Below are 107,000 nucleotides of genomic sequence, written 5' to 3' on the forward strand. Positions count from 1 at the left end.
CAGGGTTTGAACAACTTTTTGCAATATTATAGAGGCGAAATGAGTTCCTTGGTCTGAATCAATCCTGTTCACCATCCCATATCAGGGAATGATTGATTCTAGAAATGTTTTACTCACAACATTGGCATTGGCTTTAACCGTGGGTACCGCCTCTACCCAATGAGTCAGGTCACCTACTATCACTAGTAAAAACTTCCACCGTTGTACCTGGGGAAGCTCGGTAAAGTCTACTTGGATGTTTTGAAAGGGCTGTAAGGCTAGTTCTCGCCCTACCCTGGTGTTTTCCTCATGACTTTATCATTTACTTGTTGGCAAATCTCATACCTTTCAGATACCTGCGTAGCTATCCCAAAAATTCCTATGCAGGCCCAGTCCCTTAGAAATTGATCACTTAGCGCTTGTGTACCCCAGTGTGTTGTTCCATGTATGCCTTCTAGCATTTTCCTGGCAAGGGGTTTATTCAACATTTGCCTCCCATCTGCTAATCTCCACTTCCCTTTGTTATCTTTCTTGGCTCCTGTTTTGAGGAATTCTTTCTCTTCTCTCTCACTGAATACGGGGACTTCTTCCATTTCTATCATGGGGGTTAATGCTATCGTTAGTTTTTCTGTCCCTGATTCAACTGCATTCTTAGCATCTAAATCTGCTAAATAGTTCCCCTGTGCTTCTTGAGTCACCCCTTTTTTATGTCTTTTAACATATACTGCTGCCACTTCTTCTGGTATTTGTAAGGTTTCTAACACTTCTAAAATAAGTTTTTAGTTCCTTTCCTCTTGAATTTCATAGCCCACTCTCTTCCCAAAGTTTTCCAAAGGTATGCACTACTCCAAAAGCATATTTTGAGTCGGTATATATTGTTTCTCTTTTCTGTGTGAATATTTCCAGAGCTGTGTTCCGACATTTTCCTTTTTCTAGGGCCACTAACTCTTCATCTGCTATAGCCTACCCCAATACCGTGTGCCCTGGATTACCCGTGAAAATCCATCAATGTACAACCATTTTCCACCTTTGAGTGGTTGATCTGTTAGGTCCTCTCTTACTTTAGTTTGATAGTTTATAACTTCTAGGCAACTGTATATTAATTCCTCATCAGGTTTTCCATCTGAAAACTGGGCAGGGCTGAGTTGGTTACTCATGACTAGCTCTAAACCATTATCTATTAAGATGGCTTCATACTTTAGCACTCGGGAATCTGTGAACCATTTCTCAGCCTTTTAGCTGAGGATACTCCTTACTGAGTGAGTGGTATATATTTTCAATTTACCCGCAGAGGTTAATTTTTTGCTTTCTTCTACGAGTGGGGCGCTTGTTGCCACTGCCTGAATGCAGGTTGGTCACCCCAGCTGACAGGGTCTTGCAGTTTTGATAAACAGGCCACTGGTTTCCTGGATCCTCCCCGGTCCTGGGCTAACACTCCATGTGCTGCCCCTTTTTCTATATCCACAAACAGATAGAAGGGTTTGTCTAAGGCAGGAAGACTCAGTGCTGCTGCACTGACTAATTTTTGCTTTAAAGCTTCAAAATTTGCTTGTCGTCTTCTTCCCACCTAATCTCTTCTTCTACTAACTTTTCAAACAAGAACCTGATGGCCTGCATGTATCCTTCAATCCATAGCCTAATGTGGATATTCTCATTTCAGTCAGAGAGAAAATAGAATATTTTCTAACCAGGTGAGAGCCTGGGAGACACTTTGGAAAAAATGTAAATAATTCTCTAATCTATCTTGTTGTTCACATTGTTGATAGATAGGTTATGCCACCGTGCGTCATTCACTGCACACCAATGGTGTGAGATGTTTTTACTCTAAGACCAATGAAATCAGTCCGCACTATGTGCTCTATAAATAGAGGGGTGCATTTGAAATAAATCAGAGTTCATTCTCTTTGCCTTTGATTTGGAGTCATTCTCGTTAACGTCCTGCTCTACAGCAACAGCCCGCAATATCCCAACAGGCCTAAAAACCTTCTGACTTCTCTCTTAGTTTTTGCCCGTGGGAGTGAGGCTATCCTTGCAATTCTCTCAGGGTTCAGCTGCCAGCTCCCTTGACGAATCACATGTCCTAGGCATTTTACTTCCCTCCCTACAAATTGGAGTTTCCCTTATGATACTCAAAGTCTTTGGTCCCCCCACAAATTTAACAGTGCTGTGGTGGATTGTCGAACTTTGAGATACCCTGAGAGGAGCCCAGTGCTCCTTGCTCCCCTGTGCTGACACGTGAGTGTTTGTCTGGTTTTGGGGGATGGCCCTGGCTGTGTGAGGGGTGCTACGTGGACACGAGACAGCTGGTCCTGTCCCGCTGGGTCCCAGCAGTGCCTCACAGCAGTCCTCCATCCACGTCAGGATGCTGGCCAAGAGAGGTCCTGGAAGCTGAGGCAGCTGATTTTAAGCTTGTGCAGGTGCCTACAGGCCAAGGCCAACGCTGTTCCCTCAGGATACAGCAGTCCTGAGGGGTCTCCCTCATTCAAAGAAATCAGCAGACAAATGCATTGTCAGCCAAAAGCCCTTTTATTGACCTGGCAGGAGGGCAGGGGTCTGCACCCCACTAAAGTGTTTCTCTTGTTTCTCTGACACATATAAATTTCAGTGGGTTGATGTAGGATTTGTATCAAAATCACCATCCATCTTTACACTGCTGAGGTGATTCCATAGGCAGGCGGTTGGAAATACATTGTGTCAGATTCCCATACTTGAAGCTGATGTCCAGGCCCTGGCCAGGAGCGGTCTCCATGCCCCAAAGCAGCACAAAGTCTTCCTCAGGGCTTCCCTGCACAGGGCTGATTCCACACTTGCCCTTAGTTCTTCTGGTAGACTGTGTCTAAAGCTTTTTGTCAGGTCACTCTCATGTCAAGTTAGGCCATCAGGTTTTTCTTATGCTAACTGGTGCTAAGTACTTAGGCATGTCTGTGCTAATTACTTGTTTACTCATGTGAATTGCTTGTGCTTACCTATGTCAAACCAAGGCCTTGTTCCATCCCCAAAGGTGCCTGAGGACACCCGCTCCTTGTGGCAGCAGTTGCTTTCCTGTGGAATGTTCTCCCTCCCCAAGGGTAAAGAGGGAGCTGCAGAAAGAGCTTGCCAGGCTGCTCTCCATCCTTTCCCAGCACTCCTGGTGAAGTGGAGAAGTCCGAGCTGAGCGCAAAGGTGCAAATGGAACAGCCGTGCACAGGAAGGCTCGGTGGGAAGGATGATCCAGGATCCATAGGCCTGGCAGCCTGAGCGTGCTCCAGGGGAAGGCCTTGGAGCAGATCCTCCTGAGTGCCATCCCACGGCACCTGCAGGGAACCAGGGCGTCTGCTGGAGGGTGGGAAAGCTCTGCGGAGGGACGGGGACAGCTGGGGCTCCTGGCGGGGTGTTGAGGGCTTCTGTGTGGGAGTTTGGGGGGCTTGGTGCTGGTGGGGTGTTGGAGAAGGAGTTGTCTGGAAGGTGAGAGGTCTAGGCTGGAATTTGAGTCAGTTTGAAGGCAGCATCTGTGCTTTGGCACAGCTTTGGTTATGGAGGGCAGAAGGAATATCTGTGACTTTTCCTCTTCATGGTCCTGATTGTCCTGCAGGGAACAAGAGGGGAGAGCTGTACTTTACTGGCCACTCAGATATCTGTACCAGGGGGAGGATTAGCCCTTTTGCCATCTACTCATTTGTTTGGGATACTTTTGTAACACCGAGTGGACTTTCATTTCTTGAGAGCGTTTATTCCTTATGAGAATTAGGATATTATCATCCCTACCTAGAAAACCAAAGAATGGCCCTTTTTTTTGCCCTTTTTTTGTGTAGTGCTCTGTTCTGTAAAGTGACTCTCAGTGGATGAGGGTAAGGCAAATGAGTTGCTGCTTTGAGATTGGAAGCAAAATTCCAAATCTTCACCTCCTCAGGCCATCCCAATTCATTTGGGAAGTTTGCAACTTTTTGGAACTGCTTGAGTCGAGCAATGGGAAGTAAAGCTTTCCTGAATTGAGGATTCTTACTTGCAAGACTCTTCTGTGCCTTCACCGCTAAGGTATTTTTCTGCTGAAGGCAGTAACTGCAATGAGAAAATAATTTCAGCATGGAGTAAGAGCTTCTGACAGAGACCAAGTGTTGCCAGCAGTTGCTCCAGGTGCTCCTGCCAACAGCCCCTGCAGGCAGGAGCACAGCCCCCAATGCACGTGGGCTTTGGCTGCCCTCTGGCACAGGAGCCCCCCATGGGCACAGGTCTCTGGGGCAGGAGACGGGCACCGGTGCTGCCAGAGCTCGGGGGGTGGCAGGTCTGCTTGGGCAGGGACTCTGCCACACCTGCTGATGTCAGCGCTCCCCGGGCCCCAGGGGTCAGAGCAGCATTCGTGCCCTGGCCCACACGTTCCTTGTCTGTGTCACACGCAGGTTTAGGATGGCCACCAGCCGGGACGTGTCCCAAGGAGGCCGTGCCAGCTTCTGTGGAAGGCCCCGTGCCCTTCCCAGCGCGGCTGCGTCGGCAGCCCTGGGGGCTCCTTCTGCTGCCCTGAGCCCGCAGAGCAGGGCAGCGTTTGCTGATGGTTTCAGCCGTTCCTAAAGATCCTGTCGGGCTGTCTTAGACACTTGGGGTGAGGGATTCCTTCCAACCTGAGCCACTTTGGGTGGGCTGGGGGCGGCCCCAGGGCAGGGGGCAGTGTGTGCAGGGGTCCTTTGTGACACGGTGCAGCACGGTCACCATGGCATGGAACGGGACAGCGTGTCCAAGGACCCTTTGTGACACGGGGTGACATAGGAGCTGGCGGTGACAAGACCACGCCACAGTGCTCGGAGCACGCGACAGGACAGGACGGGACAGAGCAGTACCGTGAGGAGCCCCCACACAGCGCACTCGTTCGTGTCTGACCCGGAGCTTTTCTGAGGCATTATTCCTGCAGCTGACTTCGAGGCCTGACCACAGGACTTGGTGACCCGTGGCCTTCCCGAGGCTTCTCTCCTGCAGGTGACCTCGAGGGCAGACCTTGGGACTTGGTGCCCTGGAGGCATCTCCCATCCCTTCCACCAGTGCCCTCGAGGCCAGACCACAATCCTTGACAGGAGTCTCCTGTCCTTGTGGCAGGAGCCCTCGAGACCAGAGTGCAGGACTTGCTGTCCTGTAGCCTTCCTGAGGCTTCTCTCTTGAAGGTGCCTTCCAGGCACGACTGCAGGCCTTGCTGACTCGGAGCTTTTCCGAGGCATCTCTCCTGCAAGTAGCCACAAATCCGATCACTGACATGGAGCAGAGACCGCCGAGAGTGCCCCAGCTGGCCTGGGTGGAGGAAGAGGAAGAAGGCCCTGGAGCTAGCCCTGCACAGGAGACCTGTGCTGCCCTGCTGGATATGCTCATAGAGGAGGGGTTTTGCAATCCAAAGCAAGTAAGCAGCCTGTGGCCAGGGTTTGATCCTCCCAGGAATTGCTTGGCCTCCCAAGCCATGCCTACTGGTCACTGGAAGCCTTTGAGGCCATGGCAGTGTGGTGGCAAGGGAAGCACTTCTCTGGGGAAGCTGGGGACATTCCTCCCTCTGGAAGCTTTCCAAGTCTCCCTGTGCCTTCTCCAGGTGCCTGCCATGGTGAGGTACATCCACCAGTGGCTCATGGCCAGTCAGTTTGCTGAGCACAGGCTGAACAGGGCCCTGCTGGATCTCACCAACGAACAGCCCGCTGATGAAGTAATGTGTCCTGGTTTTGGGCAAATTTGGGAGAAAACCTCCAGAAGGAGCCCCGAGGAAAGCAAACCCCCCACAGCCCCTCCCCCACCTGGTTTGGGAAGAATTTCCTCAGAGAATAGGGGAAACAACCTTTTTATTGGGCAGGCAAAGCACTCCCCAGGACAAAAAATGAACAACACCAGATGACAAAAAGTCTTTCTACGCTCTGAAGAGGTGACAAATTCAGAAAGTCTCTCCTGGGAGTGGTTGCCCAGTTATCGGTCTCCGGCACTGGGGATGGCTGCTGCAGGTCACAAAATGCAGGCTCTCGGTGTTTTTTGGTGTTTCCCAGGTCCCAATCATGAGCAGGTTCAAATGGTATTCAGGAAAGGGAAAGAAAAAAAACAGTCCAGGGAAAAAATTGGATTGCCTAGCTAAACTAACTAATAAGCAAAAGCAAGGGCAAAAGCAAAAAGCAGGAGCAAGAGCAAAGTGAAAGCAAGCAAACCAGCAAGCAAGCAAGAAAGCGAGCAAGCCCTAGCCTCTCCTAGACACAGACCATGGGGGGAGGTGAGCTGGCTGATAACAAGACAAAACAAACCTTCACTTTTCGGAGCCAGTCCTGAAGGCACAGAACATAACATCAAGCATAAACAGAACACACAATTGGGGATGCAAGCACCATAATGTCACCCTAGGACATTCCACTCCTTATCTCCATATCGGCAACATATTACCAAACGTCATGTAAAAACTTCATCAAGTAAAAACTCCCATCTTTTACTTACTCAGACACATTTCCTTCCATCTCACTTGCTGAAACCTTTGACGCACATTTCCTTCTATCTCACTTGCTCAAACCTTCGACATTTCCTTCTGTCTCATGTCTGTGTGGTTTAATGCAAAGCCAGTGGCAGTAACATCCAACAAACAGTGATATTTGCATATGAGATCTCCCTGAGGTACACATCGAGTTCTTCCATATTTCTGCATTATTCACCATGTACAACCTGGTCCCTGAGCAAAGACAATCCCACAAATGGGTTTGTCTGTACTCGAGGCAGAGTTGATCCACACTGTCTTCCCTAACAAACCTCTGATATGTGCCACTGGGATTTTATCTACCTGGATCAGAGCAGCATATAAAAAGGAGCAGTTCCAAACATATGGCACATTATGCCAATCAGCTTTCTGATGAGCCTGTGACATTTCTTACTCAACAGTGACACTGCAGTGCTGGCCACCAGGCCGGCTTGCCAAGGGAGGCTTCTGGCCATGCCCTGCAAGCAGCTGCTGCTGCCAAGGTGCCTTTGGTGCCTCAGGCTCTCCCTGGCACAGCTCCCAGCACGGCACTCTGCCCTTGTGCCCGAGGCCTTCCCTGTGCTGGGACTGGCCTGGGGCTTTTCCTGCAGTGGGACCTGCCCTGCTCCTGGCACAGGAAAGGCAGTTCCTGCTGGAGCAGCAGGCTCTGCCTGCGGTGGGCTCAAACCACTCTAGCAAGGCCCTGGTGACGTCAAAATTGCTTCCCAGAGCAGAATAGTCTATAATTGGTATAGCTCCTATATTGAGGAGTAAATAACTATTTTTAAAATTTTATTCTGTGTTGTAAATAGACCGTTTTATCTAATAATGATCAGAATCAATCATAGGTGTATTTATACAGATTTATCTGGTATTCCATTGTTAATCGTTTGGGACAAATTGCATTAAGGTTCAATTCCACCTGTCCAATCTGCAGGGACGCGATGGGATCCAGCCACTGCCAGTCTCTTCTATTAGAAGGAATTCTAGAAGTCTAGGGGTCCTGCAGGGGTTTGAGGATCTGTGTTGGCTGTTGGGGGACATTTCTCCACCTCATGACTCAGCAGGAGTTTCTCCAGTAAGGAAATAAAGCTTTTGCCTGAAGCTCCCACTCTGCCCATGACAGGAACCCCTGTGAGTGCCCGTGAAATCCCGGCTCTTTGGCAGCCTGGGGACTCCTGGGATGTCACCGTGGAGCCCCCATGAGTGCCTGTGACAGATCGGTGCCTTTGCAACCCAATATCCCCTGGGATGTCACCATGGGATGGCTGTGACTGCCTCTGACCACACAGCTCTTTACCATTCCCAGAAACCCCTGGGAGGTCTCCATGGAGCCCCTGTCTCTGCCTGTGACATTCCAGCTCTTGAGGATCCTGGAGACTCTTGGAAAGTCCCCATGGAACCCCTCTGAGTGCCTGTGACAAATCTGATCCTTAGCAGGCAATCATCACCAGGAACCCGTGTTGCTGTGGTCAGTTTCCATGGCAACCATCACAGCCCCTGTTGCTATGGTCAGTTTCCATGGCAACCATCACCAGCCCCTGTTGCTATGGTCAGTCCCTGGGCAGCTCCATGGAGACCCCATGCCAGGGGTGGTTGCCATGGACACCAGCTCAGGCCTGCAGCCAGAGCCCGTTGCCATGGCAACCATTGGCAGTCCCATCCCCAGGGCCATGGGATCCCAGAACCACAGAACTGGCTGAATTGGGAGGGGCCGATCAGGATCCTCGAGTCCAACTGCTGGCCCTGCACAGGACACCCCAACAATGCCAGCCTGGGCCTGGCAGCGGTGTCCAAATGCTGCTGGAGCTCAGAGAGCCCTGGAGCTGTGACCCTTCCCTGGGGAGCCTGGGCAGTGCCCCAGCAGCCTCTGGGCAAAAACCTTTTCCTGAGATCCAACCTCAGCCTGCCCCCACTCAGCTGCAGCTGCTCCCTCCAGTCCTGTCCCTGGGCACCAGAGTGAAGAGTTTCCCACAGCCCCAGCCAGGGACCCGCTCCCAAGGCTGTTGCCATGGTCACCAGGGCTGGGACCAGCTGGAATGCTCGGTTTCCAAGGGCCGGGGTTCAGGAATGGGATTCCCCAGTTTCCTGCTCCTGCTAAAACCGCACTGCCCCTTGCTGCCGTCCTGCCTCCCATGGAAAGCACAATAGGCACAGATCCCGGGCTGGGAGGAGAACAATTTACTGGGAACAGCAACGAGACAAGGAACAAACAGGACCAGAAATAATACTGATAACAGAAGGGATAAGAAGAACTATTTACAGGGAAAACTCCAACACCGCTGACTGGCTCTTCCTGGCCATGTATTTCCGCCTTCCTGGAAAGGACACCCTTCTCCTCAGGGACAGAGAGAGAGAGAGAGAGTCCCTTTCGCCCCTGGCAATGACCTGAGGTGGGAGTGAATGTAATGACAGGGCCATGGCCAGACCCTCATGTTCTTCAATCCCACACCATGTCATTGGCAGGGGCAGGAAAAGGGAAAGATCTCTTCCCAGCATGGATCACAGTGAATGTGGATCACCAGGGCTCTTCCCAACATGGGTTCTCCCATGGGAGATGAAGCTGGAGCAGTGCACAAAGCTCCTCCTGCAGTTGGGGCCCTCGCAGGGCTTTCCTTACTGGTGCCTCCGTTGGTGTCTGGTCAAGTGAGAGCTCTGAGTGAAGCTCTTCCCACACTGGGGACACTTGTAGGGCCTCTCCCTGGTGTGGATGCGCCGGTGGGTGACGAGGTGGGAGTTGTGCTTGAAGCCCTTCCTGCAGTCAGGGCAGCGGAAGGGCCTCTCCTCTGTGTGAATCCGCTGGTGCAGGAGGAGATGTGAGCTGGTTGGAAACCTCTTCTTACACTCGGGACACTCATATGGCTTCTCCCCAGTGTGGATCATTTGGTGGACGATCAGATGGGGCTTCTGGCTGAACCCCTTCCCACATTCCCCACACTTGTATGGCCTTTCTCCAGTGTGGATCCTCTGGTGGCAGATCAAGTGGGACTTCTGGCTGAAGCTCTTTCCACATTCCCCACACTCATAGGGCCGTTCCCTGGTGTGGATCCTCTGGTGCTGTATCAGGCTGAAGCTCTGGCTGAAGCTCATCTCACATTCCCCACATTCGTAGGGCCTCTCTCTGGTGTGGATGCGACGGTGTCTGACAAGTGTGGAGTTGTGCTTGAAGCCCTTCCCGCAGTCGGGGCAGCGGAAGGGCCTCTCCTCAGTGTGAATCCGCTGATGTACAAGGAGACTGGAGCTGGTTGGAAACCTTTTCTGACACTTGGGACACTCGTAGGGTCTCTCCCCAGTGTGGATGCGTTGATGGATGATGAGGTTGGATCTGTAGCTGAAGCCCTTTCCACACTCCCCACACTCATAGGGCCATTCCCCGGTGTGGATCATCTGGTGGCAGATCAGGTGGCAGCTCTGTCTGAAGTTCTTCCCACACTGCAAGCACTTGTAGGGCTTCTCCCCATGGTGAAGCTGCTCATGCACCACCAGCTCCGAGCTCTGGCTAAAGCTCTGTCCACCTTCCTGGCACAGGTTGGGTATTTCCTCCTCAGAGCACCCTGGGCTGGGTTTGCAGCCCCTCCTCCTGTGGGATCTCCTGGGCTTTTCCTCCCCGTTGGATTCCTGCGCCATGGAGCCGGTCAAAACGGCCTCTGCCACGAGGTTCTGCTGTGGGGATTTGTCCTTCCTGGTCTCCATCCTCAGCTCCTTGTCTGGGGGAGGAAGGACAAGGAGAGGATGGGATTTGCCTCCGTGCCATAGGGAAGGGGAAGGAGATCCCCCCAGTGCGTCCCCGGCAGGACGGCATTGACAGAGAGGTTGTCCTGCAACCAGGGGCTGTGCTGGGCTGGGAGATGGAGCAGGAGAGAAAGGGAAAGGGGCAGTGACTTCCTCCTCACCTGCCTGGGTTTCCAGGGGCTCCTTCCCCTTCCTCGTAGCCTTCTCCTCCATCTGGCAAAGGTCTGGGAATGGGAAATTCTGTTTTGGGAGGAAAACAAGGGATGAGCACATTGAGTTTTGTACTGGTTTGAAGGCAAACCAGTGGAGACTCTTAGCCAGAATGACAATTGAATAAAAAAAAAATCAATATCAAGGCAATGAACAGAAACACTGGCTTAATCTGACAGAGTCAGGATATAAGCTGACACCCCGTTGGTCAGGGTGGTGGTAGCCGTCTGATGAAATGGAGGCTCCAGCCCTGTTGGAGTGATGAACGTGATTCTGTCAAAGCAGTGATCCTGCAGAAGGGATCACCTGATGGGTCTTGCTCTAAGGTCCAGTGGTGGTTACGGAGCTCTTGTCCCCTGGGAATCCAGTAGGCAAGGTGGTCCTGGTGTTGCAAGGGTGAGATTATATCCAGGTAGGAATGCTTGGTTCCTCCCCCTGGGCGGAGCATCCCACAATGGGATGATGTAATTTTATCAGTCCTGCAGTGGCACTCAATGGCCCATTAACAGAAGATAGCCCCTGGAGGGCGTTATCAGGGCTGAGTCATGGAAGAGATAAAGAACACTGCCCCACCTGTTTATCACAGTTCATGAAGATGGTGACTGAAAACATACTTTGGGTTACATCTTACATTGCACCCTGAAACAGTGAGGCAATCCCTGCTCGGGGTGGGGGGTGAACACCACCCCCCTTTCCCAAACTGGCTTAGGTGTAAAACCCCCACCCTGGGAAGGCCCCACACACAGGGGACAATGTCACACTTGCCCCACCTCAGGGGAGGTCTCTGTCCCTGTCACTCCCTTGCTCTCCCCCCTCTTCTCTTTCTTTCCATCTCTCTCTCTACCTCACATTTACTGTTCAATAAAATCCACTTGGGATTTGGTCTCGTTAGCACCTTAATTGGGGCAGAGGCACCTCTCTAACAATTTTATTAACCAGATTGAGACATTATTTTGGCGCAGTGAGTTCAGGGCATTGATTTCTGACCCCAAGTGCCTTTGACAACAGCATGGTTCCCTCCTCTCAGGCGGTTCTGGCTCTTTCTGGAGGAACTCTTGGACACCTGGAGGCAGCTTCTTCTGTGTGACTTTTGGGAGAACATATAAGGAAAATGGCTGTTGTGGGTGGCCAGTGTAAAGAAAATATTTTGTTGTCCTTCCTAGAAATGTTTGTTAAAATCACTGGAGGAAAGGGAGCAAATGATACCAGCAAGACTGACAAGGGTCATTCACCCCAAGGTGAGGAACACAAGGCTGCCAAAAGTCCTAGTGATTTACTAAAGAAATATGGATATTGATCTAGTACCTATATCCAACTGTGACGGGCAAAAACTATCTAACCGTTTAAAGTTAGAAAGTGTATGTTTATTACAATGCCAGGCAGCGTGCAGAATAGCTCTCAAATACACACTGCACCTTTCAAATAATTACAGAGTCCTTTTATCCATACAAGTATTGAATACCCAAAATGCAAATACATATTCATAATTTTGGTACATCCCATTCCTTACTTCATATGCTAATCATTTCAAAAGCTATTAAACATGTGTAGTTTGTTCCTTGAAATGGGTCAGTGGTCCCTTTCATGGGGAGGGGTCCCAAAATGAGGACGTAAATGAAGTCTTCCTCATTCTGACCTTTCTACCTTTTCAATGCAAATATGACAAATGAACCTTGGTAGAGCTCCCATTCCCTGTCTTCAATTGGTTTCACAACAGAGGAGGCCCACAACTGTCTTATGTTCCTAAAAGCTATTTGTCAGTTTCTATATTCTTCATTATAAACCCAGCTAACTAAACATCGTGTTGACAAGCAATCAATTATTAGTTAACTACTAACTGTTAACTTTATCAAGGCCTACTCATTTGTTTTAATTAACTCTAGTAAGGCTTATCTCTAACTAAAATCTTAGCTCCTCTAAAATCTCTAAATCCCTTAAAGTTTATGTTTCACTAGAAGAAGCCCAGCTCAAGTAGTTAAATTCCCAAATAACTCCCAAATTCACAGGCTTGTGAGCTTTGCCAAATGTGAGAATCATTTTTTCTTCATCCCTGTCACCTTTGTGACAGCTACACAGAGCTTTCCCTTCCTTTTAATAATCTGTATTGGGCCAAATTTTCACTTTTATCAAAACCTGCCAGCAGCAGAGCTGAGGCTGTGCAGGAAACCATGAAATTTGGAATTGCCACATTATTGCTACTATTGTCAGTTTATTCATGTTTGGGATTTGTTTGCCTTTCCATCACAAGTGACATGTGGGAAGAGCAAATATTCCTCAAGGCATTTTATGCAGGGTGAAGTTTGATTTCTGCCGAGTTTGTTTTGTCCAGTGCCCAGGGGATGCTCGAGGGCAGTCTCTGTGCCTCTTGTCCTGGCAGATGCTTGGGAGGAGCTTGGGGGGTTGTCCCTGTCCCTGTCACCCCAGGCCATTCCCCAAGGGGTGTCCCTGTCCCTCTCACCCCAGGCCATTCCCCAGGGGGTCTCCATCTCTCCATCGTTCTCACCCCAGGGAATGCCTGGGAGGGTCTCCCTACCTCTCACCCCTGTGCCAGGGGAGTGCTCAAGGGAGTCTCTGTCCCTCTCAGCCCAGGGGGTGCTCGGGAGTTGAAACAGGGTATTTTACAGGGTAAATTTAACAGGGTAGAAATCCATGTGTATTTAGGTGAAATGTGCTGCCAGCCTAGGTAAAATACGCTGTTTAGTCTGCTAGCTCTGCTGCTGAAACGTGGATGAAAAATCGATCCCCACAAATCCCGTACGGAGCTGTAGAGACTGTGTGTTTATTGCAGCGCTGGACGCATGTGGGGATCCTTCCCCTTCAAAGGACATGCACTCCCCTGTGTAAGAGACGGTCCCAAGTTCCCCTCATTTTTGCCTCACGTTTGCCACAATGGCAGAGACTGAGATCCTGGAGACCCCGATCGGAGTTCTGGCTTGGAGAGATGGATAATTATTTTTGCAGGTGTATTTGCTGTATCACCATGGACCACCGCTTTGAGCAGTGCCTGGCAAGGAGCGGCTTGTTCTACCTGCTTACACCTGCTTCACAATACCTGCTCAACCCACGAATTTTCCCACCTCTTGGCCAAATGAACTTTCTGGGGTAACTCTGGTGATCTCCCACGGAAGACCCCTCATCTGCCTCATGACCACTGTGACGGACGGAGATTGAAGCCCCTCCCAAAGACTGAGACTCAGACCCCTACCACAGGGAGGAGGGCTGGCCTGATCAATGTGAGATGTTTGCCCAGGTGTGGTCGATGGACCAAGAAGACAATGGCTCTCGCTCACTGCTGATAACATGACCTGTTCCTCTTTGGTGGCTTCAATGGGCATTCATTGTCTTCTCCCCATCCCCCCCTTCCACAGAGGACTATAGAAGATCCCTGAGATAACCAAGATTTTGAGATTCTCCCTGATGTGACATGGCTCCTTGGGAGCCGCTGCAGGAGCAGCACCCTGGGAGCCTCGGGAATGCCCCTCTGGGATCCACAGCACACACTCCCTGGGGCTGGAATTCCAGTTCCCAGCCAGGAAAAGATGTTCCTGCCCTTGAAGGCAAAGCTCTTACCAAGGAGCCAGAAGCCAAGTGGAGCAAGATCCTACAGTGACATTTAACTGCCAGCTTTCATTACTTCACCCATAGTTCTTGTAGCTCATGGATTAGGAATGAAATCAGGGCAGGGCCTTTGGTGGCAGCTGCCCTGGATCAAGGGAGACACTGAGAGAGAAACAGAGCAGGCAAAGAGAGGCAGGAGAGAAAAGAGGACACAAACACTGAGAAGGTGGCACTCTGAAAACAGAACTGCAACTGACTGAAAAGGAATGGGATGGAAAGAAATAAGTTTGTAACTTGTATTTCCAATCAAAATACAATTTCCCCCCTTTCTCACAAACCTCCTCCTGGTGTCATTCAGCAGGGCTGTCAGAACGTTCTTCATTCTGAATGGATGTTCCACGCAGCAGTCACAAAGAAACAGGGAATAGGGACCTTCCTGCTCGTGGGGAGTTTGGCATCCTCAGCTGAGGAGAGTAGAAGGCACCAGAAGGAAAGGACAGCTGGGCTTCACCCTTCCTCAGGAAAGAGGTGGGGAAAAAATCTCTCGTCATGTCTGCAGCTGCTCCCTCAGGGATGTGAAGGCTGATCCCAGAGCCCGAAGGGTCACATTCAGGGCTGCCCTCAGGGAATGCTCGCCTGGTATTGAGGGGCAGCATGGGAGCACCTGGATCTTGGAGAACCCAGCTGTCCCCCCATGTTTGGAGGTGCCTGAGAAGGGCTGGGATGATTCCAGGGACATCCTACAGTGACATCCCCCCTGTCCCGCTCTGCGTGTGGTCAGTCCCAAACCTGACCCTGATCCTGCCCTCAATCTCACTCCACGTTTAGTCACCCTCACAGTTCTGTATTTAATCTCATCCCAGTGCCAGACTCATCTAGCCTCAGACCCAATCCCAACCCCAGCCCTAAAGCCAATCCCATGTCTAGCCTTAGCCCCAATCCCAGCTCTAATCCAAATCTCAGTCCCAACTCCAACCCCAGCCCCAATTCCACCCTCGTCCTAAATACTCATCCCAAATCAAATCCCAGGTTCAGCCTTTCTGGGCGTTTGGGGGTGTCTCTGTCTCTCTGACCCCGATGACATTTGGGCAGGGTCACACCAGGGCTGAGATGGGCAGAGATCCCCCCGCCACCCCAGGGATGAGAAGGTCGGAGAGCCCTTCCCACCCCGAGCACCCTCAGCGGTGAGAGGGACACAGAGCCCCTGGTCCCCAGCCCTGCACAAGCATTTCCTGAGGCCAGTGGGATGGAGACCCCCGAGCATCCCCCAGGGCAAGGGGACAAAGCCCCCTGACAATTCCCTGGACTGAGAGGGACAGAGACTGCCCCGAGCAACTCCTGGCACAGGGTGAGAGGGAGGGAGACCCCCCAGGCATTCCCAGGGGTGAGAGTGATGGAGACCCCTAGGGAATGGCCTGGGGTGACAGGGACAGGGACACCCCATGGGGAATGGCCTGAGGTGAGAGAGGGACACCCCCTGGGGAATGGCTTTGGGTGACAGGGACAGACCCTGTGGAATGGCCTGGGGTAAAAGGGACAGGGACAACTCCCCCAAGCCCCTCCCAAGCATCCCCCAGGGCGAGAGGCACAGACTGCCCTCGAGCTTCCCCTGGGCACCGGACAAAATAATCTCAGCAGAAATCAAACTTTGCATAAAATACTTTGATGAATATTTGGTATTTCCACAAGTCACTTGTGATGGAAATGCAAACAAATCCCAAACATGAACAAACCGACAATAGAAGCAATTCTGTGGCAATTCCAAATTTCATCGTTTCCTGCACAGCTCCAGCTCAGCTACTGGCAGGTTCAGATAAAAGAAAAGTGGAAATTTGCCCCAATACAGATTATTAAAAGGAAGGGAAAGCTCAGTCTACCTGTCACAAAGGTGACAGGGACAAAAAGAAAAATGATTCTCACATTTGGCTGTTGTAGATGCAGGTGAACCCAATAGGATGAATGAAGATGTCTAACTCCAGTTCACAAGGCTGAATGATTTCTTTATTATAATTATGCTATAATACATTAATATACTATATAAAAGAGGATACTATACGTACATGCGACTTTCTCTAACTATGATATCTAACTAACTCACAACTCGTGACCCTCTCTGGAGAGTCCAGACACAGGTGGATCTGATTATCCATTGGCCCAAACAATCCACTGTGATCCAACAAAGCATTCACTCCAGATAAACAATTCTCCAAACACATTCCACAAGAGAAAAACAAGGAGCAGAAACAGAAATTATTTTCTCTTTCATTTCTCTCTGTGCACCTTTATAAAAATCCTGAGAGAGAGAAAAATGTGCTTGCCACATTTGGCAAAGCCCCCAGGCCTGTGAATTTGGGACTTATTAGGGAATTTAGATACTTGAGCTGGGCTTCTTGTACGACTTCGTGCAGCCTTGTGTTCCTCACCTTGTGGTGAATGACCCTTGTCAGTCTTGCTGGTATCATTTGGTCCCTTTCCTCCAGTGATTTTAACAAACTTTTCAAGGAAGGACAACAAAATATTTTCTTTACACTGGCCACCCACAACAGCCATTTTCCTCATATGTTCTCCCAAAAGTCACACTGAAGAAGCTGCATTGAAGTTTCCAAGAGTTCCTCCAGAAAGAGCCAGAACCTCCTGAGAGGAGGGAACCATGCTGTTGTCAAAGGCACTTGGGGTCAGACAACAGTGCCCTGAACTCACTGCACCAAAATAATGTCTCAATCTGGTTAATAAAATTGTTAGAGAGATGCCTCTGCCCCAATTAAGGTGCTAACGAGACCAAATCCCAAGTGGATTTTATTGAACAGTAAATGTGAGGTAGAGGGAGAGATGGAAGAAAGAGAAAAGGGGGGAGAGCAAGGGAGTGACCGGGACAGAGACCTCTCCTGGGGCAGGGCAAGTGTGACATTGTCCCCTGTGTGCAGGGCCTTCCCAGGGTGGGGGTTTTACACCTGAGCCAGTTTGGGAAAGGGGGGTGGTGTTCACCCCCCATCCCGAGCAGGGATTGCCTCACTGTTTCAGGGTGCAATGTAAGATGTAACCCAAAGTATGTTTTCAGTCACCATCTTCATAAACTGTGATAAACAGGTGGGGCAGTGTTCTTTATCTCTTCCATGGCTCAACCCTGATAACGCCCTCCAGGGGCTATCTTCTGTTAATGGGCCATTGAGTGCCACTGCAGGACTGATAAAATTACATCATCCCATTGTGGGATGCTCCGCCCAGGGGGAGGAACCAAGCATTCCTACCTGGATATAATCTCACCCTTGCAACACCAGGACCACCTTGCCTACTGGATTCCCAGAGGACAAGAGCTCCGTAACCACCACTGGACCTTCAGAGAAAGACCAGACCCTTCTACAGGATCACCGCTTTGACAGAATCACGTTCATCACTCCAACAGGGCTGCAGACACCATTTCATCAGACTGCTACCACCACCCTGACCAACGGGGTGTCAGGTTATATCCTGACTCTGTCAGATTAAGCCAGTGTTTCTGTATCATTGCCTTGATATTGATTTTTTTTTATTAAATTTTAATTCTGGTTTAGACTCTCCTCCTGGTTTGCCTTCAAACCAGTACAAAACTCATTGTGCTCATCCCTTGTTTTCCTCCCAAAACAGAATTTTCCTTCTCCAAACCATTGCGAAATGGAGGAGAAGGCTGCAAGGAAGGGGAAGGAGCCCCTGGAAACCCAGGCAGGTGAGGAGGAAGTCACTGCCCCTTTCCCCCTCTCTCCTGCTCCATCTCCCAGCACAGCACAGCCCCCGACTACAGGACAACCTCTCTGCCAACGCCATCCTGCCGGGGACGCACTGTGGGGATCTCCTTCCCCTTCCCTATGGCACGGAGGCAAATCCCATCCTCTCCTTGTCCTTCCTTTTCCAGACAAGGAGCTGAGGATGGAGACCAGGAAGGACAAATCCCCACGGCAGAACCTCCTGGCAGAGGCCGTTTTGAGCAGCTCCATGACGCAGGAATCCAACGGGGAGGAAAAGCCCAGGAGATCCCACAAGAGGAGGGGCTGCAAACCCAGTCCAGGGTGCTCTGAGGAGGAAAGACCCACCCTGTGCCAGGAAGGTGGACAGAGCTTCAGCCAGATCTTGGAGCTGGTGGTCCATGATAAGCTTCAGGATGGGGAGAAGCCCTACAAGTGCTTGCAGTGTGGGAAGAGCTTCAGGCAGAGCAACAGCCTGATCTGCCACCAGATGATCCACACTGGGGAATGGCCCTATGAGTGTGGGGAGTGTGGGAAGGGCTTCAGCTACAGATCCAATCTCATCATCCATCAACGCATCCACACCGGGGAAAGGCCATACAAATGTGGGGAATGTCGGAAGGGCTTCAGCTGCAGCTCTGCCCTCGTCATCCACCAACACATCCACACTGGGGAGAGGCCCTACGAGTGTGGGGAATGTGGGAAGAGCTTTAGCCGAAGGTCCCACTTGATCAGCCACCAGAGGATCTACACTGGGGAAAGGCCCTACGAGTGTGGGGAATGTGGGAAGAGCTTTAGCCGAAGGTCCCACTTGATCAGCCACCAGAGGATCCACACTGGGGAAAGGCCCTACGACTGTGGGGAATGTGGGAAGAGCTTCAGCCAAAGGTCCCACTTGATCAGCCACCAGAGGATCCACACTGGAGAAAGGCCATACAAATGTGGGGAATGTGGGAAGGGCTTCAGCCAGAAGTCCCAACTGATCATCCACCAAATGATCCACACTGGGGAGAGGCCCTACGAATGTCCCAACTGTCAGAAGAGCTTTCAGACCAGATCCATTCTTCTCAAGCACCAGCGGATTCACACCGGGGAGAAGCCCTTCTGCTGCCCCCACTGCAGGAAGGGCTTCAAGCAAATCTCCCATCTCATCAGGCACCAGCACATCCACACCAGGGAGAGGCCCTACAAGTGTCCACAGTGTGGGAAGAACTTCTCCAGGAGCTCTCACTTGACCAGACACCAACGGAGGCACCAGTAAGGGAAGCCCTGCAAATGCCATAGCTGGAGGAAGAGCTTTGTGCACTGCTCCAGCTTCATCCCCCATGGGAGAACCCATGTTGGGAAGAGCTCTGGTGATCCATGTTTCCTGTGATCCATGCTGGGAAGAGATCTTTCCCTTTTCCTGCTCCTGCCAATGACAGGGTGTGGGATCAAAGAACATGAGGGTCTGGCCATGGCCCTGTCATTATATTCACTCCTACCTCAGGTCATTGCCAGGGGCAGGAAAGGGACTCTTTCTCTCTCTCTCTCTCTCTCTCTGTCCCTGAGGAGAAGGGTGTCCTTTCCAGGGAGAAGGAAATACATGGCCAGGAAGAGCCAGTCAGTTGTGATGTAGTTTTCCCTGTAAATAATTTTTCTTATCCCTTCTGTTATCAGTATTATTTCTGGTCCTGTTTGTTCCTTGTCTCGTTGCTGTTCCCAGTAAATTGTTCTCCTCCCAGCCCGGGATCTGTGCCTATTGTGCTTTCCATGGGAGGCAGGACGGCAGCAAGGGGCAGTGCGGTTTTAGCAGGAGCAGGAAACTGGGGAATCCCATTCCTGAACCCCGGCCCTTGGAAACCGAGCATTCCAGCTGGTCCCAGCCCTGGTGACCATGGCAACAGCCTTGGGAGCGGGTCCCTGGCTGGGGCTGTGGGAAACTCTTCACTCTGGTGCCCAGGGACAGGACTGGAGGGAGCAGCTGCAGCTGAGTGGGGGCAGGCTGAGGTTGGATCTCAGGAAAAGGTTTTTGCCCAGAGGCTGCTGGGGCACTGCCCAGGCTCCCCAGGGAAGGGTCACAGCTCCAGGGCTCTCTGAGCTCCAGCAGCATTTGGACACCGCTGCCAGGCCCAGGCTGGCATTGTTGGGGTGTCCTGTGCAGGGCCAGCAGTTGGACTCGAGGATCCTGATCGGCCCCTCCCAATTCAGCCAGTTCTGTGGTTCTGGGATCCCATGGCCCTGGGGATGGGACTGCCAATGGTTGCCATGGCAACGGGCTCTGGCTGCAGGCCTGAGCTGGTGTCCATGGCAACCACCCCTGGCATGGGGTCTCCATGGAGCTGCCCAGGGACTGACCATAGCAACAGGGGCTGGTGATGGTTGCCATGGAAACTGACCATAGCAACAGGGGCTGTGATGGTTGCCATGGAAACTGACCACAGCAACACGGGTTCCTGGTGATGATTGCCTGCTAAGGATCAGATTTGTCACAGGCACTCAGAGGGGTTCCATGGGGACTTTCCAAGAGTCTCCAGGATCCTCAAGAGCTGGAATGTCACAGGCAGAGACAGGGGCTCCATGGAGACCTCCCAGGGGTTTCTGGGAATGGTAAAGAGCTGTGTGGTCAGAGGCAGTCACAGCCATCCCATGGTGACATCCCAGGGGATATTGGGTTGCAAAGGCACCGATCTGTCACAGGCACTCATGGGGGCTCCACGGTGACATCCCAGGAGTCCCCAGGCTGCCAAAGAGCCGGGATTTCACGGGCACTCACAGGGGTTCCTGTCATGGGCAGAGTGGGAGCTTCAGGCAAAAGCTTTATTTCCTTACTGGAGAAACTCCTGCTGAGTCATGAGGTGGAGAAATGTCCCCCAACAGCCAACACAGATCCTCAAACCCCTGCAGGACCCCTAGACTTCTAGAATTCCTTCTAATAGAAGAGACTGGCAGTGGCTGGATCCCATCGCGTCCCTGCAGATTGGACAGGTGGAATTGAACCTTAATGCAATTTGTCCCAAACGATTAACAATGGAATACCAGATAAATCTGTATAAATACACCTATGATTGATTCTGATCATTATTAGATAAAACGGTCTATTTACAACACAGAATAAAATTTTAAAAATAGTTATTTACTCCTCAATATAGGAGCTATACCAATTATAGACTATTCTGCTCTGGGAAGCAATTTTGACGTCACCAGGGCCTTGCTAGAGTGGTTTGAGCCCACCGCAGGCAGAGCCTGCTGCTCCAGCAGGAACTGCCTTTCCTGTGCCAGGAGCAGGGCAGGTCCCACTGCAGGAAAAGCCCCAGGCCAGTCCCAGCACAGGGAAGGCCTCGGGCACAAGGGCAGAGTGCCGTGCTGGGAGCTGTGCCAGGGAGAGCCTGAGGCACCAAAGGCACCTTGGCAGCAGCAGCTGCTTGCAGGGCATGGCCAGAAGCCTCCCTTGGCAAGCCGGCCTGGTGGCCAGCACTGCAGTGTCACTGTTGAGTAAGAAATGTCACAGGCTCATCAGAAAGCTGATTGGCATAATGTGCCATATGTTTGGAACTGCTCCTTTTTATATGCTGCTCTGATCCAGGTAGATAAAATCCCAGTGGCACATATCAGAGGTTTGTTAGGGAAGACAGTGTGGATCAACTCTGCCTCGAGTACAGACAAACCCATTTGTGGGATTGTCTTTGCTCAGGGACCAGGTTGTACATGGTGAATAATGCAGAAATATGGAAGAACTCGATGTGTACCTCAGGGAGATCTCATATGCAAATATCACTGTTTGTTGGATGTTACTGCCACTGGCTTTGCATTAAACCACACAGACATGAGACAGAAGGAAATGTCGAAGGTTTGAGCAAGTGAGATAGAAGGAAATGTGCGTCAAAGGTTTCAGCAAGTGAGATGGAAGGAAATGTGTCTGAGTAAGTAAAAGATGGGAGTTTTTACTTGATGAAGTTTTTACATGACGTTTGGTAGTATGTTGATGATATGGAGATAAGGGTTGGAATGTCCTAGGGTGACGTTATGGTGCTTGTATCCCCAATCGTGTGTTCTGTTTATGCTTGATGTTATGTTCTGTGCCTTCAGGACTGGCTCCAAAAAGTGAAGGTTTGTTTTGTCTTGTTATCAGCCGGCTCACCTCTCCCCAGAGTCTGTGTCTAGGAGAGGTTAGGGCTTGCTTGCTTTCTTGCTTGCTTGCTGGCTTGCTTGCTTTCACTTTGCTCTTGCTCCTGCTTTTTGCTTTTGCCCTTGCTTTTGCTTATTAGTTAGTTTAGCTAGGCAATCCAGTTTTTTCCCTGGACTGTTTTTTTTCTTTCCCTTTCCTGAATACCATTTGAACCTGCTCAGGATTGGGACCTGGGAAACACCAAGAAACACCGAGAGCCAGCATTTTGTGACCTGCAGCAGCCATCCCCAGCACCGGAGACTGATAACTGGGCAACTCCTCCCAGGAGAGACTTTCTGAATTTGTCACCTCTTTAGAGCGTAGAAAGACTATTTGTCATCTGGTGTTGTTCATTTTTTGTGCTTGGGAATGCTTTGCCTGCTCAATAAACAGGTTGTTTCCACTACTCTCTGAGGAAATTCTTCCCGAGCCAGGTGAGCAAGGGGCTGTGGGGGTTTGCTTTCTGGGGGCTCCTTCTGGAGGTTTTCTCCCAAATTTGCCCAAAACCAGGACACATTACTTCATCAGCGGGCTGTTCTTCAGTGAGATCCAGCAGGGCCCTGTTCAGCCTGTGCTCAGCAAACTGACTGGCCATGAGCCACGGGTGGATGTACCTCACCATGGCAGGAACCTGGCGAAGGCACGGGGAGACTTGGAAAGCTGCCAGAGGGAGGAATGTCCCCAGCTTCCCCAGAGAAGTGCTTCCCTTGCCACCACACTGCCATGGCCTCAAAGGCTTCCAGTGACCAGCAGGCATGGCTTGGGAGGCCAAGCAATTCCTGGGAGGATGAAATCCTGGCCACAGGCTGCTTACTTCCTTTGGATTGGAAAACCCCTCCCCTACGCGCATATCCAGCAGGGCAGCACAGGTCTTGGTTTTGAAGATGTGTCAATATGCTCTGAGCCCTGTGCCCATGGTGCTGGTCTCTTCCTCCCGAATCCTCTTGATGAATTTGCAAACCAGTTGTAGGAGAAGGGCAGGAAGCCAGGGATGTTCCACGGAATGCTCCAAGCGTGGTGCTCGGCTGAGCGGTGACAGCAGGCCCAGCCCAGCTGGGGATGGCTGCAGGTACCTGCGCTGTTCTGCGGAAGAGGCCACGGGTGCGTTCCTGCTCTTGTGTGCGCTGCACGGCTGCACCTGGCAAAGAGCGAGCGCAGCCTGAGCTGAGGGGCTGCGGGAGAGGCCAGAGAACACAGCCCAGCCCTGCGCTCCCCAGGCAGGGACAGCCCTGGAATGCCCCAGGGGATGGAGCACGGCTGTGGGGTGTCTGCCCTGGCCCCTATTCCGTCCTGTCCATGGGCAAGTGCCCAGGGGATGGGATGGGATGGGATGGGATGGGATGGGATGGGATGGGCTGCCATGGGATGCCATGGGATGCCATGGGATGGGATGTGGCCAAGCAGCCCAGCAGCCCAGCTCTGCCACTCACCCTCCTGCTGAGGCTTGAACTGCACCACCTCTTCAGTCTCCTGTGCTGGGGCAGCTCCAGGGCCTTCTTCCTCTCCTCCACCCAGGCCAGCTTGGGCACTCTCGTGGGTCTCTGCTCCATTTCAGTGATCGGATTTGTGGCTACTTGCAGGAGAGATGCCTCGGAAAAGCTCTGAGTCAGCAAGGCCTTCAGTCATGCCTGGAAGGCACCTTCAAGAGAGAAGCCTCAGGAAGGCTACAGGACAGCAAGTCCTGCACTCTGGTCTTGAGGGCTCCTGCCACAAGGACAGGAGACTCCTGTCGAGGATTGTGGTCTGGCCTCGAGGGCACCGGTGGCAGGGATGGGAGATGCCTCTGGGGCACCAAGTCCCACAGTCTGCCCTCGAGGACACCTGCAGAAGAGAAGCCTCGGGAAGGCCACAGGTCACCAAGTCCTGTGGTCAGGCCTCGAGGTCAGCTGCAGGAATAACGCCTCGGAAAAGCTCCGGGTCAGACACGAACGAGTGCGCTGTGCGGGGGCTCCTCACGGCACCGCTCTGTCCCGTCCTGTCCCGTCGCATGCTGCGAGCACTGTGGCGTGGTCTTGTCACCGCCAGCTCCTATGTCACCCCGTGTCACAAAGGGCCCTTGGACACGCTGTCCCGTTCCATGCCACGGTGACCGTGCTGCACCGTGTCACAAAGGGCCCCTGCACACACTGCCCCGTGCCCTGGGGCCGCCCCCAGCCCACCCAAAGTGGATCAGGTTGGAAGGAATCCCTCACCCCATGTGTCTAAGACAGCCCGACAGGATCTTTGGGAATGGCTGAAACTATCAGCAAACGCTGCCCTGCTCTGCGGGCTCAGGGCAGCAGAAGGAGCCCCCAGGGCTGCCGACGCAGCCGCGCTGGGAAGGGCACGGGGTCTTCACAGAAACTGGCACGGCCTCCCTGGGACACGTCCCGGCTTGTGGCCATCCTAAACCTGCGGCTGTGGCACAGACAAGGAACGTGTGGGCCATGGCAGGAATGCTGCTCTGACCCCTGGGGCCCAGGGAGCGCTGACATCAGCAGGTGTGGCAGGGTCCCTGCCCAAGCAGACCTGCCACCCCCCGAGCCCTGACAGCACCAGTGCCCGTCTCCTGCCCCAGAGACCTGTGCCCGTGGGGGGCTTCTGTGCCAGAGGGAGCCAAAGCCCACGTGCATTGGGGGCTGCGCTCCTGCCTGCAGGGGCTGTTGGCAGGAGCACCTGGAGCAACGCTGGCAACACTTGTTCTCTGTCAGAAGCTCTTACTCCATGCTGAAATTATTTTCTTATTGAAATTATTGCCTTCAGCACAAAAACACCTTATCGGCCAAGGCACAGAAGAATCTGGCATGTAAGAATCCTCAATTCAGGAAAGCTTTACTTCCCATTGCTCAACTCAAGTAGTTCCAAAAAGTTGCAAACTTCCCAAATGAATTGGGATGGCCTGAGGAGGTGAAGAGTTGGAATTTTGCTTCCCATCTCAAAGCAGCAACTCATTTGCCTTAACCTCATCCACTGAGGGTCACTTTACAGAATATAACACTACACAAAAAAAGGAAAAAAACAAGGGCCATTCTTTGGTTTTCTATGAACGGATGATAATATCCTCATTCTCTTAAGAAATAAAAGCTCTCAAGAAATCAAAGTCCACTCAGTGTTAGAAAAGTAGCTCAAAGAATTGAGTAGATGGCAAAAGGGCTAATCCTCCCCCTGGTACAGATATCTGAGTGGCCAGTAAAGTACAGCTCTCCCCTCTTGTTCCCTGCAGGACAATCAGGACCATGAAGAGGAAAAGTCACAGATATTCTTTCTGCCCTCCCTAACCAAAGCTGTGCCAAAGTACAGATGCTGCCTTCCAACTGACTCAAATTCCAGCCTAGACCTCTCACCTTCCAGACAACTCCTTCTCCAACACCCCCCCAACACCAAGCCCCCCAAACTCCCGCACAGAAACCCTCAACACCCCGCCAGGAGCCCCAGCTGTCCCCGTCCCTCCGCAGAGCTTTCCCACCCTCCAGCAGACAGCCTGGTTCCCTGCAGGTGCCGTGGGATGGCACTCAGGAGGATCTGCTCCAAGGCCTTCCCCTGGAGCACGCTCAGGCTGCCAGGCCTATGGATCCTGGATCATCCTTCCCACCGAGCCTTCCTGTGCACGGCTGCTCCATTTGCACCTTTGCGCTCAGCTCGGACTTCTCCACTTCACCAGGAGTGCTGGGAAAGGATGGAGAGCAGCCTGGCAAGCTCTTTCTGCAGCTCCCTCTTTACCCTGGGGAGGTAGAACATTCCACAGGAAAGCAACTGGTGCCACAAGGAGCGGGTGGCCTCAGGCACCTTTGGGGATGAAACAAGGCCTTGGTTTGACATGAGTAAGCACAAGCAATTCACATGAGTAAACAAGTAATTAGCACAGACATGCCTAAGTACTTAGCACCAGTTAGCATAACAAAAACCTGTCTGGCCTAACTTGACATGAGAGTGACCTGACAAAAAGCTTTAGACACAGTCTACCAGAAGAACTAAGGGCAAGTGTGGAATCAGCCCTGTGCAGGGAAGCCCTGAGGAAGACTTTGTGCTGCTTTGGGGCATGGAGACCGCTCCTGGCCAGGGCCTGGACATCAGCTTCAAGTATGGGAATCTGACAGAATGTATTTCCAACCGCCTGCCTATGGAATCACCTCAGCAGTGTAAAGATGGATGGTGATTTTGATACAACTCCGACATCAACCCACTGAAATTTATATGTGGCAGAGAAACATTTCAGTGGCTGCAGACCCCTGCCCTCCTGCCAGGTCAATAAAAGAGCTTTTGGCTGACAATGCATTTGTCTGCTGATTTGTTTGAATGAAGGAGACCCCTCAGGACTGCTGTATCCTGAGGGAACACCGTTGGCCTTGGCCTGCAAGCACCTGCACAAGCTTAAAATCAGCTGCCTCAGCTTCCAGGACCTCTCTTTGCCCAGCATCCTGACGTGGATGCAGGACTGCTGTGAGGCACTGCTGGGACCCAGCGGGACAGGACCGGCTGTCTCGTGTCCACGTAGCACCCCTCACACAGCCAGGGCCATCCCGAAACCAGACAAACGCTCACGTGTCAGCACAGGGGAGCAAGGAGCACTGGGCTCCTCTCAGGGTATCTCAGCTGGGCTCGCTCCACAACACACCCCCACTTTCAGGCCTGCTGATGCCCAGCTGCCAGAAATGCCTACCTTGTCCTCTCCAGGGTGCACAGGGAGAGCCAATGAGCAGGATGCCTTGGGAGGCAAACCTTCCCAGCCTTTTCGGAGGCCAGGGACACACCAAGATCAGCCAAGACTCTCCACGCTGCCTGGCCCACCCAGCCCAGCTCTGTGCTGGCCCTGGGCCACAGCAGCTTCCACCAAGCAAGAGCCACATGCACATTGCCAAGAGGTGAAACACAGCAGACAGGGAAGATGTGAAAAGTGTGTGTGTAAAGGCCTTTTAATTCACAGCTCTCAGAGAGAGCTCTGGGGCTCACGGCTGGACAGAGATGCTCCTGCTCACGCCTCTGTCCAAAGGGGGGAACACACCCTGCTGCAGGTGCTTGGGTTGGTCTCCACAGGTCCAGGCGGATGCCAAACCTGCTCTTCACAGCCTTCTCCCTTGCCCTGCCCCTCTGCCAAGTGCAACGGGCCTCAGGCAGTGAAAGGACCACAGAGAGCCAAAGGGGGACACTTGCACCTGCCTCGCTGGGCGCTCCCTGGGAAGCACTTTCCTTGAGAAGCAAGCCCCTTTCCTCCAAAGGCATTTCCCCAAATGTGTAGCTGTCCTGGGGAACACCAACACACTCTTAAGAAAAGCTGGCAAGGCTGAATGACTTCAGGTCCTTTCAGGACAGGCACTCCAGCTGTAGCTCATATTCCCCCAAGTGTGTTTCCAGTTGGAGGTTCAGAGGGGCAGTCCCAGGCCCTCTACAAACACAAGCTGCCTGCTGCCTCTTCACCTGCCTCAACTCCTGCCTGTGGTCACTGCAGCAAAACCAGGCTGTTCCAGCCAGAGCCCAGAGCCCAGAGCCCTGTTCCCGCAGGACACTCTTGCCAGCACCTTCCAGGACTCTCCGCTGTGCATGCAGCACTTTTCATGCCAGCTCTCAACAGGCTTTGGAACGCAGAGCACAACCTGGCTGGCTCTGCCACCAGCACAGCCCAAACACAGGGGGAGGAAGAAGCAGCAGGGGTTGTTTTGCGGCCATGCCCAAGAGAAACTGGAAGGGTGCCCTCCCTCTGGTCTCCCTTGGTTGGCTTTCTGACTGGGTCTGAGGCTGGGGCTGCCATTCCTCGGTTGTGGGGACCAGAACCACACCCAGGATCCCAGCACTGTCTGACAGCGCTCCGGGCACTCGCACAGTCACATGTCTGAGTCTCGGGCACCGTGCTGCTGCTTCAGCTGCTCTTAGGCACAACAAAGCTCTCTGTTAAGCCCAGATGGTCTCTGGTTCTGCCCTCTTCCTGATCCTGTGCAGGGATGGAGCACTGCTGTGCTTTCAGGGAGCTATTCTTGAAAACTTGCAGCATTCCAAGCTCCTTTGCCCTCCGTGGATGCTTGCCATGGAATCCCTCACAGCTGGGTTCAGAGCATCCTCAGCTTGGCTCTTCCAAAATCCAGGGGCTCCAGGGTGCTCAGCAGGATCTGTAACTCCACAGTGTTGTGGAACTGGACCTTCAGCACAGGGTCCTTCCCAGCCTGATCTGCCCTCGTTCCTCTGAGTGTGTGCACAAAACACGGCGTGGAAGAGAACGGCAGCAGGGGCCTGTGTGTCCCAGGGCCCCGGATTTGCATCACTTCAGCTCCACAGAGATGCAGGTAAAGCGAAGAAGCCAAAGTGTTCATTAATGGAAGGCGAAGCAAAGGGATGAGCTGGGAGGGAAGAAAGGGGATGGGCAGGGTCTGAGGGCTGCAGGGAGGGAGCTGTCAACAGGGAGGGAGAAGGCAGGAGCTATGGGAGCTTCCCACAGGCTCAGCTGTGCCAGTCATCAGCTGTGCCTGGAGCTCCAGCTGGTCTCCTCTGGTCTCCAGGTGGTCTCACCTTCCAAGGGATCTGCAGGTCTTAAAGAGACACTGGTTCTTCTGAGCCAGCAGATGAAAGTAGTTCTGCAGCTCTTCCCTCCAACATCACCTGAACAAATATGCTTCTGCAGGAGGGGCTGTTGTTTTCACTCAGGGCTTGAAGGGCTGGAAGAGAGAGGAACAGAGCCACGGTCAGAGCCTGGATCTGCTGGAATCCAAGGAGACCTTTCTGCCAGGGCCATCCCACCTAGACTGGACACAAGAGGAGAGGAATTTCTCTCCCAGGTCAGGGCTGTGGTGCAACACGTCCCCAGAAGGAGCCTGGAGCAGCCCAAGGCTTTGTGTGGCCAGGCAGGGGCAGGCAGGAGGCAGAGCTGTCAGCAAAGGAAGGGGCCAGCGAGGTGGGGCAGCCGGGGGATGACGACAGCCTGCAGGGACAGAGGCCAGGGCAGGGACACCGCAGGACAGCCTGGGCTGCAGAGGGCACAGGGAGGTGCAGCAGCTGCAAGGCCCTGACAGAGCCAACCTGTGCAGCCCTTTGGCCATGGCTGCTGGCCCTGGGCCTGAGGCCACGAGGGGACAAGTGACCCTTGCAGCCCTGGGGCCTCATTGCCTCCTTGTCCCTGCTCAGCAGCCTGGCAGGGGCCGCCCCATGGTCCTGCCCTTGGCATGGCACATCCCCACATGGCAGTGCCCATCCCGGGAAGAGCCCTGAGCAAGGAGGGAGGGACAGGATCTGCCTTGCCAGGGGCTGGGGCTCAGCCTTGGCCCTTTGCATTCCTGAGACACATCCAGGTTTGCTCAGCGCCAGAGACACCTTTGCCTTGTTTGTCCCCACCTGTCATCAGTGCCTCCAGTTCTCTGCTCTGCCTGGGGCCTGGGGACACTTTGATATGAATTGTGTCCTTGAGTGGAACCCATTAACAGTTAAAGAAAGTTTGGACTTTGAATCTGACTTTTTGAGTTCTTGAGAAGCTCTTTGAGCGCACTCTGAGGGACTGGGTCTGATGCAAACAGCACCAAAGCCCCAGAGGGTCATAAAATTCCTGGTGCTGTGTCTGTGCTGCTGAGCTGGGCTGGGCTCCTGGCCCCGAGGCAGCTCCTGGCAAGGGCAGCGCTGCAGAGAGACAGCTCTGGCCAGGAGCAGCTCCTGTGCACAGCCCAGCAGGGCTGGGGCACTGCCAGAGCATCCCAGGGACACGAGCAGGGCACAGACAGAGCTCACAGGGGCTCAGCACTGGCAGGGGCTGTGGGGTGTCCCAGAGGGGGCTGTGTCACAGCAGCACCTCTGTGGCTGTGTCACGGAGGCACAGAGCAGCTGTGATGTCAGAGAGGGGCTGTGTGACAGCACAGAGTGGGTTGTGAGAGGTCACAGATTGGGCTATGACATCACAGAGCGTGTTGTGTGAGGTCATCAAGCAGCTATGGCATGACAGAGGGGACAGTGTGACATCACAGAGCCGGCTGTGACATCATGGCATGGCTGTATGACATAACAGAGCAGGCAGTGAGGTCAAAGTGTGTGCTGTGACATTACAGAGTGGCAGCATGACATCACAGGGAGGGTTTTGTGGCATCACTGAGGGGGTTGTGACATCACAGGGCAGGCTGTGACATCATAGAGAAGGGTCTAAGGCAATAGAGCAGATCCTGCCATCATAGAGGGTGGCTCTGTGACAACAGAGAGAGGGTTGTGACATCACCGGGTGGCTGTGTAATGTCATAGACCAGGCTGTGACACCAAAGAACAAATAGTGACATTGCAGGGTGACATTGTGACATCTCACAGTCTTCTGTGACATCACAGAGCAGCTGTATGACATCACAGGGTGACATCTCAGAGTTGGTTCTGTGACATCACAAGGAGCTGTGTGACCTCACAGAGGTGTGTGATGTCACAGGGGCTGTGTGAGGTCACAGGGGCTGTGTGAGGTCACTGGGGAGGTCACTCCACCCCAGCCCCCCCCCCCAGTTCCCCCAGAGAAGTCCAATGCTGGTCGTGCACAGCGGGGTCCCCTGTCCCCCCGGGTCCCCCCGCCCCCGGCACCGCAGCCTCCCCCAGAGGATGTTCCACGAGATCGACCCCAGAGCCTGACACGGGGACGGGGGCTGGGGCTGTGGGGGGTGGGACAGGGGGACAGGGATCCCCCAGCAGCGTCCCCGTGTCCCCCAGGGCCAGAGACTGGGCCAGGGCTCCTTCACCCTGTTACCAACGAGGGCTTGAGAGTGCTGAAAAAATCCCCAGCAAGGGATCAGTAAAAACCAGATTTAATATTAAGCGACAGCACCACAAAGTTCCTTGGCAAGAGTCACTCTGCTCCTGACTGGACACTGCAGGCACACCAAGGAAACAAAGCGACAACAAAACCAAACAGAATCCCGGCAATCAAATCAGAAATGAGGCAAGACCTGGGGCTTTCATTCCTATGGAAAAGAACTGTCCTTCTCGTCCAGCTGCCCATGGCCAGAATTGGGATTTCACCTCCTACACTGCCTGTTGTGACAGACTGGAGGAGATTGTTGGCTGGAAACATTTCATGTGTGGGGAGGAAGGGGCAGGTCCAGCCTTGCCCTGCCCTGGAACCCCAGCCCTGCCCTGCCCTGGAACCCCAATCCCCCCAGAGCCTCTATCCCAGCCCAGCAGTGTCTGCCAGTCCCTGGCACAGCACAGGCAATGCTCCACAGCCACCTCTGGAGCCCCCAGCCCAGCTCCTGAGTGACCAAATGACCCCAAGTCCCACCTGGGGAAGGGCCCAGGAACACCAAGGGAAAATTAAGGCTGACCATGAGGCAAGCACATGTCTTGACCCTACCTCCTCTTGGAATTTCCATCAGAACACTGCTGGAATCCAGGAGTTGGTAGCTCTGTGGGTGCTTCTCTGTATATTTTTTGTCTTTCTCTCTTTCTGTGTCTCTTTCTTCTATTTCGGTCCTCGTGCAAATGTGGATTAACTTAAAATTGAATGAACTAATAGTCTGTGAAGTTGAATGGGCTAAGGTAATGCTTTGGGAAGTGTTTTTGTTGATTGAATGTCATGCTAAACCTTTTACCAAAGTTTCTCTGGTTTTCTAAAGTTCCCAATAGAGGCTGTTTTGTTGTTTGGAGCTCCTGAGAATCTCTTGTTGGTATTTCTCCTGTGCATCCAACTCAGAGGACACAAACAATTGCAATTCCTCTTAAATGTCTCCTTGAGAGAGTTGTTTGGGGGATGGGAGTCAGGGCTTGTGTGTCCTGCTTGGCACAGCCCAGGCAGGGCTTTCACAGCCACATTCCACGCTCCATTTCCCAGCTGGAGCCGCTGGTGCCTCTGAGTTCTGCTGCCCCAGCCCCAGGGACGCTCTCCTTGTCTGCCCATTCCCCCACGGTCTCTGGGCAGGGATGGCCTCAAGTGGGGGCTGCTGACATCCTCAGCAACTTGGAGGCTGCTGCTGAATTTTACTGCTCCAGAGGCTTCTTCAGCCTTCAGCTTTTCAGTTCAGCATTTCAGTGTCCCAGAGCTCATTAACATTCAGAACACATTAACAAGCCAAACCTCTGGGAATAATGTAAGTGTTCAAATAATTTGTGGTTAATTAGCCCAATTACAGATGCCTCTTCAAAGTGAATACACTACATTTTAAAATACAGTGAGAAAATATTTTTTTGGTCCTGTTTAGGTTTTTTTTCCCTGTTAATACATTGATATGTGCACTCTCCAATTGACACTGAATCCAAGTTCCTCCTCATGCCCTTGGAACAGATATGAAAATCAAGACCCTTCATGGCTGACAATCAGTCAGACTCTGTCCCTACCCCCACCCCAGCATTTCCCCCATCCAAGCCCTGGCACTCAGAGCAGCCTTGTGCAAATCTGAGCTCCCTCCAGCCCAGGCTGCACCTGCAGGTTTCAGCTGCTTGGCTCCCACTCCCACCTGCTTTCCTTGGAGAAGGAGCTGCCTGAGACACAGAGGGATGTTCATTTCTTGTCAGCCAGCAAACCCAAGGGAAGGCACAGCTCCATCAAATGCAAAAGTCATTCCTCTGCTGGATATTAAATCCACTTTGCACAGCAGACAGTCTCAGAGCAATGGAAAACACCTTCTGTGCCCAGCACAGATCCCAAGGTCCCCCCAATCCCTCCCTGCCCTGATTCTGCCCAGATTTGCTCTTTGTACACACGAGTCACGGGCTGAAGTCAGGAGCTCCCTCCATGCCCAGAGGGAGGAAAAGAGGGAAAGTGGATGAAGAGCTCTCCTGTGCAGAGCCAAGGTCCAAGTGCCCCTGCAGTGGGAACCACAACTCATCAGGTTTGTGTCCTTTGGGCTCAGGGGTGGTGACACTCAGAGGCACAGAAAGATTTCTTGACAACAAATACAAGTTGAACATTTGAACAGTTTAATAACCATCACAGCTCTTCCCTCAGCTCTCTGTGATGTCCCAGCCATCCCCAAGGAACTTCTGTACAGGAACAGTTTTAGACAAAGACACAAGAAAACGTAATTCCATGATAGATTAAAAAATAGTAAGATGTAATTAATATTTATTTGAACTTCAGAAAGATTGGGCCACTCCCTGATGTGCAAAGAATGAAACCAGTCCATTCAGAGACATTTGAATGACCAGAAAGCATCTGGAGGGGGAAATCTGGGTGCAACGGGAAGTACATAGATCCACCTGGTCTAGTGCAGAGATGTCCTTAGACATGGCCATTTCAACAGAAGAACTGGAAACACCTGAAGGAAGAGGGAGAGGAAAGAATAAACAGAATATTGGTGACTCGAGGAGATGGGAAGATCAGTATTTCTTGTCATTCTGCCATCAGTACTTCAGAAAATTGCTGTTTCTTAAAAGTACTGAAGTGATGCAGATAATAAAAAATGTCCTTGTATAATATGAAATGTACAAATATTAACACCTGTGCCCCTTTCCAGGCAGACATCAGCTGTGTGCCCATGGACAGGCAGTGCCACTTGTGCCCTGAGGTGCCGAGCTGGGATTGGATCTCTCAGAGAGGAGCTGAGGGAGAGCAGAGCACCTTGCAAGCTGCAGGTCCCTGCCAGCCCCGCAGGGCTCCTGTGCCATCAACATCTGCTCTGCTCCAGCCTGAAACAGGGCCCAGCATGGTGCCGGGACCATCAGAGAGCTGAGGTGTGTGCTGGAATTCAATGCCCTCCCCATGGCGCAGCAGCCCTGCATTTCCCTGCTCCAGCCTTGGTCTCCAGCACAGCCATGGAGGCTCTTTGGGCTCCTGAGTGTTCCTGCTGTGTCCATGCCCCCAAGGGCACAGAGCAGCCTCCTCTCTCGGGCACTTGCCTGTTTTCCATGCCTTGCACAGGCGCTGGCCCTGCCCCACAAGGCCTGGGCTGAGTCCTGCCCTGCACGCTCAGCCAGGCTGGGATGGACACTGATGGTTTCTGTGCCAGGCTCTCTGAGCCCAGCCCAGCTCCCTGCAAGCTCTGCCAGCTGCCCTGAGCTCTGTGCAGCACCAAGGGCCTCTCCCCAGCACAGCCCAGCCGGCTCTGGCCCCACAGCTCTGCTCAGCCCAGGCTGCTCTGGCCACTGGCCCCACGGCCTCAGCCCCTGGCCAGGGCACAGCAGCAGCTGCAGCTCAGCCAGGACTCAGCCCCAGCCATGGGGGAAGGGGCTTGGCCAAGGCCAAAGGAGGCTCCCTGGGTGCCTTGCTCCCCTCGGGCTGAGGTGCTGAGAGCTCTGCAGCCCCTGCTGCCATCCCATCTGCCCAGGCCAGCACAAGAGCCCGGCCTTGGGGCCCTCCAGAGCTGCTCCTGCTCCAGGCCCAGGGCCCATCCCAGAGCTGGGGCAGCCACAAAGCTGTGCCCATTGCTGGTCATTGCTGCTCTGATGGGGATGGATCCTCAGCCACTTGGAGGTTTCTGATGAATTTCACTACTCCAGAGGCCTCTTCTTTCTTGAGCTCTTCAGTTCAGGAATCCAATGATTTGTTTAAAACTCCCAAACAAAAAATGTTGCTGGGAATTATGGTAGCTTTCAATTCTTCTGTGGTTAATTAGACAGATTTCAGAAGTGTATTCAAAGTCAATAGACTTTATTGAAATAGTTTGTCCATTTTCCTTTTCCTGTTAATGGATTTATATCAGCAATGTCCAATTGATATTGACCCCCAGCACCTCCTAATGCAGTCTGAAAAGATGTGAAAATCACGACTCTTCACGGCTGACAATCAATAACACTTTGTCCCCAACCCCTCCCCACCATTTCCCTCATCCACCCCCTGGCACTCAGAGCAGCTGAGGAATGGAGTCACACCCAGGGGTGTCCCCTGGGCTCAGGACTGGGGCCAGGTCAGTGAAATCTCTTGATTGCTGATCTGGACGAGGCCATCGAGGGCACCCTCAGTCAGTTCCCAGGTGAGCCCAAGCTGGGTGGGAGTGTGGCTGTGCTGGAGGGCAGGAAGCTCTGCAGAGGGATCTGGACAGGCTGGAGCCATGGGCCCAGGACAATTGGATGAGGTTCACCAAGGCCAAGGGCCGGGTCCTGCCCTGGGCTCACAACCACCCCAAATCCCTGGCCGTGCCCTGCCCCTGATCCCCACAGCCCGTCCTGTTTCCTTCATCGCTGCATTGCCAGGGACTTTCTGGGACAAGGGAGCTCTGCTCTGGGGATGGAGGAAGGTCCAAGCGCCACCACTGGAGTGGGAACCACAACTCATCAGGTTTGTGTCCTTTGGGGGTCAGGAACTGGTGAGACTCAGAGGCACAGAAAGTTTCTCTTCATGGCCAACAGACCATGGTTGAACAGGACACAATTTAATAACAATCACACTCTTCCCTGAGCTTTGTGCAACGTCCCAGCAGTGTCTGATGAGTCCACCATCCACAAGTGATTTCCATACTAGAACTGATTTTAGACGACCGTGGTTCTGTGATAGAAATAAACACAATTAAGTTCTTGTATCAGGATGCTCGTCCTGGAGTGGAGGCAAAACAGCTCAAACAATTCCTGATTTGCAAAGCTGTCAGTGGTGGATGGCGAAGAGATGTCACAGAGCCCTTTTCTATGATGGCAGAGTCTTCTCTGTTGCCTCACAGCCTGTTCTGTGATGTCACACAGCCAGCCTGTAATGTCACAGCTGACTTTGTGACATCACAACCTCCTCTGTGATGTCACAGCCTGCTCTGTGATGTCACAGCCTGCTCTGTGATGGCAGAACTCACTTAGCATGTCACACAGCACCTCTGTGGGCTCACAGACCCACCCTGCGGTGTCACAACACCTTCAGTGATGGAACACAGCCACCCTATAATGTCACAGCACACTCTTTGACCTCACAGCTTGCTCTGCTCTGTGATGTCATACAGGCATGCTGTGATGTCACAGCCTGCTCAGTGAGGTCACATAATAAACCAGGGATGTCACAGCCAACTGTATGATGTCACAACCTGGTCTGTGATGTCACACAATCACAGAATTACTGGGTTGGAAGAGACCTTCAAGATCATCAAGTCCAACCCATGCCCTAACACCACCTCAGCTAAACCATGGCACTGAGTGCCACATCCAGTCTTTTTTTAAACACATCCCAGGATGGTGACTCCACCACCTCCCTGGACAGACAATTCCAGGAATTTATCACCCTTTCCATAAAAAACTTTTTTCCTAATATTCAACCTAAATTTCCCTTGGTGCAGCTTAAGACACTGTCCTCTGGTCCTGTCAGTTGCTGTGAGGAGAAAAGAGACCGACCCCCACCTGACTGCAACCACCTTTCAGGGAGTGTAGAGAGTGATAAGGTCACCTCTGAGTCTTCTCCAGGATAAACAACTCCAGCTCCCTCAGTCATTCCTCACAGGACTTGTGTTCCAGGCCCCTCACCAGCCTTGTCCTTCTCTGGACACGCTCCAGCCCGTTCATGTCCCTCTTAAACTGGGGAGCCCAGAACTGGACACAGCACTCGAGGTACGGTGCCAGTACAGGAGAAGAATGCCAAGCACACCAGTGCCGAGCACAGGGGAAGAATGACCTCCCTGCTCCTGCTGGCCACACCATTCCTGATCCAGGCCAGCAGCCATTGGCCTTCTTGGCCACCTGGGCACACTGCTGGCTCATGTCCAGCCTGCTGTCGACCAGTGCCCCCAGGTCCCTTTCTGCCTGGGCACTGTCCAGCCACACCGTCCCCAGCCTAGAGCTGTGCAGGGGGTTATTGTGGACAAAATGCAGGACTGGGCACTTGGACTTGGTAAACTTCATCTTACTGGAAACCATTCCAGGTGTTCCTGCAGAGCCCTCCTACCTTCCAACAGATGGACACACGCTCCCAGCTTAGTGTCATCTGCAGATTTACTAATGAAAGCCTCAATGCCCTCATCCATGTGGTCAATAAAAATATTGAACAGAGCTGGCCCAGCACAGAGCCCTGAGGGACAGCACTGGTGACTGTCCCCAGCTGGAAGCAGCACCGCTCACCACCACTCTCTGGGCTGGCCATCCAGCCAGTTCTGAACCCAGCACAGAGTGCTCCTGACCCAGCCGTGGGCTGCAGCTTTTCCAGGAGTGTGCTGTGGGCAACAGTGTCAAAGGCCTTGCTGGAGTCCAAACAGACACATCCAAAGCCACATCCACCAGGAGGGTCACCTGGTCATAGAAGGAGACCAGGTTGGTTAAACACGACCTAGCCCTCCTAAACCCCTGCTGGCTGGGTCTGACACCCTGGCCATCCTGGAAGTGCTGTGTGATGACACTCAGTATAAACTGTTCCATGACCTTACCACGTACTGAGGTCAGGCTGACTGGGCTGGAATTACCAGGATCCTCCTTCCCACCCTTGCTGTGAATGGGTGTCACATTGGGCAGCTTCCAGTCATCTGGAACCTCACCAGTGAGCCAGGGCTGCTGGTAAATGGTGGAGAGCAGCTTGGCAAGCTCATCTGCCAGCTCCCTCATGACCCTGGGGTGGATCCTATCAGGTCCCATGGATTTATGAACATCCAAGCAGCTCAGCAGTTCTCTGACTGCCTCCTCTTGGATAACAGTGGCCCACTCTGCTCCCTGACACCATCTACCAGCCCAGAAGGACAGTTGTCCTGATGGCAAATTTTCTTCTTACCAAAAACTGAGGCAAAAAATGGCATTAAGCACCTCTGCCTTCTCATCTGCAGTTATTAAATTCCCTTCCACATCTAATCAAGAACAAAGATTGGTCTTACCCTTCCTTTTACTGCTAATATATTTGTAAAAACATTTTTTATTATCCTTTACAAAAGCTGCCATTTTAAGTTCAAACTGAGCTTTAGCCTCCCTAATTTCTTTCCTTCATGCCTTAGCAAGTCCTTTAAATACTACCTGAGAGACCTGACCCACCTTCCAAAGATGATACATCCTCTTTTTATTCCTAAGTTCCTTCAAAACCTCCTTGCCCATCCAGACTGGACGTTCGTCTCGTCGACTCATCTTTCGGCACACAGGGACGGTCTGTTCCTTTGCCCTCGAGATCTCCGTTTTGAAGCATGCCCACCTTTCCTGAACTCCCTTGTTTTTAAGGGCTGCTTTCCAAGGAAACCTCTGAATAAGTCTCCTAAGTAGGCCAAAGTCTGCCCTCCAAAGTCCAGTGTAAAAGTCTTATTAGTGTTCCTCGTGACTTCACCAAATATTGAGAACTCTATAATTTCATGATCACTGTGCCCCAAGTGACCTCCACCCACCACATCTCCCACCAGCCCATCTCTATTTACAAACAACAGATCCAATATAGTCCCTCCCCTGGTGGGCTCACCCATCAGCTTCAACAAAAAATTGTCCTCCACAAACTCTAAAAATTTCCTGGACTGCCTTTTTTCAGCCCACCTCAGCTGGGCTGCTGATTTCACCCCTAACTCAGGCTTACCACCCATGAGCCTGCTTCCAGACAAACCAGCTACATCTCCCTCCCCCTTCAGACCTAGTTTAAAGCCTTCTCAACAAGTTCTGACAGTTCATGAGCTAAAATTCTTCTGCCCTTCACGGAAAGATGGAGCCCGTCTGGTCCAAGGAGGCCAGGTGCTGTAAAAGTTGCCCCATGATTACAGAATCTGAAATTTTGATGATGACACCTACCCTTGAGCCATTCATTGATAATGTGAGCTCTCCTATTGCTTTCAGCGTTTTTCTCAGACTCCAAAGGGACTGAGGAAAAGACTGTCTGTGCCCCTGTCCTATTAACCACCTGACCCAATGCCCTAAAGTCCCTTTTAATTGCCCTGACACTCCTCTTTTCAATCTCATCACTGCCAGCCTGGGGTATCAGCAGTGGGCAATAATCAGAGGGCTGAATCAGCCCAGGCAGTGTGTCAGTGATATCCCGTACCCGGGCCCCAGGGAGGCAGCAGACCTCTCTGTGGGGTGGGTCTGGTCGACATATGGGGCCCTCAGTTCCCCTCAGAAGGGAGTCACCCACTATGACTACTCTTCTTCTCTTTTTGGTGTTACAAGTAGTGATCTGTCTTACAGATGAGTCATAACTGGGAGGCAGATAACTTTCTTCTAAGTCTTCCTGACTCTCCTGATCCAGGAGCTCACGCTTGTTTTGAAGTGGCACCTGACTAAGGGATGGGGTTGGGAGGAGTTTTTATTAATACTTCCCCAAGCAGGGACCCATTTCCAGTCCCCTTTATCCACCAAGCGTTCTTCTATTGCCTGACAGTGGGAGGCATGGGAGTCCTCTGACCCTTGGTGGGCTTCCCGTAAAGATGGAAGGGCTGAACTCCACCAGTCTTTTTCCCTTTCACTTTCCCTGATGCTCCTTAGTCCTTCAACTTCCTCTCTAAGCTCGGCCACCAGTGTGAGGAGATCATTGACCTGTTCACACCGCAGACAGATTTCATCTGCAATGCCCCTGAAACCACTGCTAAGCTCAAACAGTCCACACAAGAATGAGTCTGTACAGACACATCCTGCCTGGCGGGTTCCATTTGGTTACACAGATTTGCACTAACTAGCGTTTTTGGTTGTGTGAAGCCCATTACTAACAGAAACCCTGAAACCAAACAACAAAAGCACCGAAAGCAACACACAGCAAACCTTTCCAACGGGGGCCACCTGGAAACCTGCAACCCTGCCTGCACAAACTGCGTGCAAACTGCTACACAAACTGCCATGACACACCCTCAGAGCCATGCCATGCCCCTGCTTTCCTGCTCCGGGTCACCGCACTCCCCAGAGGCCTCTTTTAAAGCCCCTGCTTCACACCGCAGTCGAGAAAAACCCCACCGTGCGCCTGCACAGACGAACGAGCACAACACAGCCCACCTGCTAAGCGGCATTATGGGGGTGCATCCCCATCCTGCCCCAGGGAGGGCGGTTTAGGAGCTTAGAAATGCTCCTTGGGCCTCAGCATTGCAGGTGAATGAAGGCAAACCCATTCTCTCTTCACATGGCAAAGAGGAAAACGGTTCCCTGGATACCTGCAACATGGACCGGAGAAAGATAACCCCAGATGAATGACCTTGTTTCCCCACCTCCACAAGAACCGCCGGGACTCAAGCGCAGAGAAGCGCAGGGTGACCAAGGACGGATGGGACACTGCTGGAGCCAAGAGTCATGTGCTGTCCTCTGTTTGATCTCTTTCCCACCCCACTCCTGATCTTCCCCACACCCATGCACCCCCACTCTTTCCTTCCCCACCCCATCCTCCATCTTTCCCCTCTTTCCTTCTCACTCTCCTGTCTCCTATCCCTTTCTATCTGTCTACGGCACATTTATTGTTAAATAAATTCCCTGTTGTTGACTTTTGTAGACTATCTTCTGGACTGCTGATCGTTCTCAAAGGAGAACCCAAAATACACATACACACAGCTTGACCCGCACGCTGAAGACCCTCACTTCTGTATTTATGCCAATTGATTAGCATAAATCATAATAAATGTAACTTTAGTTCAGTTCTACACCATGCACCACATGTCTTCCACAGATGCGGTTGCAATCTGCTGTAATAGCAATTAAAAGGGAAGGCGATAACGGCACCTTGACCACTGATAAACTAAAGGTAATTTGGAATTATGACAGTCTCTTTCAAAGGGTTTCCAATCTTGGTGACATCTTGTTAGTGACACTTATTATCCCATTGAGGGTAAAGCCACAGCTTTTCTTTTAACAATACTCTATGCCTTATACCCAGTTATAGTGCTGATTAAATCCCAGTGGAACTGTCCTCTGCCTGTTAGAACATACAAGTGTGAGCCCCAAATGGGAGCACATGGCCAGCTGTGGATGTTGATGCCTGACTGGACAAGAACAGCAAGGATTTATTTGTGAAAATAATACTATTGACAACTCAGACATTTGCCTTGACCTTTAAGAAAATGTCAATATTGTGCTGAAACCCCAGCAACTGTACTTGCATATGTTGGAAATGGATGTATCTGTATGAGAACTCTGTGTGATTCTATGTTTACAGAAAACACCACCTGAGAGACATCTGATCGCTCTAATAGCGGTATCTGTAGTTTTCTAAAGGGCCTTTGAAAAACCCAGTCTGGATAATTTCACTGATCTCTGTGCCTATTCAGATTCTGGCCTGTGAAATGCCTGCAGCCTTGGGAGACATGTGATGGGCGCGGCCCCTGTCAGTCAAACCAGGGGCAGGTACATTCACCCAGTACAAGCCAGCCTGCACTGTGACACACGGCAACAGAGTGCAAGGCACAGCTGTGGCTGCTCCCCATGAACCTCAGCTCTGGGACCACTGTCTGCCCCAAGCTTCAGGGGCTGGGCTCTGCCTGGGGCCATCCTGCAGGGACACCTGCAAACAGGGAGCATTCCCTTGGCACAAACAGCCAAGCCAGGGCTGCAGGGCAGCTGCTCCAGCCCAGACTGCACTGCTGAGTGCTGTGCTCTGGGGCTGGGGCTCCCCGCACAGGGGACTGGACTGGTGTGCCAGAGGAGACAGAGAAGCTGCAGCTTCAGCCTAACTGAGGTGGGTGCGTGCGCTGGGAAGAGTGGGGAGGCTCAAGGGGATTCACAGAGCTCATCCTGCTACAAGGACAAGGAAAAAGGGAGTGGGAACTCAGCAGTGAGGAGAGCTAAGGGCTGGAGAGCAGCTCTGAATGACACTAAAATCCCACTGGACCTCTGAGACATTGCTGCTCCTCAGCCAGTGACAGGATGAGTCCCTAAGCCTGGGGCTCAGCCTTCCTCGTGGTGAGGGGCACCAAGGAAGGCAACAGTGTGGTGGAGACTGCCATGGGCTGGGAACTCACTGGGGGACAAGAGAGAGCAGTTGGGAAGTACAAGGCAGGTGGAGGAGAAAACTGTTCAGAGAAAGACTGAGCTACAGCTTGAGCAAGCTGCAAAATGTCATTTGGGGTCATCCCAGATTGATTTCATTTCAGAAGCTATTGAACAAGTTTATTTTTGGGTGGTGTCATGTTTTCCCTGAGAGGTGTACACTCTGCACACTTGAGCTGTGTTGCTGAAATGCTCCAGCAGGTCTGTGCTGCAGGTTACCCCATTTCTTCTTTGGCTGATTGCGGCCCGCTGCTGAGCTCCAGCAGAGCCCTGGCAGAGCCCAGAGCAGCCTCAGCACCCACAGAGCCGGGCTGCAAGGAGAGAAACCAGAAAGCGCCCGTCAGCTGAAGGCTCCTGTCCCCTTGTCCCAGCCGCCCGCGGTGCCCAGGCCATGCTGGCCGTGCCCAGAGCTGTGCCCAGAGCTGCCCATCCCTGCTGCCTTTGGGAGCAGAGCAGGAGGGCAGGACATGTGCCCAGCCTGCAGCCAGCCACGGCACATCCAGCCCTCAGCAGCTGCCCAGAGCAGGATGCTCCTGTGCTCGCTGCCATCTCCCCAAAGCTCTGATCCCACCATGCCAAGCAGACGGGACCCACCTGACGCCATCCCCCGCTGGAAGAAAAGCTGGTCCCAAATGATGTCCTCAGCCTTCTCCAAGGGCACGGCCCATCCATGCCACAGCTGCTCCCAAGCACTTCCCCATCCAGACTGGACCCCAGCTAGAACACTTCCTCTAGAAAAACACACAACAAATTATTGAAAATAGATTACAGACAAAAAGGGGAACAAGAAAAAAGGTCAAAAATCATATTACTGTCAGGGACTTGAGGAAGGTCCAACCCCTGCATGCCAGGGAAAAACCCACCAACAGGTGAGGGAAGCCCAGGCTTTCTCCCTTCCCCCCTGCACTGCCCCCCAAAGTAACGGTGATCCCAAAGCAAACAGGGGCAGTGGAGCAGCCCAAGCCCTTCCTTGTCTGCAGAGCAAAGCAGCCCCTGCACAGGTTCTGGAGTCCCACCTCTGCTCCCACCATGGGGGTTTGTTTGTGTCGGGCTGGCTGCCCCAGCCCCAGCCTGGGGCACGGTGGGTGCTGGGGCTGTTGGCAGGGCCAGGAGCCCACTCCCATTTCATCACCACCCCAGCCCATCCCCCAGCCCTGCCAAAAGCAGCCTGGCAGCCGACTGAAGGATCAGCTGCATCCACCCCAGCAAAGGGGGAACCTTTGGTTCCTGGCCAGGCTGTGCAATGCCCAAATCTGGGAGCATCCCCCTGCGTGTGGACTCACCTGCAAATTTCCTGTGGAGCCTGGCTTTGGAGAAGGTGCCAGAATCGAAGTCCATCATCCTCAGCTGCCGGTGGCCAGGTGGAGGAAGAGGTTGTCATCCTTGATGTCGTCCTCACTGTCCCCAGCAGCAGCAGCCCCACCTGGTACAGCTCCTCCAGGGGCTCCTTCTCCTTCCCTGGGGGTGAGCCCAGGCTGTCTGGGTTCTGCCCAGGGCCCCAGCTGTCAGGGAACCAGGACAAGCAAAACCAGCTCAGATGGCAGCCACCAGTGCTGGGCAGAGCAGCTCAGCTCCAGCACAAAGGCTGCGTGTCCCCATCTGATGACCCCTGGGCAGTGACACAGGCAGGACAAAATGTCTGGGTTCCTTTGCTTCTGATTGCCAAGGCATGTGCGGAGCTGCAACTTACCAGGGCCTTGCATCAAAGTGTGCCTGTGGCTCTCTCCCTTCTTCTAGGGCAGATCAATATCCTGCAGCCAGGGATCACATAACAGCTCTTCTAACGAGGGCCTGTCCGAGTGCAGCATGGATAAACACCGCCTGATCACATCTTGGCACTCTGGGCAGAGAAACCAGAACCCGCCGGTCAGCTGGAGAAGGCTCCTGTTGGCTTTGCCCCACTATTCCCGTGCCCAGGCCATGCTGGATGTGCTCAGAGCTGGGCCTAAACTTCCCCATCAATTCCCTGTTTTGGAGGAGAGCAGGAGAGCAGGACATGTGCCACCTCCTCAGCAGCTGCCAGGGCGGGATGCTCACGAGCTGCTGCTGTCTCCCAGCACTGGCATTGCCCCCGAGCCCAGAGATGAGGATCCACCTTGAGAGAGCCGTCGTGGCAGTGAGAGCTGATGGTCCCAGCTGATGTTCTGGCTCCTCCTGAAAGGGTGCTCCCCGCAGACCATCTGGTGCAGCAGGATGCCCAGGGACCAGATGGTAGCTGGCTTGCCGTAGTAAAATCAAAAGTGGATCCATTCCGGGGGGCTGTATGACCGTGTTCCTGTGGAATACAGATGGGGTTCATCAGGGGGATGCTGCTGCTCCCAGAGCCTGGCCCCAGCATCCCTGGGCGTGTGGGGGCTGCCCCAGTGGCACACAGGGTGACCGCTGCCCTCTCGCCAGCACCTGGGACTTGTGTACAGACTCGGGGTTGGAAAAGAAGCCACTGGGGTTGGAAGAGGGCAGCAGAAGTCCTGGCAAGGCCCGACCATGAGGAGGAAAAACCCACCCAGTGCTTGGGAAAACCATGCCTTCATCCTCCCTGCCTGCACTGCCCAAAACCATCATGAATCCAAAACAAACCAGGTGAGTGGAGCAGTCCAAGCCCTTTGTCACCTGCACACCAAACCGGCTGGGACACAGGTTCCGGCCCCCCTCTCTGCTACCCCCACCCACGGGTGTTTTTGTTGGGCTGGCTGCCCCAGCCCCAGCCTCAGTCCTGCCCAGAGTGGTGGGCAAAGGCTGCCAGCAGGGCTGGAAGCTGGCTCCCCACCCAGCCCTGCTCAAATGCAACTCAGCTGAAATCTCAGTGCCATGAAGGGCAGCAAAAGGGAGAATCCCCGCTGCCACACCCAGCTTGGGCTGTGAGATGTTGGGCCATGAGATGCCAGGACCGAGAGCACACCCCTGCGTGGGCTCACCTGCAAAGCGAGTGTAGGCTGTGTCTTGCAGGTAGGTGCCACAGCCAAAGTCAATCAATTTGGCCTGCCCGGTGCCCAGGTCAACCAGGATGTTCCCTGGTTTGATGTCCCTGTGCAGGACCCCACAGCTGGTGCAGTGCTGCACGGCCACCAGCACCTGGCGGAACAGATCCCGCGCCAACTCCTCGGACAGGAATCCCCGTGCCCGAATGAAATGATGCAGGTCCTGAGACCGCTTCGGGCGTTCCAGCACGATCAAGATGTATTTGGGGAGCACAAGCCACTCCAGCAGCTGGATGACACCGGGGAAGCCAGTGGACACCTTGTGCAGCAGCACGATCTCCAGGGGTGCGCTGGTGCCGTTGGGCTGCAGGAGGAACGCAATTCCGTCAGTGGGGCTGATGCCGTGCCAGGGGTCAGGAACCCCTCACCCAGCACGGGGTGCTCTGTGCCCTGCGCTGACCCCACGCCCGCTCTCCCTCGAGGCGTCCTGGTGGCTCCCACCCTGCCGGGCCTCGGCTCATCCCCGCCCGGCACGGCCCGGCTTCTGCCGCTGGCCCCGCTCACTCACCAGCTCACCCCAGTGCCGGACGCGGTTCCTTGGCACCCTTTTGATGGCCACCTGCAAGCCAAGAGCAGCAGCGGGCTGAGCTCACCACCCACCCTGCGCAGCCCCAGCTCCATCGCCATCCTCCTCACCCTTCTCCTCCTCCCCCTCCTCCCCCTCCCTCTACTCCTCCCCCTTCTCCTCCTCCCCCTCCCTCTACTCCTCCTCCTCCTCCGCCCGCCGCCGGCCCCGCCGCTCACCGGGGCGCCGTCCGAGAGCCGCGTGGCCGCGAAGACGCTGCCGAAGCCGCCGCTGCCCAGCAGCGATCCCAGCCGGTACCGCTCCTTCAGGCCCTGCTGCGCCTTCCCTGCGGGCGGGACGCGGCTGTCAGCGCTCGGCCCGGGGCCAGGAGCGGCCCCCGAGCGCCCCCCAACCGCCCCGGGCCGGCCCTCCCCAGGCGTTCGCTCCCGGCAACGGGACAGCGGCGGCTCGGGGGCGGCGGCCGCGCTGCCGAGCGGCGGAGCTCGGGCCGGGGAAGCCGCAGCGGAGGCGGCGGCAGCGGCCGCGCCGCGTGTGTCCTCCGCGGGGCCCGGGAGGAGCCGGGGCCGGGGCCAGGCTCGGGCCAGGCGGAGCCAGAGGGAGGCGATGCCGCCCCAGCCCCAGGCACCGATGCCCGCCCAGAAGCGCCACCGCCAGCACGGCCAGAGCCGGGCGGAGGCGAGACCCCGGCGGGACGGCCGGGGGCGGGGATGGGGCAGCCCCGCCCGGAGCCGGGGGCGGGCCGGGGGCATGGCCCGGCCGGGAATGGGGAGAGAGAGACTGGGAGAGGAGGGGACAGCGGGAAAGGGAGAGCGGGAGACGGTACGGGACAGCGAGGGAAGGAGAGGAGAATCAAGAGGGAGTCTCTGCTTTGGCTGCTGCTGCTGCTGCTGCTGCTGCCGCCGCTGCTGCTGCTGCTGCAACTGAAGCTCTGGGGCCGTTTGTCCCCGTGTCCGTTTTTCCGTTGCCCGCTCACCCCCGCGCCCAGCCCCCCGCTCCCCGGGGGCAGCCCCTGAGCCTGTCCAAACACGGGAACTTTGCCGTGTTCTGCCCAGACCCAGAGTCTGGACTCCTGCACGGGGGCAGAGGTATCTCCTCGGTCGCTGCCGTGCATTGTCCCCGTTGAGGATCAAACCCTGTCGGGGCACATTTCCTGGCTGAAGGATTCCCTGGTCCTGGCCCTGCACTTATGGCTCCAGTGTTGCTTTCCAGTGAATACTGGAAGGCAAACTGTTTAGGTCATGGTACTTTAGTGTCTAGAACTCGCTAAGTCACTGATCTTAGAGGTGAGATGCATTTGGAATTAATGGGATGGAGAAGTAGTGCAAGATGGAAAAAGGGAGCAGAGAAATAAATAGAGGAAAACATCTTGGACTGTTTCTTTCAATTTTCATTTCACTTCTGGAAAGCTGTTTCAGTTTTCCAGGAATCTTCTCCACAGTCCTGTTTGCTCTTCTCAAGAACCTTTCCTGGAGAACCAGGTTGAGCTCCTGTCACAAGATGTGCCACCACCTGCAGCTTCTCTTGGCTTTCCACACCATGTGTGCAGCAGGAGTCTTGCAGCCAAGCAGGACCAAGGTTTGGAGAACTTGACAGCTTGTCCTTTCTTTTCCTGGTGAGCTGGGGAGTTGTGCCATTGGTGAGGTTTTCATTGTGACTGTTCCAGCCTTGGGAAACAGGAGGTGGAACCAGGACTTGTTAGGGAATACAAGCCTGACTGAATGCAGAGAAGGAATCTCCAGAGCCCGCAGCCAGAAATGGAGAGTTGTGTGATAATCATTCCCACATCTCCATGGACACCTGGAAAGTGATCTAGAACATGAAAATGGGACAGAGGGAGTTTGTTTCTGTGTTCAGTTTGGGTGATTCTACATCTCCAGTGCTGGTATAAATCAAGAGCAGTCAGTTCATGATAAGCACCAGAACAGGCTGGACCTCTGAGAGTAGGTGATGGAAAGAATTTGAAAAGGAGAAATGCAGGGAATGACTTGGTGGACTTTGTCTGGAAGAAGGGTATTTTTTTTAAATTATTTCTAGTCCATTGCTTCTGCTTTTGTCCTTCTTACAAGGCCATTTGCATCCCAGATTCCTCATGAAATGAGATCCCTGAGCTTCTGGAAGTGCCTGAAAGATGCCCAGTTCTTGCAGGGACACTCAGGCTGAAACAGGAAGCAATTTTGAAGCAATTGCATTAAACAAAAACCAGTTCTTAAGCAGAGATTGATGTCACTGCCCCCGACCAACCACCATGGGCAAATCTCTGGCTCAGCCTGGAGCACTGACCTTGAGGGGGTGTCCCCACTGCAGGGAGGAATCTCCACAGCCTCCAAGGATGGAAATGTCAGAAGTCACTGCCATTAAAATTTGGATGGGGCTTTTCTAGTCTGAAGCGCTGCCCTGTCAGTCAGATGTGCCCAGGCTGGGCCAGCTCAGCAGCTCTGCAGGAGCTCTCAGTGGTGTCACTTGGTTGTTCCTTTCTCTGGGGATTTTTCCAGCCCTGCCACAGCTTCAGCTCCCTCTGAGGATGTGGAACTTTGGGATGGAGGAGTCAGGCTGGTTTCAGCATTATTCACCCCAACAGCAGCGTGACGCCCCTCCTTCATTTCCCACTGGGGCTTTGCAAACAAGGCCTTGCAGGAGTGGTTTGAGCCCATTGCAGGCAGAGCCTCCTGCTCCAGCAGGAACTGCCTTTCCTGTGCCAGGAGCAGGGCAGGTCCCGCTGCAGGAAAAGCCCCAGGCCAGCCCCAGCACAGGGAAGGCCTCGGGCACAAGGGCAGAGTGCCGTGCTGGGAGCTGTGCCAGGGAGAGCCTGAGGCACCAAAGGCGCCTTGGCAGCAGCAGCTGCTTGCAGGGCATGGCCAGAAGCCTCCCTTGGCAAGCCGGCCTGGTGGCCAGCACTGCAGAGCTGCTGCCTCAGGGCTCATTTCTGGCTGGGCTTGGCCCCAGCCCACAGAGTGTGACCTCAGCCCTGACTCTGCCACGGCCCTTGTGCCTGAGCCCTGCAAAGCCCAAAGGTCACCTGTGCCCCCCTGGCTGTGCCAGCCCCTGGGGCAGGGGGAGGAAAGGCAGAGAAGGGGCTGGGTTTGGCTGTGGGATGTGGGGTCCAGCAGAGACCATGAGGAGTCGAGGCAGTGGATGGAGTGCACTGAGCAGCCCCTTCTGCCCATGCAGTCCTGGAATGGTTTGGATGGGAAGAGCTCTGCAGTGCTCATCTCATCCAAACCCCGCCATGAGCAGGGACATCTTTCACCAGATCAGGTTGTTCAGAGCCCTGTCCCAGCTGGACTTGAATGTTTCCAGGGACGGGGCACTGACCACCTCCCTGGGAACCTGTCCTGGTGTATCACCACCCTCATCATCAAACATTTCCTCCTTATCTGTTCTTATCTGAACCTCCCTTCCTTTACTTTAAAACCACACCCCCTTTGTCCCGTTGTGACAGGCCCTACTAAAACCTTTGTCCACCCTTGTATTCCCAATGAGCCGGGTTTCCATGGCAACTGCCAGGACAGGTGACCCAGGTGTCACCCCCAGTGAGGGCTGCCATGGAAGCAGTGCCCAGCACTGCCCCTTTCTGTTGGGCTGACCTGGCCTTTGGCCCTGGCCCTGGCGTTTGCTGCTGGTTCCGCGGCGCCTGACCGGCCAGCGCGGCACAGGACAGGTGGCCGTGGCACAAGCCCCCAGCAAGGGATCCCCTCTGGCTCTGGGCAGTGACACCAGCCCTGAGCAAGGGGCCAGGGCAGGTTTCCATCGCGACCAACCATCACAACGGTTCCAGGAGCAGAGTGACTCTTGCCAAGGAACTTTGCCTTGCTGTCACTTAATATTAAATCTGGTTTTTGCTGATCCCTTGCTGGGGATTTTTTCAGCGCTCTTAAGCCCTCATTGGTAACAGGGTGAAGGAGCCCTGGCCCAGGCTCTGGCCCTGGGGGACACGGGGATGCTGCCGGAGGGTTCCTGTCCCCCTGTCCCACCCCCAACAGCCCCGGCCCCCGTCCCCGTGTCAGGCTCTGGGGTCGATCTCGTGGAACATCCTCTGGGGGAGGCTGCGGCGCGGGGGGCGGGAGGACCTGGGGGGACAGGGGACCCCGCTGTGCACGAGCAGCGTTGGACTTCTCTGGGGGAACTGGGAGGGGGGGCTGGGGTGGAGTGACCTCCCCAGTGACCTCACACAGCCCCTGTGACGTCACACAGCCCCTGTGATGTCACACAGCCCCTGTGATGTCACACAGCCCAATCTGAGATGTAACAGGCCACCTGTGATTTCATACAGCTGCTCTGTGATGTCACAGCCCGCTCTTTGAGGTCTCAGTCTGCTCTGTGATATCAGAAAATCTGCCCTGTGAGGTCACAGCCCAGCCTGTGATGTCACAGACACCCTGTGATGTCACAGCCAGCTCTATGATGGCACAGCCACCTTTGTGATGTTATGCAGTCTCGTTGTCATGTCACAGCCTGCTCTGTGATTTCACAGTCAGCTCTGTGATGTCACAACCCACTCTCTATTGTCTCACCTTCTCTGTGACATCACACAGCTGCTCTGTGATGTCACAGAGCCCTTTTCTATGATGGCAGAGTCTTCTCTGTGGCTTCACAGCCTGTTCTGTGATGTCACACTGCCAGCCTGTAATGTCACAGCCGACTTTGTGACATCACAACCTCCTCTGTGACGTCACATCCTGCTATGTGATGTCACATAATAAACCAGTGATGTCACAGCCAACTGTATGATGTCACAACCTGGTCTGTGATGTCACACAATCACAGAATCGCAGAATTGCTGGGTTGGAAGAGACCTTTAAGGTCATCAAGTCCAACCCATGCCCTAACACCACCTCAGCTAAACCATGGCACTGAGTGCCACATCCAGTCTTTTTTTAAACACATCCCACGATGGTAACTCCGCCACCTCCCTGGACAGACAATTCCAGTACTCTATCACCCTTTCCATAAATAACTTTTTTCCTAATATCCAACCTAAATTTCCCTTAGTGCAGCTTAAGACCCTGTCCTCTGGTCCTGTCAGTTGCTGTGAGGAGAGAGACCGACCCCACCTGACTGCAACCACCTTTCAGGGAGTGTGGAGAGTGATAAGGTCACCTCTGAGTCTTCTCCAGGATAAACAACTCCAGCTCCCTCAGTCATTCCTCACAGGACTTGTGTTCCAGACCCCTTGTAACAGATAAGAGAAGTCTCTTTGTTCATCATTAAACAGGAACTCAGGCAAAGGAAGAGGTTTTTTGTGAATAACAGGAAACCCGAGGATATGCTGACTCCTTAGTTTGATGGTACAACTAGGGTCGGGAGGTGTGTAACCATCTATGGAAAGATTGTTACAGGGTCATAAACCCCCAGCGAGGAAGAGGAGGAGAGCCTTCAACCAGACGACCACCAGAGAGCAGGCGGTGACCCCCTAGCAACTGGAGGCGCACGCGCAGAGTACTCCCGGAAAAGCCACAAACGCGGAAGAAGGGGGAGAATAAAGGACCGTGGGAAAAGGGAAGCGGTGTGAGCCTTGGCGGAGCACTGACTCCCCGGCTGCACCCAGTGCTGTTTGCTTGTCATTGCTTGCTGTAATCAATAAAATTCTTTTTATCAATCCCTAAAGGATCAGACAAATTATTTACTTTAACTTATAACACGCGTTCCCTGCTCTTGCTGCTGGCCCATCTTCAAAGCCTCTCCCTCGGGCTCTTCCTCCCGTGCAGAGCAGCTCTCCTGGACAGGGACGGCAGATGGCACAGCTGGGAAGCAAAGGGAGCACTGAGTCAGTATGGGGACGTTTTCCTTGGCAGCAGCTGCACTTCCATCAGGGAAGGGAAGATCTCAGAGCCTCCCCAGGAGGGTTAGAAAGAAAAAGCAGCCGAGCGGGCCAGGCTGTGGTGAGCGCAGCCGCGGTGGGACTGTCCCGCAGCCCCGGCAGCCCGGCACAGCCGGCACAGCTCCCGGGCCCTGCCGGCACAGCTGCCTTGCCCAAGGACAGCCCCTGTGCCGGCTGGGGCAGCTGCGCTGAGCAGCCCCAGCACAGGCAGGGCCGGCTGCTGCCCCGCCGGGCAGTGCCCACGGCCACAGCCCACGCCACCCTCAGCCCCACCCTGCCTCCCCGGCCCTGTGGCCTCACCCGGGCTCTCTCCAGCGTGGCAGCAGCAGGTCCCCGTTCCCTGCTCTTGCTGCTGGCCTTCTGCTTCTCCCTGCTGGCTCCCGTCAGTCTCCGGCTGTCCTCGAGGTCTCCACTGCAGCTGTGGCAAAAGCGGAGGCTCTGCAACTGGTTCCAAGGCCTGGCAGAGCTGCAGTCCCGGAGCCCTCTGTGCTCCCTGCCGGCCCCCTCCATCCCCTCAGCCCCGCCATGCTCTCGGCAAACCCCCAGCCCCCTTCAGTTTCTTCAGCCCCTCACAGTCCTCTCAGCCCCTCAGTCCCTTCTGACCCATCCCGTCCCCCTAGACCCGCCACCCCTCGGCCTGTGCCACTTCCCTGTCACCTCAGTGCCACCATCGCCCTCGGCTGCCCCACAGCCCTCAGCCCCAGCAGCACCTCAGGGTCACCATCCCTTCAGCGTCACCGCCCCCTCAGCCCCCTCAGTCTCACCGTCCTTCAGCAGCTCCTCAGGGGACAGTGCCTGGGGCCACCGGCAGCTCCCACCGCTCCAGGGACACCCGGGGCTGGAACTGCTGCTCCGCCCGGCCCGGCCGCCAGCTCGGACCCAGCACAGGGAGAGGGGACACAGGGGGCACGGGGGAAAAGCAAGAGGTGAGGGAGGAAGCAGAGCAGGGGAAGAGGTTAAAAAGAGGCCTACACCTATACAGATATCAATCTATGTAACTAAACCCCCATATATCAATATAAATATGCCTATCTACAAATATAACTATATATATGTAAATTTAACTATACACATGTATAAATGCAACTATGGACATCTACAACTATAACTGCACATCTAAAAATATAAATATATACACCTAAAACTAAAAATAAATTAACTAGACAAATCTCTGTCTATGTAGATAGATAAATATAAGTACATAAATCTATAAATAAAATACATATATCAATAAATATAGCTATACACATCTATAAATATAACTAGAGACAGAGGAATTCTACCTGCCCAATGGTCACAGGCTCTCCCTCTGTCTCTTCCTGGCACACAGGGCAGCCCTCCTGGACAAGTTGATCACATGGGATCTGGGAAGCAAAGGGAACACTGAGACAATACTGGCCCTTGTGCAAGTGTCCCTTGAGCACCAATTGTCCTTCTATCAGGGACATTAAAAGACGGCCTGAAAGGCAGACTCTCACTTGGCAATTTGAAGCCTGCTCTATAAAGAACAGGGATCCTTCCAAGTTTTCCAAACGTAACTGTGTAAAGTATTTAAGTATTCTAATAAAGTCTCAGCACCCACAGTGCAAATGGCACCCACGAGAGCTGGAAACACAGACAGTCCCAGTGACAGAGAGACCACAGTCCTCACTGAAATGGCTGAAGGCTGCTGGGGGCTGAGGTATGAACCAGACTGGGACACCCAGCTTGGTGGCACAACTCCCACAAGGTCAGGTTTATTCCCTGCTCTCTTGCCACAGCAGAGGACTCAGTGCCCAAGCCTCTGGCGAAGCGTGGAGGGCAGGGCTCGGGCAGGTTGTGCATGTGCCTTTGAACTAAAGGCACCAGGAAGCACCAACCCTGCAGACAAGAACTCAACTCTTCTCGTCTCCCTTCCTGCCAGAGACAGGCTCAGAGCAGCCGTCTCACACCTCTCTAAACCAATGGGGGCTCTGTCCTTACCAGGCTCCTCGGGCTCTGGGGAACTGTTCTCGCAGCTCTCGGTGCCAGATGAAGTTTCCTCTGCTGCAGCCCGGTTCACAGGCTCCCCTCCTGAAGACTCAGGGGCAACATTCATATTGCCCTTGAAAGAACAATAGAAAAAAAAGAAAACTAACGATCATTCAGTATTTTGCTGGAATCACATCAAGGATACAGTTACTCTCCTTCTCCATGTAACAGCGTTCCAAAGCTTTCAGCCCAGCCTCTTCCATTCCCCTCCAATGGGTTACCTGAGCAGAGGGAGACCTTTCAGGCAGGGATCTCCTGATCTCCCGGATCATTTGCTCCACGGCAAAGCCAAGATCCACTGGTGGCAACTGCTCTTCACCAGGTGCATTCCAGGCTGAGCCGGAGGCCGTCGATGCTGCACAACCTGCACTGCCAGGTGGAGCGCTGGGGGCTGAAGTGCCCGAGGTGGCTGCAAGAATCCAAAGACATTGGTCACACTCCACAATGTGGCTCTGGGACACAGATCTCTGTTGCTGCCTTGGATCAACCATCACAGGAAGCAGGCAGGAAAACCAGGCAGAGAATCTTTTGCCTGTCTAGGTGCCCCTTCTAAATAAGCTTGAGAATTTTGGGCCGAGAATGACAAAGCCTTGTGGAAAAATACTTCAAACAGTCACTTTTCAGGACCTTTTGGGGAAAAGCAAGGCTACAACTCTTTTCCTACCTCGCGGGTCGTGGGCTGGGGGCTGCTGCTCCCTGTGGAGCTGCTGGAAGCCGCAGGGCTGGATCCTGAGCACCTCCCGGTCGATCGGAGGCAGCTGCCCCCCGTAGAGCTGCTGGAAGCGGCTGCGAGGCCCCTCCCGCCCGAGCGGTAGCAGCGGCTCCCCGTAGAACCCGAAGAAGCCGCAGGGCGGGATGCGCAGCAGCTCCCGCTCGGCGGGCGGCGGCCGCTCCCCATAGAGCTCCTGGAAGCGGCTCGGCCCCTCCCGCCGGGCCGGCACCGGCCGGTCCCTGTGCAGCAGGTGGAAGCCGCAGGGCGGGCGCCGGGCGAGCAGCGGCCGCTGCCCGGGGGGCGGCTGGAAGCGGCCAGGCCGGGGGCTGCGCAGCTCCCGCCCGTCCGGCAGCGTCCGCTCCCTGTGCAGCAGCAGGAAGCCGCTGGGCGGGCGCCCGGGCGGCAGCGGCGGCCGCTCCCTGGAGAGCGGCTGGAAGCGACTGCGCCCGTCCCGCCCGTGCGGCAGCGGCCGCGCCCCGGGGAGCTGCTGGGAGCCGCGGGGCGGGCGCCTGCGGCCCTCCCGCCCCGCCGCCGGCCGCTGCCTGTTGGCCGCGCTCCGGCGCCTGATGCGGAGCAGGAGGTCGGGGCGGTCGCGGCCAAAGCAGGGGTTGCTGTAGTGGAGCCAAGCCCCGGCATCGCCCGGCGCAGCTGAGCCAACCCGGCCCGGCACCCTGCGGAAGCCGTAGCGGTAGAGCTGGCGCACGAAGCTGCGGAACTGCGTGGCCCTGAAGGTGTGCGGGGCCGGGCCCCAGGCGTCGCCCGGGCTGAGCAGCTCCCGCTCGAAGAGGGAGCGGTGGATGAGCAGCCCCCGGGCCCGGCTGTCCCAGCGCACGGAGCGGACGCGGGGGCTGTTCGCCAGGCGCCACAGCTTGGCGGGGAAGGCGCTGGCTCTGAGCCCGGCGGGCAGCGGCAGCTCCGCCATGGCGCCGCTCGCCGGCTGTCGCCACAACGGCCCCGGCGCAACGGCCGCGGCTGCGCCGGCGGCGCGCGGCCTGAGGGGGGCGCTGCGCTCGGGCCCGCGCGCGCCCAGCCGCACTGGGCGGGGCCGTTCCTGGGCTGTTCTTGTCAGGGGCAGTTCAAAGGCTGCAGGCGCATTGAGGAAGACATTCTACCTATTTGCATCTCCAACCTTTGAAAAGCCCTTGTGTATGAAAAGCTCTGCATCAGCACCAAAAGCTGGTCGCAGTGAGACCCAGACGAATTAGCCTCAAGAGTTGCTCTTTGTTCCCTGCTCAGGGCTTGTTCTCTGATTTTGTGTGTCTGCTCCTTCCAGTGCAGGAACACGGGGAAGAGAAATTAGGATGTAAAACAAAGAAGTGGGATCCACAGGCCTGCACCTCGGTAGGTATAATAGGTCTGGGATGTCCCCACATTCCTGACAAACTTGATGGGCAAGGCACTGAGGTCACTTTGGTTGCCTTCCCTTCCCCTGCCTCCCCCCTTCAGATAATCAGTATTCTAGAAAGAGCTTTTTCTTTGTGTAGCATCTGGTGCCTCACAACCTCCAACATGACTTGTTTAGAACACGTGAATATTGCTCCTATCATCAAAACACTAGGAAAGAAGTATTTCAGGCCAATTTTGTAAGTATTTTTGTCAAGGCTTTTATGTTCTTATCTCTACACACGAGCCCAGAAACATAATATAAAAAGAAAAATTTAAATGTTAATCATATCTTAAACAAAAATGTTTTGCTTCAAAGCTCCAAACACCAAATCCTTCAACAAATCAGACCTCATCTAAAAGCAAAAATATAAATGGAAAACTGTCAACCACCTAATAACTACTATTAAGCAAGTATTATTTCTGGTGGCTGGCTGAGGAGTTTCTCCCATGTCAAATGCAAAATACAGATTGCTCTGAATTAGTGCATCACCAACTGTGCCTTTTCCCAAAAGACTCAACTTACTGCTGCCCAACAAAGACATACTATTTTCTCCTTCAGCCACTGCTCCAGCCTGATCCCCTGGGGACAAGAGATTGCTGTGGGTTTCTGTGGGAAGGGGAGTGGCACAGGCACATCAGTGCCTGCAGACTGTGGCAGAGGGGAGGATCTGCTGTGACAGCAGGTGCACGGGAGACTGGAGAAGAGGTTTTTTCTTTCTTGTCTAAGACACTGAATTTAGAGAATGTTTTCATAAAGAATACTGTCACCGCTTTACTTTTTTTACCCCAATACTTACTAGTCCTGATAAATTTTAATTATTTCCATACATTCTGTTTCTCAGTGGTTTAATTAAAAGCACAGAGACACTCAGTTATTTCAGAAATGAGCTTGAAATAAGCTGTTACTTTAGAACAAACCCAAAATGTTCATTGTTTCTAAGTGTTAAAATTATGTCCACCGAGAGAAACTCAGTCACTTCCAAAATGAGCTTGAAATAAGCTTTTGTTTTAAAACAAAACCAAGACTTTTTTCTTGCTAAGGGAGAACAGGAGTTTCCCAAAGTCCTCCGTGGAACTAATACAACTTGTTTGAAGTATCCATTTCCTGCCAGGAGCAGAGGGATGCCAACCTGGGCAGAGTTCACACAAAGCTCATTTCAGTAGAAAGGTGATACAAGAGTGACTGGGGACGGACAGAGGGGCTTTGCAGCTCTGCTGGGGCTGCAAAGTTCAGGCTGCTGTTCACAGCTGTAAGAGGAACTCCTGCTGCTGTAGCCAAGGTGTTTGAAGATGCAGACAGTTTATTCATGAGCCAGGTCTTGGTGCCATGAAGAAGCATCTGTACCCCAAAATCTACCAGCAGCATTACCACATCATTCCTTAGCCAACTTGCTGCCAGAACCTGTAACCCCGGGAGCAATTTCCAGGGAAAGGGGAGCGGGTTCTACTCTCATTCCTTCTAACAGCTCTTACACCATGGCAGGAGCTCTCAGCAGCCCAGGTTCCCCTTGGAAAGGCAGGATGCAGTGCTCCTTCTCACTTCTCAGGATTCCTCATCATTTACAAGGCTTTACTCATATATTCTGAATGTTTTCCCCAAGATAATGAATAGTGTAAGAGCCTGTGATGAACTCCTTTTACTTTGTATCTGGTATTTCCTGCAGGGAGGGGATGGAGGAAGGCAGGAGATTCCATGCTTCAGGGAAGGGACACCCATGAGACAAACCTCTGAGAGGTGCACCTTCCAGGCAAATTTTACTTAAATACTACTGTTTACTTAAACACTACATCCCAGGAAGAAATGTCACAAATCAACAAGTTCCCATTTTGATTTTAGGAACAGGCTTCAAATGCTCCAAGCACAGGGAGCACCGAGACTCTAAGCCACACCACATCCCTGCCAAAATTCCCAGCAGCCATGACAAAATGGCTGCAGAAATAATGCAGCGTCCTGGCCCTCCTGTTGTGTCAGGAATAAGCTACTGGGGATAGAGTCAAAGGGACAAAAGTTGTTCTAGCTGAGCATATCTTGAAAGGAGAGGAAGGAAGAGATCAAGTGTCTCTACTGTAGAAGTTTAAAGCTTGTGAGAAATGTTTCCAAGAAGTGGACAAAGGATGGGAGAGAAGACAGTACCAGAGGCAGGAGAACCAGAAAAATAAACCAAAGAACAGCTTTAAGAAGAATTTGTACATAACAAGGTCAATCTTTGTGGTAAAGCTGCAGCAAAGGAACCACTAAAAGCCCTTTTCTGAGAAGGACAATGGCAGCAATGCTTCAGCCTAGGGGAAGGTGAGCACATCAACCAGGGCTTGTCAGTGGAATGCTGTTTTCTAAGGGTCTCCAAGATCTCTCCTTTCTCCTCTGGTGGATATTCAGACCTGTTTGTTTGGGGTAGGGTTTCCTAGTGCACCAGCCCTCGAGGGTTCTTGCCCTGACTCAGGAAGGTGCACAGGTACCTAAGGAATTGCTCCACTGAGTCTACAGATTAATTTCCTTGGTCTCTATTGGGCCTGTTAATTGGGAAACACTTCCCTCCCAGGAGCAGTGCCATTCCTTGATGGGACTCAATTAGCATCCAAAGCAGAGCCCTCAAATAAAGCTCTCACTAATCTCTGCGGCAGCTCAGCTTCCATCCCACCAAGGCAGCACTTCAGCTGCACGTTCCCGCCTTGGCAGTGTGAAAGCAAGGGATGGGAAACTTCCTCTCAGGCACAAAGAGCACACAAAAACTGAGGGCATGACCAAAGGGACAGGGCCAAGAAAGGAAGCAAGATCCAGAGTGTATTTCTTTGGAGACCCTGAAGGCTCCTCCCAGAAGACACTGCAGCTCAGGCAGCAGAAGCTGAGAGGGAGGGAAGGAGGCTGGCTCAGCACCAGCAGGGGCTCTGAGAGGGCCTCAGCCGATGTAGATCCTGTGGGAGTCGTTGGCCCCGAAGGCCGCGTTGCACTTGGGGCACTTGCGCTGCCGCGTGTCGTAGCACGTCTTCACACACTCGAAGCAAAAGACGTGGAAGCACCTGGTGAGCACCGCGTCTTTCTTGAGCATGTTGCAGCACAGGCACGTCAGGCAGGCCTGCATCACAGACACAGACACACAGACACAGACACACAGACACACAGACACACACAGACACAGACACACACAGACACACAGACACACACAGACACAGATACAGACACAGACACACACACACACAGACACACAGACACAGATACAGACACACACACAGACACACACACACACACACACACACAGACACACACACACACACACACACACACTCACAGACACACACACAGACACACACACAGACGCACAGACACACACACAGAGCTGTGAGGGGCCCTGCAGCCCAGCTGCAGTGCTCAGAGATGTCTCAACATGTAGGTGCTTCCATCCCTCAGAAGGACAAGGTGGTTTCTCCAGTGCCAGAGTACAGACGAGAGATGTCAGACACTGAAAGTGTGCCTACACACCTTCTGACTAAAGTAAAAAGGGAAGCTGACGGACACAGACACTCACCTTGTAATCCTTGATTTCCTCCATCAGGATCTCATCACAGCTGGGAACCATGTCAGGCTTCTTTGTGGTCTCCAGCTTCCTGCGCAACCTAGAAATATCTTCCTGCAGAAAAACAGGAGACCAAGCGAAGGAGCAGTACATTCTCTGTCAGCTTCTTCAGGGACCAAAGAGAACGTGCACCTGGCTAAGTCATGCCAGCCATAATTTCATCCCCTATAATCCAAGAGACAACATGATCATCTTATGCCACAAGTATTGTCAGTTATCAGAGGACAAAATCTGAAAGAGCCAAGACCCAATGAAGCCAAAGTCAAAGTGAAACTGGATACCAAGAGCAGTTCAGCTGAAACCCTCTGCAAGCTCAGTGTACAAGGAGAAGGACACTAAAGCAGACAGATCTTGAAGGATTGTGCATAGGGTATATACCTCAGCCCTTTTGAGGTTGAACAACTCCTTCTCTCTAGTTGCTGTGTTTTCCACAATCTCCTCCTGAAAATCATGTAACTTCTTCTGAGCCAGCTCTAGCTGGGCCTTCAGATCATCTGCAAGCTGGGCTGCATCCATGGCCTGAGAAAGAAAACCAGTATATAAGGACCAAGCACAGAAGAACAGCTCTGGTGGTCTCTAGTCCCTTGTTCTTACCTTATTATCAACAAGTTCTAATAATTTAGCTTCAAGATTCCTTTGGGCAGAGCCAAACCTTGGCACACTGCAAGGCATATCTCTTACAAAAACACCAATGATCATCCAATTCTCTTCTTAACCTATTTTCAGCCTTCCAGCTTCCGTGTCTTCTCTATTAAAGTGTTCAGAGGCAGTTCTATCACTGTACTAGACAGAACTGCACGATACCTATTTCTAACAATCTCTCTTCACCAGTTCTCTTCTGACTTTATAACCAAGTGCCCTTAATACCACAAGTTGTCCTATTAAACACAGGTCACTGCTGAATTCTCCCCAGCTCCTCTTCACAGGGATATTCCTGCTTTCCTTTCTGCCTGTTTTAATGTAATTTCTGCATTTCTACTAAAACTTAACAACAAAGGCAGCATCAGCTATAAACTTAGACTTATTTTACTGGTAACACTGGTTACTTTACTCGTCTTAGGCATTTGTTGAAAGTGTTCACATTCCCCAGCTGTATTTCCTTTTGCTTATCCCATCTTTGCTACAAAAGCTTTGACCCCAGTTCATCTGGCTGCTGTCTCTCTCTTCACCACAGGTTACACAGAAAAACATATGACCTGCTTCTCCTTATCAAAGGAAAACATCAGTCTCCAGTACTTTAATCATAATTCTCTCCAGGACTCCTCAGCCTTCTGATATACTCATCCAAAAGCAGGGAATACCAGGTTCTCTAATCCCAGTGAGAGCTCAGAGCCTTCCATGCCTCCCACAAGGCAGCAGCTCCACCTCACAACCCAAGAGGAAACGAAGGCATCACTCACCTTGCGTTTGCTCATCTCCAGGGCCTGTGTTCGCAGACCCAGCTCCTTCTCTCCCGTTCCAATGCTGCTCTGCAGTAATTGTTCCTTCTCCTCCAGCTTACGTACAACCTGCAGCTGGGCATCCACCTTGGGAAGGGAGACAGAGGGAACAGAAGGAATTAATGTATGCTCTGTGGGTCTTCAGAGCTGTCATTTGAGCTGCAGGCTAAAACTACCCCTGCTTCCCCATCACCAGGGAGCACACATTCTGCTTGCCTTTTTCTCCCTGAACAGCTGTGCCTGTATCCAAAGAGCTGTACCCAGATCTCTATGGTCAACACTTTAAAGCTCAGCAGTCAAATATTTGCAACAAAGATTTCTTAATTTTTGGACAGAGGCTTAAAGACTTGCTGCAAGGCAGCGAACAGTTCCACAGTGGTTCCAAGGACGACAGGATACAGAGTCATAGAACGGCCTGGATTGGAAGGGACCTTAAAGATCATCTAGTCCCAGCCTCCCTGGGATAACTTCCTCTAGGGCATGTGTTGTAGATGTCGGCGAACCCAATGGGAAGAATGATGATGTCTGACTTAGTTCAGAAGGCTGAATGATTTCTTTATTATAATTATGCTATGATACATTAATATACTATATAAAAGAGGATACTAAAAACTACATGCTACTCTCTCTATCATATCTCACTCCCTCACAACTCGTGACCATGTTCTCCAGAGTCCAGACACAGGTGGATCCGATTGGCCATCAGGCCCAAACAATCCACCGTGATCCAACCAGGCATTCGCTCTAGGTAAACAATTCTCCAAACACATTCCACATGAGAAAAACAAGGAGAAGAAATAGAAATTGTTTTCTCTTTCACTTTTCTCTGTGCACCTTCCTAAAAATCCTGAGAGAGAGAGAAATGTGCTTGCCCCATTTTGGGGTCTCTGCTGAGGTGTGCAGGGATCCCTCACGAGGCACACAGGGATATTTCTGGCCTCTCCTAAGGTGTGCAGGGATCCCTCATGAGCTGTGCATCAGGGTAAATGTGAAGGTTTTTTTTTACTCTTCTCAGCACAGCAAAGGGACACTTGGCCAAGGTTTTGCAAGGTTCCTGTCTTTGAGCCGGATCTGGCTATCCCAATATCCCAGCTCTGGCTATACCAATATCCCAGCTCTGTCTATCCCAGTATCCTGGCTCTGGCTATCCCAATGTTCCAGCTCTGGCTATCCCCATATCCCAGCTCTGGCTATCCCAATGTCCCAGCTCTGGCTATCCCAATATCCCAACTCTACCTATCCCAATGTCCCGGCTCTGGCTGTCCCAATATCCTGGCTCTGGCTATCCCAATATCTCAGCTCTGGCTGTCCCAGTGTCCCGGCTCTGGCTGTCCCAATATCCCAGCTCTGGCTATCTCAATATCCTGGCTCTGGCTGTCCCAGTGTCCCGGCTCTGGCTATCCCAATATCCTGGCTCTTGCTATCCCAATATCCCGGCTCTGGCTATCTCAATATCCCGGCTCTGGCTATCCCAATGTCCTGGCTGGCAGAGCTGGGAAGGAGGTTCAGAGGCTCAGAGCCAAGGAAAAGGGTGCAGGGACTGGGAGAGCTGGGATGGGGTGTCCAGGGAATCCTGTGCCCAGGAAAGGGGGTGCCAGGGCTCCTGAGTGTGAGGAAAGGAGGGGCTGGGGGCTGGGAAAGGCAGGAATTGGGGCCCAGGGGTCCCTGGTCAGGGTAAAGGGTGGGGCTGGGGGCTGGGAGAGGCGGGGGGCCGGGAACAGGTTGTGTTGGTGCCGGATAAGGGGGTGCAGGGGGGTCTCAGTGCCGGGCAAAGGGATAAAAGGGTGTGTCAGTTCTCAGGAATGGGGGTGCAGGGGGGTCTCAGGGTCACAGAAATGGGGGGCAGGGATGTGGAGAGGTAGAAGGGAGTTCCAGGGGGTCCTTAAGCCCAGGAAAGGGAAGTCCAGAGTTTCCCAAAAAGGGGGAACCAGGAAGGGGACACCCGGGGTGTCCGGGAAGGGGGAGTTCAGGGGGTCTCTGGTTTTGCACAAAGGTCGGGCTGGGGGCTGGCACAGGCAGCAGTTGGGGTCCAAGGCGTTCCAGGGTGTCCCAGGGCCAAGCCCAGGGGAAGTCTGGAGGCTGGGAGCCATGGGATGACGGGGAAAAGGGGAGCAGGGGGCCCTGATGTCCGGAAATGGGGGATTCAGGGGTGTCATAAATGAATGATCCAATTTATTAATTAAAGAAAATTGATTAAATTGTCCAAATATAAATTTAGAGAATAACAACGAAAAGCCACTATCAAAAAAGGTCAGTGCCGAGCCCGGGATCAGCGCTAGGTGAGACACAGGCTTGACCACTGCAGCATAGGGTCCCCTATGTTCACCCCGACTGTTCTGTCCGAGCGATTTTCATACGGTTTTTCTTGCCTGAGGCAAAGTCCATTTCTTTTTTTCTGGGCTGCACCTATTCATGTGGAGTTCCTTCACTGTGGCAAGTTGAACAGAACCCGTCCGATGTGTTCCTGGAGTTCGGTATTCAGATGTATCTCCCTGATGGTTCTGGTTATCTCACTCTCAGGTACTTATCATGTGTTCCTCATCAGCCACATCCATTCGTTTGCAAATTAGGTCCTTTTCTCCCTGCTGCCAGCTGCGGTTTTGAAATACTGTGAAGCAACCTTCCCGCCCCCGGCTGGGGTGCTTAAAAAAACTTACAGAATATTTCTTACCAATATAACATATTTCATACATCTATTTCTCACAAGCACGAATTATCTAAAATACACATAACAATACGTATTTTATATAAATACATTAATTCGTGCTTTTCTCTTAAAAACTTTACATTTTTATTTTTAGCTACCTGTGAATTTTCCCTTGAACCCATGTAACTATTCCATACTCTACTTATTTGGTGCTCTTAAGAACTCTTAATTTTTTTTTTTTAGATTTTGTACCTTTATTTTACCCTTCCTGTGGTATTTCTTGATACATCCTATAACCAACCCTTTTTTCTTTTATTGTCTGGGTCCATCCCCTCTTTATTTCTTGAGAAGCAGAATGTCCTATCATATTGCAGACAGACCCCAGCGCTCTCCTGCCTGTGACACCCCAGTGGTGACAGCCCCAGCGTTCCCCTGTCTGTGACACCCCAACACTGACAGCCCCAGCGTTCCCCTGCCTGTGACACCCCAACACTGACAGCCCCAGCGTTCCCCTGCCTGTGACACCCCAGCCATGACAGCCCCAGCGTTCCCCTGTCTGTGACACCCCAACACTGACAGCCCCAGCGTTCCCCTGCCTGTGACACCCCAGCCATGACAGCCCCAGCGTGCCCTCCCTGAAGAGGCTCCAAGGGAAGTGTCCCGAGCCACGTCCAGCCAATGGAACTGACCGGCCACTGACCAGCCCGGCCTGGGCCGATGTGGATTCCTCTGCAGACAGCTCGGGGAAGGTGTAAGAGGCCGTCTGAAGCCCCCACATTTGCCTACCAATTGCCATGAGGAGAAACCCCTTCCCTCACTACAGTTCCGGCTTGGAGAGAGCGGCAGTGCAGGTGCAGCTGCTGCACCCTTACGTTAGCTGTTCCGAACAAGGCCTGGCAAGGACTCGGCAAGGAGTTGGCAAGGACCTGGCATGAACCCAGCAAGGAACGGCCTACTGCATATTTGCCCACTCTCCTCCTGAAGCCGAATGAACTTTTGGGGTGTCCCTAGTGGTCCCTCACTGAAGACCTCGCATCTGCCCCGTTACCACTGTGACAGATGGATGGAGATGGAAAACTCTCTTCCTAAGGACTGAGACTGAGACCCCTACCACAGGGAGTGGGGAAACCACTAATGACACGACCTGTTCTTCTTCAGTCATTCCAATGGACTTATTCTTCATTGTGTTCGTCCTGCCTTGGTGGTTTCAGTGGACTCACCTGTTCCCCCACAGCAATCACAATAGACTCTCATTGTCCTACATGTTCCCCCGTCTTTCCTCTGTGGACTATAACTGTGAGGATCTCGCCTGTGTTGGTAGCTATTCCCATCCCCCTCTTTTCTCTCTCTCTCTCTCTCTATCCTTTTATCTCCTTTCTGATCCCCACTATTGCATTTACTGTTTTGGCCCTTAATAAAGGTCGTGATTAACTGATAGTCCCTTGTTGTTTGCCTTATTGCACTTTTGAGATTGGTGAAAAGAACCATCGCGACACCCCGCACAAGCGGATCGTGACAGATGGCCAGGGTGTCAGACCCAGCCAGCAGGGGTTTAGCAGGGCTAGGTCGTGTCTGACCAACCTGGTCTCCTTTTATGACCAGGTGACCTTCCTGGTGGATGCAGGAAAGGCTGTGGATGTGTCTATTTGGACTCCAGCAAGGCCTTTGACACTGTCTCCCAGAGCACACTCCTGGAAAAGCTGCAGCCCACGGCTGGGCCAGGAGCACTCTGTGCTGGGTTCAGAACTGGCTGGATGGCCGGCCCAGAGAGTGGTGGTGAGCGGTGCTGCATCCAGCTGGGGACAGTCACCAGTGCTGTCCCTCGGGGCTCTGTGCTGGGCCAGCTCTGTTCAATATTTTTATTGACCACATGGATGAGGGGATTGAGGCTTTCATTAGTAAATCTGCAGTTGACACTAAGCTGGGAGCGTGTGTCCATCTGTTGGAAGGTAGGAGGGCTCTGCAGGGACACCTGGAACAGCTGGATAGATGGCAGAGTTCAATAAGTTTAAATTTAATAAATCCATGTGCCAAGTCCTGCATTTTGGCCACAATAACCCCCTGCAATGCTCTAGGCTGGGGACGGTGTGGCTGGACAGTGCCCAGGCAGAAAGGGACCTGGGGGCACTGGTCGACAGCAGGGTGGACATGAGCCAGCAGGGTGCCCAGGTGGCCAAGAAGGCCAATGGCTCCTGGACTGGATCAGGAATGGTGTGGCCAGCAGGAGCAGGGAGGTCATTCTTCCCCTGTGCTTGGCACTGGTGTACTTGGCATTCTTCCCCTGTATTGGCAACATACCTCGAGTGCTGTGTCCAGTTCTGGGCTCCCCAATTTAGGAGGGACATGGAGGGGCTGGAGTGTGTCCAGAGAAGGGCATCAAGGCTGGTGAGGGGCTTGGAACACAAGTCCTGTGAGGAACGACTGAGGGAGCTGGAGTTTTTTCGCTTGGAGAAGACTCAGAGGTGACCTTATCACTTGACAGCTTCCTGAAAGTGGTTGCAGTCAGGTGGGGGTCGGTCTCTCTCTCCTCACAGCAACTGACAGAACCGGAGGACAGTGTCTTAAGCTGCACCAAGGGAAATTTAGGTTGGATATTAAGAATAAAGTTTTTAATGGAAAGGGTGATAAAGTACTGGAATTTTCTGTCCAGGGTGGTGGTGGAGTCGCCAGCATGGGATGTGTTTAAAAAAAGACTGGATGTGATACTCAGTGCCATGGTTTAGCTGAGGTGGTGTTAGGGCATGGGTTGGACTTATGATCTTGAAGGTCTCTTCCAACCCAGCAATTCTGTGATTCTGTGATTCTGTGACATCACAGAGCAGGCTGTGACATCACAGCATGCCTGTATGACATCTCAGAGCAAGCTGTGAGGTCAAAGAGTGTGCTGTGACATTATAGAGTGGCTGTGTTCCATCACTGAAGGTTTTGTGACATCACAGGGTGGGTCTGTGAGCCCACAGAGGTGCTGTGTGACATGCTAAGTGAGTTCTGCCATCACTGAGCAGGCTGTGACATCACAAAGGAGGTTGTGATGCCACAAAGACAGCTGTGACATTACAGGCTGGCAGTGTGACATCACAGAATGGGCTGTGAGGCCACAGAGAAGACTCTGCCATCATAGAAAAGGGCTCTGTGACATCACAGAGCAGCTGTGTGATGTCACAGAGAAGGCTGAGACAATACAGAGTGGGTTGTGACATCACAGAGCTGACTGAGAAGTCACAGAGCAGGCTGTGGCATCACAGCGAGGCTGCATAACATCACAAAGGTAGAGCTGTGACACCATAGAGCTGGCTGTGACATCACAGGCTGGGCTGTGACATCTCAGGGCAGATTTTGTGACATCACAGAGCAGACTGGGACCTCAAAGAGCAGGCTGTGACATCGTAGGGCACCAGTATGAAATCAGAGGTGGCCTGCTACATCTCAGAGTGGGCTGTGTGCGTTACAGGGGCTGTGTGACACCACAGGGGTTCTGTGACATCACAGGGGCTGTGTGAGGTCACTGAGGAGGTCACTCCACCCCAGCCCCCCCTCCCAGTTCCCCCAGAGAAGTCCAACGCTGCTCGTGCACAACGGGGTCCCCTGTCCCCCGGGTCCCCCCGCCCCTGGCGCCGCAGCCTCCCCCAGAGGATGTTTGTCATGGTTTGACACTGGCGCAATGCCAGCGCCTCCATGAAAATGTACCTTTTTAAATAACTGCTGTGAGATGTGATCAGGAACAGAGCAGAGCAGGCCCAAACTTAGAAAGAACTTTCTTTCCCAAAGGAAAGAACTTTATTAAACTACTACTACTATAAAAACTACAAACACTAAATCCTGGATGAAGATTTTCCAAAACACCCCTCCTCCTCCCACCTAATTTCTAAACAAACTCAACAGTGAGACACCACCCAGGATCTTGATCAAGTTGTTACCCTTCAGATATCCAAATACTCAATCTTTCAAGGGAGACGGGAGTCTCTCCTGTGCCACAGACTCCCCAGGAAACACAATTGCCACCCTTGTGTTTCCATGCCACACATGGCAACCGCCCGGAGAAAATCTGCCATGGTGACACTCTCCTTTCCATGTCACAGTGCTCTCACCACCGTGCATGGACAGACTGCTCATAGGGCTCCTTTAAGGATGCTTTGCCGTGGACCAAAAGAGACAACAGTTCAGTTTCTCATTTTGGGACTACAGTCCCCCCCATTTTCCCCTGGGGCTGAGGGTCCAAGAACAGAGGTCTTCTTCTCCTCTTCTTCTTCCTTGAAGATAGAGGGCTTCTCCACACCTTCTCCAGCTCTCCTCTGTTCTCTCTACTCCTCTGCTGGTAATCACTGAAACAGGTCTCCTGGCACACCAACGCACCACCCTAAGTGCAGCTTCTGTTAGGAGAATTTGGTTCAGTCTATGGCTAACAAGAGAAGTCCAGCCACAAGCCACTCCATCATCTCCTTCCAACTCGAGAATTTCTTCTTCCATCATCTCGGATCCCAGACTGTCTCTCTTCTACTTCAAATCAAGGAGGAGTAATATTTTACAAAGCCTTCATTTCTCAGGAAAGGGTTAAAAGTTCAGACTCCCTGGACGGCCAAAATCTCTTCCCAGCAGCCAATTCCCAAGGCCAAGGCTGGGCACCTTCCCCCCCCTCCTTCTCCTCCGCGCCGGCAAAGTTACAGGTGCCGTCCGGACTCTCTGTCTCTTCCCTCTAGGGGGGAATGACAAAGACATCTCCGCTTCTCTCCACCCTTCCGTCCACAGGAGCTGGCTCAGTTCCAGTCCTTCTACCCCTCAGCTCACCTCGACCAGGCCTCATGGCTTCCCCTCCCCCACCCAGCCCCATGGCTGGGCAGGGGAGGTCTGCACAGCACCTTGACCGGAACCAAAGAGAGCGAGCTCTTGGGAGTTCCTCCTTTAACACCCTGTGTTCTCAGAGGTGTATCCCTATCTTCAGTGGTCACTTCAGGTGCCAATATCCAAACTTGACCACTGATTGGTTTGACTCAACTTCTTGAAAAAATCACTTCCATGTCAAACCAGGACAATGTTCCATGAGATCGACCCCAGAGCCTGACACAGGGATGGGGGCCGGGGCCATGGAGGGTGGGACAGGGGGACAGGGTCCCCCTGGCAGCGTCCCCGTGTCCCCCAGGGCCAGAGCCTGGGCCAGGGCTCCTTCACCCTGTTACCAACAAGGGCTTGAGAGCGCTGAAAAAATCCCCAGCGAGGGATCAGCAAAAACCAGATTTAATATTAAGCGACAGCACCACGAAGATCCTTGGCAAGAGTCACTCTGCTCCTGACTGGACACTGCAGGCACACCAAGGAAACAAAGCTACAAAAAAACCAAACAAAATCCAGGCAATCAAACCAGAAATGAGCTGAGAACTGGGGCTTTCATTGCTATGGAAAAGAACTGTCCTTCTCGTCCAGGTGCCCATGGCCAGAACTGGGATTTCACCTCCAACACTGCCTGTTGTGACAGACTGGAGGAGATTGTTGGCTGGAAACATTTCATGTGTGGGGGAGGAAGGGGCAGGTCCAGCCTTGCCCTGCCCTGGAACCCCAGCCCTGCCCAGCCCTGGAACCCCAATCCCCCCAGAGCCTCTATCCCAGCCCAGCAGTGTCTGCCAGTCCCTGGCACAGCACAGGCAATGCTCCACAGCCACCTCTGGAGCCCCCAGCCCAGCTCCTGAGTGACCAAATGACCCCAAGTCCCACCTGGGGGAAGGGCCCAGGAACACCAAGGGGTATTTAAGGCTGACCACAAGGCAAGCACACAGCTTGACCCTATCTCCTCTTGGAATTTCTATTTTTTGAGAACCACTGGAATCCAAGAGCTGGTAGCTTTGTGTGTGCTTCTCTAAATCTTATTTTTTTCTATTTCTGTGTCTTCGTGCAAATTTTGATTAACTTAAAATTGAACAGCATTAGAGCTTGTGAAGTTAAATGGGCTGAGTTAATGCTTTGAGAAGTGTTTTTTGTTGATTTAATGTCTTATTAAAACTTTTGCCAAAGGTTCCTCTGATTTCCTAAACTTCCCAGTAAAGGCTGTTTTGTTGTTTTGAGCTCCTGAGAATCTCTTGTTGGTATTTCTCCAGTGCATCCAACTCAGAGGACACAAACAATTTTAATTCCTCTTAAATGTCTCCTTGAGAGAGTTGTTAGGGGGATGGGAGTCAGGGCTTGTGTGTGCTGCTTGGCACAGCCCAGGCAGGGCTTTCACAGCCCCATTCCACACTCCATTTCCCAGCTGGAGCCGCTGGTGCCTCTGAGTTCTGCTGCCCCAGCCCCAGGGACGCTCTCCTTGTCTGCCCATTCCCCCACGGTCTCTGGGCAGGGATGGCCTCAGTGGGGGCTGCTGACATCCTCGGCAACTTGGAGCGCCCTGGAGCCACCTCCGGCCATGGACGGCGCCCAGCGGCGGGGAATGCGGGGAATGCCCGGGGTGAGGAGGGAGGACACCAGCAGAGCATCCCCCCGGGGCAACAACGAAGACAGTGCCGGGATCAGGCGGAAGGAGCACGGACCCCCACCGGAGCATCCTCCAAAGGTAAGGTGTTTTCCAAAGTAAAATTGGCAAAAAATCTTATTAAATTCTGTGGCTGATCTTTGCTGTCCCCACGAGTCGCTCGCCACCCACACAAATCACAAAGTTACCCCTCAAAAGTGGGACTGGGAGCACACAGACCCTTCTCCATAGTCTAGGGACCCCCAGAAGACCCCTCCCTATGGACTGGCCACCCCAGAAATGGGGCTAGGACCTCCAGAGAAACCTCCCCATTAACCTAAAACCCCCCAAAATGGTGCTGGTACCCCCAGAGACCCATCCCCATGGGACTGGAACCACCAAAGACCCATCTCCATGAACCTACAACCCCCAGAAATGGGACAGGGTCCCCCAGAGACCCCTCCCTATGGGCCTGGGATCCCCAGAATGGGGCTGGGACTCCCCCCATGTGAGCCACGCCCACTCCCCGCCTTGCCCCGCCCCCCAGCGTCAATCCAACCAATCAGCGCCTGAAACAATCAGTGCAGGAACGCCTTCCGCATCGACCAATTAGATCGCACTCTCGTTCTAGCCCCACCCCTTCATTGTGACATCACAAGGGGCTTTGACACTCAGCCCCTCACCACTATGACATCACTGCACTCCCATTGGCTGTCGGCGGGAGGGCGGGGCTTGCCCGGACTATAAAAGGCGTGTGCTGGCACACAGGGCTCAGTGCGGGCCCTGCGATGGGAGAGGTGGCGTTGGAGGCGTCAGAGCCCCAGGAGCGCCCCGGAGCCACCTCTGGCAACGGACGGCGGCAAGGAATGCCCCGGGGGAGAGGGGGGAGGACCCCGCCAGAGCATCCCATGGGACAGTGAGCACCGAGAGCGGCAGGGCATCGCCCTGGAACGAGGACGATGGAACTGGGAGGACCAGGGCAACCAGCGGAGCATCCCCGGGGCTGAGGAAGGAGAATACCAACATAGCATCCCCCGGGGGCAACAGGCATTTAGGGATTTTAGGGATTGGAGAGTGTAGTTTGGTATGTCACATGGATGAGAAGTTTAGGTTTTACAATTTTTAGCATATTGTAGATTGTTATAAGCGCCAATCACTTGGTTTTTAAAATTTTAAAAGTTTAATAATAATAAAATTGTTATAAAAATAGTAATACAATTAGAGTAATGAAAATTTAGAGTTAGGACAATTACAAGACAATAAAAAGCAAAGAATTACGGATGTCCGGATGCTCTCGGGCACTTAAGCCCAATAAGCATGCCTTGTGAACAAAGGAATAATCTTTAAAAGCAGTAGCCTGTTGCATATTCATACATCTCATACATGATGCATAAATTCCTTGCAAATTAAGAACTTTTTCTGGTTTTTGTCAACTTCTTCCCCTTAATCCTGGTGGTTCCATAAAGACGGAGAGAAGGTGGAAGAATGTTTGTCTTTTCCGATAAGGAGGCAGTAATTCTTTATGGGCCCCCATCATTGTCATCTCTGTGTGAAGAGTTTCTTCATTATCTCATCTCTTGCTTGAGCTAGTAAAAAAAAAAACCCACATACATAGGTTCTATTTTAACTACAAAACTACATATACCATACTATTAAAATGTTAATACAGCACTTCTAATTAATATAACATAATACATATAGTATTCAATTTAATATTTGCGAAAAGCCAATCATAAAATATGCATTTTTCACAACTAACACAGCAGGCAAAACGCCAAAGAGGAGGGGGGGTGAGCTCACTCTCACCCGACCTAAGCTGTAGTACGCGGCGGCGGCCACCAGATGTCACCAGAGGACACAAGGAAAAACGACGCACCACAGCTTTGGTCACCATGAAGAGACGAATTTATTTTTTCTGACTCCAATCATTTATAGTTCTCAAAAGGTGCCAGTGGATTGGAAGGTGAACGTGCCACCTCTCCAACGACACTGGACAAACTACCAGTCTATCAAATTTCTCCGCCTCTATGAAAGAATGCAAAACAAGAGGTTGTTTACAGAAAGTTGCATGAGAAAGCTCTCTACAAGAATGTAAATTCAGAAGGCTTTAGAAAATCCTAAGAAATCAGGGCGACAGGGTCACAGTCAATGTCAGCAGGCAAAAGAAAGGATTTGCTGAGGAATGATCTTGGATCAAGCCAAACATTTAGAGTCAGGGCAGTCCATTGGTACAGATGGGGGTACACTCTGGGGGTGCAGCTAAGGCCATGAGGTCACAGCAGGCTCTGGGGTCACAGCAGGCTCTGGGGTCACAGCAGGCTCTGAGGTCCCAGAGGTGCCAGAGCCCCGTGCTTGCACAGAACCACAGAACCCTTTTTAGGTTTTTTTTTGTTGTTGTTGTTGACTCCCTGGGAGCACTTGTAGTTCTCCACCCCTGCTATTTTTAAATTCATCCAATTGCTTTCTCAGGGGACACTGGTTAACCCAGTGCCCAAGGTTCTTACAAAGCAGGCATGGCTTTGTGGGGTCAACCATTGCTGATCCTTGCTGCTGCCCAGTGTGCCGCTGTGCTGATGGAACGGGCGCTGGGCTGGCAACGGCGACTCTCTGTGGTGGCCTTGGCAGCAGCTTTGGTCTGGTGTCCTGAGCCACACTCCTCAGAGGCACTTTCCTGTTACAAACTAGAAGCATATCTTTTAGTGTGGGGGGGTTCTAAAGGTAAGCTTAAAATCGCAGCTCAACACTGTTCATTCGCATTTGCAAATGCCATTTCCTCTAAAATTTCTTCCCTTGCATTTTCTTTCCTAACTTGGATTTCAATAGCTCTAATTAACCTTTCCACCAATTTCAAAAAAGGCTCTGATGGTAGCTGTGTGATCTTACTATATGGCTCGAGAGGGCTGTCAGGTTGAAGGGCAAAGAAGGCTTTTCCAGCTGCATCTCTGACTCTCTCAAGGACTACCACAGGGATTACTGCAGCTTGGACTGGGGCCAGAGACCACTGACCCTCACCGGAGAGATGCTCAATGGTAATTGGCACGCCACTGGCATCCTTTGCTGTGTTTGGATCAGCATGCAAGTCTGGGAGGGCCTCTTTCAGCAGTTGTTTCCATGCCACTTCCCACAGTTTGAATTCTGTAGAGGTCATGAGGCACGAAAAAAGCTGTTTTAAATCATGTGGGACAAGTACAGTCGTCCCCAGTTCGGCCTTTAAAAGGCCACGGAAGCACGGGCTCTGTGGGCCATACTGTTGGTGTGTTTTGCAAATCTCTCTTATTATTTGCTGTGCAAAAGCTTTCCAATTAGCAGCTGTGGCTCCTCCCCCTTGCCCTGCATGCTGATATGTGACAGGGGCGAGTGAGAAATCAGGACCCTGCGTTGGCTCTGCAGTTCCCTGCTGCTTTTCCCTTGAACGGGAAGCACTGGGGTCACTGGGGTCAACTCTGCCTATCCCAATGTCCCAGCTCTGGCTGTCCCAATATCCTGGCTCTGGCTATCCCAGTGTCCCAGCTCTGGCTGTCCCAATATCCCGGCTCTGGCTGTCCCAATGTCCCGGCTCTGGCTATGCCAATATCCCAGCTCTGGCTGTCCCAATATCCCGGCTCTGGCTATCTCAATATCCCGGCTCTGGCTATCCCAATATCCCGGCTCTGGCTATCCCAATGTCCTGGCTGGCAGAGCTGGGAAGGAGGTTCAGAGGCTCAGAGCCAAGGAAAGGGGGTGCAGGGACTGGGAGAGCTGGGATGGGGTGTCCAGGGAATCCTGTGTCCAGGAAAGGCGGTGCCAGGGCTCCTGATTGTGAGGAAAGGAGGGGCTGGGGGCTGGGAAAGGTAGGAATGGGGGCCCAGGGGTCCCAGGTCAGGGAAAAGGGTGGGGCTGGGGGCTGGGAGAGGCGGAGGGCCGGGAACAGGTTGTGTTGGTGCCGGGTAAGGGGGTGCAGGGGGGTCTCAGTGCCGGGCAAAGGGATAAAAGGGTGTGTCAGTTCTCAGGAATGGGGGTGCAGGGGGGTCTCAGGGTCACAGAAATGGGGGGCAGGGACGTGGAGAGGTAGAAGGGAGTTCCAGGGGGTCCTTGAGCCCAGGAAAGGGGAGTCCAGGGTTTCCCAAAAAGGGGGAACCAGGTACTCCTTAACCCCCATGCAGCATTAAGAAGCAGCATTCTTTATTCAGCCGGGTGCACGGGGGATAGCTCCTCCCAAAGCCAATTTATCATCTGGTAACATGAGTTCACAGAGTGGGCTATGACATCACAGAGGGGGTTATGTGAGGTCATTGAGAAGCTATGGCATCATAGATTGCCTCTGTGACATCACAGAGCCAGCTGTGACATCATGGGACAGAGGTCTGAAATCACAGAGCAGACTATGACATCAATGAGTTTGCTGTGACATCAGAGACCAGCTGTGTGACATTAGAGAATGGGCTGTGACATCTCAGAGCAGTCTGTGGCATCACAGAGGGGCTGTGTGACATCCCAGGAGGGCTGTGTGAGGTCACTGGGTTGGTCACTCTGCCTCAGCTCCCCCTCACAGTTTCTCCCAACAAGTCCAATGCTGTTCATGCCCAGCGGGGTCCCTGTCCCCCGGTATCCCCCCTGTCCACCTGGAGCCACAGCCCCCACCAAAGGATGTTCCACAGGATCCACCCCAGAGCCTGACATGGGGAAATGGGGCCAGGGCTGTGTGACCAGGACATCAAGGACGTGGATTATCCAGGTCCCTGTGGCCTGGGTTGGGTTCCCCAGGGCAGGAAAGATGTCTGGCAGCTGGAGCAGGGTTAGGGAAGGGCCTCCAAGGTGGGGCTGGAGCCCTTGGGCTGTGAGCAGAGGCTGAGGGAGCTGGGCTTGTCCAGCCTGGAGCAGGGAAGGCTGAGGGGCTCCTCATCCCAGCCTGGCAGTGCCAGCGAGGAGGGGATGGAGAACACAGAGCCAGGCTCTTCACCGGGGGCCTGGTAGGAGACAGAAGCCAAAAGCAGCCTGACCTCCCTTCTCCATCCACCACTGACAGCTTTGCAAATCAGGAATTGTTTGAGCTGTTTTGCTTCCACTCCAGGACGAGCATCCTGGTACAAGAACTTAATTGTGTTTATATCTATCACAGAACCACGTTTGTCTAAAATTAGTTTTACTATGCAAGTCACTTGTGGATGGTGGAGTCATCAGACACTGCTGGGACATTGCACATTGCTCAGGGAAGAGTGTGATTGTTATTAAATTGTGTCCTGTTCAACCATGGTCTGTTGGCCATGAAGAGAAACTTTCTGTGCCTCTGACTCTCACCAGTTCCTGACCCCCAAAGGTCACAAACCTGATGAGTTGTGGTTCCCACTCCAGTGGTGGCACTTGGACCTCCCTCCATCCCCAGAGCAGAGCTCCCTTGTCCCAGAAAGTCCCTGGCAATGCAGGGATGAAGGAAACAGGACAGGCTGTGGGGATCAGGGGCAGGGCAGAGCCAGAGAGAAGAATGACTTTTGCATTTGATGGAGCTGTGCCTTCCCTTGGCTTTGCTGGCTGACAAGAAATGAACATCCCCCTGTGTCTGGAGCAGCTCCTTCTCCAAGGAAAGCAGGGGGGAGTTGGAGCCAAGGAGCTGAAACCTGCAGGTGCAGCCTGGGCTGGAGGGAGCTCAGATTTGCACAAGGCTGCTCTGAGTGCCAGGGCTTGGATGGGGGAGATGGTGGGGTGGGGGTAGGGACAGAGTCTGACGGATTGTCAGGTCTTGATTTTCATATGTATTCCAACTGCATGAAGAGGTACTTGGATTCAGCGTCAATTGGAGACTGAACTTATCAATGAATTAACAGAAAAAAAACCCCAACAGGACCTAAAAAACCTTTTCTCACTGTTTTTTAAATCTAGTGTATTCACTTGGAATAGACTTCTGAAATTGGGCTAATTAACCACAAAACATTTTAATGCTTACATTATTCCCAGAGGCTTGGCTTGTTAATCTGTTCTGAATGTTAATGAGCTCTGGGACACTGAATTCCTGAACTGAAGAGCTGAAGGCTGAAGAAGCCTCTGGAGCAGTAAAATTCAGCAGCAGCCTCCAAGTTGCTGAGGATGTCAGCAGCCCCCACTGAGGCCATCCCTGCCCAGAGACCGTGGGGGAATGGGCAGACAAGGAGAGCGTCCCTGGGGCTGGGGCAGCAGAACTCAGAGGCACCAGCGGCTCCAGCTGGGAAATGGAGTGTGGAATGTGGCTGTGAAAGCCCTGCCTGGGCTGTGCCAAGCAGGACATACAAGCCATGACCCCCATCCCTCAAACAACTCTCTCAAGGAGACATTTAAGAGGAATTACAATTGTTTGTGTCCTTTGAGTTGGATGCACTGGAGAAATACCAACAAGAGATTCTCCGGAGCTCCAAACAACAAAACAGCCTTTACTGGCAACTTTAGAAAACCAGAGAAACTTTGGCAAAAGGTTTAATATAACATTTAATTCACACATAACACCTCTCAAAGCATTAACTTGGCCCATTCGACTTCACAAACTCTAAGATTGTTCAATTTTAAGTTAACCAGTATTTGCAAGAGGACAGAAATAGAAGTAGACAAAGAAAGAGAGAAAAAAAAGATTTAGAGAAAAACACACACAGAGCTACCCACTCAGAGATTCCAGTGGCATTCAGAAGGAAATTCCAAGAGGACGCAGGGTCAAGATGTGTGCTTGCCTTGTGCTCAGCCACAAATACCCCTTGGTGTTCCTGGGCCCTTCCCCAGGTGGGACTTGGGGTCATTCGGTCACTCAGGAGCTGGGCTGGGGGCTCCAGAGGTGGCTGTGGAGCATTGCCTGTGCTGTGCCAGGGACTGGCAGACACTGCTGGGCTGGGATAGAGGCTCTGGGGGGATTGGGGTTCCAGGGCAGGGCAGGGCTGGGGTTCCAGGGCAGGGCAAGGCTGGACCTGCCCCTTCCTCCCCACACATGAAATGTTTCCAGCCAACAATCTCCTCCAGTCTGTCACAACAGGCAGTGTTGGAGGTGAAATCCCAATTCTGGCCATGGGCACCTGGATGAGAAGGACAGTTCTTTTCCATAGCAATGAAAGCCCCAGGTCTTAGCTAATTTCTGGTTTGATTGCCTGGATTCTGTTTGGTTTTGTTCTTACTTTGTTTCCTTGGTGTGCCTGAAGTGTTCAGTCAGGAGCAGAGTGACTCTTGCCAAGGAACTTTGCCATGCTGTCACTTAATATTAAATCTGGTTTTTGTTGATCCCTTGCTGGGGATTTTTTCAGCGCTCTTAAGCCCTCGTTGGTAACAGGGTGAAGGAGCCCTGGGCCAGGCTCTGGCCCTGGGGGACATGGGGACGCTGCCGGTGGGTTCCTGTCCCCCTGTCCCACACCAGATGTCCACAGCCCCCGTCCCCGTGTCAGGCTCTGGGGTCGATCTCGTGGAACATCCTCTGGGGGAGGCTGCGGCGCCGGGGGCGGGGGGACCCGGGGGGACAGGGGACCCCGCTGTGCACGAGCAGCGTTGGACTTCTCTGGGGGAACTGGGAGGGGGGGCTGGGGTGGAGTGACCTCCCCTGTGACCTCACACAGCCCCCTGTGATGTCACACAGCCCCAGTGATGTCACACAGCCCACTCTGAGATGCAACAGGCCACCTGTGATTTCATACAGGTGTCCTGTGATGTCACAGCCTGCTCTTTGAGGTCCCAGTCTGCTCTGTGATGTCACAAAACCTGCCCTGTGATGTCACAGCCCAGCCTGTGATGTCACAGACACCCTGTGATGTCACAGCCAGCTCTATGATGTCACAGCCACCTTTGTGATGTTATGCAGCCTCGCTGTGATGTCACAGCCTGCTCTGTGATTTCAGTCAGCTCTGTGATGTCACAACCCACTCTGTATTGTCTCAGCCTTCTCTGTGACATCACACAGCTGCTCTGTGATGTCACAGAGCCCTTTTCTATGATGGCAGAGTCTTCTCTGTGGCCTCACAGCCCGTTCTGTGATGTCACACTGCCAGCTTGTAATGTCACAGCTGACTTTGTGACATCACAACCTCCTCTGTGATGTCACAGCCTGCTCTGTGATGTCACAGCCTGCTCTGTGATGGCAGAACTCACTTAACATGTCACACAGCACCTCTGTGGGCTCACAGGCCCACCCTGTGATGCCACAACACCTTCAGTGATGGAACAAAGCCACCCTATAATGTCACGGCACACTCTTGACCTCACAGCTTGCTCTGCTCTGTGATGTCATACAGGCATGCTCTGATGTCACAGCCTACTCTGTGAAGTCACATAATAAACCTGGGATGTCACAGCCTACTATATGATGTCACAACCTGGTCTGTGATGTCACACAATCACAGAATTGCTGGGTTGGAAGAGACCTTTTAGGTCATCAAGTCCAACCCATGCCCTAACACCACCTCAGCTAAACCATGGCACTGAGTGCCACATCCAGTCTTTTTTTAAACACATCCCATGGTGGTGACTCCACCACATCCCTGGACAGACAATTCCAGGAATTTATCACCCTTTCCATCAAAAACTTTGTTCCTAATATCCAACCTAAATGTCCCTTGGTGCAGCTTAAGACACTGTCCTCTGGTCCTGTCAGTTGTTATGAGGTGAGAGACCGACCCCCACCTGACTGCAACCACCATTCAGGGAGTGTAGAGAGTGATAAGGTCACCTCTGAGTCTTCTCCAGGATAAACAACTCCAGCTCCCTCAGGCATTCCTCACAGGACTTGTGTTCCAGACCCCTTGTAATAGATAAGAGAAGTCTCTTTGTTCATCATTAAACAGGAACTCAGGCAAAGGAAGAGGTTTTTTGTGAATAACAGGAAACCCGAGGATATGCTGACTCCTTAAGTTGATTGTACAAGGGTCTGGAGGTGTGTAACCATCTATGGAAAGATTGTTACAGGGTCATAAACCCCCAACGAGGAAGAGGAGGAGAGCCTTCATCCAGACGACCACCAGAGAGCAGGTGGTGACCCCCTAGCAACTGGAGGCGCACGCGCAGAGTACTCCCAGAAAAGCCACAAACGTGGAAGAAGGGGGAGAATAAACGACCGTGGGAAAAGGGAAGCGGCGTGAGCCTTGGCGGAGCACTGACTCCCTGGCTGCACCCAGCGCTGTTTGCTTGTCATTGCTTGCTGTAATCAATAAAATTCTTTTTATCAATCCCTAAAGGATCAGACAAATTATTTACTTTAACTTATAACACCCGCTCCCTGCTCTTGCTGCTGCCCCATCTTCAAAGCCTCTCCCTCGGGCTCTTCCTCCTGTGCAGAGCAGCTCTCCTGGACAGGGACGGCAGATGGCACAGCTGGGAAGCAAAGGGAGCACTGAGTCAGTATGGGGACGTTTTCCTTGGCAGCAGCTGCACTTCCATCAGGGAAGGGAAGATCTCAGAGCCTCCCCAGGAGGGTTAGAAAGAAAAAGCAGCCGAGCGGGCCAGGCTGTGGTGAGCGCAGCCGCGGCGGGACTGTCCCGCAGCCCCGGCAGCCCGGCACAGCCGGCACAGCTCCCGGGCCCTGCCGGCACAGCTGCCTTGCCCAAGGACAGCCCCTGTGCCGGCCGGAGCAGCTGCGCTGAGCAGCCCCGGCACGGGCAGGGCCCGCTGCTGCCCCGCCGGGCAGTGCCCACGGCCACAGCCCACGCCACCCTCAGCCCCACCCTGCCTCCCCGGCCCTGTGGCCTCACCCGGGCTCTCTCCAGCGTGGCAGCAGCAGGTCCCCGTTCCCTGCTCTTGCTGCTGGCCTTCAGCTTCTCCCTGCTGGCTCCCGTCAGTCTCCGGCTGTCCTCGAGGTCTCCACTGCAGCTGTGGCAAAAGGGGAGGCTCTGCAACTGGTTCCAAGGCCTGGCAGAGCTGCAGTCCCGGAGCCCTCTGTGCTCCCTGCTGGCCCCCTCCATCCCCTCAGCCCCGCCATGCTCTCGGCAAAGCCCCAGCCCCCTTCAGTTTCTTCAGCCCCTCACAGTCCTCTCAGCCCCTCAGTCCCTTCTGACCCATCCCGTCCCCCTAGACCCGCCACCCCTCGGCCTGTGCCACTTTTCTGTCACCTCAGTGCCACCATCGCCCTCGGCTGCCCCACAGCCCTCAGCCCCAGCAGCACCTCAGGGTCACCGTCCCTTCAGCGTCACCGCCCCCTCAGCCCCCTCAGTCTCACCGTCCTTCAGCAGCTCCTCAGGGGACACTGCCTGGGGCCACCGGCAGCTCCCACCGCTCCAGGGACACCCGGGGCTGGAACTGCTGCTCCGCCTGGCCCGGCCGCCAGCTCGGACCCAGCACAGGGACAGGGGACACAGGGGGCACGGGGGAAAAGCAAGAGGTGAGGGAGGAAGCAGAGCAGGGGAAGAGGTTAAAAAGAGGCCTACACCTATACAGATATCAATCTATGTAACTAAACCCCCATATATCAATATAAATATGCCTATCTACAAATATAACTATAGATATGTAAATGTAACAATACACATGTATAAATGCAACTATGGACATCTACAACTATAACTGCACATCGAAAAATATAAATATATACACCTAAAACTAAAAATAAATTAACTAGACAAATCTCTGTCTATTTAGATAGATAAATGTGACTACATAAATCTATAAAAACAACTACATATATCAATAAATAGAACTATACACATCTATAAATATAATTAGAGACAGAGGAATTCTACCTGCCCAATGGTCACAGGCTCTCCCTCTGTCTCTTCCTGGCACACAGGGCAGCCCTCCTGGACAAGTTGATCACACGGGATCTGGGAAGCAAAGGGAACACCGAGACAATCCTGGCCCTTGTGCAAGTGTCCCTTGAGCACCAATTGTCCTTCTATCAGGGACATTAAAAGATGGCCTGAAAGGCAGACTCTCACTTGGCAATTTGAAGCCTGCTCTATAAAGAACAGGGATCCTTCCAAGTTGTCAAGACGGAACTGTGTCAAGTATTTAAGTATCCTAATAAAGTCTCAGCACCCACAGTGCAAATGGCACCCACGAGAGCTTGAAACTCAGACAGTCCCAGTGACAGAGAGACCACAGTCCTCACTGAAATGGCTGAAGGCTGCTGGGGGCTGAGGTATCAACCAGACTGGGACACCCAGCTTGGTGGCACAACTCCCACAAGGTCAGGTTTATTCCCTGCTCTCTTGCCACAGCAGAGGACTCAGTGCCCAAGCCTCTGGCGAAGCATGGAGGGCAGAGGTCGGGCAGGTTGTGCATGTGCCTTTGAACTAAAGGCACCAGGAAGCACCAACCCTACAGACAAGAACTCAACTCTTCTCGTCTCCCTTCCTGCCAGAGGCAGGCTCAGAGCAGCTGTCTCACACCTCTCTAAACCAACGGGGGCTCTGTCCTTACCAGGCTCCTCGGGCTCTGGGGAACTGTTCTCGCAGCTCTCGGTGCCAGATGAAGTTTCCTCTGCTGCAGCCCGGTTCACAGGCTCCCCTCCTGAAGACTCAGGGGCAACATTCATATTGCCCTTGAAAGAACAATAGAAAAAAAAGAAAACTAAAGATCATTCAGTATTTTGCTGGAATCACATCAAGGATACGGTTACTCTCCTTCTCCATGTAACAACGTTCAAAAGCTTTCAGCCCAGCCTCTTCCATTCCCCTCCAATGGGTTACCTGAGCAGAGGGAGACCTTTCAGGCAGGGATCTCCTGATCTCCCGGATCATTTGCTCGACGGCAAAGCCAAGATCCACTGGTGGCAACTGCTCTTCACCAGGTGCATTCCAGGCTGAGCCGGAGGCCGTCGATGCTGCACAACCTGCACTGCCAGGTGGAGCGCTGGGGGCTGAAGTGCCCGAGGTGGCTGCAAGAATCCAAACACATTGGTCACACTCCACAATGTGGCTCTGGGACACAGATCTCTGTTGCTGCCTTGGATCAACCATCACAGGAAGCAGGCAGGAAAACCAGGCAGAGAATCTTTTGCCTTTCTAGGTGCCCCTTCTAAATAAGCTTGAGAATTTTGGGCCGAGAATGACAGAGCCTTGTGGAAAAATACTCCAAACAGTCACTTTTCAGGACCTTTTGGGGAAAAGCAAGGCTACAAGTCTTTTCCTACCTCGCGGGTCGTAGGCTGGGGGCTGCTGCTCCCTGTGGAGCTGCTGGAAGCTGCAGGGCTGGATCCTGAGCACTTCGCGGTCGATCGGAGGCAGCTGCCCCCCGTAGAGCTGCTGGAAGCGGCTGCGAGGCCCCTCCCGCCCGAGCGGCAGCAGCGGCTCCCCGTAGAAACCGAAGAAGCCGCAGGGCGGGATGCGCAGCAGCTCCCGCTCGGCGGGCGGCGGCCGCTCCCCATAGAGCTCCTGGAAGCGGCTCGGCCCCTCCCGCCGGGCCGGCACCGGCCGGTCCCTGTGCAGCAGGTGGAAGCCGCAGGGCGGGCGCCGGGCGAGCAGCGGCCGCTGCCCGGGGGGCGGCTGGAAGCGGCCAGGCCGGGGGCTGCGCAGCTCCCGCCCGTCCGGCAGCGTCCGCTCCCTGTGCAGCAGCAGGAAGCCGCTGGGCGGGCGCCCGGGCGGCAGCGGCGGCCGCTCCCTGGAGAGCGGCTTGAAGCGGCTGCGCCCGTCCCGCCCGTGCGGCAGCGGCCGCGCCCCGGGGAGCTGCTGGGAGCCGCGGGGCGGGCGCCTGCGGCCCTCCCGCCCCGCCGCCGGCCGCTGCCTGTTGGCCGCGCTCCGGCGCCTGATGCGGAGCAGGAGGTCGGGGCGGTCGCGGCGAAAGCAGGGGTTGCCGTAGTGGAGCCAAGCCCCGGCATCGCCCGGCGCAGCTGAGCCAACCCGGCCCGGCACCCTGCGGAAGCCGTAGCGGTAGAGCTGGCGCACGAAGCTGCGGAACTGCGTGGCCCTGAAGGTGTGCGGGGCCGGGCCCCGGGCGTCGCCCGGGCTGAGCAGCTCCCGCTCGAAGAGGGAGCGGTCGATGAGCAGCCCCCGGGCCCGGCTGTCCCAGCGCACGGAGCGGACGCGGGGGCTGTTCGCCAGGCGCCACAGCTTGGCGGGGAAGGCGCTGGCTCTGAGCCCGGCGGGCAGCGGCAGCTCCGCCATGGCGCCGCTCGCCGGCTGTCGCCACAACGGCCCCGGCGCAACGGCCGCGTGGGGATACCATAGGGACAGAGCCAACGCGGGGATTTGGAGCCTGGGGGTGCTGGCACCAAAGTCCTGCTCTTGAGAGGGGTGCAGGGACACAGGGGCTGTCAGAGGACAATGAGAGACAGGGGACATGAGGCCATAATGGGCCAAGCAAGATCCTGCCCAGCGTGGCAGCAAAGACATTTCCTCCCCGTGGCCTTGGCACTCCAGGGCACCCCAAAAAGGGCCGAGGAGTCCTGTGTGTAACCAGGAGGGATGACTGACATCACTGTGGGTCCCGGCATTCCCCAGTCCCTTGCTGGCCATTCAGTGCACACTGGGGCCGCTGGGCATGTGTGGAACATGGGGATGGGGTGCACAAAATTAAAGGGGGACCCCAAAGTGGAAGGAGTGGAAGCCAAAATCGCTGGGTGGAGACCCCCAAAACGGAGGTGTGAGATCCCAAAATGCAGGGAGGAACCCACAATATTGGGGCAACGCCCCAAAAACCCACATGAAGCTGTTCTCTCCCTCCATTGTTTACCAACAAGAGTTCCATCTACCAACTCTAATTTCAGCAAATAATTCCAAGTGTTTTAGCTGAAACTCATTCTGAGCAGACTTTGTAGAAGTGATCACAGACTCAGAGAATGTTCTGTGTTGGAAGGGATCCACCGAGTCCAATTCTGAAGGGAATGGTTGCTGGCAGGGTCAGCACCAAAGACACCCACCCCAGCTTAAGGAAGAAGTGTCATTGACTGTAGGGCAAAGCAGCACAGAAGTACAAAAGGATAAGCTAAGCAATGCACCTGATTATTACTAGAAAAGATTGCCTGTAGGGATTCAGAAAGATACATCACCAGTTACCCTAATACTTGACCATTGTCCTGACACACACGTCAGCTGGGGATGCCCTGTCACACCAAGGGATTGGAGAAGCACTCCCAGTAACTGGGAATGCCTATGTGGTTCGCCCACCCTCAGGCGAGGCCGCCAACTTTACTGTGAGAGGGCCCAGATTTTATACTGTTGAATAAACAAGCTACCACAACTTCTAGTGTGGGAACATCTGGTTTCATCCTCCTCTTGGCCAGGGCTCAGGGAGGAACTAAGGGAGTTTGCTTTGAGCCTACACCTTCAAACAAAGCCAGATAGAGATGTGATAAATGAATATGATTTGTGCCAATAATTGTAACTATATCGATATTTTAGAAAATATTTGTTAAAAAGTAATAGGGGAAAGTGATATGTAATTAGCATCACAAAACAGCTGTTTGCAGATGCTCATAAGATCCAGGATGGAGTACAGAGATATTTTAGCACAAACGGCCTTGGGAAGGACAAAGCTGGGAAAAACTCCAAGAGTGGAATTGACATTGAGACAAATGAAAGTCCAGGCAACTTCTTCTTAGGTAAGAATGGCCTTGAAGACAGTTAAGCTGCCCATATGGCCCTGGGCGCAAGGCTGGTGGCCCCCAGGACATGGGTGCCACCCACGGTGGGGCACAAGGGGAAGGCTGAGGAAGCAGAGCCCAGAGACTGTGTTGGGGAAATAACAACAATTTTTTTTTTTTTTCTAAAAATAAGGAGTTGAAGAGCCTTGATAGTTCTGCTGGCAGGGGGGCCTCTTGCAGGGGTGGGGAGAGTTTGAGGTCTTTCTCTTTAGGGACCGCCGGGGCCACCCAGGCAAGCAGTGCCTGCCTTGGGTGGGACCAGAGGGTCTGAGGCTAGTGCTCTGGACAGATGGATCAGAGGGACCTGCCTCATCCTGGGGCTGGTCCTGCTCTGGGGACACCGGCACAACTGGGGGATGGCTTTGACCCCTGCTGGGGGTGGCCTCCGTTGTGGCAGCTTCCTCTTCTTCCTCTGTGGGGACTTGAGGGCTGCTGGGTAGAGTCCAAGAGCTGGGTCTGGGGCTGTTAGGGCTGGAGGAGTTGGGGTTGTTTGGGCTGGAGAAGCTGGGGGAACTGTGGCTGTTGGGTCTGGAGAGGCTGGGGAGCTGGAGAAGATGGAACTGGAGCTGCTGGAGCAGCTGCTGGCTGCTGGGCTGTCATCCTCATCTGCGGCAGCGTGGGAGTGCAGCAGACTCTGGGCCCCTGAGCTGCAGTGTCTCACAGTGATGTCGATGGTGCCCTGGACCAGTGGCACTGTGTGTTCCTCCAGGAAGCCCTGCAGACTCTGGATCATGTCCTCCTGGTCTGGCCCACATACACAGAGAACATACAGGATGGCACTCTGTGCTCCTTGCCATCCACCACTGCTCCCTTTGGATGGCCTCCATCCTCTGGTTCAGCCAAGTCCGCACAGGGTCCAGAAGTTCCCATCATCGACGGAAAAGTCCTGCCCAGACCTTGGGCAGGACACCGCCGACAGCTCTGGCTGGTGTCTCCTGAAGAGAAGAGGGATGGGCTGGCACAGGGCCATGGGGGTTGTTCTCGTCCTGGCCGCTGGGAGCTCGCTCTGATGAGCTCATGGCTGCTGGCAGCTGCTCAGGGGCTGTGATGACAATCTCTAGAGAGTCACCGGCATCATCAGAAAACCTGACAGTCTCTATTGCTCCTCTGCACAGTGGGCATGATGGATTTGTCTGTGCCCACCACAGGATGCAGCTCCGGCAGAACTGATGGCCACAGGGCAGAGTAGAAGCCACGTCATCCCAGGTGTCCTGGCAGATGGCACAGTTGCCATCTGTCTCTGTGGCCATATTTGGCTGCTGCAGCATGTTGGGGAGGGCTGAGGATCAGGAGCTGCTCTCTGTTGCCGGTGTCACACCCTGCAGGAGAGGGGAGGAAGGAGAAGGACACCCTCCCACCTCCCTAAAGCCCTGTCACCTGCCCACGTCTGACCAGGGGACGTTTCCTGTCAGTGCTGCAGGTACGCTCTGCCCCAGCCAGGCAGGGCTGGGGAAACCCTGCTGGTTGCTCTGGGACTGGCACTGGGACCTGCCAAGAACAGGCACCACTCAGCACCAGAGAAACCTGGCTTGACCCTCCACACCTCGCAGTCAGGCTCGGTAGGAGTTCAGGCCAGAGCCAGACTGGCACCGGCTCTGCCCACGTCTGTATTTAAGCAGCGAGGGGGGACATGTCACAATCCTGCGCTCGGTGATGTCACCCTCCATCAGGAGGCCATGTCCACGCCAGTGCATGTTGATAGGAGAAAGAAGAAAACTTCTGCACTTCCATATTGCTCTGCCTTGGCCACCTGTGTCATGTGTCCATGGCCATGTCTCATCCCTGCTCCTGACACCTTGCCAAGGTTTTCTGTGAGGAGCGGAGTGGTGGGAGCTGCCAGCATGAACGGCCTGTGGCTGGATGATGTCTCCTTCTGTCACTGCCTTTCCGTGGCAGTGCTGGGATTTGGAGAACCTGGGTGCTGGTGGCCAGCCTGGGATGAGAGTGTCCCCCTCCGTGGGACAGGGTTGTGTCCCTGCTTCAGGGAGAAGCAGGAAGGAATGTTTTGCTCCAGCCCCATCCACTCCCGCTGGCACTTGCCCACAGTGCTGGGTCCCTCTCCACTTCCCAAGTTTCTGTGTTTCTGGAGTTCAGTGCCTTTGTGCTCCTTTCCAGAGCCTCAGGAAGGACCTGGAGTTGCTGTCCCAGCAGAGTGGGGTACAAGGGCCAGAGGAACCCTGTCGTGACTCTGGAGAGCCCAGGACCCATCACCGCATGGGCCATGCTGTGCCATCATCCCTTCCTGCCTCTGGCTGTTGTCATCCCTGAGAGTCATCAGCCCAAGCAGTTCTTTCTTCACTTGGAACTAACTGCTCCTGGTTTGAGGCTTGGCTGCTGTGAGGCAAGGATGCTGTGTGCAACCACCATGTGGCTCTGCCTCAGGGTGCAGAGATCTCTCTTCAAACCTGTGCAGATGGAGGATGTCCATTGCCATACTTTGGTGCTTAACAATACACATGGAAAAAGACGGAAGTTTGTTCATCAGGACTTCTTTGTGTTGTTATGGGGAGGGTGTTTCTCCTTGCTTGAGAAAGTGCCTCTTAAAATATGCAGTTATATTCCATTTCATTTGGAATTGGACTTTTAACGGTCTAAATGTGCAGGCAGCAGCTGGAATTTCAGAGTACCAAAATATTCCCTTTTTCCTGGGGTAACTAATGCACCCCAGGAGGTGCATTTCATGCTTTAAGAGGAGTCTTGGCCAAGGTGCTGGTTTGATCTTGAGTTCCTTGCGCATCTGTGGCCCAGAATATCCCCCCATTAACTTGCTGCCATGATCCCATTTCATTTCTTTTTCTCTCCTGTCCCGTGGGCCCTGAAATGATGAAATGACAGAAAGGGTGGGGATGGAAGGGACCTTTAGAGATCACCTAGTCCAAGCCCCCCGCTATGCTCAGGGCCACTCTTCACTAGACCTCTCTCCTCAGACCCTCATCCAACCTGACCCTCAACACTCCCAATGAGGGCACATCCACAACAGCCATGGGCATCCTGTTCCTGGCTTTCCCTCGAGCAGAGGGGCAGAACTCCCTCCCCTGACCTGTTGGACATCCCTCTTTAGACACAGCCACAGAGGGCTTTCAGGGCTGCAAGCACACAGCTCATAGCCAATGTTTCCTTCTCAAGGATCTCCCAGTCCTTCCCCACAGGGCTGCTCTCAATCCATGCATCACCCCTGCTGTTCTGCTAAGTTCTGGAACATGCCTTTCTAAAGAGGAGGCATTTCACACACTGGGAAAAAAGTTGTAGGTCTAAGGAAAGGAGGCTGAGCCAAGGGGTGGCATTGAAATACAGGTGGGGTAGACATTCCTCTTTGATGAGAGGAATGGTTTGCAGGTTTGGGGTGCAAAATGTAACATTTGGGGAAGGAGAAAAAGGCACAGAAATTCAGGCTTTCAGCAGCTGAGAGGTGGCAGTATTAGAACACGCAGCAGCTGGTGAAAGCCATCTCTCTCCTTCAGGTTCTCGCTGTGTGGGAAGGTGCTGGGAGTTGTGGTGGCTGCACTCACCCTTTGCTGGGAGGATGATCTGTACCAGGGGAGAGCAGAAAGCTGCCATGGTGAGCAGAACATGCGCAGAGCATTACAGTTCAGAGAATGATACTGATCCTGAAGTGCAAAAAGCTTGAAAGCATCTCATTCTGTGCAGCACTGTTGTACAAATTTTCTCTTCTAGAACATGCCCCTTTTCGTATTCTGCATATGAATTATCTGTTTTTATTGAATACATGGGGGTTTTTTCTTAAGGTTTTTGGGAGAACTCTCAAGTTTATTTATATTTGCAATTTACATCCAGCATTTATACAGGTTTTTTAAATTGTTCCTTTGTAAATACTTGGGGAACAAATACCCAACCATTTTTTTCCTTTGGGATATTGTGATTAGTATTCTTAGAAAGAAAACTTGCTGAACAACTGTGATAACACAGAGAGCAGGAAAACAGAGATATAAAGGAATGAAGATTGTAAAATTGTGCTGTGGGGAAGAGACCCACAGACAACCACTGTAAACACAGCTGAGAGATTCAGCTTGGAGTAGAGTGGAACACATTCACTGAAGATCTCTGGTGCACAGGAATGCAAAGACTGAGGAGAAAAGGAGAAAGTCATTCAGTCATTTAGACTCCTGGAAGCATTGTTTAGAGATCTAAAAAGCTATTACATTACAAACCTAAAACACCCCCAAATGGATTGATAAGTGTGATGTGCACATCTCTGCTGTTTTCAGAGTCAATGAAACTGACAATTAGGAATGGGAACCCAGATTTATATCTCCATTACTCTAACAACACCTTAGCAAGGCACTTTAGGAGCTGAGCACTAACATTCTCACCCTGCTGTATTTCCTTTACATTTGAATTCCGGCTGGTAGAAGAAGAGATCTGGCTCCAATTGCTCCCCAAGTTAGCTGTTGCACTTTCAGGTTAGGAGTACGTGTAAAATTCAGCTAATCACTCTCTCTATCCATGAATATTCCACTACTGAACTGACATACAGAATCATCCTTTTTCTCTTTGTACCTTCCTAAGTGGTGCCCTAATTAACAGGAGATTTGTGTAAATCACACAGGGAATCACCAAAATTGCTGAAATTGACTCTCAATTTCATTAAAAAGGCTTCTGAGAAAAGGCTTGACAGGATCACTAAACAAACTGAAACTTGGAAGAGAAACATGCATTTTAGCACTGATCAAGAGAAAATAAGAATAAATCCTGTCAAAATTGCAAGTAGGAGATAAGGAGAAAGACAGGAAGCACAGGGAGAAAAAGGCCCTGTCAGATGACCTGTGGAAGGTAACTTTGTGCCCCAGCACTGTTGAGGACGTTCCCTGCCATTGGTGCAAGCAGCTGGAGACATAAATACTGATGGATTTGGGGGCCACAATCTTGGTAGTGCAGTGTCGCCGTAGAGCAGGACGGGAACGAAAATGACTCCAAATCAAAGGCAAAGAGAATGAACTCTGATTTATTTCAAATGCACCACTCTATTTATAGAGAACATCGTGTGGACTAATTTCATTGGTCCTAGAGTAAAAACATCTCACACCATTGGTGTGCAGTGAATGACGCATGGTGGCAGAACCTATCTATAAACAATGTGAACAACAAGAGAGATTAGAGAATTATTTACATTCTCTCCCAACTGTCTCCCAGGCTCTCGCCTGGTTAGAAAACGTTCTCTTTTTCTCTCTGACTGAACTGAGAATATCCACAGAGGACATCGTTTGGGACCAGCTTTTCTTCCAGCGGGGGATGGCGTCAGGTGGGTCCCGTCTGCTTGGCATGGTGGGATCAGAGCTTTGGGGAGATGGCAGCGAGCACAGGAGCATCCTGCTCTGGGCAGCTGCTGAGGGCTGGATGTGCCGTGGCCGGCTGCAGGCTGGGCACATGTCCTGCCCTCCTGCTCTGCTCCCAAAGGCAGCAGGGATGGGCAGCTCTGGGCACAGCTCTGGGCTCAGCCAGCATGGCCTGGGCACCGTGGGCGGCTGGGACAAGGGGACAGGAGCCTTCAGCTGACGGGCGCTTTCTGGTTTCTCTCCTTGCAGCCGGGCTCTGCGGGTGCTGAGGCTGCTCTGGGCTCTGCCAGGGCTCTGCTGGAGCTCAGCACCGGGCCGCAATCAGCCAAAGAAGAAATGGGGTGACCTGCAGCACAGACCTGCTGGAGCATTTCAGCAACACAGCTCAAGTGTGCAGAGTGTACACCTCCCAGGGAAAACATGACACCACCCCAAAATAAACTTGTTCAATAGCTTCTGAAATGAAATCAATCTGGGATGACCCCAAATGACATTTTGCAGCCTGCTCAAGCTGTATCTCAGCCCTTCTCTGAACTGTTCTGTCCCCCACCTGCCTTTTACTTCCCAACTGCTCCCTCTTTTCCCCCAGTGAGTTCCCAGCCCATGGCAGTCCCCACCACACTGTTGCATTCCTTGGTGCCTCTCACCATGAGGAAGGCCAAGCCCCGTGCTTAGGGACTCATCCTGTCACGGGCTGAGGAGCAGCAATGTCTCAGAGGTGCAGTGGGATTTTAGTGTCATTCAGAGCTGCTCTCCAGCCCTCAGCTCTCCTCACTGCTCAGTTCCCACTCCCTTGTCCTCGTCCTTGCAGCAGGATGAGCTCTGTGAATCCCCTTGAGCCTCCCCACTCTTCCCAGCCCACGCACCCACCTCAGTTAGGCTGAAGCTGCAGCTTCTCTGTCTCCTCTGGCACACCAGTCCAGTCCCCTGTGCGGGGAGCCCCAGCCCCAGAGCACAGCACTCAGCAGTGCATTCTGGGCTGGAGCAGCTCCCTCCCAGCCCCAGCCCAGGGACCCCTCCTGCCCCGGGGCTTGGGGCACTGTCAGCACCCGCTGCTCCAGCCACTGCTTCTGCTGGCCCTGACAGCAACACCCAAACTGGGGCTGATCCCGAGGGAGCAGCAGCAGGGCCTGGATCTGATCCCTGACTCTGGGGCAGGGCTGGACAAATGACCCCCCAGCAGCAGCAGCACATGGATCTGACTTTCAGCACGACCCCTGCCACTCTTCCCTCCCGTGTGCAGCAGTGTCACAGCAGCCTGAGGCACCTGGGAGCCCCCAGGGCCAGCAGGGACTTGAGATGGCAGCCCTGGGCTCCTGGATGTTGTGCAAGGAACGGAGCTGGGGATTCCCTGTCCATGGGGAGCTTCCAGATGGAAAAGGCTGCTGCGCCCAGGCAGCTCCAAGGGCAGAGAAAGGAGAGTCTCGACCCCTGGATCTGTGCCAGTCCCACAGTCCTGGGCAGCAGCCACCGAGCCCTGGGGGAGCAGAGGGCACAGCAAGAGGGACAAAAGCAGGCAAGGTCAGAGACTGGAGAGAGCCAGACCTGGGAGCAGGAGCAGCTGCTCCATTGCACTCTTGGAGAAAGCTCCTGGCTGGTTCAAAGCGCTGAAAGGCGTGCAGGGCAGAGAGGAGGCCACAGCAAACACTGCTCCTGTTTCCACAGCCTCCTCTCTTCGTGTCCCAGAAGGAATTGGATGGACTGTGTTCTTCTCCCCGAGTCGTCCGGTTCAGCACGAGCAGCTGAGCACCAGGAGCTGAAGGAGCTGAAGCCTCAGGCCACAAGAGCTGGGCCTGAGGAGACTTTCTGAGCAAATGAATGCTGCTAACATGGACCTGGCTGAATGCAGCAGATGGAATCATGGAATCACAGAATCCTTTCTGTTGGAAAAGACCTCTGAGCTCATCCAGTCCAGCCGGTCACCCAGCAGTGTCGAGCCCAGCACTAAACCACGTCCCTGAAGTGCCAAGGCCTGGACAACAGCCCTGAGTGAGGCCCTGAGCCAAAGGTGGCCTCTGGATGAACCTTCCAACCAAAGGTTATCTTTGTATCTGCTCACTAATGAAATGTGCATGGTCATTAGCACTGTGATAGATGTATCCACTCATTAGTGAAACATGGATTGACCTTTCTGTGTTTAGAAGCCAGACAAGGCCATGAAATCTGACATCTGGCCTTGTCTGGGGCTGAATGGTCCAAGTCGCCTCCCTTGGTTCCTCTTGGGCCCTGGCCAGGCTTTGGGAGGAACCCAGGAGGAGGATGAAACCAGATGTTCCCGCACCAGCAGCGCTGTCAGTTTGTTCATTCAGCACTGTCAGAGCTGGGCCCTCTCCCAGCGATGCTGGAGCCTCACCTGTGGCTGGAGGCACCTGCAGGAATTCCCAGTGTCCAGGAGTGGCTCTGCAGCCCTTGGCTGTGACAGCTTCCCCAGCTGCTGTGTGGATCTGGGGCATGGTAAAGCCTGAGGGTAACTGCTGCTGGATCTTTCTTAATCACTGCTGCAATCTTTGGTGCTGCTGGCTGGGTGCATTGCTGAGCTGCTCCTTTTGTGATTCTTTGCTGCTTTGAGCTACAGTCAATGACACTGAGTCCTTCAGTTGGTGTCTGTGTCTTTGGTGCTGACCCTGCCCACTGGTGAAACAAAACTGGCACAGCCTGGCCAGATCGCAACAAAATGTCACTTTTTAAATGTAAATGTGAGGAATCAGTCCCATCAGAAATTCCCAGATGGGAAGCCCTTCCCTGGAGTTCCCTGGCTCTGGAGTGGGCTGAGGTCAGAGCACTGGTGTCAGCAGTGGGGCACTCTGTTAAAAGAGGCTGAACCCCTGGATGTCTTCAAATGCATCCAAAAATTGCATGTGGAAGAAGGAAAAGAATTGTGGGTTTGGGAATATGTGGGTGAAGTTTGTAAATGGCACATTGGAAACAGCACCAACAGAAGGAAGAATTGCTTTTGGAATGCTCCCACATGGAGGGACAGAGGAAGGTTAAAACTTGAGCTCAGGTTCATTTGTGCAAGTGAAATATAATATAATTATTATTATCACCATTAATAACAGTTATATAAAAATAGAACATGATTATACATTTTTTTTCCGATAGAATTAAAAATTGATAATGTGAAATAAGGCTGACAATGCTAATATGTCACCTTTGGCTGCTCACTGTGACACTGAATACCCTACAGAAAAGGACTGGCCAAGACCCAAATGTCACAATAGAACTTTGTGAATTGTGTATAATGAATAAAGGAGGAAGGGATGACGTGGAAACCCAGGACACCGGGAGGATTTCTCTGTCTGCTCTGGGGTGTCCTGACCCCCAGGGGAGCACTGACTTTGACCCTTATTCATGGAGAAAACTTCCAAAGCCTCAAGGTAAACTAGAAACCACAAAAGTGTGAAATAGATTGTAGAGATTGTAGAGAGGAGTTTAGTATGTCACATGGGTAAGAAATTTAAGCTTTAGGATTTTTAGTATGTTATAGATGGATTCAAGATTGTTATAAATGAATGCTCTAATTTATTAATTAAAGAAAATTTATTAAATTGTCCAAATATAAATTTAGAGAATAACAACGAAAAGCCACTATCAAAAAAGGTCAGTGCCGAGCCCGGGATCGGCGCTGGGTGAGACACAGGTTTGACCACTGCAGCATAGGGTCCCCTATGTTCACCCCGACTGTTCTGTCCAAGTGATTTATAGATGGTTTTCTTGCCTGAGGCAAAGTCTCTTTCTTCTTTTCTGGGCTGCACCTATTCATGTGGAGTTCCTTCACTGTGGCAAGTTGAACAGAACCCGTCTGATCGATCGTGCTCCTGGAGTTCGGTATTCAGATGTATCTCCCTGATGGTTCTGGTTATCTCACTCTCAACTACTTACAGCGTGTTTCTCGTTGGGCGTTCCAAACAGGTACATGTCACTTAGGGCCTGTAAGTGGTGCCATTGTGTTCAGCTGGATAAGATATACAGAAGTTTATTACATACAACAACTTGCAGAGTAAAATCTCGGACACTTTGGCATATATGGGATTTGACACAGAAAAAGGGAATTAGAGAAAGGGAATTGGCTCATAAAATGAGAAAAAGACGAGAATGGAGATGCGTGAGGGAAAGAGAATGAAGAGAGAAACAAAAAGATTAGCATATAGAATAGCAGGGTAAGTTAGTGAACAAATTTTGGAATAGCAACAGCAAACCGTTTTACCAGCTCAAATGTGCAGCTACCAATAAAACAAAAGCAGCCAGCAAAGCAGTTCAGTAATGTTTTACTTTCTAAATGTCCAGAGGGATTCAGCAAATCAGTACAAACATTCTGAAATACCTTGGCTAATGCTGGAGAATAGGAGGGGAACAGAAGCCCCGTGTTTTAAAAATTCTGCACTGGGACATTGAGCAGTCACTGTGGTGGTGAGATGGTTTCTCCTTGAAGCTGATGAGGGACAAAGCAAACCTCCAGCCAGCCACCCTGCTGAGAGCTTGGCAGTAAAGAGCCTGCAGCCAAGTAGGTGCTTTTCATCAGAAGAATTCAAAATAGTGTGCCAATATCCAAACCTGACCACTGATTGGTTTGACCCAACTTCCTGAAAAAATTCACTTCCATGTCAAACCACGACAAATACGTAAAATGTAACATAAGATACTTGAAAAATGATGAATGCCAAATGATCTGAGTATTAGATCTTTCCTCAAAGAGAATCCTTTTTGCTAACATCTACATGCCAGGAGCTGCAGTGTAGCACCAGGGAGACAAAGGAACCCACCAGTGCAGAAAAGCACCCATCTCCGAGCTGGCCACGTCCATTCGTTTGCAAATTAGGTCCTTTTCTCCCTGCTGCCAGCTGCGGGTTTGAAATACTGTGAAGCAACCTACCCGTCCTTGTTGGGGTGCTTAAAAAAACTTACAGAATATTTCTTACCAATATAACATTTTTCATACATCTATTTCTCACAAGCACGAATTATCTAAAATACACATAACAATTCCATGATTCCATCTGCTGCATTCAGCCAGGTCCATGTTAGCAGCATTCATTTGCTCAGAAAGTCTCCTCAGGCCCAGCTCTTGTGGCCTGAGGCTCCAGCTCCTTCAGCTCCTGGTGCTCAGCTGCTCGTGCTGAACCGGACGACTCGGGGAGAAGAACACAGTCCATCCAATTCCTTCTGGGACACGGAGAGGGGAGGCTGTGGAAACAGGAGCAGTGTTTGCTGTGGCCTCCTCTCTGCCCAGCACGCCTTTCAGCGCTTGGAACCAGCCAAGAGCTTTCTCCAAGAGTGCAATGGAGCAGCTGTTCCTGCTGCCGGGTCTGGCTCTCTCCAGTCTCTGACCTTGCCTGCTTTTGTCCCTCTTGCTGTGCCCTCTGCTCCCCCAGGGCTCGGTGGCTGCTGCCCAGGACTGTGGGACTGGCACAGATCCAGGGGTCGAGACCCTCCTTTCTCTGCCCTTGGAGCTGCCTGGGCACAGCTGCCTTTTCCATCTGGAAGCTCCCCATGGACAGGGAATCCCCAGCTCCGTTCCTTGCACAACCTCCAGGAGCCCAGGGCTGCCATCTCAAGTCCCTGCTGGCCCTGGGGGCTCCCAGGTGGGCACAAGTGGGGCAGCAGAGCCAGCAGGGAGCCTGCGAGTCTCTTCCAGCCCTGTCTGCTCAGAGTTTGGGCCTTGGAGCCTCAGGTGGCCTAAGGCAGCTGCTGCTGGTCCCTCTGTGTGCCCCCGTGTCCAGCAGTGCTGCTCCATCAGTCTGTGCCCAGCCACGGGGAAAAGCCTCAGCCCTGCAGGGCCAGGAGCTGCCGGGCTCTGCCTGAGCAGCTCAGCCAGAGGGAAGGGAGCTGCTCCCCACGGGAACCAGGAGCCAAGGGCTGGAGCACCTCGTTCTGGGGCAGAGCCCAAATTCTGTGAGGGAGTAACAGAGTTATTCACGTGCCCTGATGTGTCAGCACTGCAGGTGCTGTGCCTGCAAACACATGGCTCGAGGTGTGCAAAAGAATTCTGCAACTCTTGGCTGGAGCAGGATGTCAGCAGTGCTGAACTCCAGCTTAGTCCAAAGCAAACACTTGACACCTCTGCTCATATCTGCTAGATTTTTTACATCAGGGTATCCAGAGAAAAGCAGAGGAGTAAATATTTTCATTATTTATGAGAAATGTTTCTCATTTTGCTGAACATCTCTTTTTCAGGATGTGTTATCTTCTTAAAGAAAAAGGAAAAGAAAAATGAGAAAAATATGAAAAACAAGAAAAAAATTTGTAGTGAAAATCTTCTGTACCTTTGGATTAAGAGGTAACTGGTCGTTTTAAAAGGAGAACTCATTTGCTTTGTGCATGTTCTGATGGTCTGGATCCATCTTACGGACTGACCTCAGCATCCTTTTTTTAAAGACTGGGTTTTGTTTCCAATATTAAGATTTTTTTTTAAATTGGAGTTGAAGCAATAGGAGGATGAGAGATGGATTGTGCACAACTGTGTCTTGAGGCCAAAAAAAATTGCAATTTGAAACCTGGACGTAAAGTATTGAAAATGAAACTTACAAATCCCAGTGCATTGTGTGACAGCAGCTTTTCCTATAGGATGTGCAGCATCACAAAGACTTCATCAGTGGGGTTGGGAGGGCTTGGAGCTTTGTCCTGTGCCACTCTGGGATGTCATGAACCAGGACTTCACCTGCCACCATCCCAGGTCACCCTCTGCCACCGCAGCTCCTTGGGCCTTGTGTGCCCAAAGCAGACACAAAGTGTTTCTGCTGCTCCCCCTTTGCACAAACCCACAGAGTGCTGGGATTTTTCCAAGGCTCGTGTCTCCATTGGGCCATATTCCCAAAGAACCAGCAGCACATCCTGATGAATACGGCGAGTTACGTGGATGGTTGTCAGCTCCACTTCCTGCCTAGAAATCCTGAAACTGCTTCTAAATGCCGCTCCTTCAGCTCCTGGACACCTTCTCACACAGAGCTGGGGAAAAAAATCCCCTGGCCACCCGGCTAAAAGGTGAGTTATGGCAAAGTTAGAGCCCTGGGGGAAATCTCTCTCCCTCCCTGACGTTTTAATGTATCTGTACATGGGGGTGTGCATGGATGCGTTTTGTATACAAAGGAAGGAGCGTGCAAGCAACGGGACTGACACATTCAGGGCCCATGCTATTCCATACCCATGGGTACAGAGACATTATGGAAACCCTGGCACAGACAGGGCCTTCTGTCCATGGGTACAGAGACATCCAAGAGCCCCTGGCACACACAGAGCCTTCTGTCCATGGGTACAGAGACATCCAAGAGCCCCTGGCACACACAGAGCCTTCTGTCCATGGGTACAGAGACATCCAAGAGCCCCTGGCACACACAGAGCCTTCTGTCCATGGGTACAGAGACATCCAAGAGCCCCTGGCACACACAGGCCTGGCACACACAGGCCTGGCAGCGCAGGTTGATTTCCCCACAGGCTGCAGGAAATGAGAACACAACATTTGCCAACACTGACTGCAAGCCACAGCTCTGGGTGCTCCCCATGAACCTCAGCTCTGGGACCACTGTCTGCCCCAAGCTCCAGGGGCTGCAGTGGGAGCCCGGCTGGGCTCTGCCCTGGGGCCATCCTGCAGGGACAGCTGCAAACAGGGAGCATTCCCTTGCCACAAACAGCTAAGCCAGGGCTGCAGGGCAGCTGCTCCAGCCCGGACTGCACTGCTGAGTGCTGTGCTCTGGGGCTGGGGCTCCCCGCACAGGGGACTGGACTGGTGTGCCACAGGAGACAGAGAAGCTGCAGCTTCAGCCTAACTGAGGTGGGTGCGTGGGCTGGGAAGAGTGGGGAGGCTCAAGGGGATTCACAGAGCTCATCCTGCTTCAAGGACGAGGAAAAGGGAGTGGGAACTCAGCAGTGAGGAGAGCTGAGGGCTGGAGAGCAGCTCTGAATGACACTAAAATCCCACTGGACCTCTGAGACATTGCTGCTCCTCAGCCCGTGACAGGATGAGTCCCTAAGCCTGGGGCTCGGCCTTCCTCGTGGTGAGGGGCACCAAGGAAGGCAACAGTGTGATGGAGACTGCCATGGGCTGGGAACTCACTGGGGGAAAAGAGGGAGCAGTTGGGAAGTAAAAGGCAGGTGGGGGAGAGAACTGTTCAGAGAAAGACTGAGCTACAGCTTGAGCAAGCTGCAAAATGTCATTTGGGGTCATCCCAGATTGATTTCATTTCAGAAGCTATTGAACAAGTTTATTTTGGGGTGGTGTCATGTTTTCCCTGGGAGGTGTACACTCTGCACACTTGAGCTGTGTTGCTGAAATGCTCCAGCAAGTCTGTGCTGCAGGTCACCCCATTTCTTCTTTGGCTGATTGCGGCCCGGTGCTGAGCTCCAGCAGAGCCCTGGCAGAGCCCAGAGCAGCCTCAGCACCCGCAGAGCCCGGCTGCAAGGAGAGAAACCAGAAAGTGCCCGTCAGCTGAAGGCTCCTGTCCCCTTGTCCCAGCCGCCCGCGGTGCCCAGGCCATGCTGGCTGAGCCCAGAGCTGTGCCCAGAGCTGCCCATCCCTGCTGCCTTTGGGAGTAGAGCAGGAGGGCAGGACATGTGCCCAGCCTGCAGCCAGCCACGGCACATCCAGCCCTCAGCAGCTGCCCAGAGCAGGATGCTCCTGTGCTCGCTGCCATCTCCCCAAAGCTCTGATCCCACCATGCCAAGCAGACGGGACCCACCTGACGCCATCCCCCGCTGGAAGAAAAGCTGGTCCCAGACGATGTCCTCATCCTTCTCCAAGGGCACGGCCCATCCACACCACAGCTTCTCCCAAGCACTTCCCCATCCAGACTGGACCCAGCTAGAACGCTTCCTCTAGAAAAACACACAACAAATTATTGAAAATAGATTACAGACAAAAAGGGGAAGAAGAAAAAAGGTCAAAAATCATATTACTGTCAGGGACTCGAGGAAGGCCCAACCCCTGCATGCCAGGTAAAAACCCACCCACAGGTGAGGGAAGCCCAGGCTCTCTCCCTTCCCCCCTGCACTGCCCCCCAAAATAACGGTGACCCCAAAGCAAACAGGGGCAGTGGAGCAGCCCAAGCCCTTCCTTGCCTGCAGAGCAAAGCAGCCCCTGCACAGGTTCTGGAGTCCCACCTCTGCTCCCACCATGGGGGTTTGTTTGTGTCGGGATGGCTGCCCCAGCCCCAGCCCCAGCCCGGGGCACGGTGGGTGCTGGGGGCTGTTGGCAGGGCCAGGAGCCCACTCCCATTTCATCACCACCCCAGCCCATCCCCCCAGCCCTGCCAAAAGCAGCCTGGCAGCCGACTGAAGGATCAGCTGCATCCGCCCCAGCAAAGGGGGAACCTTTGGTTCCTGGCCAGGCTGTGCAATGCCCAAATCTGGGAGCATCCCCCTGCGTGTGGACTCACCTGCAAATTTCCTGTGGAGCCTGGCTTTGGAGAAGGTGCCAGAATCGAAGTCCATCATCCTCAGCTGCCGGTGGCCAGGTGGAGGAAGAGGTTGTCATCCTTGATGTCGTCCTCGCTGTCCCCAGCAGCAGCAGCCCCACCTGGTACAGCTTCTCCAGGGGCTCCTTCTCCTTCCTTGGAGGTGAGCCCAGGCTGTCAGGGTTCTGCCCAGGGCCCAGAGCTGTCAGGGAACCAGGACAAGCAAAACCAGCTCAGATGGCGGCCACCAGTGCTGGGCAGAGCAGCTCAGCTCCAGCACAACGGCTGCGTGTCCCCATCTGATGACCCCTGGGCAGTGACACAGGCAGGACAAAATGTCTGGATTCCTTTGCTTCTGATTGCCAAGGCATGTGTGGAGCTGCAACTTACCAGGGCCTTGCATCAAAGTGTGCCTGTGGCTCTCTCCCTTCTTCTAGGGCAGATGAATATCCTGCAGCCAGGGATCACATAACAGCTCTTCTAACGAGGGCCTGTCCGAGTGCAGCATGGATAAACACCGCCTGATCACATCTTGGCACTCTGGGCAGAGAAACCAGAACCCGCCGGTCAGCTGGAGAAGGCTCCTGTTGGCTTTGCCCCACTATTCCCGTGTCCAGGCCATGCTGGATGTGCTCAGAGCTGGGCCTAAACTTCCCCATCAATTCCCTGTTTTGGAGGAGAGCAGGAGAGCAGGACATGTGCCACCTCCTCAGCAGCTGCCAGGGCGGGATGCTCACGAGCTGCTGCTGTCTCCCAGCACTGCCATTGCCCCCGTGGCCAGAGATGAGGATCCACCTTGAGAGAGCCGTCGTGGCAGCGAGAGCTGATGGTCCCAGCTGATGTTCTGGCTCCTCCTGAAAGGGTGCTCCCCGCAGACCATCTGGTGCAGCAGGATGCCCAGGGACCAGATGGTAGCTGGCTTGCCGTAGTAAAATCCAAAGTGGATCCATTCCGGGGGGCTGTATGACGGTGTTCCTGTGGAATACAGATGGGGTTCATCAGGGGGATGCTGCTGCTCCCAGAGCCTGGCCCCAGCATCCCTGGGCGTGTGGGGGCTGCCCCAGTGGCACACGGGGTGACCGCTGCCCTCTTGCCAGCACCTGGGACTTGTGTACAGACTCGGGGTTGGAAAAGAAGCCACTGGGGTTGGAAGAGGGCAGCAGAAGTCCTGGCAAGGCCCGACCATGAGGAGGAAAAACCCACCCAGTGCTTGGGAAAACCATGCCTTCATCCTCCCTGCCTGCACTGCCCAAAAAACATCATGAATCCAAAACAAACCAGGTGAGTGGAGCAGTCCAAGCCCTTTGTCACCTGCACACCAAACCAGCTGGGACACAGGTTACGGCCCCCCTCTCTGCTACCCCCACCCACCCGTGTTTTTGTTGGGCTGGCTGCCCCAGACCCAGCCTCAGTCCTGCCCAGAGTGGTGGGCAAAGGCTGCCAGCAGGGCTTGAAGCTGGCTCCCCACCCAGCCCGGCTCAAACGCAACTCAGCTGAAATCTCAGTGCCATGAAGGGCAGCAAAAGGGAGAATCCCCACTGCCACACCCAGCTTGGGCTGTGAGATGTTGGGCCATGAGATGCCAGGACCGAGAGCACACCCCTGTGTGGGCTCACCTGCAAAGCGAGTGTAGGCTGTGTCTTGCAGGTAGGTGCCACAGCCAAAGTCGATCAATTTGGCCTGCCTGGTGGCCAGGTCAACCAGGATGTTCCCTGGTTTGATGTCCCTGTGCAGGACTCCACAGCTGGTGCAGTGCTGCACGGCCTCCAGCACCTGGCGGAACAGATCCTGCGCCACCTCCTCGGACAGGAACCCCCGTGCCCGAATGAAATGATGCAGGTCCTGAGACCGCTTTGGGCGTTCCAGCACGATCAAGATGTATTTGGGGAGCTCAAGCCACTCCAGCAGCTGGACGACACCGGGGAATCCAGTGGACACCTTGTTCAGCAGCACGATCTCCAGGGGTGCGCTGGTGCCGTTGGGCTGCAGGAGGAACGCAATTCCGTCAGTGGGGCTGATGCCGTGCCGGGGGTCGGGAACCCCTCACCCAGCCCGGGATGCTCTGTGCCCTGCGCTGGCCCCACGCCCGCTCTCCCTCGAGGCGTCCTGGTGGCTCCCACCCTGCCGGGCCTCGGCTCATCCCCGCCCGGCACGGCCCGGCTTCTGCCGCTGGCCCCGCTCACTCACCAGCTCGCCCCAGTGCCGGACGCGGTTCCTTGGCACCCTTTGATGGCCACCTGCAAGCCAAGAGCAGCAGCGGGCTGAGCTCGCCGCCCGCCATGCCCAGCCTCAGCCCAAGCCCCAGCCCCAGCTCCAGCCCCCATCCTCCCCCCTCCTCCTCCTCCCCCCCTCTCCCCCTCTCCCTTCTCCTTTTCCTTCTATCCCTCCTCCTCCCCCTCCTCTCCCTCCTCCTCCCCCTCTTCTCCCTCTCCCTCCTCCTCCTCCGCCCGCTGCCGGCCCCGCCGCTCACCGGGGCGCCGTCCGAGAGCCGCGTGGCCGCGAAGACGCTGCCGAAGCCGCCGCTGCCCAGCAGCGATCCCAGCCGGTACCCCGCTCCTGCAGGCCCCTGCTGCGCCTTCCCTGCGGGCGGGACGCGGCTGTCAGCGCTCGGCCCGGGGCCAGGAGCGGCCCCCGAGCGCCTCCCGACCGCCCCGGGGCCGGCCCTCCCCAGGCGTTCGCTCCCGGCAACGGGACAGCGGCGGCTCGGGGGCGGCGGCCGCGCTGCCGAGCGGCGGAGCTCGGGCCGGGGAAGCCGCAGCGGAGGGCGGCGGCAGCGGCCCGCGGCCGCGTGTGTCCTCCGCGGGGCCCGGGAGGAGCCGGGGCCGGGGCCAGGCTCGGGCCAGGCGGAGCCAGAGGGAGGCGATGCCGCCCACAGCCCCAGGCACCGATGCCCGCCCAGAAGCGCCACCCGCCAGCACGGCCAGAGCCGGGCGGAGGCGAGACCCCGGCGGGACGGCCGGGGGCGGGGATGGGGCAGCCCCCGCCCGGAGCAGGGGGCGGGCCGGGGGCATGGCCCGGCCGGGAATGGGGAGAGAGAGAGACTGGGAGAGGAGGGGACAGCGGGAAAGGGAGAGCGGGAGACGGTGCGGGACAGCGGGAGACGGAGAGGAGAATCAAGGGGGAGTCTCTGCTTTGGCTGCTGCTGCTGCTGCTGCTGCCGCCGCCGCTGCTGCTGCTGCTGCAACTGAAGCTCCGGGGCCGTTTGTCCCCGTGTCCGTTTGTCCGTTGCCCGCTCACCCCCCACGCCCAGCCCCCCGCTCCCCCGGGGGCAGACCCTGAGCCTGTCCAAACACGGGAACTTTGCCGCGTTCAGCCCAGACCCAGAGTCTTGACTCCTGCATGGGGGCAGAGGTATCTCCTCGGTCGCTGCTGTGCATTGTCCCCGCTGAGGATCAAACCCTATCGGGGCACATTCCCTGGCTGGAGGATTCCCTGGTCCTGGTCCTGCACTTATGGCTCCAGCGTTGCTTTCCAGCAAAAACTGGAAGGCAAACTGTGTGGCTCATGGTACTTTAGAGTGTCTAGAACTCGCTAAGTCACTGATCTTAGAGGTGAGATGCATTTGGAATTAATAGGATGGAGAAGTAGTGCAAGATGGAAAAAGGCAGCAGAGAAATAAATAGAGGAAAACATTTTGGACTGTTTCTTTCAATTTTCATTTCACTTCTGGAAAGCTGTTTCAGTTTTCCAGGAATCTTCTCCACAGTCCTGTTTGCTCTTCTCAAGAACCTTTCCTGGAGAACCAGCTTGAGCTCCTGACACAAGATGTGCCACCACCTGCAGCTTCTCTTGGCTTTCCACAGTGGGTGTGCAGCAGGACTCTTGCAGCCAAGCAGGACAAAGGTTTGGAGAACTTGACAGCTTGTCCTTTCTTTTCCTGGTGAGCTGGGGAGTTGTGCCATTGGTGAGGTTTTCATTGTGACTGTTCCAGCCTTGGGAAACAGGAGGTGGAACCAGGACTTGTTAGGGAATACAAGCCTGACTGAATGCAGAGAAGGAATCTCCAGAGCCCGCAGCCAGAAATGGAGAGTTGTGTGATAATCATTCCCACATCTCCATGGACACCTGGAAAGTGATCTAGAACATGAAAATGGGACAGAGGGAGTTTGTTTCTGTGTTCAGTTTGGGTGATTCTACATCTCCTGTGCTGGTATAAATCAAGAGCACAGTCAGTTCATGATAAGCACCAGAACAGGCTGGACCTCTGAGAGTAGGTGATGGAAGGAATTTGAAAAGGAGAAATGCAGGGAATGACTTGGTGGACTGTGCCAGGAGCAGGGCAGGTCCCGCTGCAGGAAAAGCCCCAGGCCAGCCCCAGCACAGGGAAGGCCTCGGGCACAAGGGCAGAGTGCCGTGCTGGGAGCTGTGCCAGGGAGAGCCTGAGGCACCAAAGGCGCCTTGGCAGCAGCAGCTGCTTGCAGGGCATGGCCAGAAGCCTCCCTTGGCAAGCCGGCCTGGTGGCCAGCACTGCAGAGCTGCTGCCTCAGGGCTCATTTCTGGCTGGGCTCTGCCCCAGCCCACAGAGTGTGACCTCAGCCCTGACTCTGCCACGGCCCTTGTGCCTGAGCCCTGCAAAGCCCAAAGGTCACCCCCTGGCTGTGCCAGCCCCTGGGGCAGGGGGAGGAAAGGCAGAGAAGGGGCTGGGTTTGGCTGTGGGATGTGGGGTCCAGCAGAGACCATGAGGAGTCAAGGCAGTGGATGGAGTGCACTGAGCAGCCCCTTCTGCCCATGCAGTCCTGGAATGGTTTGGGTGGGAAGAGCTCTGCAGTGCTCATCTCATCCAAACCCCGCCATGAGCAGGGACATCTTTCACCAGATCAGGTTGTTCAGAGCCCTGTCCCAGCTGGACTTGAATGTTTCTAGGAATGGGGCACTGACCACCTCCCTGGGAACCTGTCCTGGTGTATCACCACCCTCATCATCAAACATTTCCTCCTTATCTGTTCTTATCTGAACCTCCCTTCCTTTAGTTTAAAACCACCCCCCTTTGTCCCGTTGTGCCAGGCCCTACTAAAACCTTTGTCCACCCTTATATTTCCAATGAGCCGGGTTTCCATGGCAACTGCCAGGACAGGTGACCCAGGTGTCACCCCCAGTGAGGGCTGCCATGGAAACAGTGCCCAGCACTGCCCCTTTCTGTCGGGCTGACCTGGCCTTTGGCCCTGGCCCTGGCGTTTGCTGCTGGTTCCGCGGCGCCTGACCGGCCAGCGCGGCACAGGGCAGGTGGCCATGGCACAAGCCCCCAGCAAGGGATCCCTTCTGGCTCTGGGCAGTGACACCAGCCCTGAGCAAGGGGCCAGGGCAGGTTTCCATGGTGACCAACCATCACAACGGCTCCAGGAGCAGAGTGACTCTTGCCAAGGAACTTTGTGGTGCTGTTGCTTAATATTAAATCTGGTTTATGCTGATCCCTTGCTGGGGATTTTTTCAGCGCTCTCAAGCCCTCGTTGGTAACAGGCTGAAGGAGCCCTGGCCCAGGCTCTGGCCCTGGGGGACACGGGGACGCTGCCGGGGGGTCCCTGTCCCCCTGTCCCACCCCCCACAGCCCCAGCCCCCGTCCCCGTGTCAGGCTCTGGGGTCGATCTCGTGGAACATCCTCTGGGGGAGGCTGCGGCGCTGGGGGTGGGGGGACGCGGAGGGACAGGGGACCCCTCTGTGCATGAGCAGCGTTGGACTTCTCTGGGGGAACTGGGAGGGGGGGCAGGGGTGGAGTGACCTCCCCAGTGACTTCACACAGCCCCTGTGATGTCACACAACCCCTGTGATGTCACACAGCCCCTGTGATGTCACACAGCTGTCCTGTGATGTCACACAGCCCACTCTGAGATGTATCAGGCCACCTGTGATTTCATACAGGTGTCCTGTGAGGTCACAGCCTGCTCTTTGAGGTCCCAGTCTGCTCTGTGATATCACAAAATCTGCCCTGTGATGTCACAGCCCAGCCTGTGATGTCAGAGCCAGCTCTATGATGGCACAGCGACCTTTGTTATAGTATGCAGCCTCGCTGTGATGTCGCAGCCTGCTCTGTGATTTCTCAGTCAGCTCTGTGATGTCACAACCCACTCTGTATTGTCTCAGCCTTCTCTGTGGCATCACACAGCTGCTCTGTGATGTCACAGAGCCCTTTTCTATGACGGCAGAGTCTTCTCTGTGGCCTCACAGCCCGTTCTGTGATGTCACACAGCCAGCCTGTAATGTCACAGCCGAATTTGTGACATCACAACCTCCTCGATGATGTCACAGCCTACTCTGTGATGGCAGAACTCACTTAACATGTCACACAGCACCTCTGTGGGCTCACAGACCCACCCTGTGATGTCACAACACCTTCAGTGATGGAACACAGCCACCCTATAATGTCACAGCACACTCTTTGACCTCACAGCTCGCTCTGCTCTGTGATGTCATACAGGCATCCTGTGATGTCACAGCCTGCGCTGTGATGCCACATAATAAACCAGTGATGTCACAGCCAACTATATGATGTCACAACCTGGTCTGTGATGTCACACAATCACAGAATTGCTGGGTTGGAAGAGACCTTTTAGGTCATCAAGTCCAACCCATGCCCTAACACCACCTCAGCTAAACCATGGCACTGAGTGCCACATCCAGTCTTTTTTTAAACACATCCCATGATGGTGACTCCACCACCTCCCTGGACAGACAATTCCAGGAATTTATCAACCTTTCCATAAAAAACTTTTTTCATAATATAAAACATAAATTTCCCTTGGTGCAGCTTAAGACACGGTCCCCTGGTCCTGTCAGTTGCTGTGAGGAGAGAGACCGACCCCCACCTGACTGCAACCACCTTTCAGGAAGCTGTAGAGAGTGATAAGGTCACCTCTGAGTCTTCTCCAAGCGAAACAACCCCATCTCCCTCAGCTATTCCTCAGAGGACTTCTGTTCCAAGCCCCTCACCAGCCTTGTTGCCCTTCTCTGGACACGCTCCAGCCCCTCCATGTCCCTCCTAAATTGGGAAGCCCAGAACTGGACACAGCATTAGAGGTACGGTTTCACTACAGGGGAAGAATGCCAAGCACACTAGAGCCAACTACAGGGGAAGAATGACCTCCCTGCTCCTGCTGGCCACACCATTCCTGATCCAGGCCAGCAGCCATTGGCCTTCTTGGCCACCTGGGCACACTGCTGGCTCATGTCCAGCCTGCTGTCGACCAGTGCTCCCAGGTCCCTTTCTGCCTGGGCACTGTCCAGCCACACCGTCCCCAGTCTAGAGCTGTGCAGGGGGTTATTGTGGCCAAAATGCAGGTCTGGGTACTTGGACCTATTGAACTTCATCTTCCTGGACTCTGCCCATCCATCCAGCAATTCCAGGTGTCCCTGCAGAGCCCTCCTACTTCCCAAAAGATGGAGACACGCTCCCAGCTTAGTGTCATCTGCAGATTTACTAATGAAAGCCTCAATCCCCTCATCCATGTGGTCAATAAAAACATTGAACAGAGCTGGCCCAGCACAGAGCCCTGAGGGACAGCACTGGTGACTGTCCCCAGCTGGATGCAGCACTGCTCACCACCACTCTCTGGGCCGGCCATCCAGCCAGTTCTGAACCCAGCACAGAGTGCTCCTGTCCCAGCCGTGGGCTGCAGCTTTTCCAGGAGTGTGCTGTGGGAGACAGTGTCAAAGGCCTTGCTGGAGTCCAAATAGACACATCCACAGCCTTTCCTGCATCCACCAGGAGGGTCACCTGGTCATAGAAGGAGACCAGGTTGGTCAAACACGACCTAGCCCTCCTAAACCCCTGCTGGTTGGGTCTGACACCCTGGCCATCCTGGAAGTGCTGTGTGATGACACTCAGTGTAAACTGTTCCATGACCTTACCGGGTACTGAGGTCAGGCTGACTGGCCTGGAATTACCAGGATCCTCCTTCCCACCCTTGCTGTGAATGGGCATCACATTGGGCAGCTTCCAGTCATCGGGAACCTCACCAGTGAGCCAGGACTGCTGGTAAATGGTGGAGAGCGGCTTCGCAAGCTCATCTGCCAGCTCCCTCATCACCCTGGGGTGGATCCCTTCTCGTCCCAAAGATTTATGAACATCCAAGCAGCTCAGCAGGTCTCTGACTGCCTCCTCTTGGATAACAGTGGTCCACTCTGCTCCCTGACACCATCAACCAGCCCAGGAGGACAGTTGTCCTGAAGGCAAATCGTCTTCTCACTAAAAACCTGAGGCAAAAAATGGCGTTAAGCACATCTGCCTTCTCCTGATCTGCAGGTATTAAATTCCCTTCCACATCTAATAAAGAACAATGGTTTGTCTTACCCTTCCTTTTACCATTGATATATTTGTAAAAACATTTTTTTTTATCCTTTAGAAAAAGCTGCCATTTTAAGTTCAAACTGAGCTTTGGCTTCCCTAATTTCTTCCCTTCATGCCCTTGCAAGCCCCTTAAATACTTCCTGAGAGACCTGGCCCTCCTTCCAAAGATGATACATCCTCCTTTTATTCCTAAGTTCCTTCAAAACCTCCTTGACCATCCAGACTGGAGGTTTGTCTCGTCGACTTCGTCTTTTGGCACACAGGGACAGTCTCTTCCTGTGCCCTCGAGATCTCTGTTTTGAAGCTTCCCTCCTTTTCTGAACTCCTTTGTTCAGGAAGGGACTGAGGAAAAGACTGTCTGTGCCCCTGTCCTATTAACCACCTGACCCAATGCCCTAAAGTCCCTTTTAATTGCCCTGACACTCCTCTTTTCAATCTCATCACTGCCAGCCTGGGGTACCAGCAGTGGGCAATAATCAGAGGGCTGAATCAGCCCAGGCAGTGTGTCAGTGATATCCCGTACCCGGGCCCCAGGGAGGCAGCAGACCTCCCTGTGGGGTGGCTCTGGTCAACATATG

General features: G+C 53.5%; 2 protein-coding genes and 1 long non-coding RNA gene across 3 annotated transcripts; 1 reads left to right on the forward strand and 2 right to left on the reverse strand.

Moving 5' to 3' along the window:
* Positions 1–8,612: 8,612 nt before the first annotated feature.
* Positions 8,613–10,442, reverse strand: LOC137466617 (zinc finger protein 34-like). The gene is made up of 2 exons (XM_068178293.1): positions 10,306–10,442; positions 8,613–10,119 (listed from the first exon to the last, which is right to left on the reverse strand). The coding sequence occupies exons 1-2, from the start codon at positions 10,415–10,417 to the stop codon at positions 9,029–9,031; spliced, it is 1,203 nt and encodes a 400-aa protein (XP_068034394.1). The 5' UTR covers positions 10,418–10,442; the 3' UTR covers positions 8,613–9,028.
* A 7,362-nt stretch (positions 10,443–17,804) lies between these two features.
* On the forward strand, positions 17,805–19,039 carry LOC137466616 (zinc finger protein 551-like). Its single transcript, XM_068178292.1, has one exon. The coding sequence runs from the start codon at positions 17,816–17,818 to the stop codon at positions 18,890–18,892; it is 1,077 nt and encodes a 358-aa protein (XP_068034393.1). The 5' UTR covers positions 17,805–17,815; the 3' UTR covers positions 18,893–19,039.
* Positions 19,040–40,759: 21,720 nt separating this feature from the next.
* Positions 40,760–97,569, reverse strand: LOC137466618 (uncharacterized). Its single transcript, XR_010995244.1, has 3 exons — positions 97,428–97,569; positions 96,259–97,144; positions 40,760–40,894 (listed from the first exon to the last, which is right to left on the reverse strand). It is a non-coding gene; the product is annotated as an uncharacterized lncRNA (long non-coding RNA).
* Positions 97,570–107,000: the final 9,431 nt, after the last annotated feature.

This window comes from Anomalospiza imberbis, unplaced genomic scaffold (assembly GCF_031753505.1).
Source record: "Anomalospiza imberbis isolate Cuckoo-Finch-1a 21T00152 unplaced genomic scaffold, ASM3175350v1 scaffold_334, whole genome shotgun sequence".
NCBI classification, from domain to species: domain Eukaryota; kingdom Metazoa; phylum Chordata; class Aves; order Passeriformes; family Viduidae; genus Anomalospiza; species Anomalospiza imberbis.

Coding starts and splice junctions, on each gene's coding strand:
- LOC137466617 (XM_068178293.1), bottom strand. CDS start 10,417: ATGTGCTCATCCCTTGTTTTCCTCCCAAAACAGAATTTCCCATTCCCA. Junction 10,120..10,305: donor GCCCCTGGAAACCCAGGCAG/GTGAGGAGGAAG, acceptor TTCCTCCCCCAG/ACAAGGAGCTGAGGATGGAG.
- LOC137466616 (XM_068178292.1), top strand. CDS start 17,816: ATGGAGACCAGGAAGGACAAATCCCCACGGCAGAACCTCCTGGCAGAG.